The 144179-nt window shown below is 40.4% G+C and overlaps 1 protein-coding gene and 1 long non-coding RNA gene across 9 annotated transcripts in view; one reads left to right on the top strand and one right to left on the bottom strand.

Moving 5' to 3' along the window:
- The first annotated feature begins 14166 nt into the window (after window positions 1–14166).
- On the top strand, window positions 14167–92191 carry HECTD2 (HECT domain E3 ubiquitin protein ligase 2). Of its 7 annotated transcripts, none has more exons than XM_045040403.1 (21): window positions 14168–14421; window positions 33319–33448; window positions 50165–50303; window positions 51007–51109; window positions 51769–51858; window positions 53916–53980; window positions 57686–57731; window positions 59423–59532; window positions 60955–61103; window positions 61670–61793; window positions 64075–64171; window positions 68013–68099; window positions 68976–69108; window positions 70036–70124; window positions 73848–74006; window positions 77122–77196; window positions 78289–78376; window positions 78463–78569; window positions 79847–79962; window positions 87781–87924; window positions 89703–92191. In XM_045040403.1, exons 1-21 carry the CDS (start codon window positions 14284–14286, stop codon window positions 89821–89823), a joined length of 2310 nt encoding a protein of 769 aa, XP_044896338.1. In that variant the 5' UTR covers window positions 14168–14283; the 3' UTR covers window positions 89824–92191. The 7 variants fall into 7 exon arrangements, 5 of the variants coding, with proteins under 5 accessions (XP_044896338.1, XP_044896339.1, XP_023096486.1 ...); XM_023240718.2 differs by having other exon boundaries at window positions 14169–14421; window positions 68013–68120; XM_045040404.1 differs by lacking the exons at window positions 79847–79962; window positions 87781–87924; window positions 89703–92191 and adding an exon at window positions 79409–79788 and having other exon boundaries at window positions 68013–68120.
- Window positions 92192–128438: 36247 nt separating this feature from the next.
- Window positions 128439–144179, bottom strand: part of LOC123380850 — a 17411-nt gene continuing 1670 nt past the window's right edge. Inside the window, exons 1-3 of one of the 2 annotated variants that reach the window (XR_006587159.1) lie at window positions 142022–144179; window positions 130901–130975; window positions 128439–130182 (exon numbers count right to left, since the gene is read on the bottom strand). The exon at window positions 142022–144179 is cut by the window's right edge and continues 1670 nt beyond it. This is a non-coding gene — a long non-coding RNA (uncharacterized LOC123380850). Of the gene's footprint in view, window positions 130183–130900; window positions 130976–136733; window positions 137171–142021 lie in introns of those variants that run through there. The other variant, XR_006587158.1, reaches the window with a different exon arrangement.

Raw genomic sequence — 144179 nt, forward strand, 5'->3', positions numbered from 1 at the left:
TCACATCCACCAGGCACATAAATCCATGACCAAAATATGATGATTTAGAAGATTCATTTGATCACAAATACGGATTTTGTCTTCTAGCCTTGATACTCTGTGTTTTCTCTTTCTGGAAAAGTCCCCTCTCTCCATCTTCACCACTCTCTGGCCCCTCCCTCACCTTCCACCTTCCCTCTACCCCCAGCCCCCATGCATACTTCCTTTCATTTCCCACAAGAGAAACTCTTCTTCCTGATTCACTTTACGTGCCCACTGCATCCCAAAGACCAACTTAAATTAGGTGCCCTTCTGTGCTCCTTCAGCACCCCCACCTATATCAGCACTCATTAAGCTGAATCGTATCTGTTTTTCTCATCTGCCTCCTCCCACCTGACTGGAGGGCTTCTGGAGGGCAGTGATCGATGCTTTAATCCTAGCATTTTATTCGGCACAGAGTAGATTCTCAGTAAACGATGGTCGAGAGATGTTAAAATGCTGTGCCTCACAGGATTGGCCGAAGATCCAATGAAGTGAGGCAAAGGAGATTGAGTTTCAAATGGCAAAGCCCTTTCTAAGTGTTAGATAGTTTTGACAAAATGGAATACACAAAAAAGTTGTTCTGTTGTGCTCATGTTTAAGTGGAAGTTTGGAACAGCCTACGCTTGTTACAATGAATAAAGGGGGTTGGGAAGGGAACGGATCTTTGCTCATCGTTTTCCCTGTGCCGCACACTTTTTCATATATTCTTATTAATCCCTTCAGCAATCCTGGAGGCGATATTAATATCCCCATTTTATAGAGGAGGAAATTGGAGCTCATAAAGACTAAGACACTTGCCAACATCACACAGCTAATAAGTGGCAGAACCAGGATTTGATCTCCATCTGTCTGCCTTCAGAACCCACGTTTGCTCTCCTGCAGGATGATGCTGTTGCAGAGGAAAGAATCTTGGGCCATTCATAATTACCTTGCTCTTTCCTATCCTACCCATCCCCCATTCCACAGATCTGGAAAAAAAGGAGGGGGGAGGTGGTGGGAGGCGGGGGGGGGGGGGGGGAGAAATTACCCAAAGGCGAAATTGCCGAAGGCATGCAACCCAGTGGTGTCTGAGATGGGGATGGCCCAGGAATCTGCACAAGTGTTGATGCCCAGAAGCCAGGAAGGTACTGCATCTTTTGCACAGCAAAAAGAAAAGGTATTCACCCATAGGGTAAATCAGCAAATCCACAAACCACTTTGATAGTCAAATAAGTGTATTTTTCAAGCTCTGTTTTTATCCCACAAATGAAGGAACATAGGAATTTTTGTTTGTTTATTTTTCAGGTAGCCTCCAGCCCAACATGGGGCTTGAATTTAAGACCCTGAAGTTAAGAATCACAGGCTCTACTGACTGAGTCAGCCAGGTGCTCCAGGGTTTAGAATTTAGAAATTCTAAAAGGGACAGTAAACAGGTGTGCCTGGGTGGCTCAGTTGGTTAAACATCCGACTTCAGGTCATGATCTCAAGGTTTGTGAGTTCAAGCCCTGGGGTCTGGGCTGTCAGTGCAGAGCATCCTTCAGATCCTCTATCTGCTCCCCCCCCATCTCAAAAATAAGCATTTAAAAAATATTTTTTAAAAAGGGGATGGTATATGTTTTCACTCTTATGTGGATCCTGAGAAACTTAACAGAAACCCATGGGGGAGGGGAAGGAAAAAAAAATTAGGTTAGAGTGGGAGAGAGCCAAAGCATAAGAGACTCTTAAAAACTGAGAACAAACTGAGGGTTGATGGGGGGTGGGAGGGAGGGAAGGGTAGGTGATGGGCATTGAAGAGGGCACCTTTTGGGATGAGCACTGGGTGTTGTATGGAAACCAATTTGACAATAAATTTCATATATTAAAAAAAAGGGGGGATGGTAAAACAAAGTATTATATATCCAAGAAGGGGAGGATGAGAACCATAGCACGTGTTATAACAATAGTCTGGATTATTATTAAGAACACAGTCACTTACATATTATTATATTAATTGTATTATATTATATATAATGTTATATATATTATTATAATCATGATAGATATAATCAGGGTAGAACAAGATCTTGACTATGATATATAGGCCTATTTAATTAGTGTGTCCTAACATTGCCAGTAGAAAATCTGCAATAAGTTTGGGAAATGTTTTGTGGGTATTACATGGGGAGGTAGGATTATTTTAACATCAGGCTGAAGCACGTTTGAACCTCACATGGAAGGCACCTAGCCATCACCAGAACATCCTGTGTATTCTAATAACTAATAAAGGACCAGCTTCCTTTACTCAGGCTGCGCCTTCAGCCATGAAGGAACACACACACACACACACACACACACACACACACCTCAAAAACTCCTATGCATTTTTGGAGGTGCTGCTCCAGTGTTATGTGTCTGAAAAGCCCTTCCAGACATACTTAGGGAGAATTAGTTACTACTGTCTCCTCTGCGTGCTCATGCATCTTTGTACATACTTCTGCTGTAGTTCCGTTTCACACTGTGCTATGGTTAATGTCCTTACTGCCGGGCCAAGAAATCAACAAAAGTAAGGACTAGGTCTTAGCATCTCTCTGTTCTCAGAGGTGATCTCTGAGTGCTACGCAGTAGATGCTCAATAAATGTTAAGAAAGACGACCTAAAAGGAAATGTTTACTGCACTTTATACCCTCTTACACCACTAGAGGGCAATGTAATCAAGATTACTGAACACCACTGTCGTAGTTCCAGATGAATAGATTTGTTTCTTGTTTTTGTTTTGTTTTGGCCATGCCTTTTAATGAATTCTGTACTTCAGGGTGAGCAAACATTTCACAAGTGTAAAAAGAACACTTGAAATAGAGGCTAAGTGCTGGAGTGCCGAGGAGTCTAGGGATTAAGTCCCTGGCCCGGCAAGAAGAAACCACCGACTACAAATGGGATTAGAGATGCTCCTTAGCCCTCTCAGACGTGAAGCGGCGATCTGAAACACTGCTGCTACATCTTTGCACATTTTTACATGCTTGATCCTCCACATTAACCCCAGGGTGAAGTTAAGCATCACTGCGTTTAAGGGAAATCTGAGGGATAAGGGAATTACATTTATGGGGTGCGTGCTGAGGGGATACAAATTGAGCGCAACTTTCAGTCTAAGTAGTTTCTACATGTCCGTTCTGAGGCATAGCAATTCCACAGCCGGTTTTCCTCCTGTTCTCATTTCAGGCCCTTGGCAGGACAAGAATTCGAGGGGCAAGTCTCTCATGAGACATCTCCTCTGTCAAATGTAATATGCTTTGGAGGAAACTCCACTCAGTGACCATCGCCGTGGTGTCAGAAGATACCTCCAGGAACCCTTTCCAGGTCTCTTCCACCACAGGGAAGCTCTCCACCCTTTCAGCTCCCATAGTGTTTGCTCCCCGTGAGAGCCCCCGTCACACTCCACCTTGTACTGTATGTACGCGGGTACCTGCGTCTGCCCCCCTCCTAGACTGTTACTCCTGTAGGCCCAAGGCGGGTTTCTTCATCCTCATAGTCCAAAGAGTGTCTGTTAATACCTTACATATAGTAGGCGTTCAGTACGTTTTGTTTCATTAAACCAAACGGAAATGAGTTTGTGTTCCACTGACCATGAATCTGAACCTATTTTTTTTAATTATTTAATTTTTTTTAAAGCCTGATTTTTTTTAAAGTCTATTTCCACTTTCCTTTCACACAGCTGACTTAGCAGCAGCACCTGTCAATTTTAAATTTGGATAGATGCTTGTTTGATTAAAAAATTTTTTATCACAAACATTTAAAACCGGTCCAAGATTTAATTAACAGTTACATACTTATTTGGCCTAACTAGTTCCCTCATCTGTATACTTAATGGTGAGGTGTGGACAAAAATAATAGTTTTTTAAAAAAAAAAAACAAGTTAATAACTAATGTCCCTTTTCTTACTGTCTCCGGCCCATTAAAGCTGTGGTGTGAATGATTTAGCCAATCTAACTGCATTTCGAAATACAAACAAGTTTATTATTGTCTAATGTATTCAAAACATAAATAATTGGCAAACCGTTGAATAACTGTGGTTATAGTACAGACTTGATATAATTCTAGCTCAAGTCATTTATTTGTTTCAGGTTCTGTTCTTTTTGTTTGTTTGTTTGTTTTGTTTTGTTTTTTTTTTTTTTTCAGGTTCTGTTCTTAATATTGGGCCTGACGGGAATAACTTCTAGGGGGGCTGAAAACGGAGAAACTTGATGGTTATCAAGATTAAGTAAACCTGTGTAGCAGTACTTAATAATAAATGCGTGACTTAATATAGGCTTTAAAATTTGGAAATAGCTTACAGCTTAATATAGGCTTTCAAAATGCTTCCTGTGTCTAGAGACCCTCTTTGTCTAGGTAACCAGTGGACTAGAGGCATTCTGTGGTCCCTTCTACCTTAAATATGCTGGCATTTTTCTCGACCGTATCAATTCTTTTTTTTTTTTTTTAATTTTTTTTCAACGTTTATTTATTTTTGGGACAGAGAGAGACAGAGCATGAACGGGGGAGGGGCAGAGAGAGAGGGAGACACAGAATCGGAAACAGGCTCCAGGCTCTGAGCCATCAGCCCAGAGCCCGACGCGGGGCTTGAACTCACGGACCGCGAGATCGTGACCTGGCTGAAGTCGGACGCTTAACCGACTGCGCCACCCAGGCGCCCCTCGACCGTATCAATTCTATGACAAGGCAAAAAATTACCACAAACTTAGCTGCTTCAGACAATACCCATTTTGATCTTACAGTTTTGTAGGTCAGAAGTCTAGGCAGGCTTGGGTGAGTTCTCTGCTTGGGGTCTCACAAGGCTGACGTCAAGGTGTCGGCCAGCTGGCCCTCCCGTGGAGGCCCTGGGAAGAACCCCCTTAGGAGTTCATTCAAGCTGTTGTTAGAATGCAGTTAGTTGCAGTTGTAGGGCTGAGGTCTCTGTTTCCTGGCTGGCAGTCACTGAGTCCTCTTGCTCAGCTCCTGAAGGCCACTTAAAACTCCTTCTTGTGGGGGAAGGCCACGATGGCACGTGAAATCCTTCCCGTACTTGAATCTTTCTGACTTCCGCCACCAGCCAGAGAAAGCGCTCCACTTTTCAGGACCCGTGGGATTAGATGAGAGCCAGCTGCATAATCGCCCTATTTAAGGTCAGCTGTGCCACATAGCACAATCACAAGTGTGGCATCTCATCACATTCATGGGGGCTGGATACCAGCGCGGGACCTCTTTGAGGATCATTTCAGAAATTCTGCCTTCCACACTGACCAGTGGAATTTCCACCTCAAGCGGTCAGTCACGGGGACACCTTTGCTGCCAGACAGGAAGATTTCACCCACGCCAGAGACAAGGTTTTCAGAATCATATAAGATCATTTTATTTAATTAAATGGACGTCTTTTAAAAGTGCCTGTTGGAATTTTATAGAATCCTTTCTAAGACTGTTCTGGTCCCTTTTCCTTCATGTCATTTCCTCAGAAAACACTACCTTTTTAGGGCGATAATAGGTTAATCACAGATACAATAAGCAGCTTCAAGTAAAAAGAATATTCATATTCATGAGGTGTCATTTACAGAAGTCTTTTGATGCCTAATCGTCGAAGATAGGGGTTAATAAACAATACAATTCTCTTTGGGCTATTTTCATCGGCCACTCATTAAATTTTAGCATTTGGCTATTTTTATCGGCAGAGTACAGATGTGATGAGCTGGCACCCGAGAGAGGAAGATGACGATAAATGTGCAGACCCCTGTTCTAGAACATTTTTTACTTTTGTGGAGTTGGAAGAGTAAAGGAACTGTTAGTTTTGTTTAAGTGTTCTGATCTGACTGTTGACCGGTTGACAGGTGACAGGTCACTTTCCACTCAGTAAACTCTACACTAAACACTACATAAAACTCATTTTCTCCACTTCACCCTGTAAGAGGCATAACAATTGTTGTCATTGTGACCGCAGCGAACCTGGCTTTCCTGGCCTTATAAAACTAGAGTATCATCAGCAACAATGGACAAAAGAGCCTAAAATCATAATAAAGCCATCGCTAAGAATGCAGCTTCCTCCTTAGAAATGGCTTTCCAAAAGAGGTTTGTAATCATGATGATAAAAGTGTACGAGTATCAAGGTAGTCATGGGACTTCTTGACTTTCACCATGAGCTTCTTTACCAATTTATTACTACTTCTATGTTGATAGCACTCCCCCCCCCCCAAGAAGATGTTCTAGTGCCATTTAGTATTTTGTCACTAAGCAAAGCTCTTGCTGAAAAGAAGGGTCAAAAGAAAGAAACAATGCACCAGAATGCATTAGTACAGACCCTGAAGCCAGGAACCCCTTGAAATTCTGGAAGATGTCCTCATGTTAGCGATCCTCAAGTCACAGGATACTGTTACCTTGTAGGTGATGAAATGAGTCAGTACTTCAGCTCCCTATGAAAAAAATACAGTAGAAATAGAGTGGACCTAGGAAGGTTTAACGCACCCTCTTTGTTTTTAGAGGAAATTTACCAGGTGAGTGCTAATGACTCTGCCTAAATAGTGATACTGGGAGCCCCAATTCCTTATCTGTCTGCCCTTTAATAATGAACTCTAATACCTGATGTGTTTCAATAACACAGGATTTACTAAGAATCTTTCCCAAATGTCCTCTGTTGCTTTCTTGATCAAAATCTGATTATAACATAGTACGTTGGCAAAGCCCACAAAGGCAGAGTCTCTGTGAAGCATTTAACATTCTTCTGTTTAATAATATTTGTTGAGCCTCTGGGCCAGAAGGTTGCAAAAGGGATTCTCTGTATCTGTTCCAAAAAACTTCCGGAGGCAATAGAAATTATTAGCCAAAGATGCTTAACTTGAATCACCACCTCAATAAGAGCTGATTATTTCAATATCTCTAGTAGAAAATGTTCTATTAAGATGTTAGGCAACAAGGAGGTGCTGGATAGGCCTTCGGTAGCAGTATTTCATTGTGGCCAAATCTGAGTTTACAACATCCTAAATGGTATGCAATTCCTCAAAAGGAATAGAGTACACCTCTATTCCTGCCACAAACATTTCTTGAGCAACTATTCTGCACTTTTTGGAGAGTAAAGAGATGAATCTGTACAATTTACTAGATATGATTGTTTAATTTCCCCATCTGTACAATGGGTTTGAGTTCTACGAAACAGAAAAAAGGAAACCTTATTTAAAATAGAGTCTGGACGCACCTGGGTGGCTCAGTTGGTTAAGCCTCCAACTCTTAGTTTCAGCTCAGGTCATGATCCGGGCTCAGGTCGTGATCTCATGGTTTCCTGAGTTTGAGCCCCGTGTCAGGTTCTGCACTGACACTGTAGAACCTGCTTGGCATTCTCTCCTCTTCTCTCTCTCTCTGCTCCTCCCCTCACACTGTCTTGGTCTCTCTCAAAATAAATAAACAAACTTTAAAATTGAATCTGGAGGCCAAAGGGGGAAGTTCTCATACTCTACCACTTAGTCAATCACGGATGCAAACTTGGAAGAATCCTACTTTACTACTCCCACGGGAGGAGGTAGGAAGAATTTCTCCTTGCCCAGCAACTAGCTCAGCCAATAAGAAAATACCACAATTCGGCCAATGAGAAACTGTCATTAGCCTGAACTCTCCATTTCCTCCAATGGACGTTAGTTCAAAGCAGCTGCTCCAACTTCCTTCTTCTCTCTATGAAGTTCCTCTCTTTTGAACTCCAGACTTGCCTATGTTTTGCCAAGCTTGCATGTCCTGGATTGCAATTCGTCTGCTATTCCCAAGTAAACTGGTTGTTTTACTTTTAAAGTCAATAGTCCCTACTCTACAGCAATATTAAAAGTAGGTTCCTGAGAAGAATACATGAGCCAATCCTTGGAAAGTGCTTAGCACAGCCTCTGGTACCCAGTACGTGCTCATTGTTAGATTTATTAAAATGCATCACAATTCACAAAGCACTTCGTATGTTTTCTCATTTTGCCTCACAACACCCACGCAAGGATAAGGAAGCTAACTCAAAGACAGAGTGATTTTGCCGAGGCCACATAATTAGTTAAAAATTGGAAGAAACAGAAAATCCACTGTTCAAAACTTCTAATTTTTCTCTTTCCAATACCTTGCATTGAAATATAGAGGCACCTTTTCTAACTCTGAAGGGAAATGTTCATACTTGTACAGATGTGATTGCAATTTCCGAACTATTCATCTTAGAATTAAGACGACACATTTTACTTGATGAGGATTGTGTTTTCATAACTGAAAGAAAGGTTAAACTGGTAGAAATTCAAACAGTTTACTAGTTTGGGGATCAACTAAGACGAAAACAAAACAAAACAAACCGTGTGTGTGTGTGTGTGTGTGTGTGTGTACGTGCACGCGTGTGCAAGTGCGTATACACACACACACTGTGTGTGACAGGAATGTGTTCAGCTGCAAATGACAGAATAAGCAATTAATACTAATTTAGGCAAGATAGGGACTTGTCTCATAAAACAAGAAATTTAGATATAGGTAGTCCAAGCTGATGCATCAGTTCCACAACGTCAGGAATGTTCCAGATGTCTTCCATCTTGCCACTACACTGTCAGTGTTTTGGCATTCATCCTCATACTTGCATCCTCATGGTTACAAGATTGTAGCACCAAATCCACACATCATACACTAATTTCAGGCGGGAAAAAGGTAGCAAAACTTTGCCTAAAACACTCAGCTTACACTTCATTGGCCTAAATTGTCATATGGCCACATGTAGCTAGCTACAAGGAAGTCCAGAAAAAAAGCCTCTTTTGATTGGGCATACTGTCATCTCAAATTGAATCAGGGTTCCGTTAGCAAGACAAAGGGGAAGAATGAATAGCAGCGTCTGCCACTTTGACTTATTTTGATGTCGTCAGCAACCTTAGAACATGTAGTTTCTTTTATTTTTAAAATGTTTATTTTTGAGAAAGAATGTGAGCGAGTGGCAGAGGGGCAGAGAGAGAGCGGGGGACAGAGGATCTGAAGCAGCCTCTGTGTTGACAGCAGAGAGCCCGATGCGGGGCTCGAACCCATGAACTGTGAGATCATGCCCTGAGTTGAAGTCGGACGCTTAACCCACTGAGCCACACAGGTGCCCCAATTTTTTTAAGTTTTATTTATTTAAGCCGTCTCTACACCCCATGAGGCTCAAACTTGACTCTGAGATCAAGAGTCACACACTCTTCTGAGCCAGCCAAGTGCCTCCATATAGTTTAACTTAGATTCATGCAAATTTGAAATAGGTGCATCATGCATGGGATGTTTTTGTTGTGCCATTGTTTTATTGTTGTTTTTTGTCTCACGAGTAGAAAACAAATCTAAAATTGGGGTTAAAGATTTAAAAGAAGTATTTATCTACCTATACTGAGGTATCTAGGGGTGTCCATGTGTGTGTATGTGTGCGTTGACATACTGCTATTCCTTTGGAAATATCGAAAGATGGAATCCAAAACCAACTTGAAACACTCCATTTTACTGCCATTCACATTTTCTTCTACGTAGCGCTGGGCTAAGACAAGATGTTTGTTTCATCCACAAGTGCCGACTCCCATGAAAACCAAGTAAAAAAAAAAAAAACTTAAAAAAGGAAGAAATTATTGAGAGTGTTAGGCTTGTTATCAGAACTCTTTAAGATCTGCCCTCATTATCGGGGAAGGTTTGCCTGCAGACATTCTCAAGAGTGAAGTTGAGAGGCAGTAAAGCCCATTAATAAAGATGCCAAACTTTTAAAAAGTTGAGATGTGACTCCAGAGCTATGCCGTGCAATAGGGTGGCCATTAGTCACATGTGGCTGCTCAAATATAAATTAACTAAAATTTACAATTCAGTTCCTCAGTCACAATACCCACATGTAGCTAGCGGCTATCGTACAGGGCAGTACAGATATAGAACACTCACCATTGCAGGAAGTTCCATTGGACAGTATTGGACTTTCAAGAAGCATTCAAGACCAAATTGTCTGAACGAGTACAGCCCATCACTCAGAGCATTTTTCTAATTCCTCTTCGAAAACGGTCTTCAAAGCTCTTATAAACCACACTAAGAAAACATCTTATTTCATTTATTCTGAGCATATCAAGAGCCTCCTTAACAGCACACTCCAGATAGCGCTCCCTGAATAGCGATGCAAGGAGTAATTAGGCATGCCCTTTCTGCTCTGTGCCATGACCTACTGGGGGGAATAAATAAGATGTAAGGTAATAGGTGTATAAATGTAAGTATGTACAATATGCTCTTGGAGCAGAGAGAGAGAGACAACTGATTCTAATTAGGACATTAAGAAAATGCCTTCTTTGTAAAGAATTCAAGTAAATGCTACACGAGCGAGGGGTTTCAAAGTTTTGCTTTCAAATTTTGAAACAAAGGGCTGACAAGGAGTTACGTATTTTGAAAAGGTCATTCCAGTAGGAATTGGAGCAAGTAAACACTGAAGGCAAGACCAAGTGGCAAGCTATGGAAATAATTTGGGTTAGAGGTTGTTGAGGGCCCTTACTAGGTCAATGGCCAATGGTATCTAGAGAGAAAGAACACATTCGACAGAGGTCCGATTCAAAATTCAAAGCTTCAGTTTTGCCTCTACATAAACCTGTGCAATTCTTTAAAAAAAGCCATCTTGGGGGTATTCTAAAGAATAAGTTGCACAGATTCAAAACGTATTTCAGTATGTTCTGTTATAAAAACAAATCAAGAAACTGTGTGTGTGTGTGTGTGTGTGTGTGTGTGTGTGTGTGTGTGTGCATGTGTATGGATGGAGAAATTTTCTAAAGATACAGACCAAGGTCTTAGCAATTATCTGTAGTTGGGTAGGATCCAGAGTTTATTTTCTTCATTTTGCTAACCTGTACTTTCTTTTTCTATAATGACAATGTGTTGTTTATGTAATAAAGAAAAGCTATTTTTTACATAATAATTTTATTTTTCATTTTTTTAATTTTTTAAAACGTTTTTATTTATTTTTGAGACAGAGAGAGACAGAGCATGAACGGGGGAGGGGCAGAGAGAGAGGGAGACACAGAATCGGAAGCAGGCTCCAGGCTCTGAGCCATCAGCCCAGAGCCGGACGCGGGGCTCGAAGTCACAGACCGTGAGATGGTGACCTGAGCTGAAGTCGGACGCTTAACCGACTGAGCCATCCAGGCGCCCCTTTACATAATAATTTTAAAAGCCACAGTCATTAAACCTAGGGAAGAGTTCTAACAATGTTTTTAACGACGTCAACATGGCTAAAATAGTTTCTTTCACCAAGTTTACTACTACTTTAGGACAACAGTTGAAATGTGAAAAGGATGTTTTCTTTAAAAAAAAACACCTTAAAAAAATAAAACAAGTTTACTATTTCACAGCTATACTTTCTATAATTAAGGTATTAGTTATAAATTACTCTTGAAAGACCCATCAGAATTTACTTTTCTATTGTTCACTAGATTACTATTGTTTTGTGTAATTATAATAGAATGTTATCTATAATTAGACCTTCCATTACCTTGCAATTTGGTCCTTCCTTTTCTTCCATGGAAATAACCAGTTCTCTAACCTTTCCACTCTTCAAACTCCTATTCCCCATAGGTATAATTAATGGGCTTGGTTTTCTATCTGGATTTAGGAAGGTGAAATGTTTCTCCTGCCTCACTCCCAGTTTTTCCAAGGCTAATGAGTTTATACTTAGATGCCATCACTGTTGCACTTCTGGCTGACACTTGCATAGCCAAAAAGCATCTTCATACTTTTGTATGGAACTGCCAAAGCACGTCCTGCTCCACAACCCTCTCTCTCCCACCTGGGCCCCAGAGGCATGTTAGTGGTGATTGGGAATGAGGCCCTCAAGCCCACTAGTTCCCTGGGAGCCATCACTGGGAAGCTTCCCAGCATCCCCTTCCCTGCCTCCAACCCCCATCCTAGAGTTAATGTGCATCAAGAAGGGAAGGAGTTTTGCCTGGAGAGCAATGTACTTAATAGGATGTAAAAGAAAACATTGATGAATTATGGTTTGGGGTATGTAACTCACAGGAGAGTTAATCAGTGAACTTGTTTAGAAATGGATTATCTATGTTGGTGCAGTAGCAGAAATGAAAATTTCTGACTTGCCTGGTTTTGCCAATATTTAGGCATTTTGTTCTATTGAATGGGACTGCATGTACAGACACACTTTTATTTAGTCTCACACATGAAAAGAGAAAGCATAAGGCATGTAACTCAAGTGATTTCTCATCTAAGCATTTTTATCACAAATTACTAAATCTAGTTGAAAACAGAAAGGATACTTTTCCCCCTCTAGTATGTGTTCTACCAACCTAGCTTGGCAGCTCAGAACATCTTGAATTGTAGTTAAAGGTCTCCCTTTACAAAACAACAGCTAAGTTGTTGCCATATCAAAAGATCAGCAAGCTGGCCTGCTAAAAGTCGGATGTGATTATATGTTCCTCCCTAGAAGGTATTTCAGAGGTTTAACGAGGAAAGAAAATCCTGAGAAAGAATTGAAGAAAAATAGGGAGAATGCTTCAAAGTGATGTCTGTATACGTTATTTTCCCCCAAGGCTAATTAGCACAGAAATACTTTTTCCGATTACACTTGCCCCATACCTTTTACTAATTAACACTTAAATTGGTGATAATGGCAACGATAACCAGAAAGCCTTTCTATAAATGAGTCCTAATTTGTAATTCAGAAATTAATTGAATACTAATTGTTATACTCATTACATTGGTTGCTTCAGATCTGCTTGCTACAAATTCGGGGTTTGAAAAACATGCAACTTCTGCACTTTAGTACTTAGTTATGCTACTAATTCTGAATTATGTAAAACAACAGATAACCCAAACATCATCTTTGGCTTTGTTGCAGATATATTTTTGGTTCTTGGATCTGGGTATCCCTTTATCTGACAATTCACTCAACCTCAAAGCAGCAAAGCCACAACCTAAAAATCTGAAGACCTGAATGCCAAGAAATTGCCTACATTTAATAGGCAAAACAGCGCATTCTTACTCTCTCCCTCCTCTTAGATCTGCAGGTGTCCCCGCTGCTCCAGTAGACTGAGAAAAGAAAAAAGAGGGGGCGACAAGAAAGAAAAGGAAATTGTCTTTGTGGTTGGGGGTGGGGGAGAGATTGTAATATCATGATTAAGAAGCTTTCCTTTTCTGTTTGAAAGTTCTTTCCCATATTAATGATCTGACATTAAGGAATATGAGTCTACGCAGCAGCGGAGTTTGAGCCTGTCCATCTGTAACTTATAAAAGGAAAGGAACAAAGCAGGGATAGGAGGCAGGAAAGGGATGCAGGGAGAGAGCGAGATGTAGGCGCGTGGGGACGGGAAGGGAGAGGCGGATTTGGCAGTCAAAGGGGGGACGAAACGAACAGGAATGGAAAGTGTGGCCTGGCCGTCCAGCGCTGTGGTGGAGAAGGTGGAACCCACGGCGTCTCACTTCCCCCCACCCCCAGGTTTTTCCTTTGTAGGTGGGGGCTCTCAGGGCATCTGGAAAGGATCGGTGGGCTAAGAAAGGAAAGGCTGTCGCCTGAGGATGCGCAGGCTCGAGACCGCCTCTCCTGGAGCAGGCGGGCAGGCAGGGACAAGCAGTGACCCCAAGGCTTTGTGGGCACTGGGCGGGGGAGGGGAGGGGAAAGGCCACCAGCCAGGTCCCGCGGGTCCCCGACGCCCAAGGTCAGGGCTGTCCATGTAAAGCATGTGGCCGCGCCCGCCCCGCCCTAACCAGCGCCAACTCGGGCGCTCTCTATCCCCGCCCGACCCTCTGCAGACCTCCGCTTGTCCCCCCGAGCCCAGACCCTCTAGGGCAGACCCCTCCTCGCCGTGCCTGGCGACAGTCGGCAAACAACATGGCGGCTGGCGTCGGCCGCGGCGCCTCCTCTCCCAACCCCGAGAACGGCCCGGCCGGCAGCGGCGGGCGCCCCGACCAGCAACCAGCGAGCCCGGGGCGGGGCGGGGGCGGCCGCGGCGAGCGGCGAGCGGCGGCCGCGGGCCCGGGCGCGCGCGGGGGTGGTAGCAGGGCGGGGCATCCGGGCTCGCACACCAGGCCGGGCGGCGCGGGGAGCGCGGGCGCGGGGAGCGCGGGCGCGGGGAGCGCGGGCGCGGGGAGCGCGGGCGCGGGGAGCGCGGGCGCGGGGAGCGCGGGCGCGGGGAGCGCGGGCGCGGGGAGCGCGGGCGCGGGCGGAGGCGGCGGCGGCGGTTGGAAGCGGCGGCCCAGAGCCCTCTCGCGGCCGCGGCGGCAGCAGCGCCAGCCCCAGCAGCAGCCCGGCCGCCGCCGCCGCCGCCGCCGCCGCCTCGCGCTCCCGCCGCCTGGCCCGACATGAGTGAGGCGGGTCGGGTGCCCTCGCCTGCCGCGCCGCCGGAGGTGGCGGCGGCCGCTCCGGACGAGAGGAAAGGGAAGGAGCCGGAGCGCGAGAAGCTGCCGCCCATCGTGTCGGCGGGCGCCGGCGCGACTGCGGTAGGTGACGGGCGGGGGCAGCCGGGCGCCCCGACGGCGGGCGTCTGGAGGGAGGGCGGGGGGCGCTCGGAGACCCTCGGGGCCCCCCGCGGAGATGCGCCCGGGCCACCCTTCCCCGGGCTGCAGTAGAGTGTGCCTGGTGGACAGCCGCGAACACCTCTAAAGCTGCACCTTTCACCCTCGGGAAATGTTGGGGTGGCCGCGTCCGCTGGCTGTTCGCGGTTATTGTCTGCTTTGAGGGGCCCACTTTGTCTAAGGAAATGGCCAGCATCTCGGAGGCGACGTTATCATCTGTTGGATGAGGATAAGGTGTCAGGCAGGGAGGAGTGGGTTTTTCACGGAGGTGCCTGCCTGCCTGCCTGCCTGCCTTAGGGGCGCCGAGATTTCCCCCCTGGCTTCGCTTTTCTTTCCCTTCCCCCCTTCGGATTGCACAGGCTGGGCGGCGAGTTTCCACTTAATTGTGACCTTTCCGTGGCTGTCAGGGTAGTGGGAGGTAGATGCCTCGGTGATGGTTTTAGTTTTCGTTTGGTACAGACATGTGACGTAAGGTGGGGAGGCTTTTTTAACCTTTTATTTAAACTCAAGTTATCTAAGCTTGACAGGGATGATTTCCCAGCTGGATTTTCTTAAGGATTATTTGGAGAGCGCTCAGCGGCTTCAAACTACATATTGCCAGATGATGTAATGGGACAACCCCCCCCCCCTTTCCCTGTTTTTACTGATGGTTATGACTCTGGTACTTTGGAGCACACACACAAAAATTAATCTTTAACTTCTGGGATTTTTATTTGACATAACATGTACTTTCTGAAAGTTTGCTTTGGTACATTTAAAGACCATGACTTGTCATGCATCTGTGCTTGACAAAATAGTAAAAGTTTAAAGAACATGATACATTTTCTTTATTCCTACTTGCAATTCATTTCTTAAAACCTCCCTCTTAAATGACTAAGAAGTTACTAAAATAGCTCACTCTTTAAAGCGTTAGGAATAATGTTTTGATTCTGTAGGTTTTTCAAAAATGTCTAAGGACTGTGATAACTGGAAATTGTTAGAACAGGCTCTCTTCATTAAATCATTGTGGCTAAGTGTGGACAGTAATAAAAGAACACATATGGTAAAATATAGCTACAGTTGAGTGGTAAATTGGAGTTGCGGTTAGGAATCACTTTGGGAAATGCTTTGAAGGAATTTGTCATCCAACTGCTTGCAGACCCATTGGGGTTCCTGTGTTGGTACCCTGGACTTTCAGAGCTTATCCAGGACTTTCTGAACTTGCAAAAAGGCAGTGTTTTAAAAGTTCATTTCTAAATCGGTTGTTTAAAACAATGAATGCATATGCTTATGAGAAACAGTTACATGAATGTGGGTCCTCAAGTGAGTGTCCTCCCCAAAACATATTTATCTCAGTGTGGCTGAAAAATTGAAGGCTTGTAATAAAAACTTGGAGAAATTGATAGTACGGACCCAGGACTACAGACTGTTTCCTGAAACCCTTGGAATTCAGAAATTTTCAGATTTTTAGGAAGGTAATTTGGTATATAGGTCATGTATAATATCCACAAGTGGGGTCCTGGCCAGTTCCCTATAATCAACATGTCAGTAGTTCTGCAGTGTAATGTATGTTTGTTCCCACTAAGTGAGGTGAAGTCAGACTTAAGTATAAATAGCTTTAGATCAGTTCAGATCAGGTTGGATTGTCAAAGAGTTCAGGTCAGGTACATGTTTCATCACCATATTGAGTTACAAAAGCCTTTCCGTTTTAATAGCTTATGGGGTTTCGGAAGTGTGAATAAAGGATTATGGACTTTTACCACTAGTCAAACAGTAGAGTTCAGTAAGCTTTTTTTTTTTTTTTTAACCTTGAATTACAGAAATTAAAGAAAATTGAAGAAAATATGTGTTTGGTTCTCCAGAGGGCAAGAGAGCTGGGATGTCTCAGTTCACCAGCAAGTGGGGAAGGCCTTGGTGTGGAGGGGCAGGGAAAGACAGTTTGTGGCCTGTTTGGTTCTTTTTCAGCCTCCATTGTGGATTAGATGGAGCTTCTGGAAGTTTGCTTAGGAACCTGATTGCCATCAGTAACTTTTTTCTCTGGGCTACTTTTCGTGATTCTTTTTTGCCCCAGGTGATCGGTTCTGTCTGTGTAGACTGAGTTCATGATTCAATTAATGTAACCCTCCATTATTGGCTTTTTCCTAAAATCATTCTATCACGTTTTTGTGAGAGTTTGGAAATAATTCAGAGTGACAGCTCCCTAGAATGAGTAGAAGGTCAGATTATGATGACCCTAATGAAGCCTGAAGAGTTGGGACTATATCCTGGAAGTTTAAAGAAATGTGCAGGAGTGGGCTTCAGGGTGCTGGAAAGAGAACCCTAAAGTGATTGATCCTAAGACCCCTGAAGTGTGAAGGAAGCCCATTCTAGCCAGGAAGTGCCTAACACAGTGGTCTCAATCCTGACTGACCAGAGTTACCCTGGTAGCACATGAAAATCGTAATTCCCAGGTCTCCCTCCACAGCGCGGGTTTGCAACGTTTGTTGCACCGTAGAATCGCCTGGGGAGCTGTTGGAGCCATCATTGCCCGGTTTCAAATGCAAGCCAGTGAAATCAATCTCGGGCTTCTTTTTACTTCTCACATGTAGCTAAGATTGAAAAATCGATGGTTTCTGTACTGAATTAAGGGCTCCATGGAATCTGTGTTTTAACTACATTGCTTCAAGTCTACTTAGTTTGTAGAGCAGTATTTGAAATGGACTGGTGAAAGGTAGGGATTAAATGAATGAGGCACAGCAGAAACCAGGGGTGGTGGGAGAACTGAGAGAAAAGGTGGTTAAAGTGGCTCTAGGATGCTCGAGAGGCTCAGGATAGAGCCCTGAGAGAACCATCAAGGTGCGTGGTTTGTGTGGCGAGGTCGTGCAGATCTGCAGAGGTGAGGAGCCCAAGGAATTGGAAATAGTGCGTGGATACGAAAGGCTGGTGGTGTGAACACTGAATCTGCTGAGACTGATGGATTAGAGTGGAGGAGAATATTGCAAATTAGTTGCTACTATAGTTGCTAATGGAAGTTAGAAAAATATGGTGAATGGGGGAGAAGAAAGTGGTCAAAGGAAGAGCAGAAATGAGTGGTGGTGAGGATGAGTTTGACTGTCTACTTCAACATTTAAATCAGATGAACAGGAAAAGGGAGGAGGTTCTCCACAGGATAGGGTGGCAAGGAGTGGAATGGGTTCTAACAAGAGTTAGCTTTAATCAGGTCAGGAAGGTGAAGGGAAATGGAGAAATCAGTTTAGGATTTCAAAGAGAAATTTGCCCACAGTGAGGGCCGGGAGACTTGTCAAGTAGGTGGAAGGTGAGGGAAGGTTTTGAGGGAAAGCACAAAGTTTGTGGAGAAGATTTGATAGGAAATCAGTAGCAGGAATGAGAAGTTTGTACACATTGTATGAGGTGTGTATAAATGGGCTTAGTGGAACCACTAGCCAAAATGTAACTACCAGTTATTAAACACCTATTATGTTTAGCTTTGGGCTAGATGCTAAGAAAACATAAAAACAAGGTTTAAAAACATTCCTGCCTCGGGGTAGGCAGGGCTAACACATAGAAACATAACAAAGCAAAGCAATGTGTAGAAGTCACAGTGAGCCATAGAAACAATTTGCCCCATAGGAGACCAGGGTAAGGAAATCAATGTGTGCAGAACTGTGAAGAAAGGCCTGGAAGTAAAGGTAATTATTTAAGCTGGCTGGCCATTGAAGGATGATAGGATTTGGATGGGCAAAAGAAAGTGGGAAAAGTACTCCAGTGGGGAAAACAACATGAACAAGGCTTAGAGAGAAGCATTAGGGAGCCATACAGCGAGTCCAATGGAAGCGTGCTGGGAACTTGTGGGAGGTAAGTAAGATTGCATGGGGGCTGGAGCCAGATCACTAGGCACAGAAGTATGGACTTTTTTTTTTTTTTTTTGTCCATGGTTAGTGGGAAGCCACTGGAGTTGCTTAAATAGAGAATGAATGACATAATGAAATCCATGGTGGTGATTAGCAATAGCATGGACAGGAGGAGGAAGAGTGTAAAGGAAGGTGCTTTGTAGTCGGTACCCAAGATGACAGGTGCATCCACTCAGGTGGTGGCCATGTGATAAGGGTAAGGGGTGGAGGAACCCGCGTGATGTGGAACCTTATTAGACAACAGAATGAAAAAGAAGGAAGATTGATACATAAAAGGATTCTGCAGTTTCCAGACAGGTTCTCTCAGAGAAACGTGTTTACATAAAAAGGTAATCCAGCCAACATCATTCCAAATGATGTGTAGAAACTCACATAAACTCTGTCCCATCTAGTGTTCGGAACAATCTAACATATGGAGAATCTTGTGCCCTTTGTCCATCTTGTTCTAAACAAGAGGTGAGACAGGAGAGAGTGAAGGCTGTGGTGCCGAAGGTATTTTAAGCAATTGAATAAACAACAGATATTACAAAAATACATCATATATGTGTATGCTTAATACACATAAGTCGTATAAATAATAGCTAGTATTTGAGTACCTACTCTATCTACACTAAGCATTTTCCCTGTGTCTCTTGTTTAGTCAGATTGCACCCAAAAACAGTCACCACAACCACTGGGATGGTGAGGAAGATAATCTTCTTATTTCACAGAAAAGGAATCTGAGAGTCAGAGAGGTTACCTGTTCCTTGCTGGAGGGTAAAATGGCCGGTTAGGAGCAGAGTTGGTTTTAAAATTGAGATGTTTCTGACTCAAAAACTCTATAGTATGCTCTTTCCACATACTATATTGCTGGTGAGGGGCAGTGTGGTTCAAAAAACCTGCACCTACAGCAGTATTTGTTATTTTTGAAAAGAGGTTATGGTCCAGTGACAAGTTTGTTCAAAACTTTGTTACTGGAGATAGAACTATTATGGAAGAGAAAGATGTGTTCAAGGATATCTGATAGTGTCAGTTTTCGTGATGGTGTGAATATATCATTAACTCCTATGTAAAATAAAGCAGTCTAATTAGAGAAAAATAATCTGAGAGTCTTGCGATGTAAAAAGGAAGGGCTATAGCTATATAAACACATATCCAGGGTGTCTCTAATTTTGAGTGGGTTGTAAAGTCTGTTTGTCAATTTTTTTAACTGCACAGCCATTATGTAGTTGCCTGCCTATTCTCTCATTCATAACTAATTCAGAATGTTAGGACGTGAGTAACTTGACTATATTTAACAATTGGAGAAAAGTGGTCGTTGTGCGTTGTGAACCAGGGAACCTCCAAAAGTGCCTTATATGATTCTGAATCTTCTTCACAGGGGAAATGAGAAGACTAAATTAATACACAAAAAGCATTTAGGAAAGAGGCTTGACAAAGTGAGCTGAATAAATGTTGGATGATATTATTATTAATATTATTATTTGCAAACCAACATCTGTCGCTGGAAAGCTGTTTGTAAGCCAGCCAGCCCTTTCTAAGTCCATCCTGTGGCTTTGGTACTCTCCTTCACACCTTTGTGTATCAAGCCTCCAGCCCCGTACCACCCTGTCTTCTTTCTCCTTTCCTTCTGTGCGTAGACACCACACACACACACAGACACACACAGACACTCACACACACTGAATTAAAGGACCTCACGCGTCCTCTGAACTCTTCAGGGCTGGTGTACGCCTGGGTTCACGTGAATTTCTTTTTGGAGAGGAAAAGAAATAGCTTCACAAAGGGATACAGCTAGTGTTGCCAGAGCAGCGGCTTGTTTTGGCATAGTGTTTGGAAATTAACTTATTTTGAGTTTGAGTTGAGGAAGAGAGAGTAGAGAAGGATCAACAGAAGACAAGTGAGGAAGTAGGTGGAGCTGAGAAGGCTCTGGGAAGCTTTGATTTCCCTACTTTTTCTCTGGTCTTGCCTTGCAAAAATGTTAGACTGCTACGCCTTGTATGAATAACAAGTTGTTCCTAAGTTGATATTTGTAACTTAGTGACATTTTGGTATGCAATCAAAAAACATCTTTGGGGGAATTATTGTAGTAAATGAATATGCCTCTTAAAAATAGAAATTATTGGGGTGCCTGGGTGGCTCAGTCAGTTAAGTGTCCGACTTCGGCTCAGGTCTCATGATCCTGTGGTTCATGGGTCGGAGCCCCATGTAGGGCTCTGTGCTGACAGCTGGGAGCCTGGAGCCTGCTTTGTGGATTCTGTCTCTTGCTCTCTCTGCCTCTCCCCCTCCCCTGCTCGTACTCTGTCTCTCTCTCTCTCAAAAATAAATAAAACATTTTTTAAAAATTTTAAAATTAGAAATTATTGAAATTTTACTAATTCAACTGAATTGAAAAGTCTGTCTGAAGTCTGAGCCTAGTCATTAAAAAGATCTCTCTTTCAAATTACCTTGCTTTTGATCCACATGTTTTTATTAAAGAATAGCAAATTGGTTGAGGAATTGCGATTGCATCGAATCAGACATTTTAAAAGTAGTATTTTACTGTATAAAGATAATCTGTTGATGAAAAAATTTTTTTCTATTCCTATGTTGTAAGATATGTGAATAAAATTTCCCATGCCACCTTGCTTTCCTGATAAGCGAATACTGAATTTTCTGAGCTTCAGGACTAACCTTTCTTTTATATTAAGTCGGATTACTTTTCATTTATTTATAAGATTAATTAATTGCATTGTGACTTTTCTGGTGTCAAGATTTTGTTTCAGAATCCACATCCTTATTCCTAGTCTCCTTTGAAAGAATTGGTTTATGTCACTTAAGAAAAGCAATTCCACTTGGACTGGTGCTACTTAGTTTGGGAGGGAAGTTCACACCTTGCAAGTAGCTAACTTTTCACATCTTAATAGAAGGCTATAGAGCAAAGTTAGCACTTTTGATTTTATAACGCAGCATCCTAATAGGGAACTGTGAAAAAAAAAACAAAAACAAAATGTCTTTATCCAGTAACAGGGCTTAAAATAGTCTCCTTTGTAGACTAAATACAATTGAGGCCTCTCATCTGATGTGTCCCTAACTGGTGGTTTAGGTCAGTTTCTATTAAAAAAAAAAAAAATTGATAAAGCAGAGAATCTTAAATGCTTTTTATTTTAACTTAAACATATAAAAAAATTTAATGTTTATTTTTGAGAGAGGGAAAGAACAGGAGAGGGGCAGAGAGAGAGGGAAACACAGAATCCGAAGCAGGCTCCAGGCTCTGAGCTGTCAGCACAGAGCCTGACATGGGGCTCGAACTCACAAACCATGAGATCATGGCCTGAACCAAAATCAAGGGTCAGACCCTTAATCGACTGAGCCACCCAGGCGCCCCATTAACTTAAAACATATAAATGTACATATGTTCACCTGCCTTTTGATACAGTGACCTTTGCTCAGTATCATAGAAAGTCACTTAATCTTTTGTAAAGTTTTTCTATGCATGATAGGTAGTCCCCGGACTCCTTAATACTGAATGATACATGCATTACCTTAGGAGCACTTAAACTGTTGCTGAAATATTTATCTTTGGATTTGAAAAATAAATTTCAGTGAGGCATGGCCCAAAGTATAGATTGCTCTTATCCCTACATGCATATCAGAAATCACCAATGCAAGAAACTCAGTTTTTATCCATTTAGATAATCTTTCGTTCTTTTTCTATAGTCTATTTTATACTGCATTTATATTTACCACTTTTCCATCAAAGCCCTTCATCCAAAAGTGATGCAGGGATATTCTGAATCAGAATAATAGTTCTTTTCTTTTTCCTAAGGTTGTATGTTGTATTGAGTCTAGTTTAGGAAAGTATGTTTTCATCTGTCTGGATCAGCTCTGTCGAATAGAAATATAATGTGAACCACACATGTAATTAAAAACTTTCTAATAGCTACATTAAAAAGAGTAAAAATAAAGAGGAAAAGTTACTTTTAATAATATATTTTATTTAGCCCAACATATCCAGAAACTTACACTGCGGTATTTAACCAATATGGACACTTCCTGAGAGACTTTGCCTCTCTTTCGTACTAAGTCTTTGAAAATTGTGTATTTTATACTTCATAGATATCTGTTTGGACTAGCACATTTCAAGTACTCAGTAGCTCCCTCTAGCAAATGTAGTATATGCTCCAGCAAATGGGCATATTAAGCAGTGCAGATCTAGAGAATATCTTCTTGTCCTCCCAAGATTCCTTAAATTCATTCTTAGTTTGAATGCCTATTGTTGCAATCCTCAGAGTGTCCTCCTCCTCCTCCTTATAGAGATACATGAGGTGGAAACTACTTCTATGATGATACTAAGTGTAGCATCGGAGTGTAGAGCGTAGTTTTCTAGAGGATACATGACACTTGGTATCGCAACAAATTGAACACAGAAGCAGGTAGAAGAATCCAGCTGTCTTCTGTGAAATCAGATGTTAAAAAATAGATTTGCAAAATGCAAAACAATGGCACTCTTCTCACTAAGAGGTTTGTTTGGGAAAATAATATTTTCCACAAACGGGTTTATTGTTCTCTTAAGAGGAATTAATACATGCAATAATTTTTAAGAGGGTAAAGGGATTCTGAGACCAGAAAGTTGGAGACACAGGTTGAATTCCCTTGGTTCTTTATTTGGCATTATTGATGACAGGTATTCTACATAAGTGTGTTTTCCAACTAACGAAGTGTTATTGCACATTTTAGAATGTCCAGATGTTGTTTATTGTATGGAGCGTTTTCTAAAATACATCATGTACATGTCAGATAGACGATACTGAATGTAATCTAGCATGTCCTGTTGACTGGACCCCTGCGACAGCTCTACATCCAGAGCTTACGTATCCGCGGAGCTCTGTGTCAAGTTCATCTAGCTGTACATTTGCAGTGTTGGTCTCTTCGGTGAGTAAAATTTCGGCCAGTTGACCCATCTAAATAGCTAGAATGTCACATTAATTTTCACTTGATACAGTTTAAAATGCAAGCATTTCCAGCTTGTTCACAAAACTAGTAGGTTGAACCATGTTATGAATGAATAATGAGTTTTGTAGATAGAGAAATTCAATTTTAATTCAGTCTAACATAGTGGTGAGATGCTATGGCTTGAAAATGTTTCATGGTGAAACAGAGCCAGCAAGGATTATTTTACCAATGATTGGTTTAGAATGTGAACCAAAATGTTTTATATTGTACAGCAGCTTTTGGGGATTCGAGGATGAGCAAGGTAAATTTTATCACAATCTTGAATATGGTGGAACTTGGTATTCAGCACAAAAGCTATTATGGAAAACTATGAATGTCCTTTTTATTAGTATCTGATGAGAAATATGGTAAAGAAATCAGAAATTTAACTCGGGTAGTTTGTTCCTCAGTAAAAGTTGAAAATAGGAATTTGTATTAAAATAAAATTTAAAATAAAGTTGGCAGTATTATATGTTAACAGGAGCAGAGCAGTTTTTGTCTATTTGTCTAAGTATTTTTTATTTCCATTTTTTGAAATTGCTTGTGATTATAGAGACCACTGAGGTCAATGTTAGGTACTTGTGAAATGTAATCTTTGATTAGTTATATAATTACTGCGCAAAAATTTTTCTGCTGTTCGTTGAACTCACAGTTGCCTCTGCCTAGAGAGTCAAGTCTCTTATTTGCTATACCAGGTTTAAATATTTTGAGTTTTTTCCTCAATGAATTCTTGCTGTTCCCTGCCCCCCCCCCCCCCATTTGTGCTTATCTTCAATCTGTAACAGCTGGTTGGGTATCCTGCTACTCTGTGTTCTTCAACACATCCAGCCCACTGTTTGCAGGCTGGCCACATTCCAGGACTTCATCCTTAATGTTCTCCTTCTGTAGGACTCACAGATCGCATTTCCGAAACTCCTCACGAAACCAGATGTAATAATTGTGGTAGATCCAATTCTTAGATGACTCAAAAAGTAATGATCTCTAACCTTTAATTTAGTCTGATGTTTGATGTCAGTTAATACCCAATAGCTTGTTGAGTTGTTTCTCTGATTTTTAGTTTACACGGCACAATATGCTGCCCTGTTTCTTCTCATGAAAGTATTGGTTTCGTGTAAGAGTTCTCTTATGTCTTGGACAAGAGTGTGGGGCAGCGGCTGTTTTGAGAGTTGGCTGTTGTTAATCTGTAGTGTACTGTCAACCTGTAAAACGGTCCACGATTTATCCCACGTCATCTAAGTATAAGGTATCAAGAACACAGCTGTCTTACAAACGAGAGACTTACGAGACCAAGGATTTTTTTTTTTCATTTCATTTAAGGTTTTTTGATTAGAAGGAGCAGAAAGTAAGGCCAAATATGCCTCCTTTTTGAAAAAGGTGGGGGACGCCTGGGTGGCTCAGTCAGTTAAGCATCCGACTTCGGTTCAGGTCATGATCTCGCAGTTCATGGATTTGAGTGCCACATTGGGCTCCAGTTTGGAGCCTGGAGCCTGCTTCGGATTCAGTGTCTCCCTTTCTCTCTGCCTCTCCCCCACTCACATTCTGTCTCTCTCTCTCAAAAATAAACATTAAAAATTTTTTAAAAAAGAAAAGAAAAGGGGGGGTTATTGCAATGATACATGCATGCATATCAGAACCAGAAAGCAAAGTGGAAGAGAGACTGGCTACTTTCTGTGCCTCTGCTGTTCTCTTACTCTTGGCTGGGCTCTCTTTTCCATATTCCTTTATCTGAAGTCTGGAAAGACCTTCTGATGAAATGCTAGGAAGCATCAATGCCCTTTATGTCAGGTAACCTAATGTGTAGCCACATAGGCTACAGATGGCTGCCTTTTGGTTGAGTGCCTGTCTCCGCTCCCATCCTTGGCCATTCCTGCACAAAGAATAGCAGTAATGCTATGGGGTCAACAGAAGCAAACATTGGATTTGGCAGCCATGAAACATGCTCGGTGTATCTTCCCTCAAACCTTTGTACCTTTCCAGCCACTGGCCTTTCTCCCCTGCTACGAAGCTTCTGGACAGAGCAATCCCTGCTCATTGCCTACATCCCAAATTTCCCATTCATTCACCAGTCCATTTCATATAGTTTCTGCCACTGCCTTCCCTGAATTTGTTGTCTCCAGTGTCCCCTAGATCTCACACTTGCTCATTCTAGTAGGCTCATTTCAGACCTAACCACTCTCCATCATTTAACATCGTTGATCACTTTTTTCTTGAAACTTTATCCTCCCTTAGTTTTTAACACATCACCTTTTCTTGGATTTCATATCTCTTTGGCTGTTGACTCCTTTTCTTCTTTGTCAGCTTAATCATACATGCCTCAGAGATACTGTAGGTTGAGTTCTAGGGCACTGCAATAAAGCAAATATTGCAATAAAGTGAGTCAAATGAATATTTTGGTTTCCCGGTGCCTATAAAATTATGTTGACACTATACTGTAGCTTATTAAGTGTACAAAAGCATAATATCTAAAAATCAATACACATACCTTAATTAAAAATACTTTATTGCTAAAAAATGCTAACCATCATTGGACTTTCAGTGAGTTGTAATTTTTTTCGTGGTGGAGGGTCTTGCCTTGTTTTTTTTTTTAAGCAAAGCCTTTTTACTTATTTTCTTTAAAGGATGGGGAGAAGGGCAGAGGAAGAGTGAGAATCCCACACTCAGTGTGGAGCCCAACATGGGGCTCAATCCCATGAGCCAGAATCAAGAGTCAGACACTCACCCAACTGAGCCACCCAAGCACCCCAGTCTCGCCTTGAGGTTGGGGTGTCTGTGGCAGTTTCTTAAGACAACAGTGAAGTTTGCTGCATCGATTGGCTTTCCTTTCACAAATGATTTCTCTGCGGCCTCTGATGCTGGTGGATAGCATTTACCCACAGTAGAATTTCTTTCAAAATGAGAGTCATTTGTCTCAAACCCTGCTGCTGCTTTATCAACTAAGTTTTCGTAATAATCTAAATCCTTTCTTGACATTTCAACAGTCTTCACCAGGAGTTGATTCCATCTCAAGAAACCACTTTCTTTACTCATCCATAAGAAGCAACTCCTCACCTGTTCAAGTTTTATCGTGAGATCGCAGCCGTTCAGTCCCACCTTTGGGCTCCACTTCTGATTCCAGTTCTCTTGCTCTTTCCACCACATCTCCCTCCAGTGAAGTCCTGGGCCCCTCAGAGTCCTCCCATGAGGGTTGGAGTCAACTTCTTCCAAACTCCTGTGAATACTGATATTTTGACCTCTTCCCATTAGTCACAAATGTTCTTAATGTCATCTGGAATGGTAAATCCTTTCCAGAAGGTTTTCGGTTGACTTTGCCCAGGCCTATCAGAGGTAATCCTGCCTATGGCAGCTATAGCTTCATGAAATGTATTTTTTAAATATGACTTAGAAGTCAAAATGACTCCTTGATACATGAGCTGTAGAATGTTGTGTTAGTAGGCGTGGAAACAATATTCGATGCCTTGTACATCTTCATCAGAGTTCCTGAGTGACCAGGTGCCTTGTCAATGAGCAGTAATATTTTGAAATGCATCTTTTTTTTTTCTGAATAGTAGGTCTCAGCCGTGGGCTTAAAATACTCAGTAAACCATATTGTAAACAGATGTGCTGTCACCCAGGCTTTGTTATTCCATTTATAGAGCACCGGGAGAGTAGACTTAGCATAATTCTTAAGGGCCCTAGAATTTCCAGAATGGTCAATGAGCATTGGCTTCAAGTTAGAATCACCGGCTGCATTAGCTCCTAGAAGAGAGTCAGCCTGTCTTTTGAAACCAGGCATTAACTTCTCTTTTCTGTGTAGGTTTTAGATGAATCTTCTTCCAATAGGAGGCTGTTATGTCTACACTGAAAAATCTGTTGTTTAGTGCAGCCACCCTCATGAATTATCTTAGCTAGGTCTTCTGGATAACTTCTGCAGCTTCTACATCAGCACTTGCTGTTTTACGTTGCACTTTTATGTTATGGAGACAGCTGCTTTCTTTAAACCTCATGAACCAACCTCTGCTAGCTTCCACCTTTTCTCCTGCAGCTTCCTCACCTCTCTCAGTCTTCATGGAATTGTAGAGAGTTAGGGCCTTGCTCTGGATGGGGCTTTGGTTGAAGGGAATGTTGTGGCTGCTCTGATCTTCTGTCCAGATCACTAGACCTTTTTTCATATCAACCATAAAGCTGTTTGGCTTTCTTATCATTCATGTGTTCATGGGAGTAGCCCTTTTAATTTCCTTCAAGAACTTTTCCTTTGCATTTTCAACCTGGCTGTTTGGTGCAACAGGCCTAATTTTCAGCTTATTTCATGCATCAAAATACCTTCTTCACTAAGCAGAATCACTTCTGGCTTTTGATTTAAAGTGAGATATGCAAGTTTTGCCTTCACTTGAGCACTTAGAAGCCATTGTAGGGTTATTAGTTGGCCTAATTTCAATATTGTTGTTTCTCAGGAGACAGGGAGGCCCAAAGAGAGGGAGGGAGATGGGAGAAAGGCCAATCCATGAAACAATCAGAACACACACATTTACCAATTAAATTTCCCATCTTATATGGGCATGGTTTGTGGTGCCCCAAAACAATTACAATAGATCAAAACAATTATACCAAAGATCACTGATTACGGATCACCATAATAATAATGAAAAAGTTTGAAATATTGCAAGACTTATCAAAATGTGGCACAGAGACACAAAGTAAGCAAATGTTATTGGAAAAATGGTGCTGATAGACTTCCTTGATGCAGTTGCCACAAACCTTCAATTTGTAAAAATGCAGTATCTATGAAAAAGGATAAAGTAAAGCATAACAAAAGGTGTGCCTGTATTTCCCACAGTTCTGTCCTTATATTAGTTGTGCATAACAATGGCTACACAACAGTGGCATAATGATAACCCTGTCAATTAGTAAAATATCCATTATCTTGACATGAGAAACATGCTTTTGCCTAGCAGCGAGCATTGATTCCTTTTCCGGTCACTCATGAATCATAGTCTTATAAAACCCAGTCTAGAATTTTCAAGTTTTTGGTGAGTTGTCAAAGTATGCCTGTTCTCCTGAAATTTGAAATAGAGCATTTCACATTCCTTATTTATTTTGTAATTTATGGAAGAGTTCTGTGATGCTCATTATGCTTCACATTTGGAACTGAAATAGCTGTTACGTTTTGCCATTGTTTTGGCCCAGCCCTCCGTGCCTCTTCTTTCCCTGTTCCTGTTGTCCTGGGTCAGACTTCCTTGGTTTAGACTTCAAATTTCCTCTGATAGGCCTGGTTTAGCTTCTAGTAGTGTTCCCTTCAGCCTCTTGCCTACACTGCCGACAGAGTGATTTTTCTAAGATACAGATATGATCATGTCACTCCCTGCTTAGAAGTCCTCAGTGATTTTTCCCTTTCTCCTTCCAGCACATCATCTCTACTCCATAGCCTGAAGCCTTCATGAGATGGTTCTGCCTGCTTTTCCAGTCTCATCTTACTGGGCCATTCTCCCCTTCTGATTCTCTATTTCAACCACACTGCTCCCTAAATCCTACTATTGCTAAGTCTTAAATAACGGCTGTCTTTGACAGTTATCAGTGGAAAAAACAAAAACCTTCCTTTGCATGTTAACTTATTAGAGATATTTAAAGCTAAGTTAACAAAGCTCCATTATTGAGAGGCCATTCATTGATCTCATTTTACAAATTGGTTACTTATATTGCTTACTATGTGTAAATGAAATATACAGTGCATCAAATTTGGCATTTGCTCCCACTATCCTTTAAGATATTCTATAGAACAAAACATACAAATAAGCAAACTTGGCCCTAGTAGTTAATAAAATTCTTATTTAAGTATCCTAATATTTATAGTAAGGAATGATTTACTTTTTAAATATATAGCTTATTTTTATTTTATTTTCCTAATCAACATACTAGTTTTGTGAATTTGATTATGCAAATTATGTAACTTACTAAGACTGTTTTATAGAAAAATATTGGATATCACTGTCTTTTTTTTTTAAATGTTTTTATTTATTTTTGAGACAGAGAGAGACAGAGCATGAGCAGGGGAGGGGCAGAGAGAGAGGGGGACACAGAATCCGAAGCAGCTCCAGGCTCTGAGCTGTCAGCACAGAGCCTGACGCGGGGCTCGAACTCACAGACTGTGAGATCATGACCTGAGCCAAAGTCGGACGCTTAACCACTTAACAGACTGAGCCACCCAGGCGCCCCTGGATATCACTGTCTTATCTCTTTATCTAATTTTCTCTCTCCTTAGAATTGATAACTGTTAAATGGCTTTATTGATAGGATCAGTTAGTTGTTATTTTTTATTATTTGGAGATTCCACATATGAACTGAGCAATGTTCTTTGGGACCTTCTTTTATTGAGAAGGGGTAGAGGAAGCAAGAGGAAAATAAAATATTGAGTCTTTCCTGGATTGCTAGTACATCAAATATTTCCTTAGTACACTTAGTTTTTCTCTTTAACGTTAATTTCCTCTGCTTAGGTGAGTTGCTCCTAAAGCTGTTGAATTTCATTCAGCATATATCTGTAAAAGTCAAGAAGATAATGTCAGCCACAAAAGGTTGTTGTGAAAACAGCCTGTGTTAGGTATAACACACTTACTGTCACAGGATAGATTCTTAATAAGTGATAGCTACTATACTGAGAGACTTTGATATAAGGTGATTTAAGGGTAGAGAGTTCAGAGTCATTCAGAGTTTGAATCCCCACTTACCAGCTTTGTGGCTGTGGGCTTGGCACTTCAGTTTCCTCATTCACAAAGTGGGGTGTAAATACATACCTCATAGGAATGTTATATTAAGGTACTTAATACAGCACCAAGCCTATAGCAAGTACTCAATAAATGACTTGTTTTACTATGTTATCACAGGAATAGTCATTTCTTGAGCCACTCATCACATCATAGGTTTTGTACAAGACCCTACATGATCCTGTTTATGATTCTGAAAACAGATTCATATCCTACATCCATTAGAAAACTACTTTACAGAGGTGCCTGGGGGGCTCAGTCAGTTAAGCATCCGACTCTTGATTTCAGCTCAGTTCATAGTCCCATGGTTTGTGGGATCGAGCCCCGTGTCAGGCTCTGTGCTGACAGTGCAGAGCCTGCTTGGGATTCTGTCTCTCCCTCTCTCTGTCTCTGCCCCTTCCCTGCTCATGTGCTCTCTCTTTCTCTCTCTCTCAAGATAAATAAACATAAAAAAGAAGACTACTTTAGTTAGGCAATATGTTTAATGGGTTGGATTATATAGACTAATCCTAACTCAGAAATACTAATTAGTCTTCACTGAGCCTAAGTCTAGGCAATGAGGAAGTAAAATTTCTACTTGTCCCCATTAGAATGAGTCAGATGGCCCCACTTGTCTGTAAAAGAGTAGGGAAAGTGGGAGCGTGAATCCATGGTAATTGTAAATATTTCTGCTACATGTTATATGAGCTGATTCTGAAAAGGCAAATGGAGGTCAGTTTGGTGAATGAGGAAGGAGGAGAAGAAAAAAAGAAACTGAAAGACAAATTAAAGGAGCAATATTCCATAGTATATATACACCACATCTTCTTTATCCATTCATCAATCAACGGACACGTGGGCTTTTTCCATAATTTGACTATTGTAGATAATGTGCCATAAACATCAAGGTGTAGGTACCCCTTTGAATTAGTATTTTTGTATTCTCTGGGTAAATACATAGTGCAGTTGCTGGATCATAGGGTAGTTCTATTTTTAACTTAAAAAAATGTTCTTAATGTTTATTTTTGAGAGAAAGACAGAATGCAAATGGGGGAGGGGCAGAGAGAGGGAGACACAGAATCTGAAGCAGGCTCCAGGCTCTGAGCTGTCAGCACAGAGCCCCATGCGGGGCTTGAGCCCACAACCTGTGAGATCATGACCTGAGCTGAAGTCAGACGCTTAACTGACTGAGCCACCCAGGAGCCCCTTAACTTTTTGAGGAACCTCCATACTGTTTTGCAGAGTGGCTGCACCAGTTTGCAACAGTACAAGAGAGTTCCCCTTTCTCCACATCTCACCAACACCTATTGTTTCTTGTGTTGTTAATTGTAGCCATTCTAACAGGTATGAGGTGGTATCTCATTGTAGTTTTGGTCTGCATTTCCTTCATCTTGAGTGCTGTTGAGCATCTTTTCATGTGTCTGTTGGCCATCAGTATGTCTTCTTTGGAAAAATGCCTCTTCATGTCTTCTGCCCATTTTTAAATTGGATTATTCATTTTTTGGGTGCTGAGTTTTAGAAATTCTTTATATATTTTAGATACTAACCCTTTATCAGATATGTTGTTTGAAAATATTTTCTCCCATTTTGTAGCTTGCCTTTTAGTTTTGCTGTTTATTTTCTTCCCTGTGCATAAACTTTTTTTATTTTGATACAGTCCCAATAGCTTATTTTTGCTTTTGCGTCCCTTCCGGAGACGTATCTAGAAAGAAGTTGCTGCAGCTGATGTCAGAGAAGTTACTGCCTGTGTTCTCATCTAGGATTTTAATGGTTTCCTGTCTCACATTTAGGTCTTTAATCCATTTTGAATTTGTTTTTGTATATGGTGTAAGAAAGTGGTCCAGTTTCATTCTTTTGCATGTTGCTGTCCAATTTTCCCAGCACCATTTGTTGAAGGGACAGTCTTTTTCCCATTGGATATTCTTTCTTGCTTTGTTGAAGATTAATTGACCATATGGTTGTGGGTTCATTTCTGGGTTTTCTTGAAGTCTGGAATTGTGTCTCCTTCAGCTTTGTTTTTCAAGATTGCTTTGGCTATTTGGGGTCTTTTGTGGTTCCATACAAAATTTAGGATCATTTGTTCTAGCTCTGTGAAGAATGCTGTTGATGTTTTGATAGGGATTGCATAAATTTGTAGATTGCTTTGGGTAGTACAGACATTTTAACAATATTTGTTCTTCCTGTCCACAAGCATGGAATGTCTTTCCATTCCCTTGTGTCATCTTCAATTTCTTTCAGCAGTGTTTTGTAGTTTTCAGAGTAGAGGCTTTCACTTCTTTGATTAGGCTTATTCCTAGGTATCTTATTATTTTTGGTGCAATTGTAAATGGGATCGATCCCTTAATTTCTCTTTCTATTGCTTCATTATTGGTGTGTAGAAATGCAACAGATTTCTGTATGTTGATTTTCTGTCCTGCAACTTCTGAATTCGTTTTTCAGTTCTAGCAGTTTTTTTGGTGGAGTCTTTCAGGTTTTTTATATATAGTATCATGTTTTTTGCAAATAGTGAAGGTTTTACTTCTTCCCTGCTGATTTGGATGTCTTTTGTTTCTTTCTGTTGCGTGATTGCTGAGGCTAGGACTTCCAGTACTATGTTGAATAAAAGTGGTGAGAGCGCACATCCCTCTCTTGTTCCTGACCGTAGAGGAAAAGCTCTCAGTTTTTCCCCATTTGGGATGATATTAGCTGTGAGTTTTTCACATGTGACCTTTGTTATGTTAGCATTATCTTTTTAAATTCTGGCACACCCAAGGTATAGTCACAGTGCTTGAAAAGAAATGAACTCTAATAAAAGGTTTATCTTTTTGCCTGAACTTTTCAAGTTGCTGCATCAAAAGACAACAAAACCTTCAATGAATTGATGTGTGAAGTATCACATGCATGTTACCTATTGGAAATAATATTTGTGGAGCTCATAAAAATAAAGTTATCTAAATACAAAATGAAAAGAGCAGTTAACATGAATGGAGCGTGTTGTGCGAGGAGCTATGCCGGTTACTTTCTGTGCATTATCTCAGTGAAACCTCACAGTAACCCTGTGAGGAAGATACTGTTAATACCCCTGTTTCCAAACTCTGTCAGTTTATAGCATGATATGACTATTTTCATTGTATATTTAAAACAATTTGGTCCTAGAAAAGGTAAGTCAATGTTATATATTTTGTCTATTATCATACATCTATCATCAAATTAAAATCTCTGTTATAAGTGTTGATGATTTCTGCAATAAAATAATTTAAATACAGCCAGTGGGAATTGTGCTGCAATGTTAATTTTTCTGTTTTTAGGGTTTGGACAGAGGATCCAAAGGCCAAATTTCCACTTTTAGCAGTTTTGTTTCAACTGTTAACCAGAAGAAAGAAGCTGCTGAAAACAGAAGTTCACCTACACATCTTGTTTTCCCTAACATCAAGAATGGTAAATTAATAATAATTAAAAGTACACATAGTCTGTATATTTTGGTTGAAAGTATATTATCAAACTATGAAAGAGTCATCTGGTAGGTGAAGTTAATTAATACAGTATGAAAAAGAAATAAGCTGTATAAATATTTACAGAAAGAAGCAAAATTGTTATTTGTAGGTGATGGTTACATAGGGTAAGGTATGAATGACATATAAATCTCATGAATAATAACGTTTGGCTAGACAGCCAGACACAGAACAAATATACGAAAATTCACTAGATTTCCTTTATTTGAGGAATAATCAATTAGAAGACTGGATGGAAAACAATGAAATACTTAGAAATAAACCTAAAAGGAAACAAGCAAAACCTACATGAAGAAAAGTGTAATACTTTATCAAAAGACTAAAAGGTCGTGGGATGGAAAAATGTCATGAATATCGTAAAGATGTCAGGTATACCTGGTTTACTCTCTACATTTAACCAAATTTTGGGCAGTTCTTTGGGGGGGAACTTAAGAAAATGGTACCCTATGTGATCTAGAAGAGTCATTGTCCAAGAAAATGCAAGCAAAAACACTGAGGAAGCCCATTCCTCCAGAGGACACATATTATAAAGCTATTCTACTTGCATCAAAAGTAGCCAAATGGACAGTAAAAATGCAGTGTATAAGTGGTATTCAGCTATTCAAAAAATGGAATCAGGATGACTGGTTAACCTATCAAAAATAATAACTGAGATTTTTAAAACTAAAAAATACTAGAAGAAAAGGCAGGAGGTTGTTTCTATACGGTCTCCTGGCATGACAACAATGCCAAGAGCCATAAAACAAAAAATTGACAAGTTTGAGTACATAAGAAAATTTAAAACTTCCGTAGGAATTTTTAAAAGTCATAAAGTTAAAATATAAATGTCTATAAATGTCACAGTTGGTGAAAAACATATCCTTAATCATAAAGATTATGAATAAATCAATAAAAGGAATATTCCAATAAAAAAAAGGCGAGGGGTATGAGCAGACCAGTCAAAAGAGGAGATATGAGCAGTTAACACGCATGTGAAAGGATGCTCAGTCTCACTTGTATTTAAAGAAGTACAAATTATAACAAGAAGTTAACATTTTCCTCTTCAGTTGCAAAGAGTGAAAGGATTTATATCTGTGATGTTGTCTAGGGAGTGTGAAAATTGGCACTTTTATGAATGGATGGCTTGGAATACTATGCCTCTATTAAGAAAAATGTGATATGTATATAAAGTGTCTAGGAGAAAGAGCCACACAATACACTGTAAAATGAAAAACCCAAGTTACACATAATATGACTCCAATTTTCTAAGAATAGGTAAACCTTTTTTACTTCTTTGAGCATATGAAGAGGCATGGAAGGATGCCCACCAATCAGTTAATGGTTTTCTCAGAAAAGTAGAATTGGGTGTATATTATAAATATGCTTTATTTCTTTATACAACTCTGTATTGTTTTGTCACAGGAAACATCCATTACTTGCATAGTTTTGAGTTCCCCTGGCCTATAACAAAAGAAATCTGCAAAGGTTTAAATGTCCCTTGCATCCAAACAAAAGAAAACAAACCTAGAAATGTTTAAGGACACAGTTTTTGGTAAATTATTGTGTCCATCAGGTGCATGTGACATAAATTATTCTTTTTAAAAAATTTTTTAAAATGATTATTTATTTTTGAGAGAGAGAGAGAGAGAGAGCGCGCGCGTGCGCCAGGGAGGGGCAGAGAGGGAGAGAGGGAGACACAGAATCCAAAACAGGCTCCAGGCTCTGAGCTGTCAGCACAGAGCCCGACGTGGGGCTTGAACTCATGAACCATGAGATCATGACCTGAGCCAAAGTTGGACACTTAACCGACTGAGCCATCCAGGCACCCCTGGCATAAATTATTCTTACACAGATTTTTAGGTGACATTCCACACTAGTGCTCGACCTGTTGATTTACACTTTTACCTAATTTACACAATAATTTACACTTTTGCAGGTTAGTATTTACATTATCTGATTTATCAACCTTTGCCTTTGATAACTTCTTTTTTCCTTTATTTATATACTCAACAGTGTGCACACATACATAAATTCATATTCTGTCATCTCGGGCTTACTCCAAGGAGGCACTTGTGCCCTTTATGTCACAGTCCCCTAGCCCACAACAAAATAAAATAAACCTGTAGTTTGGTACCATTAAACAAACAAAGAAAACGAGCCTATTTGATGAGGGAGTGGAGTTGAGAGAAATGATATGTATATGAAACATGTTAACTGCATACCAGCTATAAATTTTATTTGTGTATTATTTGTGTATACATTATTTTATTTGAGCCTCACAACAGTCACATAAAATAGAATAGATATTAGAATCCCTGTTGTATTAGTTATCTATTGCTGTATAACAAATTACCATAAACCTAATTGTTTTAAACAACACCTATTTATTAGCTGATGGCTCTTTAAGTCAGAGGTCTTGGTGGGTGAGCAGGGTTTGCTACTCAGAGCCTCACAAGGTGTTGTTGGCTGGGCCAGACCCTGGGGAAGAATCCTTCAGGCACCTTCAGGCTGCTGGCAGAATTCGTTGTTTGCAGTTGTAAGGCCAACGTCCCGCCTCCGTGCTGGCCATAAGCCAGGGATGCTCTCAGCTTCTAGAGACCACTTGCACCCTCCACCTCCGCTCATAGACGCTGGAGTATCACAGCTTCCTGTTTTAAGGCTGGCAGCTGGCGCCCTTGGGTTGAATCCTCTTCCTGCTTCCAGTCTCTCTGACTTTATCTTTTGCAACCAGTGGGAGGAAACTCTCTGTCTCTAAAGGTCTCAGTCATTAGGTTTGCCTACCTGGATAATCTCCCTATTTTAAGGCCAACCAATTAGTAACCTTAAGTACTTATTTCTCTGCAGTCCCTTTTGTCATGTATTCCCGATGGAATATTAGAAAGCTGAGACTCATGGGGGCCATCTTAGTTTCTGTTTATAACACCATTTTATAAGTAAGGAAACAGGCTCAGAGAGGGTAAATGACTAGGCCGAGGTCACCGCTAAGCGTCAGAACCAAAATTCAGTCCACAATTTCTGACAACAAAACTCTTTATTCCTCTGACAGATAGAGGAAACTCCTGATTGACCTGTTTCTCTTGCCTGATTAATCATATCACATTAATCATACAACTCTTATTACATCATCTTCATATTCCCTAACGCTTCCAAAATTAAATTAAAAAAAATTTTTACCGTGACACTCAAGGATGTTCAAAATATGACAGCTTTTCGTCATTATGTCCCACTTTTCCCCTACATATAACTTAAATTTCAACTCTTCTCCTGGATGCCTCCTCACAGCTTACCTCAGAGGGGTTTTTTTGCCAGTTTGATCCCACTGCCTGGAATGCACTCTCCCCTCATCTCCACCTGACAGAGATCCCGTCCTTCCAAACTACTTCTTTACCAAACCTTTGCCGATTCTCTCCAACCAGATACAGTTCTTCCCTTCTTTGACGTTCCATTTGGGTTTTCTTTTGTTATTTCCTCTTATTAGTCTCCCAGTCTTACGAAATATCATTTGTATACTATAATCTCTTAGACTGTATGTTCCATGAGGGAATAAATACCTTTGTAATCCCCACAAGCCCTAGGCAGTTACCTTGTCCATTACACGTTCTTAGCAAGTAGAGTTGACTCTTAAACAACACAGGTTTGAACCATATAGATCCACTTATATGCAGATTTTTTTTTAATTTTTTTTTTTTTACGTTTATTTATTTTTGAGACAGAGAGAGACAGAGCATGAACGGGGGAGGGTCAGAGAGAGGGAGACAGGCTCCAGGCTCTGAGCTGTCAGCACAGAGCCCGACGCGGGGCTCGAACTCATGGACTGTGAGATCATGACCTGAGCCGAAGTCGGCCGCTTAACCGACTGAGCCACCCAGGCGCCCCCAGATTTTTAAAATAAATACAGTACAGCGAATATATTTTACTTATGATTTTTTTAACATTTTATTTTCTCTATCTTATTATTGTAAGAATACAGTATATAATACATCTGACATACAAAATATGTGTTAACCAACTGTTTATGTTATCAGTAAGGCTTCCAGTCGACAGTACACTATTAGTAGTTAAGTTTTGGGGGAGTCAAAAGTTATATATGGATTTTCAACTGAATGAGGGGTTGGTTGCCCCTAACCCCCCACATTGTTAAGTGGTCACCTGTATATACTACATAGAGTAAAACAAAAGAGAATTCAGAACAGAGGAAATGGCTGTCGGAGTGGATGTCCCCAAGCAGTAACAGCAGCAGCCACAGCAGCAACTTCATGTAGTGCTTACTGTGTGCCACTCACAGTTCTAAGCACTGTACATATGTATGAATTCCTTTAGTCCTTACAGCAGTCTGATGTTGGAATTCTTTTCAACCCATTTCAAGGCTAAGGAAACTTAAACCACAGAGACTTTTAAGTGACTTGCCCTGCTTGAATGTACATAGCTAATGAATGGCAGAAATAGAAAAAGGAAAAGGAAGCCAAAAGTAGTTTTTTGTAATGCCTTCATGGAAAGAAGAGTTAGTGAAAGAAAAGGAAGTGAGTCCTGAAAGAGGGAAAAAATCATGTTGCGCTGTGACTTAGAAATTAAGGGGGAAAAATTAAAGGAGAGGATATAGTCTATAGTGTCATTGCTAAGTGAGGATAAGATGAGTAAGCACTGAGACAAAGCCAAAGATTTGTTGGTTAATGTGTGCATGGGTGACTTAACAGAACAGTTTCAGTAGGATGGTGTGAGGACAGTGCAAATTGTAAAAGTTAAGGGGTGGACTAGTGGCGAGGATGTAAGGACAACGTAGACTGCCTTTAGAGTAGCTTGAACTGAAAGAAAAGCAGGATTTTGCAGGGTAGTGTTGTCAAGGGCAAGGATCTAATACAGAGGGAGACTAAAGTTTCAGTAGGAACATAGAATAATAAAATGAACTAGTAGACTAGAGAAGTGAGCGGTATGAGGATGGGATCAAGGAAAAATGCAAAGCGTAGGGGTTGAGACGTCAGCTCCAGTGAGGAGAGAAGAGCACCTCTTAACTCACACTGTGGAATTAGAAGGAAGAGAGGAAGTAGGAAGAGGAAATGGAAGTAGGAAACTCACTTCTCGCCTTGAGTTCACTTCTCTCTGTGGAGGGTCTATTAGTTTCCTCCTGCTGCTGTAACATAGAACATAAACGTGATAGCTTAAAACAACAGAACTTTATTCTCTCAAGGTCCTGGAAGCTAGAAGTCTAAAATCCAGGCATTGGGGGAATTGATTCCTTTTGAAGGTTCTGAGAGAGAATGTGTTCCATGCCTCTGTCCCGGCCTCTGGTGGTTACCAGCAATCCTTGGTGTCCCTTGGCTTGGAGATGCCTGTCTCCGATCTCTGCCTCTGTCTTCACATGGCATTATCTCGTGTATGCCTTTCTGTGTCCACATTTCCCTCTTCTTGTAAGGATGCCAGTCATTGAATTAGGGCCCACCCCAATCCAGTATGACCTCATCTTAATTTGATTACATCTACAGAGACCCTTTTTCCAGTCAAGGTTACATTCACAGGTCCTAGAGTTTAGGACTTCAGTATATCTTCAAACCTATCTATTTGAAAGACACAGTTCAGTCCACAACAGTGTCAAGAACCTTAAGAACATTGAAATGTCTGCTGTGGAGAATGACAGTCAAAAAGAAAGTCATGATTAGCTGTGACCTTCTTTGTTTGGACTGTTTGTTCAAATTCATTAGCCTTTGCTTCCACACTGATTCCTGTATTCCATTCTGTCCATACTAAAATCCTGATGTCTGAACCAACTTATTTGCCCACAACCTACCTGCCTCCTCCTTGGGTGGGTGCGTTGACTCTGAATATGGTCCATGTGTTTGAGCCCCCACTGCTTGTCTGAGGCCCTCTCATCTGTGCCAGTCGTGTGGAATCTGGGCTCAGCCCCAACCTGAACTTGGAGTATTTGTATGCACCACTCTAGAGGAAAAGACCTCTTAGCAGACTTCTTTTACCCTCTTGGAATTCCTAGTGCTGACTTCTCCTAGCTGTTCTGTCTGGATGCCGGCTGGATTCAGGCATGACCTGGAGTTCATATGTCAGGGATGCTGTAGACAGAATTACTTTCTTCAATGGGAAGTTAGACTAAGTCTGACAAATGTAAGCATGTTCATAATTCCTTGATCTTTTGGGAAGCCTCTTTTACTTGCCAGTAAGATGGTTTCCTCAAAGATGCATCATTCTTGGCAGTTATTACAATTTCCTCCCTCTGGTAGCAGGACCTGTGCTGGGTATTCTCTAACAGCTTGTCTCCCCATCTGATCTTCAAGTGGTATTAGAGAAGCTGCAAAAGCCCAGCGTGGGTTTACCTAACAGCTGAGGGATGCCTTTCCTCCCTGGAGATCACATGACTAGGTATGTGTGTCGAGTTGGCTGTCCTTTTGGAGATCAGGGAAGTGTAGGAGTTTTACCTACTACAACAGCTGCTAGGGATGATACATCTTCAGAGAAACAATATAAGTGGTAAGTAATGGTGGAGGGGGATTAGCACTACCTTCTCTCTTATTCTTTTGTATCTTCCTTTCTAAAGTGGTTATGTCCCCTTTCAGACTTACTTAAAACATCTTTAAACAGCACAGAAAGATTTAAAAGAAATGAAGCAGTATCCTCCCCGTATCTTTTAAAATGTCTTTGCACTTCCGGTAATTCAGAAAAGAGTAGACAGGAACCCTGACATTTCCCTCAGGGTCACTGTCCCTCTCCGGCTCAGTGCATTTGGTGAGTTTAATCTAGAAGAGCCCTGAGGTGACACTGTGAGCTCTGCAGTTTTAGGCGTAACTCCGGAGAAAGGCGTCCTGTGAGCTTTGCCCCTCTGACATAGCTCTGGGAAACACAGAGTGGTCCTCAGCTCAAATGGTGGGTGGAGCCGTGTGTGGCGGGGTCCTGCGACCTCTACACAGGTGAACAGGTGAAGCACCACAGAGTTTGCACGGTTTCTCCAACAGCGGCTTCAGAGGCCGACCGAGCCACAGCTGTTAAGGAGAAATCCAGCGCACGACTTGCCATCTGGGAGAGAGAAAAGGATCTGAAATAGCTGCTTTCGGAATCTTACCCTAGAAGTATCTCCAAAGCCTCAGATGACCCCGTTTCCAGGTTTCTGGGGAGAATGAACTGATTTTGGACTAAGTCTCCAAAATCTTTCCCTAGGTCAGAGTGCATACCTTGGACTTGACTTTTCCTAACTCTCCCTAGGGGAGAAGTACATCTATCGTGAACTCAGAGTGCCTTGCTGCATTTATTTGTTTATTCATCTGTCTCTTTACTAGTCTGTAGGCTCCTTAAGCCTCTATTTTGGAGAGGGAAAGGGCTATCTATCCTTTCTATTTTTTATACTGAAGGTAATTTTTTGAATACGTAGCAAGCACATTTGTGTGTTTCAAAAATCAGTACTATAAAAAATAAGTTAGGGGCGCCTGGGTGGCGCAGTCGGTTGAGCGTCCGACTTCAGCCAGGTCACGATCTCGCGGTCCGTGAGTTCGAGCCCCGCGTCAGGCTCTGGGCTGATGGCTCGAAGCCTGGAGCCTGTTTCCGATTCTGTGTCTCCCTCTCTCTCTGCCCCTCCCCCGTTCATGCTCTGTCTCTCTCTGTCCCAAAAATAAATAAAAAAACGTTGAAAAAAAAAAATAAGTTATGTTTTGGACGTCTCAGTTTTACATTCTTCCCTGCTGTCTGTTGTATTCTTTTCTGTGCTTCTTTATGGAAATGAAATCAAATACAAATACACATTTTCACTTCCTACCTTTTCTTAAAGAAAAAGTAACTGCATGTGCATTGTCTTGCACCTTATTTTTTTTTTAGTTCGTGTATCCTGTGTGTTTTTCTGTATCAGTACATAAAGAGCACCCTTATTCTTTTTTATGGTTTTCTTCCCCTGTATTGGACATACTATAGCTTATTTAATAAGATGATATTAAAAGAAATTTAATGAGTTGTGTCCATTCTTTTAGTGTAAACAATGTCACACTGAATGAATTTGTACGTGTCTTTTTGTTCATATGCCAGTGTTTCTAGGATTTTCCTAGAAGTGGGATTGTTGGGTCTGAGAGCAAATGCATCTACAATCTCCTTGAGTTTTTAATACATCTGTGCATCAGGATCCAGCCTCCACGGTACATGGTGTCTTTACTCAGTGCGGAAATACATGGGAGACCGTTTTTTTCTGGGTTTCTGGTCAGTTTTCCCTGTTGGAATGTCAGACTCATCCCTATAATGAATTTTCAAAGATATGTCCAGTAGCACATCAAAAGGACTTTTTAATATTTTTATAAGTAGACCCACAAGAGAACATTTCGCCTATGCTTTTGTTGCAGTTTTACAAACATAAACATCATTGAACTTAGTAAAAAGTACATCCCCAAAAACTAATGAATATATTGCAGTATATTTGGTTCTGGTGGCTAAAGTCCTATGAGTCAGAGGATTTTTTTCCCCCTCTCTCTTCCTTTCTCTCTCCCACCTTCCATTTTATTTTTTGCCAAATGTTCAGAAAAGTCACCCTATAGACAATGATGTAAACACCACCTGTTATGACTAATCCACTCTGGTCTCTTTCTGTTTCAGTTGCCTGCCACTACTAAAGTAATCAAAAGCAATAAAAGTACTGAATTGAGAGAGGGATCCTTCAAATTGTAGCTCATTTATCACTGCCTGGTATCCACACATTGTAAATTATGATAGTAAATAAGAATTGAATTTTTGAGTTAACTACTACCAGTAATTGTCATTGCGACCTTAGACATTACACGTAGCGCTCATGAGCCTTCTTTTACTCATTTATAGAGTGAGGAAATGGGGCGTTGTGTGTTGAAAATATCTTCTACCTCAAAGTTTTATGATTTAAAGGGTTAATTTTCTAACATATTGATTTTGTTCGATCCTTGCTGAGTTTTGTTTGACATTTCACAGTTTACCAGCCCCTACTTCCATGCACTTTAGGCTTTAGTTTTGCTACTTGTTTTCCTACATGGTAGAAGGTTTGGCATTATTGGACAGTGGAAAAAACATGGATGTTATGACTTATCAGGGTGTGTTTGAATCCTGGCTCTGTAACTTACCAGCTGTATGATCCTGGAAAAGTTATTTAACCTCTCTGTGCTTGTTTTTCCATCTATAAAATAGCGTAATAAAGAAACCACCTCATAAGTTTGTAAGGATTAATGAAAAAAAGCATTTAAAAGCATTCAGTTATGGGGCGCCTAGGTGGCTCAGTTGGTCAAGTGTCCAGTTTTGGCTCAGGTCATGATCTCGCAGTTCACGGGTTTGAGCCCCACATCAGGCTCTGTGCTGACAGCTCAGAGCTTGGAGCCTGCTTTGAATTCTGTGTCTCCCTCTCTCTCTGCCCCTCCCCCACTCACGCTCTGTCTCTGTCTCTCAAAAATGAATAAATGTTAAAAAAAATTTTTTTAAAGCATTCACTTCTGTGCCTTATGAAATTCAGTAAGTGTGAGTGATAATACGACAAGCAGTTACATTGGAGGGAAGGGATTACAATGGGCAGGCGTTTCCATTACTTATTTCATGAGTAACTGCACAAATTTTTTAAAATTTGAAACATCACACATATAGAAAAATGTTATCAACATTTGTGTATGGTTTTGATAATAATAAAAGGAAAGCACGCGAACTTAGCACTCAAATCAAGAAAAAGAACATTATGGGCCCTTTAAAAGCCCCATTGAGCCCACCCCAGTTGCATTGCCCTGCCTTTCTGTCCAGAGGTAACTACTATTCCCTTGATTTTTTTTATTTTTATTTATTTTTCTTAATGTTTATTTTTATTTTTGAGAGAGAGAGAGAGAGAGAGAGAGAGAGACAGAATCTGAAGCAGGGTCCAGGCTCTGAGCTGTCAGCACAGAGCCTGACATGGGGCTTGAACTCACAAACCCAGGCACCCTCCCTTGATTTAAAAAAAAAATAGTTTTGTTTTTATACATTCCTGTAAACAATATACTGCCTAAATTATATAATTATACAGACACTCTCTCTCTCTCTCTCTCTCTCTCTCTCACACACACACACACACACACACACACACACACACACACTGCTTAGTTCTGAAAAACTGAATAGCGAGCATAAACCTTGGATGTTTAAGGGACAATATTGCCACTATTAGGTGAAGATTCCCAGGAGATGATAGTCTGAACAGAGTCTCTGAATCAAATCTGGCTCCAACTTCCCCAAGAATTTATGAGTCCTTTCTGGGGAAGTCAGTGGGCTTCCAGGTCATGAGTGAGCCCTGGGAAACAAAAGAACCGTTGGCATATCTGACAGAGCTGTGATTTGGACTATGTAGTAAATGTCTGGCAGAAATATGGTCTCTCCAGCTGTCAGCAGTTCCCCAGGTTAAAGCAGTGAGGTGCACTGAGTGCCCTCAGCTGATCCAGATACCACAGCAAGAAATTTTATCTGGACCTAAGTACCTTTCTCTTTGGCTTCCTTCTTTTTCTGCTCATTTTCCTTCACGGGTTTCAGGAAGCTGTCTTGGCTCTTTGAGTGCTTAATATGCTCAATACTTAGATTCATTCTCTTGGCAAGAATCTTGCCTTTAGCTTGTTTGTTTACGACAGTGCCAACAGCAAGATGGGTAACACTGTAGACTTCCAGTTTTGCCCTGGTAACATTGGTGGGGAATTCCTTGTTGAGTAATGTCCATTCCCTTGATGTCAACAACACCACCTTTCTTGTAGATTCACATGTATGTGGCCAAAGGAACAACTCCATGTTTTCTAAAAGGCCTAGAGAACATATGGCAGGTGCCTCTCCCCATTCCCTTTGAGTTGGTCATTTTAGCGAATCACTAGAAGATGGCGGTTCCAGCCGAAAGGCTGGTGATAGGTTTTTTAATTTTTCCCCTCCCTGCATGATTTCTGGCTCTTCCAGGTTGCTTTTGTTTATTTGTTTTGGTTTCTACAATATTGGAATCCCTCGAAGGCTTGTTCACTGCTATGCTGGTGACTGATGCTGGCTGTAGTCTTGGACTTTAAATAGGTTCTAGATGGAACACCTGCACCTGGCCTTTTCGTGGACTGCTTGGCTTCCTCACGGCATGGTGACTGGACCCCAGGGTCAAGCACCCCAAAAAGAGACAACCAAGCAGAAGTTTTATTACCTTTCGTAACCTAGTCCTACAGCATCACTCTGTCACAGTTTTTCATTAGCAAGGATTAACTAAAGCTGGCCCGTATTCCAAGGGAGAAGAGTTAGACTCCATCTTTTCACGGGGGAAATATAAAAGGATTTATAGATGTATTTTTTTTATTTTTTTTTTAATTTAAATTCAAGTTAGTTAACATACATTGTAGTCTTGGCTTCGGGAGTAGAACCTGGTGATTCATCTCTTACCAGTAACACCTAGTGCTCATCCCCAAAAGTGCCCTCCTTAATGCCCATCACCCATTTAACCCATCCTCCCACGCACCTCCCCTTCAGCAACCCTCAGCTTGTTTGCCGTATTTAAGACTCTCTTATGCTTTGTCTCCCTTTCTGTTTTTCTCTTATTTTTCCTTCCCTTCCCCTATGTTCATCTATGTATTTTAAAATGACCACACCATGTGAGTGTAAAATCCTCAAAGAGGAGCCAGGTCTTTTGACTCTTGTTTTAGAACTTTTTCTTATACCCTGTTGTAGGACAGGAAATCATAACTAAAATCAGGTGTTTAGAAGACATATGCATGTTACGTTTCCATGCTGCTTCAGTTTCTGTCATAATGTCATCGTATAGTTCACTCTATTAATAGAGAATTTTTTTCAACTTTTTTTTTTTTTAATTTTTTTTTTCAACGTTTATTTATTTTTGGGACAGAGAGAGACAGAGCATGAACAGGGGAGGGGCAGAGAGAGAGGGAGACACAGAATCGGAAACAGGCTCCAGGCTCTGAGCCATCATCAGCCCAGAGCCCGACGCGGGGCTCGAACTCACGGACCGCGAGATCGTGACCTGGCTGAACTAGGACGCTTAACCGACTGCGCCACCCAGGCACCCCTTTTTCAACTTTTTTGATAGGTTTGTAAGTTCTATACCTTTTGTTCTTAAGTAGTTGTAGAGATGGACATTAGAAATGATTAAACTAGTGGTTTTCAAACTTATTTTTATTTTTTATTTTCATAGAAAACACTTTTTTGAAAACTAAAATTTTTCTTGGGGCATCATTATATTAAAAGCAGAGAAAAGCGAAGCTGCTCTGAGCAAACATATCCACCAGCACCAGTCCCATGAGGTGGTCCTTGAAGTTCTTTGGAACCTTGGGAATAACTAACTTAGGTTATCTCTTTCATATTATCATTATTATTTCTTAGGTTTATTTATTTTTGAGAGAGAGAGAGAGAGACAGACAGACAGACAGACAGACAGTGTGAGCAGGAAAGGAGCAAAGAGAGGAGACACAGAATCTGAAGCAGGCTCCAGGCTCTGAGATGTCAGCACAGAGCCCGACACGAGTCTTGAACCCACAGACTGTGAGATCACGACCTGAGCCGAAGTTGGATGCTCAACTGACTGAGTAACCCAGGCGCCCCCCCGCCATCTCTTTCATATTATAGTGTCAAAAGTGTGGTCTAAGGAGTTTCAGTGACATGTCTAAGATCATAGAAGTGAGCCAACAATGGGACCAAGTCCTTACTTTTTTATTATTACTTGAGTGTAAATTATTTGGGATGACACTTAGAGAATGGCATTTTGCAACACTGTGTCACCAGCAGCAAACCTTTTAAACTAGTGTTTCCTTTCCATCAGTAGAGGGATAAGAAACAGGCCCAGGTTCTCCTCCTGAACGCCCAGCCTCCACAGAGACTCGTGTTTACCTCTGATGCTGCCATTGCCATCTGTGCTGGATGGCCAGGAACAATCTTCAGTGTCCTAATCATGTGGCCAATTTAAAATGTCAGTCTTAATTTTGGTGGCTCCACTTGTGGAAAACCACATATTACTAGTTTCCAACCAGAGTCAGCTTATGATCGCTTCTTGAAAACAGTGAGTGAGCTGGCAAAATTTGGCTGATAATCTCCCACCCTTATACATAGTTGTATTATGATCTTCATTCCCCCCCCCCCAATATACTTCCAGCCCCCACCAGAACCCTTCATCTTTTTGCACTGGCTTCAAGTGTTTCGCTTAATGTTTCTAAGCAACCAACTAAAATTGGCAGCACTATATTAAAAGCTAGGGAAGACGATTACTGCTTATCAATTTAGCACAAATTGTTCCCAAGTATTGGCTGAATGAAACCAAAATGACAGGTTTTCACTGATAAACATATTTTGGCTTTTTTCAGCATATTACAGTATTCTATATTGCAGAAAAGCCTGCATGTGATGGAACAAAGAATTGTTCTATTTATAATATCAGTTTGAGATTTAATTAATCTCTCATCACCACATTTATTGATTTTCTCTCTTGAATTAGACTTTAATAACCATCTGTGGGAACAGACTGAAAGCCTGTCTCTGGAAACAATGCCTTGATATTTAGGGACATGAGAGCAGCTGTGAGCTGTTGTTCTTCCTTTCTTAATAGTTGAAAGTCACATCCTGTAGTTTGGCTTTCATTCACTAATGTGAGCAAATGATCTGCCTTTCTTTCTGACTCAAGTTCCATTTACATAGTACGTTAACATTCTGTGTTACTCTTCTGTCCAAGTTACCTTCTGACCTAAAAATAAGTCCCATCTGGGCCTCTGGATCTAATCTCACCCTATAATCCTCTCGGTCTCAGCATTACTATTTCTCTTATATAAGAATCTTCCCACTCTCAGGCTTTGCCAAAATCCAGCTCTCTTACTAACTAGACTTTTTCACTCTTCTTCCACCTCAGCATGGTATTAATAAAAATGAGTGGGTATAAAAATGTATATATACGCTTTGTGAGTGAATAAGTTAATTTATATTTGAATGAGTCTGTGTGTATCTAATAGTGGGTGTTTATAGCCCAGGTTGGGAAAGGTGTGTGGGAAGGGATAGGAAAGGGTGAGCCTGGTGAAGAGGAAGAGAAACTGTAGAGGAGCCTCAAGACAACAGTAACAAGACCGGTGTTGGAGAGAGGAGACTATCATCTGTTTCTTTGCTGCTGAGATGCCCATTTCTTTCTTATGGTTATAGGTTTCCAAACACAACAAGATACCATTTGTAGAGATACCTAATATTACTTGCTAATAAATTGAACCACAGTCCAATATATGCCTAAAGTAAAAATTGCTAGAAATTGGGTATTTCCATATTGAATAAAGTGTATAAAAATCAGTTCTGGAACTGAATGAAAGAAATTTAATCATCTCTCTTGTACTGTCAGCATCACTGGTCTTTCCTAGTACCCACTGAACAATGTTTCTCTGTGTGATCCTCGGACCGGCGGCATCAGCATCATCTGGTAACATGTTAGAAATACAGATTCTTGGGCCCCACCCCAGACCTACTCAATCGCAAACCTTGGGGAAGGAGCTAGTAACCTGTGTTTTAACAAGCTCTCCAGGTGATTCTGATACACAGTAAAATTTGAAAATCATTGCTGTTAATTATAAGAAATTGGCATGTCTGAAGTATCCTCTAATATGAAAGATATTTTACTTTAAAATACACCCTGACACTAATGAAATTTATCCTAGTTTATTGAAGTTAGTCATAGATGCAAGGACAGATACTAGACTGGGGGAGTGGATAAGGAAGGAAAGACCTTATAGCTATGTTACTACTGTGATGATTGATACAGCTATGTTTGCTTAGTTGAAGATATATCCTGATTACATAAGAGTAGAATTAAATTCTATATGTGTACATTTCATTATTGTAGAATTTAGGATATGAAAAATATTGATTTACTCTATTGGTTTGGAAGTATTAATAATTCATAAAGTAAAATAACCAAAATAAAATGTTTAGTAGATGGGCTCGAAAGCAGAATGGAGGAGACAGGAATAAATTAGCTGGAACATAGAACAATGGAAGTTACCCCCTCTGAGCAATAGGCAGAAAATAGACTAGAAGGAAAACATGAATTATCTCAGAGACCTGTGGGACTGTAACAAAAGAGGTTACTTTCTTGTCATTGGTGTCTTAGGAGGACAGGAGAAAGAGGGTAGGCTGAAAAAGTACTTGGAAATGACTGAAAGCTTCTTATATTTGGGAAGAGACATAAACAGGTTCAAGAAACTGTGAACCGCATACAGGACAAACCCAAAGAAATCTACGTCAAGACATTCGATAATCACATCTCTGAAAACTAAAGGCCTCTGAAAAGCAGCCAAACACAGCACCTTACCTATAGGGTAAGATCACTATAAACAGAAAACAGTGAAGGGAAGTAAAAGGTACCATTTCTATACTTCACTCCAACTGGTAAAATGGTAACACCAGTAGACTATGATAAGTTGTGTGTATATAATATCTAGAGCAACCTTTCAGAAACACTACAGATGAATCAAAATGGAATTCTAAAAAATGTTCAAAATAACCCACAAGAAGGTAGGAAAAAAATAAAACAAATAGAAAACAAAAAAATAAAACAACAGACTTAAGCCCTGATGGATCAATAATTACATTGATTGTAAATGGTCTAAAATACATCAGAAAAAAGAGATTGGCAGAGTAGATTAAAAATCTGACCTGACTGTATGTCATCTGTAAGAAATTCAATTCAAATATAACAATACAGGCAGGATAAACGTAAAAGGATGGGAAAAGATACACAGTCGTGGCTGTATTAATATCAGATAATCTAAGTAGACCTAGAACAAAGAAAATCCTGGAGAGAGAGAGAAATATTATATGATGATAAAATCAGAATTATAAGGAAAGAATTAGAAATATATTTTTTTTAATTTTAGAAATAAACCAGAGGGAACACAAAAGCAAACATACATACCAGATAATGCCCTAAGAGAACTAGAAGATGAAAGGGAGGAAATGTTTAAAATTTAAAAAGAAATGAAGAAATCGATAAAAAATGTGACAGAAATTAACTAAAATTGAAACAGGCAGAGGCTCACATCTGGGTAATTGGAGAAAGGAGGGGCTTGGTAAGACTCTGTCACTCAACTGATTCATGATTTCAAAGCTATTTGTCTTCTAATAATTCATTAAGCCATGCGTTCCTTTTGTGAGATTCTTCTGTATTTGTTTTGTTTTGCAATTAAAAGATTATGAAATGCAACAAAAAAAGCAAACAGTGAGCTGGCAAATATTTGCAAAAGAAAAAGGAAAATATGGAAAAGTGTCATGCAAATAGGTTTTTTTTTAAAAAAAAAACTAAAACTACAGTCAATAATTACAGAGGATGTAAATAAATGGTTTGCATATATTCAAGAAGGTAATAAACATTAAAAACATGGAGTCTCACTGAAATACTCCCCGAAACACAACTTTCTGGAAGGGAGCAAGGAAAGAAACTTTAAATTGAGTAGATTCTATCTGTAGATAACTTTTAATTAAGGTACGGCCTAATATTTGTTGTGAGTGAAGTTGGGGTTAGAGGGGACTGGTGGCAATAGAGCCTACAGTAGGCGCCCTTTAACTGTGGTGGGTTTTCTGTTATGTGATCCCAAGGCAAATGTATTACTAAATAATTCATTTGTTTTCTGTTCACGTTGAGGTAGCCTGGCATTTTATAATTTGGAAAAGTTTTACCGTTAATTACATTGAATGCTTTTTCTATACTTCACAGTGAGAGACCTACCACCAATTTGCCTTGATGTTAGACAAAAACAGCGTATCTCTACAGAAGCATCATCATCTGAAATGAAGGCCCCAGTTCTTCCAGAACCTGTTCTTCCTAACCAGCCCAAGACCATGAAAGACTTTCAGTAAGTTTCAGCTCACTGTTATATGTAGACATATGGATATCTGCGTGCTAGTTCTTTCCATATTTTAATATTTTTATGTGAGAAATTGGACTCATGGCTGTTTGTAAGGCATTGGTCAAGGGAAGACACAAAAGTTGAAGGTGAAAACAAATGTATAAATAACAGGGAAGGGGTAGACAATGTGGCAGCAACACTAAATAACAGAATACAGTAGAAACACTAAATAACAGAATATGAGTTAAAATAGACAAAAAGGAGATGAAGGTGGTGATAAAATAATGAAATGTTGCCTTTTTAAAAAAATAGTATTTCATCTACTGTGTAACATATAAACTCTAAAACCTATGTCACTACTGAAGAAAGTCCAAATGGATACTTGAAGGGCTGAGTGATAATGGGAAAGTAGAGACAGAGAATGTAAACAAATCTTTCAAGAAGCTTAGCTGTGAAGTGGAGGAAAGGAAGTGTTAATTGTAAGGAGCATGTCAAGAATGACCTTTTTCAAAAGCATGTAGATGGGAAAGCTGAATTGATATCATGAGCTAATTAAGAATTATAGATTCATAAACTATATTTACATTAACTGGAACATACTGAACGGCTTCAGTATTTCAAGTTACATGCTTGGTGACATTTGTAAAGAAGAAATGCTGTTTTATCCGGGTAGTATTTCTGTCATAATTGATGTATGTTTTCATTTTAGGGAAGATACAGAAAAAGCTAAGTCGTCAGGAGATTGGAAAGCAGTACATGATTTTTATCTGACAACATTTGATTCTTTCCCAGAACTAAATGCTGCATTTAAGGTAATTACACATAAAACACATTTTTCAATTTTAGTTTTCTTTTTTTTTCTGTTCTTTTTTTTTCTTTTATTACTTTTTTAATGTTTTTATTTATTTTCGAGAGACAGAGAAACAGAGCATGAGCAGGGGAGGGGCAGAGAGAGAGGGAGAAACAGAATGCAAAGCAGGCTCCAGGCTCCGAGCTGTCAGCACAGAGCCTGATGTGGGGCTTGAACTCACGAATTGCAAGATCATGACCTGAGCCCTTCAGATGCTTAACTAACTGAGCCACCCAGATGCTCCTCGTTTTCAATTTTCCAAAGAAGATACGATAGTTCAGCTCTTTCCCTACCCAGTATTGACTTAAGCAGCTGTTTAAAGAAACATTTATAGGTATTAATTTCTGAAATTATGCATATCACAAATATTACTTAACTGATATCTTAAAGGTTGTTTGTATTTGTACTAATGCTGATGTTTCACACCACTCTTTCAGTTTTAAAAAGGAAAGTGACTAAAATAATTCTCATACATTCATCTTTATTTTTAGCAACTTGGCCCTGAAAGTTCTTTTTCAACATCCTACCAAGAAATTATGAAGTAATGGTTAGGGCTCAGATATTACTAAGAACAGTCCTTAAATGTTGTATATACACTAAACTTATTAATTGAATTTGCAGAAAGATGCCACCACCTCATTTAATACCATTGAAGACTCTGGGATTAATGCTAAGTTTGTGAATGCTGTATATGATGCCTTACTTAATACTGTAAGTATTGTTTGTGAACAGATGCAAATAGCATAACTCTCTATCTCTTCTGTGTTTCAAAAGCAGCCACAGAAATATTGTAATAATCACTTTGTAACATAATTATATTAGAAATTCTGATATAATTTTACAGTAAATTTAGTTGGAATTCTCAGAAAATTAGATTTTTTTATTAAAGAATTAAGCAGAAGGTACTTCTGTGTCTAGTTCATCTAAGGCTTGCTGAAATAAAATCACGCTTCACTTAGTCAGCAAAAGAAGATAAATTATTTGATTGTACTGGCATTGCATTGAATTTACAGTGGTTCTCAAACTTTACTATGTATGGCAATCACAGGAAGGGCTTTTTAAAATACAAAGTTTCAGATTCAGTAGGTCTGGGTAGAGCTCAAGCATTTGTGTTTCTAACAAATTCCCAGGATATATTGATGCTCCTGATCCAGGGACCACATTTTGAGAACCACAGTACAATAGATGAATTTGTGAAGAATTGACATTTTTTAAATCCGTAAGCATGATATATCCCTCCAATGACTTGGATCTTCTTTAGTTTTTCTTGGTGATTCCTTGTAGTTTTCTGGATAAAGGTCTTACCTGTATATTGTTACATTTATTTCTAGTACTTGATTTTTTTCTGATGCTATTGTAATTTGCTATTAATATATTCTAATTACTAGTATATAGAAATACTTTCATATATTTATCTTTATTTACTTACCATGCCAAATTCACTCACTAATTCTAATAGTGAGTGCATCAGTAGATTTATTTGGATTTCTGTATGGACAGTCCTGTCATTTGTGAAAAAGGAGACTTTGACCTCTTTAGTCCTTTTATCTTGCACTGGCTAAGACCTCTTGTACACTTTCAAATAAAAGAAGTAATAGATATCTGAGTACTTTACTATTTAATATATATAAAAAGGTACATAATAATAGTTGTCATGAGAGAAATGTAAATAACATTACATATTTGTTCAAAATGAGTAAAAAGTTTTTTAAGCACCTTACCATGAATTGACAATATTGTGGAGCAGATGGAACTTTCATACCTTGATGAGGGACGGATAAACTAGTACCACCACTTTGGAAAATTGCTTGGCATTATTTACTAACTCTTAAGCATATACATATATACTGTGACCCAAAAAGTTCCACTCCTAGGACATTTGTCTGACCTTTTTTGACTTGGAATATTGCCAATGTTTTATAGACACTAAAAAATTAAATCTACAACACAAGGGGAAAACTCTCTAAAATGGAAATACTATTTTTTTTAGTATTTGAATTATTAAACTATATAGGAATTTTTTTTATGCCTTTTCCAAATCCAACAAGGAAAAAAAGTCTTTTTGTTAATGTTTTATTTTTTTGAGAGAGAGAGAGAGAGAGAGAGAGAGAGAGAGAGAGAGAGAGCATGAGCAGGAGAGGGGCAGAGAGAGAGGGAGACACAGAATCTGAAGCAGGCTCCAGGCTCCGAGCTGTCAGCACAGAGCCCGATCGGGGGCTCCCACTCACAAACCATGAGATCATGACCTGAGCCGAAGTTGGACGCTCAACTGACTGAGCCACCCAGGTGCCCCTGAAAAAAAGTCTTATTTTTTTATTGAACATAATTTCATTGCACTTAATAGGATTGTGGGTTTAACTGCTAATTATAACTTGGTTCTGGTGGTATTCATATATTTAAATATATGCAGCCATTTTATACTGTTAAACATGCTACTCTTGGACTTGTGCTCGTGATTTTATCCTGTTAATACAGGGAGAGTGAAATTGTTTTTCAGTCATACAAAACTGATGTTGGTCATCAGAGGGCCACCGTATGTGTTTGTGCAGTTCGTGGTGCATAACCCATCCCGGGGAGCATTCTCATTGTAATCTTATGTCATTGGTGCTCTAGCCCTCTCAGATGTGAAAGTGATACCACCATAAGTGGCAGTTCTGGGTCCTCAAGTCAGATTTTAACTATCGAAACAGATCTGTCACTATAATTAACATATAAAAGTCACCTAAGTAGTTAATCCTAATTATTTTATGATTTTCTTTTGCCTACAGCCTCAAGACATTCAGAAGACGGTATTAAAGGGAATCATTAACAGCCTATTACGAGAATGGAAAGGGTAATTATAACTAACATTTAGCTAATTGATACAGATAATTTCTACATCCCATACGTCTTTAATATATATGTGTGTAGTTTACTCTCAGAAAAAAATTTTAGTTGTTATAAAAACATAGATCAGAAAGAAATTATAAACTGTTTATGACAAAGCTTTCTAACTTGAGATTTGTGACTTCTCAAGAAGGTCCATAGGTGAGCTTCAGAGGATCTGTGAGTCCTTTAAAATTGCATATAGGGGCACCTGGGTGCCTCAGTCAGTTGCGCATCCAACTTCAGCCCAGGTCATGATCTTGCGGTTCGTGAGTTCGAGCCCCGCTTTGGGCTCTGTGATGACAGCTCAAGAGCCTGAAGCCTGCTTCAGATTCTGTGTCTCCCTCTCTGCCCCTTGCCCACTTGCACTCTATCTCTCTCTCAAAAATAAATAAACATTAAAAAAATTACATATAAAATTTGTTATGTACAGATATGTGTGTGGAACAAAAACGGGATGGGTAGTTACATTGTAATCTAGAATTAAATAACGTGGACATTAAATTTAGCTTTGGACTTCTTGGTAACTAGAGCAAAATTGTTCTTCTGTCTAATATAAGGAAATATAAGTTTGGCTACTGAAGTATTTTTTTCTTAGAACTAAATCTTGAATCGTTATATAAGGAATGATGGGCCATGTGATTGATAATGTTGAAACTGGATATGTATAACACAACAATATACTTTGAAAAGTCCGTATTATTTAAAATGATATTATTTAAGTAGGATATAATGTAAATAATAGCTTCTTTTGAAGCCAAAGAAATACCATTAAATTATAATCCGAATGTTTATAATTAAGCCCCATTTAAAAATATCAAAATTATTAAATGTTAAATGTGCTCCGTATTTTTAAGTAACATTGCTCTGATTTTCAAAGAAATTCATGGTTATTACAGAAAATTTAGAGAAAGCACTACTAGTACTATTTAAAAGCATAAAAATGTTGAGGCGCCTGGGTGGCTCGTCGGGTAAGCGTCAGATTTTGGATCAGGGCATGATCTCACAGTTCATGTGTTCGAGCCCCACATCGGGCTCTGTGCTGACAGCTCAGAGCCTGGAGCCTGCTTTGAATTCTGTGTCTCCCTCTCTCTCTGCCCCTCCCGCACTCACACTCTGTTTCTACGCTGTCAAAAAATAAAACATGAAAACATTTTTTTAAAGTATAACATGTTAACATTTTGCCATCTTTTTTCCTAGTCACCTCTTTTAAACAATTGACATCACACTGTGTAGTTTCATGTGATTTTTAACTTAACAGTATTTCTCCTAATTTATCATTCCAGTAATAAGTTTGCATTTCCTTGAATTGTATGGTTGTGGTCAAACACGTAGTGCTTTACTGAAAATGGAGAGATTTAGCACATGCGGAGCGTTCCGGAGAGATGAGGAAGCCCAGGGGCCTGACCCTGCCCGGCCTCAGTCCGCGCTCAGCATACTCAGTGCTTTCTAGCCTAGCACATGCCCTGCCGAAGGGTGCCTGAGACACATTAAATGATAATTCCATTGATCTATCTAAAGAGCGTGTGGTCTTTACCCAAAAATCGTGTTTTGTTTTGGGTTTATTAGAATAACAACATGGTCTAAAGCTCGCTGACTATTATGGGCTAGGCACCTTTCTAATAATCATCCATGTGTTTCTCATTGAATCTTCACTACAAGCCTGTGAAGTGGGTAATACGATTATTTTCATTTCACAGTAGAGGAAACTAATTTACAGAAAAGTTACATAAATGGCCCAAGTTAACACAATAAGTGCTGGAGTCAGGACTAGAACCCAAGCAGTCTGGCCTAGAGCTGTGATCTCCCGCCACAACTTGAGTGCACAGAACTGTGTACTGCATTGGATTACTAGTCCCCAGGACAGGAAATTGGAAATTGGCATGGTTTTGCTATAAAATGGAAAAAATAGTGTTCGCCTGTCACCAGGAATTTTAATATTTATGAATTGCCTTGAGCATTTAAAAAAAATTTTTTTTAACATTTATTTATTTTTTGAGAGACGCAGACAGAGTGTGAGCAGGAGACAGGCAGAAAGAAAGGGAGTCACAGAGTCCAAAGCAGGCTCTAGGCTCTGAGCTGTCAGCACAGAGCCCGACGTGGAGCTCAAACTCATGAACCACGAGACCGTGACCTGAGCTGAAGTCGGATACTTAACCGACTGAGCCACCCAGGCGCCCCTAAAATACTTCCAAATATAATTTCTAAAACATAACAATAGTCCCATTCAGAAAATAGTATGACAATTATTTAGAATATTACATACAGAAATAGTTTAGATTTGTTTTAAGTGTAAACAGTTTAAATCCTCATTCAGTCAAGATAGTTCTTCTACAAAGAAATGTTATTGACTAAACATATTTATAAAAATATGTGTATACATTTTTCACATTTTAATACATATGTTATATATTTATTTTCAGATTATGTAGCTTCACATTTTGTAAAGGTCGTTTAGGACATTTGGGGTAATGGTTTATGTTTTTAGATTTATTTTGTAACTATAACAGAAAAGTAAATAATTATTTAGTGATTTTATTTTCTTAAAGGAAATTCAAGGAGATACTGGGAGGGGAACCATTTTTCCCCCAGCATTTGATTTTGAAAATTTTCAAACCACAGAAAACTTAAAGATGATGAAAACTCAGTACATCTTTCACCTACATTCACCAGTTGTTAATTTAATGCCACATTTGCTTTTTGCCTTCTCGCCCTATGTATACATAGTGAGTACATGTGTAATTATTTTTTTTAGCAAGTGGAAGACACTTCACCTCTAATTACTTCAGCGTGTATTCCCTAATAACATTCTCCTACATCACCATAACACTGTGTCGCACCAAACAAATTTAACATTTTTCTAATAGGACTCTCTCAAATGCAGTCCACATTTACATTTCCCTGTGTTGTCTCAAAAGTGTTCTTTAATATCTGGGTTTTGTTTTTCAATCAAAGACCCAGTCAAGGATCATGAATTGCATCTGGTTAACATACAGGTGAACCATTTTTAATTCAAGAAGTTACTTCCGGGTATTTGCGAGAACGTATTCAATCGATCCCGAGAGGGTGAAAAAGAAACCTTTACCAGCTTTGGAATATCAAAAACTCTTGGTCAGATTTGATACTGTGACAGTCCAGATTAACATGGAAGAAAATTACCAGTTAGTCATTTTTCAGAGGTATTAAAATATGAATTTAATTTAGAATTTAATTTGAAACATACTAGATATATTTAAAGCGTGATTTGATTTGCAGACATTTCTAGAAATAGACCTGTAAACACAAACATATTTTATTACTTCAATGCATCAGTATTTTTAAGTGAGATATCAGCTATCCTTTATTAAAACAAAAATATAAGTGTTCTAAAATTGTTGATTGTTCATAGATTTTTAACTCCTTCCTTAGTCATGATATTTACCCCCCAAAATGTTATAGCCTACTTAATTCACTTTTTAGTTATCTTCAGAACCAGCCAAGGGTAAGCACAGAGGAACCTATATTCCCAGCATATCGTGAATGTTACTGTCTCAGTAATCATACATATTAACTTAGGTCTCATTTTTGGCTTTTACCAACTCAGTTCTCGCAGAAACATGTAGTGATCATTTTTTGTTCGATGCTATAAGATCAAATATGAATCTGTAATCAATTTTGCTTGTTTCTTTTACAGTCCACGAACAAAAGATGATCTTAGAGCCTATTTTATACTTTTACAGGTAAGAAAGCAAGAATCAAAGTTGTCTAACTCAGATCTTGGTCTATGCATGTGTTAAGGGAAATGATATCAAGTACTAAGTAGTATTTTGGGCAACATTATTGATACTTTTTAGATTATAATATAACCAGAGCATTAAAGTTATAACAGATAAACAATGGGAAGCTAAATTATCTTGGAGATGAAAATTTTAACGTAGTTCTTGCCTTTCTGCTTTGGTATTGGGTAACAAGCAGCATGGAAGCACCTCTTCCTCCTCCAGCCAACCTCTTTTCTTGTCACTAGTTGTAACGGGCTCCAAAACTTTATTGTATTTCCCAACTAGTAGGTTTCTGACTTCTCTAGGTATTTTCAGTAAATGCTTTTGTTAGAGTTCTAATGGAAAAATCAAAGTGGTTGCTTATATTTGCTCTACAAAGGTGATGAACTTTTTCCTCGTGAGAGATACAAATGAAAAGCAATTTTTGGTTTGTATTATTTTTTGAAAAAGAAATATGTTATTACATAGCTAGCATACTGCTTTTGTATAGTCTTTACAGTTTACAAAAGGTGCTTGTGTATATTCTTATCTCATTTAAAGGTAAGAAAAAATTATGTTAAATAAGATATGGTGTTCAATTCAATTTTATGTCCAGTAAAAGGAAAGGTAGGAATAAAAGAAAGGGGAGAAGGGAAAAATGGAAAAAAAGAGGAAGATGGAAAAGAGGTAGTTGAGAGATGAAAAAAGGGAAAGAGAGAAGTAGGAGGACAAAGGCAAAGGTAGAAGAAAGAGAGGAAACATATGTAGATAGTAAAAGCCAGAGAAATGACAGCTTGTTCAGATTTGTTAAGTGAGTATATTAATTAGCAGTCCCCTCTGCCCATGATACCTTCTCTTGAGCACCACTAGGTGAGGCTATCAACTGAGGGCATTCTCTGAATTTGAATTTGTGCTTGCCAGTAAGTCAGTTTTGAAAATACATGGTGCTCTCTTATTTCCCACAATTTCAGTTTATTTTTCAATAATAATCCTTTCTTCCATGACATTTTGAAATGCACATCGTGAGAAGAGTGTTAGATTTTGGAAATATAACTAGAGGTTTTGCTTAGCCTTCAGGTACTCCTTCAGTGTCCCCTTTAACATCTGAAAGTTGTCGAAAGCTGTTACATGGTTCTCTCCTTGTTCTTTGTGAGATATGCAGCTAACTCATTTCATAATGGCCAAAGTTTCACAACCAGCTTTTATTTCATTTTTCCAGCATTTTTTTTTTTTTTAATCAAGGAAGAACCAGGTTTTTAAATTGGATGACAGTGATTGCCATCACTTATAACAGCCACTGAGCTAGGAGCCTTGCATACATTTTCTTTTTTACTACTTAAAACAAGTAAGATAGGTATTATCATTCCTGTCCTACAGATGAGGAAATTGAGAATCAAAGTTTAAGGAACATGCCTAAGTGGTAGAATCAGCCCTCAGACCCAGATCTGTCTTAATTTCAAAGCCCATGCTCTTTCTGCTGTACCATAGCCAAAATCTAAGAATCTGTTAATTAAATAATCAAACAAATAGATTATTGTTTTCTAGAATTTCACCCAGTATTTCATAATCTCAAATGTAGTTTCCTAATTTACCACTTAGCTCATTAAGCATAGTGTCTTTCCTTTTACATGTTAACAAAATTTTAACACAATTATCTTTAATATCTTTTTCAGAATCCTCAATTTAATAACACATCTACGTATGTCATCTATGCTCACTTGCTACGACAGATAGCTACCTTAGTGGAAGCTGATCATCATTTCCTAGTTCACTGGTTTAAAAAGTAAATCATTCTATGATACTAATAAGAACTCTTATAATCGTACAGTTGCAAGTTTGATATTAGTGCTTTTATAACAAAATATATTTAAATGTTTTCAGGTCTTTAGAAATGATCTTCTAATTAACAGTATTTCAAAGCCAGTTATAAACATATATGTTAGTACCACAGGGAGGGCAGGTAACCACTTGCTGGTGCAAGCTGTTGAGATTTCTGTCCACCACTTTCACCTTCCTGTCATTGGTTTTCATATGTCTCAAAGATGGTGACTGGATTTGCTCAGATACTACTATTTCAGTGTGTGTTTTTTAATTTCCTATCTTTATGTCAGTAAAGACACATAGTGTCTTTTCCTTACTTAATAACATCATCATAAAATATAGATTAGCCATCAATATCAATTTTTTAAAAATACGGTATGTTTTTTCATAGAACTATACTCACAGAAACAGTGACTTTTCTCTGTGATTGAGAAAATATTAGAGGCAAAATATTTTCAAAATTATTTTTAAATACAGTGGATTCTCATTACTCATGATATTCGTGTTCTGTAAAGTTGCTGCTAACAGTGAATTAACAAATACTGAACCATTGTTCCCATGAGACATGACATGGTTAGGTTCATGTGAGCTGTGGGTCATAGCATTTGCATCAACCAATGAATACATACATAATCTTGCTTTATCTCCATTCTCTGTAAAGATATCTTATTTAATATAAGTTGTCAATTCATTAACATTGAACCTATGACCAACAGCACTATAATGTCTGAACAAACTTTGTCTAACACAAGTTTATTCTCCATAAGGTACCTCACATTCCCCTTGTACTTAGGAACACTGGACAGAACGTCAGCACTGCATTTTGGAAACTTTTAAAACACCAGAATTACAGCAAAAAGCACAAAAGTGTGGAAAACATGACACTGAGTAAATTGTGTAAAGGATACCTGTTTATACAGTATGAAAGCTAAAACAAGAAGGGAGAGTGTTTCTTTGTTCGACCTCAGCTGGGAAAATGCACATCTGGCAACTCACATTCTTTGCCCTTCTCCACATCTGCAAATGACCACACATGAAAGCTCCACCAATACCGGTTTTGGGGGTTGCCATTAAATTTTAGCAAGTAGGCGAATTTGCAAATACTGAGTGTGAATAACAAGGATTGACTGCATATTGAAAGCCTTAAAAATGAAATGCTCAAGACTAACTTTATAGTAATTTTGGTGTTTATTTCTTATTTAACCAAGAAACACTATTCAAGGTAAGATTTTGCATCTTTTCAAATGTTTGGCAATTTAAGAAATAAAATTTGAGGGGATATTCTAAAATTGTATGTGTACAGGATGCACTTTGATATCTAACAAATATATTGCCAAAATAGAAAATGTGAATTTTATTGGAATTATTTCAAAATCTTTACCAGATTGTCCCAGAAGAGGTTCAAACAATTGGTAGAGAGATTGCTGCAATTTATTTCCTTACGCCTGTTTCCTGCAAAGCCTGAAGAATTTCCACCTATAACAAAGTGCTCCTGGTGGATTCCATCAGCATCTAAAGTGTTGTCTTTACTCAGTAGGTTTTATGATTTTATCTTCTATTTTGTGAAATATTAGAGACGTTTCTATAAGGATCTCAAAGTACTGTAGAGGCATTGTCTTAAATTTTAAAACTTTCCTTTGAAGTGAAGAGTTGTAATCTACTTGTTTTGATAACAGATTTCACAGTTAATTTATAAGCATGGAAAAGCTTTATGCATTTTATTGGGCAGTGTTCTGTGTTATGGCCATCTGCTGCACGTGACCTGCTAAGTAGTGACCCATAAGGAAACAGGAACTTGCATTGATTCCTGAGAATTCCTAGGAGAGAACACACTGACAGGGAAGTGGTGGGAGAAGGTGACCGTCTGTGTACTCCCTTTACTATAGTCTTCTAGTCCCCACCACAAGTTATTTTATAAAAGCAAGAAACTATTGGCTGCATTTGGACCATAGTTTTAAAACTACCTTTTAACTTCGGAACTACAATTGCTTAAAATAGGAATTTCTAGATAAAGTCTATCTGGTGGACATTAAAGTGTTCTTATTAGAGTGAATCACGTGTATTTTGGAAAAGATCATTGTTAGAATTTATCTTTACAGATACTGCAAACAGTTTGGTTCACCCTCCCCTTATTCCTTATACTGATTTCTATAATTCTACATTGGATCACATTGATCTCATGGAAGAATACCACACGTGGCAGAGCTTTGGAAACTCTCACAGGTACGCTCCAAAGCTCATTTTGGTTACTTACCTAAATGAAATACTGTTCAAAACAATGACTGGATGTTAAATTTGTAAAAATAAATTTAAATCTGCATATGAATTTATATATAAACTTTGGATATCCAGTCCTGAAACATTATTATATTTCTTAAGGCATTTTTTTCTTACATTTTGAGTTTATATACATGTTAGTTTGGCTTTGGTTTGATTAACAACATCTTTTTAAGAAGGGAAAAGTTGTATCTTAGTATGCAAGTTTCTTATGTCGTCTTCTTCTATATGCTATCATCCAGTACAGTGGTCACAAACTTTCTCTCTAAAGAACTAGATGGTAAATATTTTTGGCTCTTTGGACTATACCAACTCTAGTGTACCACTGTAACACAAAAACAGTGTTAGATAATATATAGATAAATGCATGCATCAGTGTCCCAGAAAACTTTCTATACAAACACAGGTGGTAGGCCATATTTGTTCCACGGGTCTGAGTTTGCCAGTGCCTGATCTAACACAGCAATCACACACATGTGCACATACACACATACATTTCATTCCTTTTCTACTTTATTCTGCAGAAAAAGTATCCTTTATACACAATATAAAAAGAAGGGGTGTTACAGCGAAGGGGCTTCACCACAAAGTACTTACTACAATAGTATAATAGATTTTTTAAACACTTGACCAAATTCTTTAATACACTGCACCTATATCCACATTCATAGTTTGAATTAAACCAGTGAGACTGTCCCAAACATAATTTAATCCCAGACCATGTGATATCCTGGAGAGTGTGTTTATTCTAAAGGAGATTAAGAGATATAGTGTGGATATAAGTATCCTCAAAACCCCAGATTACTTTATAAATTGGTTCAGTCCACCAGGGACCCTTTCTACTAGAATTGGCCAAAACTATAGACTGGCCTTATGGACATATCTCAGTCCATATCTGAACACTCAGAACCAGATAAGAATTGTCTCTGGGGACCTTGTTCTGTCTGATGGATGTTCTTTTGGCAAAGCTGACTTATTTTACAAAGACGCTTTTTTTCTCCACCTTTAATATAATTGTAATGTTGTAGACAGAACAATTCCAAAAGTTACTGTGCATATTTCAGTGACATCTTTTAATACAGAGCTCTTCTAACCACTGGGCTACAGCATTGGTGTACCAGAATGAGTTACAGGGGAGTTTTGATCCTATGATCTTTTCAGTTTGGGGGAAGCCAGCCTGGACTTAGAGGGGGACCTGGAGCCCTAGAGCAAGTCACCTTTGGCCATGAGCAGCCACATCAGTTTATTTGCTTAGTACCATTTTTCTATGTGCGTGACTAGGACAAGGTTGAGACACACTGTTTGAAAGTACAGAATAAGACCGTTACATATCCTGCTAAGCTCATTGTACCTGTTTTATTTCCAGATTTTTAGTTAGCACTTAGTGATTCAAAATTATTACACATTAGTACTGAACAGCTCTTATTAATTGACAGTTGCCTCTTGGAGAAAGCTGCTTTATTTGTGGTTCACACTAGGGCTATCTCCTTTTTCCTCATAATGCCTTCTTTGCACCCAGGGTTTGACTGTACTTGAGTGGATTCCAGCTGTAACTGATGGAGTGATTGCAGCCACTTCTGGTGAAAGGCTGGCTCCTGAAGTGTCACGGTTGCCATAGTAGTTCTCTCTAAAGGCATTTCTCTTGGGATAGTTTGTGGCTCTTTTATTAACATAAGATCAGCTCTGATCCAGGAAGGAAGTTAGTTATATTCATGACCTTTGATCATAATGTTGTGTGTCTTTACAAATACATACCATTCAATTCAACTACATCATTAAATACAATGAAGCTTGCACATCAGAAATATCCATGTAATAATGGATTTTTATAATAATTTCCACACATGAATTTTTTGTCCTAATCCTCCTTCATTAGCACTTCTGCCTCCTGGTTTTGGTGTCGGCCATATTTTCACAGGTAATGATCTACAGGTGACTATTCATAAACTGAAATTTTCTGTATAAACCATGTAAGTGATGAGCACGTTTCAGAACGTTCGATGTAGCTTGCTCTAGAGGATGAAAGCATAGTGCATCTAGTAATGATCTATGCTTCACAAGGCTGTGGGGATTGAAAGAGATGATACACATAAAATCATTTTGTAAATGGTAAAACACAATACAAAAGTAATGTTTTATATTGTTAGGAGGGGTACCTTAGATTCCCTTAGTATAATTTTGCTAAAAATACACCATTTTGCTTTTTCTGTTTTCATGTGTTGAGCAGGTTTTCCTTCTGTCAGTACCCATTCGTTATTTCTATAGCTGCAAAAAAAATCATTATTCAAAGAGACTCAGAGCAACAGATGATAAGCATCGCAAGGGTAAGCCAGCTACGAAAACGTATTTATGCTGACTATAATCAATATAGTACATAATTTAATAAATAAATCAAGTGTCTTGTGAATTGTTCTAGCATAATCAGGAAATGTTCAAAGTAAAATTCATTTTCTAACTCCCCCCAGAAGTGCTTAAACCTATCCACTATACAAGAAAGAGCCCTCATCAAATTCTCACTGTATTATGAGTAGAGCAGGAAGATTAGAAGCCTCTCACAGATCCAAAGTACTGGGAACTTGTTGGATGCCATTCTGTGGAGACCATATTCCAGCTCCATGGCAGCCGTCAGAGCACTGGTGGGAACTATAGGAAGGCCAGGCGTGTCCTTACGAGCAAACCTCTCAAACCACTGCAATATTCCCTAGGTTTTATGAAAATCCAACAGAAATAACCCGAAAGTTATAAGATGTACAATGTTGGGAAACTGGGAAATAAGTCCAAAAAAAGTGAAAGACATTTTATCGATTCTCAGGGAACCAAAATGCATGGAGACCCATAGAAACTGGGATGGTAGTCAGACTGGCTGTAGGCAGATCGTGCGTTCGGATGAAGTTGATCTCTGGGCCTATCCTCACCACCCCTGCCGCCTGTGGTTCAGCACAGCGCAGGAAAACTACGTATTTTATCTAATAGATACAGATCTATCTAATAGATACTGCTCTGAAGGAGCAGATTTTGTTTTATTAGAATGCTAGACTATATATTTAAATGCTCATATATTTGGAGTATCTGCTTTCGTGACACTACTTTAAAAATTAGAAGAAAGGTTGGCTGTAGTCTTCTAAAGATAAAAAGAGATCCTCAGAATAAAAAGAAATGATTTCCATGTCTTGTCCAAGAATATAAAAACAATTCTAAAGTATAAATTATAATACTTCAAAATGCTTTTAAAAATAAGAAATGTTTATTCTTAAGTAATTCAGTTCCCAGAAGGTGAGTATTCTTTTCTGTCACAGAGCAGGACAAAAGATTTGAGTGACTGGTGACATCCCAGAGTCAGCTTACACTGACTATGAGAATATTAGAAGAAACGTTATTGCCTGTGTGTACCAAGGGAGTTCCAAAGCCACTGTACCCCCCTGAAAAGTAAATTTAAACAGGTATATTTGGCATCAGAATTATTACTTAATCTCGGGTAGATATTGGCTCAAATATTAGTCTGTAGAGCTACTCATTTTGGCAGTTTCTATTAGTTGCATTTATGCAATTTCATGCCACTAAACCTTGTCTCCCATTAGCATCTTAGTAGAACTTGGTTTGCTGGATATTTCCAGTGTGATGGCTTTCCAGGAGGTAGACTGGGAACAGAACATAAATGCAGCCAATAGTTACAATTTTATGCAATGTTAGTACTTTTTTTTACCTAGGGCTATGATTTTGTACATTTGTAAAAACAAAAAGTCTGAAAGAGCTAGAAGTTTCCCTTAGTTCCTCTGAGCAGTTTTCTGCTGTGGCACTCATATTTGAAACATCAGATATCTTCTGTGGAACTTTTTTCTAATTAAAAGGAGAGTGGCAGCTGTAGACGCTGTCACAGGCGTCTTCCACAGAGAATGGACACAAATGAGTAGAGACTGAAGACTTAAGTGGAATTATGTGTTATTATGGGTGTTTCCCAACATTTTAACTTGTAAATTGTCACACCACTTGGAATTAATGACTGGTGAACATTTTGACCCAAGGACAGACAGCCTTACAAGTAGTTAATGTAAACAAGAGCTTATCTGAAGTTGCGAAAGAGATTGCCCAACAAAAATAACTTCCTCATCAGACTGTGTCCCAAATTCTACCATTTGGGGGTTACTTCTTTTGTTTGAAGTATTTTCTATTAAATATTAGTTCCTGATGGGAGGAGTAGCCACTAAACCTTGTCTACCATTAGCATCTTAGTATAAATTTGTTTGCTGATTATTTCCAGAGCTATGGCTTTCCAGGAGCTAGACTGGGAACAGAACATAGGAAAGAGGACAGTAGGATACTACCCCAGGAGTATAGATCTTTTTGAGTATCAAAGGGAAGACCCAGAGAAGGAAGAAAAACACCATTAAAAACCTTTAGAGAAAGACAAATACCATGTGATTTCACTCCTACTTGGAATTTAAGAAACAAAACAAATGAACGTGGCTCATAAAACGTGGTTTTATGGTTTATTGTTAACCATAAAACAGACTCTTAACAATAGAGAACAAACTGAGGGTTGCTGGAGGGGAGGTTGGAGGAGATGGGTTAAATGAATGATGGGCATTAAGGAGGACACTTGTGATGAGCACTGGGTTTGTATATAAGTGATGAGTCACTAAATTCTACACCTGAAACTAATATTACCCTGTATGTTAACTAATATTTACCCTGTAAATGTGAAACTAAAAAAAAATAAAATAAAATAATTTTTTTAATTGGAGTGTAACTGACAAACAGTATCCTATTCGTTTTAGATGTATATCATAGTAATTCGATATTTTTACCCATTATGAAATGATCGCCATGATAAGTCTAGTTGCCATCTGTCACCATATGAAGTTTTTACAGTGTCATGACTATATTCCCTATGCTGTACGTTATATCACTTAGACAAATAAATTTTTAAAAAGAATAAAATTTCTAAAATAGGAAACAAAAATAAAAAGTAAAAGTCTTTAGAATTGGAAATACGGAGATGAAGTGCTCTGAATTAGAGTGTTTTATTATAGTAATCTATAAAATCGTGAGTATAGTGTTATGTAGATTTTTGGTATTAAAATTTTATCTACTAAAGCACTTTGCTGCATGTATTTAAAATGTCTGAAATGTTCATCTCTAGTCTGTAATTTTCCTTTGCTACCAAAGAAGATGAAGTAGTCTGATAAAAATTATTTAGATAAATTATATAAAATTAATTAAATAAATTATACAAGCTTGTAGATGCTATATGATAGATATTTATGTATTTCTAATAGGTATCTTTAATGTTTTTTACATACTCATTACTTATATTTTGAAAAACCATGAAAAAAAGATTTTTTTTAAATTACATTTCCATTAGCCAAACATAACAATTGTTAATATTTTGGTAAATTTTCTTCTGCTATTCCTTCTCTGTATTATTTTTAAAAGGCAATAGAGTTGAAACCATTTTGTATACACACTTTTGTTCCCTTATTTTTTCACTTGTACCTTTCTTGAATATTTTCATGGTATTTATATAATTATAACCATCCATTTTAATAGTATTAGATTCCATTATATAAATACATATATAGAATATTTCTAAAGTTCCACTTTTATAGGTGATGCTGTGATGAACATCTCACTGTATAAAATAGTTTTTGTGTTTAGAATTCCCAGAATTGGAATTATTGGGACAAAGGGTATGGACCTTATTAATGTTTCTGATAAATGTTGACATATTATTTTCTAAAAGTAGACTAATTGTGCTTTTAGAGTAAATTCAGTACTATTTAAAAAGCTTAAGCCAAGCTTGTCATCAGTAGTATGTACCTCATTTCAAATGTTCCCACTTTGTTTGTATCTATTGGACAGAAAGACTTACCATTTAAAAGATGAGACATATGGAAACTGATATGCAACATACTTTACTATAGAAGGTGAATTATTTTTGGTCCTCCCTTTTGGACCCCGTTTGGTTATAATTATTTCAAAATGAAAAAAATATATAAATATATAATAATAATAATTTGTATGATTGAGTTTATGAAAATATTTATATGAGAGAGGGCATAGAGAAGGATACAACTGATTTTTAGTCAAGTGCTTAAATGTTTTAAATGAAATTATAGTCTAAGTAAAAACTAAAAAGTAAAATGTTTGCTTTTCTTTTTTAATCAGCAAAGTCTGGTGGATAAAGTATCTCGAAGACAGAGACCTGATATGAACATGCTATTTCTAAATATGAAAGTAAGACGGACACATCTGGTTAGTGATTCGCTTGATGAGGTATAGATCATTTATTCCAACATGGAACTAATTGATTAAAACTTTACATAAATTCTACAACATGGTGTATTACTGAAATCTTAGTAATCTGTTTTTCATTTCTGTATGCCAGTAGGTGTGCATCCTTATATTTTGATACCATAGTTAAAATCAGTCGTGTATTCACAATTAAGCCTTATGTTCATTATTTATGTTTCTTAATGGTTTGTTGTTAACTCCCCAGAAAAGGATTTTGTGTTGAACACTGAAAATGAGTAATTCGTGTTTCTGAATATGTAACTTAGATTCTAGACCCACCTTTGTTACTGGTTGGGTGGGTAACAAGTCATTTTAACTTCCCTAGGCCTGAGATTACTCATCTATAGAGGTCTGACCTACAGGGTATATTAAGTATACTCAGGCTCAGAGGTACTTTGATTGTATGTATGTGTGTATATCACAGAGCTTCATGTGTTTACAGTGCTTCAGCCAGATCTTCATGTGGCTGTTATAAGATAATGGCTGATGTCATTATGTGATTTTTAAAATCAGGAAGGAAAGTTAAAGAAAAGGAAATTATTTTATGATATAACCTGTTAAATTAAAATCTTGGAGGCAGTGTAGGAACCCAGGCGACAGTAACTTTGGGCAAAGTACTTGATCTCTCTTAATCTTTCTGTTAATCTATATGACAGACATAATCATGCTTAATTCGCATAGTATCTGACAAATTACTGGATGAATGGATGAATGGAGTGAGTTTTATGACATTGTAAAGAAAGATAAAGATTGCTTACCACATTTCCCAGAATTGAAAAAGTTAATTTCCTTTTTACTGCTCTTTGTTCTTCTCTATAATATAATTTCTTTAAATAGTTAACCCGGAAAAGAGCAGACTTAAAAAAGAAGTTGAAAGTTACGTTTGTAGGGGAAGCTGGTTTGGATATGGGTGGCTTGACCAAAGAATGGTTCCTTCTTCTAATTCGCCAAATTTTTCATCCAGATTATGGTGAGCATTTAATTTTTATGAACTGGTGTTTCTTCATAATTGTTAGATTCAAGTAGTGACTTATTTTTCACCTACCCTATGACTTTATAGGTTTTTGTTTTTGTTTTTTTTTTGTCAACCAAAAATGTTGAATAATTTAAGGATTTTTGTTTATATTTTTAAAAGTGACCAAATTGATGATCAAAATGTTTGTTACCTTACTGGGAATCATACACAAAATGTATAAAGACTGTAAGTATATATTTGCAAGGCAACATCCACCTCTTTCCTGAATAAATCAAACTCATGAAAATTTGTCATTGAAAAAAGAACATTCAGAATTAGAAACAAGATGGCAGCTTGCCTTACACTAATAGCTGAGGGCTTTTTCGTTAGATTGTGAGCCATTTTCATAAATAAGAATTCATTAATTTTTTAAGACAAAAGCACACTTGAAATTTAAATTTTATTTTTTATTTAGAGAAAACACCTATACAGTCCTTAGTATCTATAAAATATTTTTCTTCAAACAGTTTTAAGTGTTTTTCTTACTTTTTATTTTATATATATGTAGATATAACCTCTTTCTGGCAATGGAAAATAGAGATGACATGGATAAATTAAAATCTCCAGATAATCTTCATAATTAATTTTGATCATAACTTATAAATTATACATTGTTTTTATAAAAGAAAATCAACTGATTAATTTAGTTTCTATCTTTTTAATGCATATATACCCTTGGTTCAGGATACCAATAAACAGTAAAAGGTTCTTACATACTCTTTGTGTATATATTTTATATATTTTACCATGAAAGATGGTTTATAACAATAACTGTTGCTGAAATGTTTTGCTTCTAATAGTGGAGATATCATGTACATTTTTAGTACTTTGATTTTTTTTAATCAGTCATGTTAATGAAATGTTTCTTTTTTTTTTTTCCAGGCATGTTTACATATCACAAGGATTCACACTGCCATTGGTTTAGCAGTTTTAAATGTGATAACTATTCTGAATTCCGATTGGTTGGAATTGTATCCTTTAAACTTTCCACTAGGAGGTGCTAGTAGACTAGAAATTTTAAATTTTATCAGAATTTTGGAAAACTTCTCATTAAGTCTTGCAGATTAAATATTCTTGTCAAATTTGCTAATAGACTTTTAATCATTTGCAGTATCACAGTATATCACAGTTATATGTCAGCAGACTTAATTGAAAGGAATTATGAATTTTTTTATATTTTTCTCTGAAAACATGATCTCAAAATAAAAACAGTTCTTGTTTCATATATTATTTAAATTATTAGAAAATTAAGATATTTTTAAAACAAAAGTATCTTTCCCATTCATAATGAACTATTTTTCTGTCCTTTTACCTTGTGCTTATTTCACTGAGTTTAATAAATTGAAATTGTGGAAATTAAATCTACGTCTTTAATATTCCCCCAAATCCTGAGACATCCATAAAAATTTTAAATTGAATAGAGTGGGAATATTTAAAGTATATGTTGTTATTTAAAGTGTTTTTTTAATTATGTAAATTAATTTACATCCTCTGTGCCATCCTCTGATGCTTCTCCGGTGTATTGAAGATGGCATTCCTGCATTGGGTAGGAGATTGGAAAAGATACCTACCGCATTAGCTCTTTTAATTCTAAGAAATATAATCATCGGTGGAAGAAAGGAGGGAAGAGTAAATAAGTGAGCTAGCACTGGAGATAACTAGCTTAAAAGAGAGAAGAATATCCACCTTTAAGAAGGTTACCCTCTAGATGGGCAGATGACCGCCAATTCAAGGTCATCAATTCTCAGAGTCACATGATTATTTGACACGAAGTTGTAAGGAGTTTGGAGAAGGAAGGGTCAGTGTATTCTTCCCAGGCAAGATAGAGATTTAAAAATGGAACCATTCTATCTGATTAGCACAGGGCTGGAGTGACTGGGAGAATGGCTAGAAAACAGGCTGCATTGTGCTGGGCTTGTTACAGAGCAGTGTGGGGGGCCTTGATTGAAGCAGAGGGCACCCCAGGAGTTAGGGAGGACACCTTCAGCAGTCAGGAATGACCTTAGAGAGGGCTTGGAATGTCTCTTATACTTGTAATACATCCTGAGGATTGTATATTAAAACTGAGAGAGTAGATGGAAGAAAAGGTAGTAGGGAGAAAAACCACACATTAAGAGAATAAACTTAATTTGAAATTTTGTATATGTTGTTATGTCCAAAGGTCTGAAGTGCCAAGTTCCACAAAACAGAACGCTTACCAGTTCTTAGACCTATGGTTTTATTTTGTATTATCTACAGTAATCATTTGTTGCATGTTCCAGTTTCATTGAAGGCCTGAGTCACAGATGCTTCTCACTATACTATGAGTATGAGCTATTTGAATTCCCTGATATATATGTTTATTATACTTTACATTTTTATCACAGCTTAGATTTGGGTGATATTTTGACTTTCTAATATTTATAATGAAGTATTAGAGCTTACTTAGCCATCACATTTTTAGAATGGTATTATACATTAAGTCATGAGCTTACTAATTAGCTTCTTTGGCAAATAGGCATTAGTTTCTATCCAATCATTACCCAAAAGAGCAAGCACAGTAAGCATATTTACATATGCTGCGTATTTCAAGTTAATTTATTAAATCTAAATTAGATTATTATAGCCACTACTATCTCATTATTATGTGTCTTTATCTCACATGCACACACATGACAAAACTATGGAAAGTGAGATTGATGCCCAAAAAGCACGATAATATATAGGAAAAATGTGAGATGGTTGTGAGATCACATGGATTGTGATCATGTACGTAGGTGAGAGATCTACCAAAGGTGAGAAGAAGTAAAAATTGAGAACACACATGACAATTGAGAAGATGTAGTTGGTTCCATAACGTATTTTCACTTTATAAATTTCAGTTCCAAAGATTTGTTGTGCTAGTAGTTCTGACAGCATTGCATTCCAGATAGTTCATTTTTATATACAGTAAGGCTTTGGAGTTTACAAGAAATGTTATAAGGAAACCTATAACAATAATTATAAAATGTTTCGAAGATTGCATGAAGAGCCATAGTATACCAGTTTTTAAAAACTAGAATGGCTTTTACCAAAAAGGGCATTGACGCATGGTATTCAAACCCTACCCTGTTTGCACTACATGATGCCTCCCTCAGTGGCCCAGCAGAACCTCCCTATCCTTGCCTCGCCCCTGCTTCAACCAGCGCAGCTGACTTACTGTGAAATGAAACACTGTACTCTGCATATGAAAGTGCCCTGTAGCAAATCTTACGAGCCTACTCTTAAAAACCTGCCTTCAGAGTTACGATTTTTTTTTAAATTTTTAATCAAAAATGCTTGGAACTTGTCACTCTGGTAGATGATCATAAATGGTAACTATAATTATATTATGGTCATTATCATTGTTATTATCACAATTATAGAAGTATGTTATAGCTCATTTTCAGTATCTGTCCCTTGAATACACTGCTCAGTCTCTGTCGATATGGCTACCTATAAAATAACTTATCAATTCCTTAAATTATTATTAACTTTTGTTCTGCCTTAGTAAATTGAAATACTGCTTGTCTTCCGATTAAAAAAATTTTTTTTGAGAGAGACAACACACACGTGCACAAGAGGGAGAGAATCTTAAGCAGGCTCCGTGCTCAGTGCAGAGCCCAACTTGGGGCTCGATCTCACAACTGTGAGATGATGACCTGAGCTGAAATCAAGAGTCAGATGCTTAACTGACTGACCCACCCAGGCGCCCCTTCCAATTTCTAAAAATTATTTTCAGTAATTTAGCCAGCTCATATGTTTAGATTTCCTTTTGAGCCTATAAAATTAATGATTTCCTTAATAACTTGATATAGTCTTTATTTGATCGTTGAAATATGACATTTAAAACCCCTCTTTTTGTGGGTTCAAACCCCAAGTTGGGGCCTGTGCTGACCGTCCAGAGCCTGGAGCCTGCTTCGATCCTGTGTCTCTATCTTGGTCCTTCCCCTGCTTGTGCGCATGTTCGCTCGCTCGCTCGCTCTCTCTCTCTCTCTCTCTCTCTCTCTCAAAAATGAATAAATAAACATTGAAAAAAAATTTTTAAACCCTCTTTCAGCAAATGGATAAGTTAAATTCTGCCATATAAGTAATAAATAATATATAGTGGGGCAGGGTTTAGATATATAACATCTATAGCTTTTTAACTTCAGCACTTTGAGTAAACTCCAGGTAATAAAGCCTTTTCAACTATTTCTGTAGGAGACTGATCGTCTTATTAGCTTACCAGTAGCATGTGTGTGCGTGTATCCATATGGTTTATTCAGTTCAGCTGTCTTTACATAGTCTGTAGTTAGTTTTAAAATAGCAAAATGATCACCAGAATTAGTAGTGTGTTCTGCATCGAGTTCTGAGTAAATTGCTGCTACTTATCACCAAAATTGTTTAAATTTAGAAAATGTTTCCTTGTATGTTAAACAATTTATGAAATGTCTGAAGTTGTTATCTACTGTGATCTTAGATGAATTTTTCTAGGGAAATCATCAAATACTGTCACCTGAACCCTTCCCTCTTTTCACATGACTTTTGGTAATCAAGGAATTACATTATGGAAAATAAAGGAAAGGAAGTATGTGGGATTAATTAAAGTTGGTGTTAGATCTGAAAAAATTGTGCAAGAAATATACTGATGCATAATTCAAAACTCCTTTGTTGTCATGGATTTTATGTTAATGCTTAACATTCAGTATGCATAGCTTATGGGACTAGCTGTTTATAACAGCATTACCTTGGATATTCGTTTCCCCCCCTGCTGTTACAAGAAACTGTTGAGCCCTCCCATCATTCCTAGTGATCAGAATACACCAGTAGGCATCTGCAGTGTGACCACTGACGACTTATGTCAAATTATGCCTGTAAGTATAAAGTCATTAGCATCTTATTCCTTAATGCTAAATCATCTCTCTTCTACCTGAAGCCTTTCTCCTTCTAATGCTATTCTTATTTTTAAATATGGTTTCTCTCTACCTTTGGAACCCATCTCCTTTTTCGTCTTTCTCCTTCCTCATAGAGACACATCACCCACTTTGCAGCACCCCTAACCTCTTGCAGCATAGTGGAACAGGCTTTGAAGTGAGCTCTGCCACTTATAGTCCTGTGAACTTGGATAGGTTGTTTAATCTTTCTGAACTCTAGTTTCCTTATGTGAACAATGGGATAGCAAAACTTATACATGGAGGATTACATGGGATAATAAAGTTCTTGGTACTTGATTACTTCTGTGGATTCTTATTAAGATGATACTGTGCAGTATCGTTAATAGTATCTGCAAAAATGTCTCTAAAATGAAGACAACAAATGAATTTCATGGTACTGTCTCTTATAACATTCCTCAATTCAGAAATTAGATTTCTGATCATCAGATTTAATCCAAGATTAAAATTTAGTAGAGGAGTGGATACTATCCATATCCTTCTGACAAACCCCTATGATCATGTTTTTTACAGCTGAGTTTTCATAACTATTGGTCAGCAGAAAATTCTCAGTAAAGTCTTTGGCAAATAGCCTAGATGTGGAGAATCTCTGTTGCTAAGTATTCCTGTCTAAATACCCCGGTGTTTTAATGGTCTGATGAGTTTGGTGCAGGGTTGGCGCCTTCCTGTGAAAGTTGAGAAACGCGTCCAGAACACGTGTTTGGTTAGAAAACTACTCTTCATACTCCTCAGTGGGTTGATACCAGGCACATTTTTGGAAGTTAGTTTGGGGTATTTTCAATTAAGAGCATAAAACCACATTTTTATTAGACTTAGTAGTTAGAAAAAAAAGTATGATATGAGAGTTTACCCAAGTTAATAGAGTAGGATCCGATTAAGAAACTGGAAGGTCTCCCTTTTACGGTCTTGTATCTGCAGCACACTAGCTATGACTCTGGATGATTCACTTAATTTTTTATCTGTAAAATGTTGGGAGTAGACTGATATCTGAGTTACTGTCTCATTTTAGATTTTTGTGATTTTTTTTTTTTGTCGCACATATCCAGTTTTTGTCAAATTTGTTACCAGTCTTCTCATTTTATTACTGGTTTTGGCCAATAAATCACCTAATTTTATGATTAAAGTTATTCAAATTTGGCTCATTTAGGTCCAATTTTATTGTTGTTGTTGTCAATAATAATGGATATTTTATGAATAACCGTACCAAAACATTGTTTTATATTATGGAGCTGAAGATTTCACTGCACTAATTTCATATTCTTATGTTGGCTCTTTAATGAATCAAGATTCTGCATATACCAGGAGATCAGCTGTAGAAGAAATTAAGTTTCTATACATGCATTAATCAAGATTAAAAGGATGTAGAAAAACTGCTGTGTTAGAGTAGTGGAATGTGGGTAATTTTTTTTTAATTTTTATGAATGGATTATTTATTAATAGCACCTATTAAAAGTTGCTACCTAATTTCCATTTCACATGGGGTAAATATATCCATAAAAATTTTTAATGCTTTTTTATTCAAATCTTTGTTTACCCATTTGTACACTGTATGTTTCTAAGAAGAGTAACAGGAAAGCAAAGAAAAACATGTAGAAGTAGACAGGTTTCTTAATTTAAGGACAGTGTATGTGAACACAGGATGAAAAGTACAGAAAGTAAGTGAAATATTCAACGATGGAGCCTAGTGTGTGCTGTTAATAAATACAGTAATAAGTGCAGTAATACTCAACTGTTTCCTTGGACAAAGCACTAGAATTGTCCAGTGGCAACAATAAGAAATCTTCCCAACACAGTCTTGTGAAAATTACACTTGAGGGTGTTAGATGAGAATAGAAGAGAGTCCAGAATAACCTTGAATCAGCAACTGTAATATCTCTTCTGCTTAAGTCACTCCCGAATATGTTGTATTAAACAAGACCAGGGTATTCAAATGGTGTATAAAAATAGTATTCAGTATCTTCACATACTCTTTCTTTAATTACACGTTTACAAAATCATAAAAAGTTTATGTGGGTAACTAATATTTTAGAAATAGTATATTATAGTTAAGAGTGTAAGACTGACAGTACAGGTAAAAAAAAAAATTCTCCACAAAAATAGGGGTTTGAAACTACAAAGTCTGGAAATAAAGGGCCTGTAGTCCTAAATAAAACAGATCTGAATATATAACTTCATGACCTATTAACTTTGTCATTAAAAGTTTCACCTGTGAAAGATGAGAAGTCCTTTCCCTTGGGTTCACCTACTAGTCCCTGGAGTTCTTACAAATTTCAAACTCCCAATTATAATTTTCAGCATCCATAATTTTTATTAATAATTGAAGGATGACAAGCATACCAAATCTGTGCCAGCCTAGATTTGTATAAAATTTTCTGACTTTAATGGAATGGAAAATGTATTATGTATGTAAAATCTAACTATTCTGTTGTTTACCTTTTCTTCTAATAATTTAAAATAAATTAAACTATAATGTTTTTCATAAAACGTGAAAAATTTTTAAATAATGCATTAATTTTTCTGTTTGTAAATATTTGTTCATGGATAACATGAGTTACAGGAAACTATTTCTTCCACTGTTCTCACTTTTTGGGGGGAGAGGAGAGCACTGTAACAAATGTAGGAACCACTTAACATATATGAACTGTGTGTATTTATGCTTAAAAGATGAATCGTAATACAGCAGATTTTTTAAATACTACAAATCGTAAGGAGTAATGTTGCAGAAAGCAGTGATTTACTATGGAAACTGCGCTTCTTGCTACCTAAGAACAGATCCCAGAGTCATGCCTCCATCATCTCAACTGGATGTTTTCCTCTTATATGACTTTTTCTAGTGAGTTTTTCCAAGCCTTTTATGTCGTAGAAATCACTAACAAACATTACATTCCCTGGAAAATATATCCCAAATATTACCTTTAGTTCAAAATTGGAGTGTATCGACTCTACTCACATGTAAGTTAACTGAAGTAGACATGCTTAACTATTTTAGGTAACGTTATTTGATTTAAAAACACGGGTAACAGATTTCTTTTTACAGGAGTTGGCCCATGGGTTAAGTGAACTCCTATCATATGAAGGCAATGTTGAAGAAGATTTCTATTCAACATTCCAGGTACTATTAAAGGCAGATAGCTTTCTGTTAACCATGTATTTCATATATGAAAAAATGCCATTTGTTATTTAACACCTATCATTAGAAAAGATGAACAAGGATTAATCAGTACACACCATTCCTTGTCATAAAGGATCTTAACTCGATAAAGCAGAGACAGTGAAGTAGACACCTGTAGATGAGCAGTCAAGAGAGTGCCTAAAGAAATTCCTATGACTCTGCTAGGCAACTGTCATATTTCCTTGACTCAGTTACTTTTTCACAGTTTTCAGCTTCTAAAAATAAGCCTCTCCTAATAAAAACTAAAAGAAACAAACGGGAAGCCTGGGTGACCCTGTTAGTTAAGCGTCCACCTCTTGGTTTCGGGTCAGGTCATGACCTCATGGTTCATGAGGTCGGGCTCTGGGCTGGTGGTGCAGAGCCTGCTTGGGATTCTCTCTCTCCCTCTCTCTTTGCCCCTCCCTGTCTTGTGCATGCATGCTCTCTCTTTCTCTCAAACAAAAATAAAAATAAGCCTCTATTTTAGCTTCATACAAGAAGATAGGAGCATGGGGCACTTGGGTGGCTCAGTTAGTTGAGCATCTAACTTCGTCTTGGGTCATGATGTCACGGTTTGTGAGTTCAAGCCCCACATTAGTCTTGCTGTTGCTGCTGTTAGCACAGAGCCCGCTTGAGATCCTCTGTCCCTCTCTCTCTGCCCCTTCCCCTCTCATCCCTTCCCCCTCCTCTCCCCCCCCCACCACCTCTCAAAAATGACTAAATATTTACAAGAAAAAAGTTAGAAGCAGGAACTAATGGTTCAGGCCAAAATGGTCTCATTTCCATTCCCCTAACAATAATTGGGAGACGGAAATCAGAGTAATCCACATAGCTCCAAAAGCTCCAAAGACCTGTGTATTATCTAAATGGCCACACAAGTTTATGAACAGCTGTTAGGTGTTTAACCGTATTCAACAGAGAGGATTTGTCCCTGTAGTTTCTATATTTAAAACCAGGAAGAAAACTGTTCTTAAATGTCACAGACCAGTTCACTGAATCCTACTATTAAATTAACCATAGCAATAAATACCGTGTGTTGGAATCTCCCATCAGGTTTTTCAAGAAGAATTTGGAATAATTAAGTCCTATAATTTAAAGCCAGGTGGTGATAAAATTCCAGTTACCAATCAAAATAGGAAAGGTAAGTTAGATACCATTTCTTAATTAAAATGCATTAATGTTTACCATTTACTTTTACTGTTTAACAGATGTAAAATTGCTTTCCAGAATATGTACAGCTTTATGTTGACTTTCTTCTCAACAAATCCATCTATAAGCAGTTTGCTGCATTTTATTATGGATTTCATAGTGTGTGTGCTTCAAATGCCCTGATGGTGAGTTTAAAACTAACTTAGGCTTTTAATTAGGTTTTGTAATACTATAATATTGACAAATAAGTCCTTAAGTATTTTAATAGATAAGCTTCTAAAATAGAAAATAATTTCTACTTTTTAAAGGTAGAGCTAGAAATAAAAAGAGTTTTCTCATTTCAGCCTTAATTCTCTAATAGGAAAAAAGGCCAATCAACTCTATTTTTCTTTCCTTGTGCTGTGTCTTATACTGTCTCTTTTGGGGCTTTAAGAATTTTCCTCAAGAGTAGATGAAGAGATCCCATAGGCTCAAGGTCTTAACGGAGTCAACACATAAGCTCCCGGGTGAAAGCCACAACTTCTTCTGATTAAGGAACATATTGAAACTGCTTCTGGCTGCAGCTTGGAGTTATCATTTACCCATAGGAAATAGTTTGTCTTCAGAATCATGATGAACTCTCGTTGGTTTGGCTTGCCTTAGCTATGTGAATATGGGTCAGCTGCTATATAGAACACTGTGTCGGAAATATCCTAAGATAAAAGCATAGCTTTCTAAAGAAGCACTGCTCTCCACCCAAGCTACGTAGGGTGCACTGCATCATGCCACTTGTATCTCCCCTCGGTTTTATTATGAGGGTTTGGAGTAAGGTCTTCCATTTGAGTTATTTTTATAGAAGAGAGCTTGTTTTAGAGTAACCTTTGTCACATACTTGTTGTTAAAAACACCTTTGAAAATGGAGCACTTTATTGAGTTCTAAGTGGATTTTGGCTGTGACGCACTGGTAGTTGTGGGGGTGGAAGGAGGGAAAATAAGAATGAAATGGCGTAGCATGGTCTCTATTCTTAAGTTTTAATCTCTTTAGGTGGGAGACAACTTATATGGGTGAAAAAACAAGTAGGCGACATGAGACAGACTGTAACCCAAGTACCCAAATTCTGCATGCACCTAGAAGGTGCGTGGGGTATCGGGAGGAGGCTGGAGTAACTCAGAGTTTCAAGCAGGCTGTGGGGGGGAGAATTGTAATTTGGATTCATGCTTAGTCATCTGCTTGTTTTTCTGGCAAACAGCTAATTACTATTTGCAAAATGGAGAGCCTAATAGTTTGACAAGATTTATAAACTTTCAGAAGCAAAAATATCTTAACCTCGGTAGAAAAATAAAAATGGAGATTTTTCCTTAACTAAAATGGCTTGATTTACTAGAAGACATGTTTTGTAATTTGATTCAGGGAAGATAGTTCCAATTTCACTTTTTTAATCATCACTTTTTATTATTATTTTGGGGAAATGACTGTCGGCAGCTGCTTCGTCCAGAAGAGGTTGAAATTCTGGTCTGTGGAAGTCCTGAGCTGGATATGCACGCTCTGCAGAGAAGCACTCAGTATGATGGCTACGCGAAAACAGACTTAACTATACGGTGAGCTCATTTCCTTCTGAAAGTGAGATTGCAGAGAGGGAATGAAAGAGAATGTGACTTATTTGTCAAATTCACAGTCTTTGAATCAAGTTAAGTTAGCTCAAATATTGTAGAGTCCCACCCTACCTTATTTTATCTTTAGAAAGTAAGGTGAGACTATTAAATATGAAATCACTTAGCAATCCACTTGGGACAAGGTGATCTAAGTAAGTTTCTATAAAACTATAGAAAATTTACTCTTTCTTTAAGTTTATTTATTTATTTTGAGAGAGAGGGAGAGAGCATGAATGAGCACAGGGGAGGGGCAGAGAGAGAGAGAGAGCAAAAATCCTAAGCAAGCTCCAAGCTGTCAGCACAGAGCCCAACTTGGGGCTCGAACTCACAAACAATGAGACCATGACCTAAGCTGAAATCAAGAGTAGGATGCTTAGCCTACTGAGCCACCCAGGCACCCCCTAGAGACTTTACTTTAAAAAAAAATGACTTTGGGGCGCCTGGGTGGCGCAGTCGGTTAAGCGTCCGACTTCAGCCAGGTCACGATCTCGCGGTCCGTGAGTTCGAGCCCCGTGTCAGGCTCTGGGCTGATGGCTCAGAGCCTGGAGCCTGTTTCCGATTCTGTGTCTCCCTCTCTCTCTGCCCCTCCCCCGTTCATGCTCTGTCTCTCTCTGTCCCAAAAATAAATAAACGTTGAAAAAAAAAATTTTTTAAAAAAAAATGACTTTGGGGAGGAGCCAAGATGGCAGAACAGCATGGAGGTTTTTTGTGTGTCTCACATCCATGAAATACAGCCAGACCAACACTAAACCATCCTTCACACCTAGAAAACTGATCTGAGGATTAACACAACAATCTGCACAGCCTGAACCACAGAATTCAGCAGGTACATGGCATGGAGAGATGAACTTGGGGACAGAGAAGCCGCAGAGGACAGGGAGCTGCTTTGCATGCAGAGAGAGGGCGGAGACCATGGGAGAGAATATGGGAAAAGTACCCCCCGCTGAAAGCAGCTGGAGAGAAAGTGGAAAATTGGAAACAGCCACAGGGACTGAACTAAAAAGGGAGAAAGGAGAAAGTTTAAATTCCATTAAGACTATAAACAGGGAGCACAGAGTCTGAAACTCCACAGCTGATACCTGGAGGTGCTCTGTTGGGAAGGGCGAATCCCCAGGAGCAGAGTGGGGTCTGGGAGGTTCTCAGGCCACATGGGGATAACCAGTTCCACTGCTGGAAGGACATTTGGTAGAGGATGTGAGGCCATCTGGTCCTAGCAGACCCCAGAGAACAGCCACATTCACTGGTGCTGGAACAAGGTCATTAAGGGTGAAGCCTGGTGCCAGATGTGTGTTGTGATTTCTCATAATCCTTGAAATGCTGCTGCTACACTATTTCGCAAACTTTTTCTGGGGCAGGCTGGCACCTGGTGACAGTCTCTGGGCATCTGCAGCAGCACGGTCCTGCAAGCGCTCCTGGGTGCGACCAGCACCCGGCCATTGCTCGGTGAGACCCTCCACATAGGTGCTGAACGGGTCAAAGCCACAGTCCCTCAGATGAAAGGGGCCAGGAAAAACAGCCACATCTGAGACAAAACTCGGGAGGGAGGTGCTGCCTGGGGCTTGGTCATGGACTGTGTAAAAGCAGGGAGTGGACGGAAGCCGAGGACAAAGGACAGGTGCACAGTTGCTGATTGAGGAGAACAGAGTTCCAATAGTAGAGACTGGGTAGCTGGGTGACGCAATTTTCACCACTCTGGTGTATATGCACCTACAAGCGCCATAACAATCCACCCCAGTAAGCTAAGCAGCGCCATCTAGTGGAGAACGGAACCATTACACTAAGCCACACCCAACTGGGCCAACCTCGCTCTTCAAGAACACAAGTCTCACTGCTGCTTAGTTTATGGACTATAAAGCACTTCATAGTTTGATTTCTAGTGGAAAATGAAGTAATTTAAGTCGTATTTCAGTCTGTTAGCCAGTCTGCCCAATTTTCTTTGTTTTTTTTCCTTTTTTCTCTTTTTTGTTTTTCTTCTTTTTCTTGAATATGGAAAAAAAATTCATTTCTATTTTCAATTTTTATTAAAAATATTTTTCTTTAATTTTTTTCTACTGTATTTTTTACTTTTGTGTAAATTTTTTCAAATTCTATTTTACTGCAATCATTTCATTTTAGTCTACTTCAGTGTATTCATTTTTTTCAAATACTCAAACAATTTTTCTTTTTTCCCCCCTTTTTTCTCTAGTCTATCAAGCCACTTTGAACACCCAGACCAAAACACACCTAGGATCTAGCATCATTTATTTGATTGTGTGTGTGTGTGCTTGTTTTTAATTTTTTAATTTTAATATTGTTTTAATTTCAATTTTTTATTTTAATTTTTCTACCTCATTAATTCCTTTTCTCCCTTCAAAATGATGAAACGAAGGAATTCACCCCAAAAGAAAGAGCAGGAAGAAACAACAGCCAGGGACTTAAACAACACAGATACAAGAAAGGTGTCTGAACCAGAATTTAGAATCACAATAGTAAGAATACTAGCTGGAGTCGAAAATAGATTAGAATCCCTTTATGCAGAGATAAAAGAAGTAAAAGCTAGTCAGGATGAAATAAAAAATGGTATAACTGAGCTGCAATCTCGAATGGAGGCCACAGTGGCAAGGACGGATGAGGCAGAACAGAGAATCAGTGATACAGAGGACAAACTTATGGAGAATAATGAAGCAGAAAAAAAGAGGGAGATTAAGGCAAAATAGCACGATTTAAGAATTAGAGAAATCAGTGACTCATTAAAAAGGAACAACATCAGAATCATAAGGGTCCTAGAAGAGGAAGAGAGAGAAATAGGGGTAGAAGGGTTATGTGCAGGCCAGAAAGGAGTGGCAGGATATATCCAATGTGCTGAATCAGAAAAATATGCAGCCAAGAATTCTTTATCCAGCAAGGCTGTCATTCAAAATAGAAGGAGAGATAAAAGGTTTCCCAGACAAACAAAAATTAAAGGAGTTCGTGACCACTAAACCAGCCCTGCAAGAAATTTTAAGGGGGACTCTCTGAGGGGAGAAAAGATGAAAAAATAAAAATAAAAAACAATAAATAAAGACCAAAAGCAACAAAAACTGGAAAGGACCAGAGAACACCACCAGAAACTCCAGCTCTACAAGCGACATAATGGCAATAAATTCATATCTTTCAGTACTAACTCTAAACATCAATGGACTAAATGCTCCAATCAAAAGACACAGAGTAATAGAATGGATAAGAAAACAAGATCCATCTATAAGCTGTTTACAAGAGACTCACTTTGGACCTAAAGACACCTTCAGATTGAAAGTAAGGGGATGGAGAACCATCTATCATGCTAATGATCAGCAAAAGAAAGCTGGAAAAGCCATACTTATATCCGACAATCTAGACTTTTTTTTTTTAATTTTTTTTTTTAACATTTATTTATTTTTGAGACAGAGAGAGCATGAACAGGGGAGGGTCAGAGAAAGAGGGAGACACAGAATCTGAAACAGGCTCCAGGCTCTGAGCTGTCAGCACAGAGCCCGACGCGGGGCTTGAACCCACAGACCGTGAGATCATGACCTGAGCCGAAGTCGGACGCCCAACCGACTGAGCCACCCAGGCGCCCCAACAATCTAGACTTTAAAGTGATGACTGTATCAAGAGATAAAGAAGGGCATTATATCATAATTAAGGGGGTCTATCCACCAAGAAGACCTAACAATGTAAATATTTATGTGCCAAATGTGGAAGCACCCAAATATATAAATCAATTAATCACAAACATAAAGAAACTCATTGTAGTAATACCATAATAGTAGGGGACTTCAACCCTCCACTCACAGCAATAGACAGATCATCTAATCAAAAATCAACAAGGTAACAATGGCTTTGAATGACACACTGGACCAGATGGACTTAACAGATATATTCAGAGCATTTTATCCTAAAGCAGTGGAATATACATTCTTCTCCAGTGCACGTGGAAATTTCTCCAGAATAGACCACATCCTGGGACACAAAACAGCCGTCAACAAGTACAAAAAGATCGAGATCATGCCATGCATATTTTCAGATCACAACGCTATGAAACTCTAAATCAACCACAAGAAAAAATTTGGAAAGGTAACAAATACTTGGAGACTAAAGAACATCCCCCTAAAGAATGAATGGGCTAACCAAGAAGTTAAAGAGGAAATTAAAAAGTTCATGGACGCCAATGAAAATGGTAACACCACAAACCAAAACCTCTGGGACACAGGAAAGGCCATCATAAGAGGGAAGTATATAGCAATCCAGACCTTCCTAAAGAAGGAAAAAATATCTCAGATACACAACCTAACCTTATGCCTTAAAGAACTGAGAACAGCAAATAAAACCCAAAACCAGCAGGAGACAAGAAATAATAAAAATTAGAGCAGAAATTAATGCTATCAAAACCAAAAAAATAGTAGAACAGATCAATGAGACCAGAAGCTGGTTCTTTGAAAGAATTAACAAAATTGATAAACCACTAGCCAGTTTGATCAAAAAGAAAAAGGAAAGGACCCAAATAAATAAAATCAAGAATGAAAGAAGAGAGATCACAACCAACACAGCAGAAATAAAAATAAGAGAATATTATGAGCAATTATACACCAATAAAATGGGCAATCTGGAAGAAATGGACAAATTCCTAGAAACATATACACTACCAAAACTGAAGTAGGAAGACATAGAAAATTTGAACAGACCCATAACCAGTAAAGAAATCGAATTAGTAATCAAAATCTCCCAAAAAATAAGAGTCTGGGGCCAGATGGCTTTCCAGGGGAATTCTACCAAACATTTAAGAGAGAGTTAACACCAATTCTCTTGAAGCTGTTCTAAAAAATAGAAATGTGAGGAAAACTTCCAAATTCTTTCTATGAAGCCAGCATTACCTTGATTCCAAAACCAGACAGAGACCCACTAAAAAGGAGAACTATAGACCAATTTCCCTGATGAACATGGATGCAAAAATCCTCAACAAGATACTAGCCAACTGGATCCAACAATACATTTTAAAAAATTATTCACCATGACCAACTGGGATTTATACCTGGGATGCAGGGCTGGTTCAATATCTGCAAAACAATCAACGTGATTCATCACATCAATAAAAGAAAGGACAAGAACCATCTGATCCTCTCAATAGATGCAGAGAAAGCATTTGACAAAATACAACATCCTTTCTTGCTAAAAACCCTCAAGAAAGTAGGGACAGAAGGATCATACTTCAAGATCATAAAAGCCATGAGTGAAAGACCCAACACTAATATCATCCTCAATGGGGAAAAACTGAGAGCTTTCCCCCTAAGGTTAGGAACAAGACAGGGATGTCCATTCTTGTCACTGTTATTCAACATAGTATTGGAAGTCTTAGCCTCAACAATCAGATAACACAAAGAAATAAAAGGCATCCAAATCAGCCAGGAGGAGGTCAAAATTTCACTCTTCACAGATGACATGATACTCTACCAATCAAAAGATTCTACCAAAAAACTGCTAGAACTGATTCATGAATTCAGCAAAGTTGCAGGATATAAAATCAATGCACAGAAATCGGTTGCATTCCTATACACCAACAATGAAGCAACAGAAAGAGAAATCAAGGAATCGATCCTATTTACAATTGCACCACAAAACATAAAATACCTAGGAATAAATCTAACCAAAGAGGTGAAAAATCTATACACTGAAAACTATAGAAAACTTATGAAAGAAATTGAAGAAGACACAAAAAAAGGGAAAAATATTCCATGCTCCTGGATAGGAAGAACAAATATTGTTAAAATGTCAATGCTACCCAAAGCAATCTACATATTCAATGCAATCCCTATCAAAATAACACCAGCAGCATTCTTCACAGAGCTAGAACAATCCTAAAATTTGTATGGAACCAGAAAAGACCCCGAATAGCCAAAGCGATCTTGAGAAAGAAAACCAAAGCTGGAGGCATCACAATCCTGGGTTTCAAGCTGTATTACAAAGTTGTAATCATCAAGACAGTATGGTTCTGGCACAAAAACAGACATTCAGATCAATGGAACAGAATAGAGAACCCAGAAATGGACCATACACGTACGGCCAACTAATTTTTGACAAAGCAGGAAAGAATATCCACTGGAATAAAGTGTCTCTTCAGCAAGTGGTGCTGGGAAAACTGGACAACGACATGCAGAAAAATGAACCTTGGACCACTTTCTTACACCATTCAGAAAAATAAACTCAAAATGGATGAAAGACCTCAATGTAAGACAGGAAGCCATCAAAATCCTCGAGGAGAAAGCAGGCAAAAACCTCTTTGATCTTGCCCGCAGCAACTTCTTCCTCAACATGTCTCTGGAGATAAGGGAAACCAAAGTAAAAATGAACTATTGGGACCTCATCAAAATAAAAAGCTTCTGCACAGCGAAGGAAACAGCAAAACTAAAAGGCAACTGATAGAATGGGAGAAGATATTTGCAAACGACATATCAGACAAAGGGTTAGTATCCAAAATCTATAAAGAACTTATCAAACTCAACACCTAAAAAACAAATAATCCAGTGAAGAAATGGGCAAAAGACATGAATAGACACTTCTCCAAAGAAGATATCCAGATGGCCAACCAACACATGAAAAATGCTCAACATCACTCACTCATCATCAGCAAAATATAAATCAAAACTACAAGGAGATACCACCTTACACCTGTCAGAATGGCTAACATTCACAACTCAGGTAGCAACAGATGTTGGCAAGGATGCGGAGAAAGAGGATTTCTTGCATTGTGGGTGGGAATGCAAGTGGGTGCAGCCACTCTGGAAAACAGTATGGAGGTTCCTCAAAAAATTAAAAATAGAACTACCCTACAACCCAGCAATTGCACTACCAGGTATTTATCCAAGGGATACAGGTATGCTGTTCCAAAGGGACACCTGCACACCAATGTTTATAGCAGCACGATCAACAGTATCCAAAGTATGGAAAGAGCCCAAATGTCCATTCATGGATGAATGGATAAAGAAGAAGTAGTATACACACACACGCACACGCACACACACACAATGGAGTATTACTCGGCAATCAGAAGAAATGAAATCTTGCCATTTGCAACTATGTGGATGAAACTGGAGGGTATTATGCTAAGCGAAATTAGAGAAAGACAAATATCATATGACTTCATTGATATGTGGAATTTAAGATATAAAAAAGATGAACTTAAGGGAATGGAAGCAAAAATAATATAAAAGCAGGAAGGGGGACAAAATATAAGAGACTCTTAAATATGGAGAACAAACAGAGGGTTACTGGAGGGGTTGTGGGAGGGGGGATGGGCTAAATGGGTAAAGGGCATTAAGGAATGTACTCCTGAAATCATTGTTGCACTACATGCTAACTAATTTGGATGTAAATTAAAAAAATAAAATTTAAAAAAATTAAAAAATAAAAGATAGATTTTAAATTTTAAAAAATGACTTTGGTTCTAGAATTTTAGGGATGCTATACTTATAAGTAGAATTTTAATAGCACTGTACTGAAGAAATAAGAATTGTAAGTTATGTAAGAGAGAAATGGCTTTTGTACTATACCCTGTTGGACTACTTTTATAATTTTATAAAAATGTTACTTTTATAATAATGTTAGAAATAAGTCATACATAGAGGCTTGTCATTTGTCAATCTCACATTAAGGAGTATTATGTATGTTTAAGGGAATTTTTATCCTCAGAGCTTACTTTATGTTACTTTACTCTGACCTGCAGGATTTCTGACAAGACATTTTATATAAATTTCCTTTGGTGTTCTTTAGATATTTTTGGGATGTTGTGCTTGGATTTCCTCTTGATCTTCAAAAGAAGTTGCTACATTTTACTACAGGAAGTGACAGAGTGCCTGTAGGAGGAATGGCTGACTTGAACTTTAAAATCTCAAAGAATGAAACTTCTACTAACTGGTAACTTTCCAGATTGTAATTTTATTTTTAATCTGTAAATTTTGCTAATAATAATATGCTTGGACTTAGAGGAGTCTTTCAATCTGAAGTCATTTTCATAGAAAAATCTTGGGAGTAAAAACAAGCCCGAAATGAGAGAGTGTGCTTTAAAGTTCTCTGTTAATTTTTGAGACTTGCCAATGCTGACTGATAACCTATTGCCTTTTTTACAATGCTAAGTCAACTGCTTTGTAGTCCCTTTTAAAATCTAGCTGGCTTTTAGTAGAATATTGTGTAATGTTCATTTTTATTTAAAGGTTTTTTTTTATTAAAAAATATTAAGGTGAGGGGTGCCTGGGTGGCTCAGTCAGTTAAGCGTCCAACTCTTGATTTCAGCTCAGATCATGATCTCATGTTTCATGAGTTCAAGCCCTGCATTGGGCTCTGTGCTGACTGCTTGGGATTCTTTCTCCCCCTTTCTCTGCCCTCCCCAGCTCGCTTTCTCTCTCTCTCTCTCAAAGTTAAAAAAAAAAAAAAAAAAGGTAATCTGAGTTATGTAATTTAATACAAAGGTGACATTACATCTAAACTTTTCCTATTATTATTTCAGGGATTATTTTATGAGTTCCCATGGCTTAGGCATGAATCTTCCACAAGTCTAGGATTTGCAGTAAGACATTCACAAAGATTAAATATAAGTGACCGTCAAAGATGTATACATCACTGTCATAGACCCACTAGGTTTTTGTTAAATAAGAATGTTAAATTTTTACATGGTAACAATATTGGTGTAAAGTCAGACTGATCTGAATTTGATTTTCGGGTGTGTGACTTCACCGGCTCTACAACCTGGAACAGATTACTTAACTCGTATATTCCCATGTTTAGTTTTCCTCATCGGTAAATTGAGGATAACAAAAATCTGTTTTTTAGATTGCTTTGAGTCTTAAACACTGCATGTAAAAGCACTTGGCACAATGCTTATCATAGATTAAGCACTCAGTAAATGCAAACTGACTATAACAATTTTAAGTCTTTCAGTACAGAGGGCTGTCAAAGTTTAGTTTCTAATAATATAAACTTCTTTTAAAATGTTCTCCTTTTCCCTGGTACATTCCCTATTTTTATTCACGGACTTCTCTGACAACCTTTGTGATGCTGTGATGTTCATAAAGACTGAAGGAAGGGCCTAAGAAATCCGTAGCCTCTAGGGTGAAGATAGATACACAGTGTCATGGAGGAGAGGATGGGGGTGGGGGGGTGCTGCGCTGAGGGCAGCGGCATGGAGAGTGCAGATATCAAGTATCCAGGAGTGATCTTTTTATTACTTTTTGACGGTCAAGACTGAAATTATAGTAACAGTTATATTGTCTACCATCCTGCCTGTTTAAATCTTTTAAACAACCCTCTTGGATGGCTTACTCTGTCATGGTGGCAAGGACACTAAGATTTGGAGACATGAAGCTACTGGAACAAGGTCCCATGGCCAGTAGTCGGGGAGACAGCATTCAAATTCAGTCTGACTCCAAACATAATGCCTCTAGGATGAAAGTTTCCCAGGAGCACAGGGACATTGACTGCCTTGTCTTCAGAGGCTGCCTCAGTATCTAGACTGGTGCCGATAGGTAGTAGTACTCTGTAAATATCTGTTCAGCGAAGGGACTGTTCAGCGAAGGGATTGATGAGCCGCCTCCTACCATAGTGAAATAGATTTGAATTGCCCTGTTTGAAAGTAGTTTAGCAGCTATCCTGTATGTATTTTGAGACTTAGTATCTTTAAAATACATTTTTTCCCCCAGGTTGCCTGTGGCCCACACCTGCTTCAATCAACTTTGCCTTCCCCCCTACAAGAGCAAAAAGGACCTGAAGCAGAAATTGATCATTGGAATTTCAAATTCAGAAGGTTTTGGACTTGAGTAACCTAGAAGACTTGAAATATATTTTATATGTAGCATTCACTTCCCTCTTATTGTGCCTTTAACCTTTTCATGTCTCTGTCTCACAACACCTTGACAAAGCTCACCAACTTTAAAATACTGATTTTTTTTTTTAAATCAAGTATGAAGTATGTTCAATGGGGGAGGCACGATTTTCTAAAAACACAGAAATCGCTCGAGTAAGGAAGAGACCAGACGGCAGAGACAGGTGTGGGTCCGGCCCCTCTTTTTTATAGCACTTTATGATTCTCTGTAAGTAGCTTCTCACAGGTGTTCCACTGGGAAAGCAAAGCACAGTGAAGCACGCGTTGACCCCGTCGCGGAGCCCAGTGGCAGATTGCGTGCTGCCAGCACACGTAGCAACGCACATAGCTACATTCTCATTCATGTAAGGCATGTAGCCATATTTTCATACACCTGAGGGCAACAACAAACAGCAGTATAAATGCAGTTTACAGGGTTTTTTGATATACTGGCTTTGGTCCTATAAGATTCTTTTCAACTGTTGCTGAAAAGCATGTAAATAAGTACATACTAGCCTGAGAATAATGGGATTTTGATAGTGCCATTTATTGCTAAAAGATTTATTTTTACAAAGTAAATTCAGGGTTTTAGATGTGTATACAGCTTTTACAAATCAATAAAGATGACTGTACAGGAGTGTTAACTATTTTCAGACCATTGGGTTCGAGGTTATGTTCTTTTAAGTAACGTTAGTCTGCATGCACGTTGGCAGTAAACTAGTTAGAGTATTCTGTAATATTTGTATAATGATCATTTCTTCTTAAGGGTCAGAATATCAGAAAGGAAATCAGATCTAACTAATTGTTGATAAATTAAGTCAATTACAAGCACAAAAGAAAAGAACTGTTTTTATACATACTTTGACATACAAGGCTTATTTCTAGTATTTTTGATCACCAGTTGTACTGAAACACTAATTTTTGCTAAAGGCTAGGATAAGATATTTGACAAAAGTGAATACAATAATAACATCTGTGTCAAAATGATATAGCTTGGTGTAAAAATAAAGTTCAACATTTTGGCCAAAATGTTTGTATCTCACTGGATTCTGAATGTAGTAAATTTAAAAGTTCCCTTTTTGGAGTTTCTTAAAAAAGCAGCATGTAAAAAGAAACTACATTTTAAGTGAGACAGTAAATGGTTTTCTTTTCATTTACAGCAAATGAAGCAGTTTTATTAGCATGTTACAAATATTTTCGAATCAAGACTTCTCTATTATACTTTGATAGCTTTCCTTCAGAAAACTCTGAAGATGTATTTGCAATAATAATGAAGCCAGCATTTAGTACCAGCATATGGTTCACAGGCAAATAATACTGTCCCCCAATTTTTTCTCAGTTACACTGTTTTCTTATTGCTCTGCTTCCTGCACCCAACCAGCAGAATTCTTTTAGGGTGGAGGAACGAATTAACTCATTCTCCTGTAGTTCGAAAGCCAATTCGCCAATCTTCAAGGAAAAGGAGTTAATTACTTTGTTTACTATTCTCTTTAGGACGGAAGTGACTCTGCTTTTTCATAGGGTATACTATGTCAAGGATTTTTCTTCTTAAAAACCTTGGAAAATCCTAAGAAAGTTCAAGGCATGTTGGTTTTGTTTCGTTTGCTCTGTTTTTTATCCATATGCAAATAAAACTGCTTCTCGGTTACTCTGCTTGAAATAGAACGTAAGATGTTTAATGTAGGTTACTGCTTACTAGTAAGCACAAAAGAATCATGTATAAGAAATCAGACTTAAGTGTTTTAAATAAAATGTAAACAGTTTTTATTTGGTAGAGACGGGAAAATTGTGCTGGCTTGGTCTGCATGTTTAATGATGTGCTTGTATATCGATAGCTATGTCACTTTTAAATAAGTACACAAGCAAGCCAAATTTTTAAATGACAAAGTCCATAAATAACTGGAAAACTATTGTTGTCTGTTGTTAATAAGTTGAAATTTGTAACCATTTATCACTTACTTACACATTGCCTTTATTTATTTATGTTCTGTTTTTGGTTTACAGTGTAATAATACCTCATTTTTTTAAAAAAAATCACTACTGTTCTACTTCATTAATTTAAATAGCTAGAAAATTCATGTAGTTGCTTTTTTAAATATAATCTGTTAAGGAATTCTTGATTTTTATATCCGCCACAGTAAATTAAAGCATTGCACAGTATTTATCAGTATTTACAAAATGTCCTGTCCTTTTTAAATCTTTGCTTAATCATATTTTTGTCTGTATGATCAAAGTTTTTAATGGTCTGTCTTTTTTGTACAAATCTGTATTGTATTAAGTTGTTCATTTCTGGAAGAAAATTTTTCAAATATTAAAGTTATACAGTCAGTCAGGCTTCAGCTCAATTTTTTAACATTTGGCAATTACTTAAAACCATTAGTTTAAAATACATTATAAAAGCAAACTATTCTTTTCACTACACTCTTAAACTAGTGCTTAGGAAAACTGCCAATACATGCAGCTTCAAAAGCTATGTGTTAATATTGACACCAAATAAAACCAACTTCTTTCACATTATTTTCAGTATGAAACAATGTATATCCAGTGTCTGGATGGTCACAGATATTCTGTCAAATGAATGTTAAAATGCCATGGAGACCACTGGAAACAAACTAAGTATGGCATTTCATTGGCTAGCTTCAGATCTTATGTGTTCCTCCCCAAAACCATTAGTTTGGCCATTTCCCCCTTGCCCACATCTCCTATGCTTAAGGAAAAGAGAGAGGAGATTGTGAGAACGTAGGGGAGAATATTATGGGTGATTAATGGAAGAAGGTAGATAACTGATTAACAGAAGATAGGTAGCTGGGTGGGAGAAAGACCAGGGTGGTCTTTCACAGGAGCAAATACAAGATCAGTTCACCCAGATGGCCACACAGCCGTTAATCCTTTAGGTTTACCAGTCGTGCTTTGGAGCCAGACTGCCTGGGTTGGGGTTTACTATGTACTACTTTTGTTTCTTGGGCCAGTTACTTACTCTCCTCACGCCTCGATTGCTGCTTGAAAATAATTTGTAAATGGAGCTAATAAACCTACCTACCTTGTAGATAGGGTTGTAGGAAGATTAAATGCATTAATGTGTGTAAAGCACTCACAGTGCCTGGCATATAGTAAACCGTATGATGTGGTGCAAGAGGAACCATGGTGGTAATGTGGTAACATCTTAAATCCCCTGCTTCTGAAGCCTTCTGGAGGTTTTGGTCTATCAGACATGAGGGCCAACCACAAATTAAAGAACACAAAGAGCTTCTGAGGCATTAAAATGATGTTAAGAGAATATTTCTTATTCTAGAAACAGCTTCAGAATTTATCCCATAATCATTAATGTGTTTGTATGATGACTATTATTAGTATAGATTATGCATCGCAGAGATCTTCTAGTATGAGGCCTGACTTTCATGATACAAATTTTTAACTGTTACTGTAGTCCATAAAATAAAACATTATATAATATAGTTTGTTTAGATTTAACCATGTATTTACAGTCTCCTTGCACACCATTCCCTTGTCTGTTGTTCCTCACACTTACCTCCGGGATCAATTTTCTTCCTCCTAAGTTACAATTATTAAAAGCTCCTTTAATGTTTGTTGGTAGTAAATTCTTTTTTCATTTGTCTGAAAATGACTTTCTTTCACTTTTATTCATGAAAGATTCATTAAGCATGCATTTTTATGTTGATGCTTTTTGTGGTTTTTTTCTCTTAGGACTTTTAATATATTAATCTACTATCTTTGGGTTTCATTGTTGATATGAAGTTAGCTGTCGGTGTAATTGCCTTCCTTGGTAGATAATCTCTTTTTCTCTACTTTTAATATTTTCTCATGACACTGCTGAACATCAATGACATATATAGATATATATACACACATATATAAAAACACAGAGCTTCTGAGGCATTAAAATGATGTTGAGATGTTTATGTATATATATATATATATATATATATATATATATATATGGAGTGTATTTTTTATCCCACTTAGAATTCATTATGGTTCTTATATCTATGGATTTGTAACTTCCAATTCTAGAAAATTCTTCAGCCATTTCCTCTTTGAATATTATTTCTTCCCTTTTCTCTCTAATATCTCCTATTAAGCGTATAATGGAACATCTCATTCAACCATTCCATCTCTCCGTGTGCCTAATCTGTTGTTTAACCAACTCACTGAGTTTTTGGTTTTGGTTTTTTTTTTTCCAATGGCTATACTTTTTATTTCTAGAAATTTTTTTCGTTCCTTTTCAAGTTCACCTACTCTTTTTTCATACTGTTCTTTCCTTCATATGGTTTTATTTCTTTAACAATTTTCAGCGTACCTGTTTGATATTCCTGTAGATGGTTCTACTCTTCAGTTCTTGAAGTACTAATTCTCATATTTCTTTTTTTCTTTTTAGGATTTTCTTTTTAAGGATTCTCTACATCAACATGGGTAAAACCCACCGCCTCGAGATCAAGAGTCACATGCTCCACCGACTGAGCCAGCCAGGTGCCCCTAATTCTTGTATTTCTTCATCTGCTGGCTCTCGTAGTGATTTGCTTCCTCATGTAATTTGTAATTTTGTATTTTTGCATTTTCTGTTTAATTTTGGGTCCTGAATCGTGCAAGTGCCCCAGCACAGTAGTTTCATGTTATTCTCAACCAAGGCCGCACATATTTCCCACACCAATTTATGTTAACTTCTTAGATTAGGGTTCTCTTTCCATGTAAATGTGGACACCCTCAACTGTGGTGGGTTTATGAGTAGAATTTTTCTATCCCCTTTTCATAGACATAACAACCCTTTTAAATTCTAGGCTTTATAAAGTGGGTTACTTTTTGGCTCCTCTCCTTGAATAGGCCTGAGGCATGTCTACTGAACTCATGCACATGGAAATCTATGAGAGGTCTCATCACCCCATGAGTCACCTAATCCTGCTTACCGCTTTCAGCTTTTCATTTCATCCTCATTTCCTATAACTAATGATTTCCCTTCCTTTCAATCTTGGACATTTATATTTTAAGATTTTTATAGATATGTTTCCAAAATTTATAAAATTTTACAGTAGTCAATGGCCTCTTCCATTTCAGCTCAGCCTATATAAGCGTGCCCCTTGGTTCTTTTACCCCATCCAATGCATGAAACTTTTAAAAACATTGTTTTCTGTAGCTTATTTGCAACAAGCCTTATTAATTTGTTGATTTAACACTTGTTTATTGAGTTACTATTATATTCAGCTGGAGGCTGATCTTCCACTCCATACACCTCTTGGTTATTCTTTACAAACATACAAAGCAGATGTAATTTTAAATATTTATGAAGCATTAAAATATGTATTATAGCAAAAAAAAAAAAACTTCTCCAGGATTTTCATAGCAATTACACAACTCAATGTTTTCATGCCATTTAGATATTATGACTGCACCCATGGGTATACATACAATAGGAGCATTAGTCCCCATCAAGTTTAGCTGCTGGGTTTTCCAGCAACAAAACTTGTTTTTTTCTAATGTGTATGAACACACACACACACACACACACACACACACATCACAAAAGAGAAAAAAAAGAATTATTTCAGTAGAATTTCTCCAGAAGCACAGTCTTGTACTGTGTTTCCACTTGTATATAGCCCACCTCTCAATTTGCCTTCCCTATTCGTCTCTTTCTCTCTTACTCTCCTGATTGACTTGACTGGTAAACATTGATCTCATTTTGACTTTTCTTTCTCTTCAACCTCCTATCAGCAAGCTTCACCTTTATGTTTTATCTCCCAATTTCACCCTTCTTTCTACTCCAGTCCTACAGCCTCCTCCTTGGTTTAGACACTCAACCTTGACATCTAACTGGTCTCCCTGACTGTAGGCTCACTCTTTCCCCATTTATCCTAAGGCTCCTACAGTTAATCTTTATAAAATTCTGTTTTTAACGTGCCTCGCCATCAAATGTCGAAGATATATCTGGTGCTTATCTGACCACCTTCCAACTCCAGAGTCTAACATGCATTCCACTTCTATTTTGCATATTCCCCAAAACCAGCTTCCAAGAGGATCCTCCTTTACTGAACACCCTACTCAGTCCCATCCCTGCTCAGCCTAGTGCTTCTGAAGTGCACTTCCTGATCCTCTCCAGCCAAGTCCTCCCTCAGCTTTACCCCAAATCAACTCCACAGTCTCCTGTCCTCCATATCCTCCCAGACTCGAATTTTCTGTCCCTGGCCGAACCTTTCCCTGAACCATCATTCCCCACCCCACCCCCCCAAACAAAAAAGCTAGCTTGAAGGCACATCTCACTCTTTTTCACACCACCCCACCTATCTTCATTCCTCAGGTGGCGCTTCATGTTTTCAAACTGTTGTATGGGTCAGTATGTGCATATCAGCAGCTTGAGAACGGAAGATATTTCTCGTGTCCCCACCTGGCACCTAGCACCTAGCACAGTGCTGGGTCAGTAAACGCAGATAAAATCCTACCTGACTTGTTGACTTGACTGGACAGGTGAAACAGTCATCAAATCAGTGGAGTGAACCAGAAAACTACTTACCCTGCTTGGGTAGTTTCATCGTTAATCGTGGCCTATTGTCCTGATTCACGCAAACCCTTTCACACTCTGGCTGGCAAGACTCCCGTGTGTAGGCCTTGGAGAAACAGCTCTTGAACCCCCACCTACCACCATGTTCCCATCAGCCTAGGCCCACCTTTCCACACCAAACTACACAGAGCCTTAGCCTGCCTGCCTGCAATTACCAAGTGGTTCATTTACCAAATGAAACAAAACCAAGGAGCAGTGGTGGTCATCATACATTCACTGTGAAAGGGAAGAAAAAAATGACTGCGAATTAGTTCTGTGGTATAATCCAAATTTTGGTTATGAGTGTACGTATGTGTGTGAATATGTATGTGCCTGTGTATGTGTGTGTTATGTTCTGAAAGATTATATTGCACTTTTTTAATAGTAGTTATCTCTGGGATTATGTATAATTTTACTTTTGTCTTTTTGCTCATGTGTTTTTAATTTCTCTGCATGAATACTTCCTAATAAGGGGAAAAAAAACTTTTTTAATTTTCTAAACCAGCTACCCAGTACTCTAAGCGCCTACAGAATATTAAATGAAGGAACAGAGATAAATATGTATGGACACTTATGATGTATGAGACATAAACATTTCACATTCAATCTTTACAACAACGACATAAAAATTGAGACAAAAATTGAAACTCAGAGAAGTCTGGAAGTTTGCCCGAGGTCACACAGGAACCAAGGCAGAATTTGAACTCATGTCTGTCTGACTCAAAACATTATGATTTTCCATTTCAAATGCTTCCCCAATTAGTGAGACTTTCCAGAAACGCCTAACCTCAAACTATGCTGCTAGATGTGGACAAAATATTTCCTCATTGATTGGCCCAGGAGTCAGTCAGTCTCTGTTCTCATCCTAAATCTGACACTTAATGGCTGGGTAACCTTAGATGATTCCTTTATTTGCTTTTTTTTTTTTTTTTTGTCTTCAAAAAAATTACAGATATTTTTGGAATTTTAAAATATAGTACCGAAAAATAATTTTCTTTGGGTGAAGGAAGAAATTTAGTCTGTAATAATGTCTAGGAAAACCTCAATAGTGAAACATTATATATCCGATCATCTGGAATATAGGCAAAGAGTATTAGTGGGGAAATTTATAGTTCTAAATATCTTTATTGCCGAAAGATAAAATTAGTTGATTTGACAAAGAAATTAAAATTTCAGTTGGGGGGGGGGTGGCACAAAGAAAAATAAAGAGAAAAGGAGAAAAGCATCAATAAAGAACTAAATCAGAAAAGATAGAAACAGTATGAGTGAGACATTAACCCAATAGCAGGTCCCTTGAAGAGGCTGATACAATCAATAAACTTCTAGCAACGTTAAGGGAAAACAGAAAACCACACCAGCTTAGACAGAAGCAGTTGCAAGTGGTGAGGTGTGTCATAGAGCCCACGTTTATCCTGCTCAGCAGAGGCTGCAGTTTCGTCACTGGACAAAAACAGGTTGGACAGGACAGATGTCAGAGACTGTTCTCACAACACCCTCCAGAAACATGGCTAAGGAGAAAGAAACCGCATTGGACCTAATCACCACACCCGGGGACTCCTTCCGGTTATGCTCTGTCCTTTGCCCTCTCTCCTCTGAACTCCACTCGCAGATTTCAGCAGCAGCCCAAGTGCTCCCCTCAGGGTCCTAAGAGCTCCTTCAAAATGCAGCCACTTGGTTCTCAGATCTCAGATCCTCCCTTCCTCCTCTCATCCCCCCCTCTGTCCTTCATCTCTCTTCTCCTCCACCTTCTTTCTCTGGTTCTAGAAACGACACCACCTACCTGGTCACTCCAGCTTTCCCCTTTGTCCTTGTCTTTGTCCGAGCAGTTGCTGAGCCCTGAAAATTTTGTCTGTACAGTGTGTGTTTACTGGTCCAGGCCTCGACCCCCTAATCACGTTGGGAACTCCAACCTGGTCTCTCTGTGGCCTCTTTCTTCCCAAATCCGTGTACACACAAGCTACCATCACCACTTTGCTCCAAAACCCTCAACAGCTCTCTGTTGCCCACAACACAAGGTCAAAACATGGCAGCAGATTGGAGGCTTTCCATTGTTCAACCCAATTTTCTCAACCTTAACGCCTACGCTTCTCCTTCAAATGTGCCATAATCCTCCCAAACAGACTTGCTGGAAAGCTATGGCAAGAGTTCTGAGAGTGTTACTAAGAAATTGTGTAGGCACCCAACTTGTTCCTCAAACAAAAGAGCAATAAACATATTTGGGTATGCAAGAATTTAGGGAATGCATCCCTTCAAATGCCTGTCTTAACCAGATGAACAAAAACTACTAGATGGCAAATCCAAGCTACAAGTAGATGAATCCTAAACGTAAGAAAACAAAAGCAAACATAATGTCTGATGGGGCAAGTGAAACCCTGTGTATGGGGCAAACAAGACATGTTCATTGCAATCCTCAGCAGACAGAAGGATATAGAGCCAGGTTTTAAGTCCCAGCTCTGAGTCAAACTAGACCTGGATTTAAATCCTCCTCTACTCTATACTAGTTATGGGACTATGGAAACATACCTCAACGTCTCTGGGCCTCGATTTCCTACCTGTCTACCTACTTACTTACCTATCTTCATCTATCTACTGCATCTATTCATTGTCTAAAATCTATCTATATACCATCTATCATCTACCTCTCCACCTCACTTCTGTCTGTCACCTGTCACCTAGCTATCCATGAATTACGAAACAACTGAATTATTCCATTGTTGGGGAAATCCTGCTTCTTTTCCTACATACCCATACTGACCCCTCCCTCCCACCCACCTCACCCCCCCCCCCAAACACACCCCCACACACAAAAGGCCTTTGATTCTCCTCTTCATTCAGGGAGTGTTAGAATGAGAACTTCTCTCCAATCTCTGACTGGGGGCAGGGGACTGGGGCAGCTGCTTTTTGACTGATGAGTGCCTGGGCACGTTGGGCCATGGTTCACTGGAGTATGGATCTATGCACGGAAAAGCTTCCCCAGGCCTTGTTCTTCTCTCTAGTGCTCTGGACGGCCTAGCCACCATGGGCATGTGAGCTTTCAGACTCCTCAGTCAATGGCCACGCCCATGGACACCCACCATTCTCAAGCTCCTCCATTTGTGGGGAAGTAAGTGCAGAGGGAAGATAGGTCAGTGAAGATCAAGCTAGAGTAACAAAACAGATGCCCTAAACTCAGTGGCTTTGCCCAGTAGAAGTTAATTTCTAAGTCACTTAACAGTTCTGGGAGGATAATCAGGTCATCAGGCAGCTGTCACCATCATGATGCCCAGGCCACTTCCATTTCGTGGCTCACCATCCCCTAGTGCATCACTGATGTCCGTATCCAGTGGGCTGAAGGAGAAAGTGTGGCAGATCCACCCAGAAGATTTTCACGGGCCAGGCCAAAAAATAGCACACACTACACGGGAGAGAACTCAGTCACAGAGCCACAGGCTGGATTCTCAAGAAGCAGATGCTGACATGAAGTTCAGGGGTGCACGAAAGTCTTTAGAAAGCAGTGCCTATGGAAGGAAAATGGGGGAAGCAGAACTAGGCAGAGGGAGAAACCAGGCCATGATAGCACAATCTGACAGTGCAATGGCCAAACCCCTGGGGAGCTCTGGAGCGAATATTGCATGCCAGACTTCTCCTTTTTTGTTCAAAATGGCCAGGCCTTTCTTCCATGCCTCAGGCAGTCAGGACAGCCCTGGGAAGGGTGTGACGTTGGGTGAGGTGGCTCCATGTACTTCAAGCTGAACCTGAAGGAGCTGACAGCTGAAGTCTGTCTACTGACTACACTTCCTGGAAGCGGTGTCTGGAGGCACACCTGTGTGTCTGCCATACATGACCACACCTAACTTCCAGGGAGTCTGAAAAATGTGATCCAGCTCCAGGCCCAAAAAAAGGGGAAAGCAGAATGCTGTGACACCCAACAGTCAGGCAAGATCTCAGCATGTTCTCCAAACCCAGGAGGGGCCTGTACTTGGGAGCTAAACGACACAGCAGGTAGTCTGATTTCCATTTAGCCACGTGTGTTTACTCCATCTGCTACAGCCCTGAGGAGGGTGGGTAATGGGCACAGGAACCTAACCCTGGCAATAATGTCCAGAAAGTACCCGAACAGAAGGTGCCTGATCAATGTGGCTTCCGTCTCCAGGTTTGCCTGCTGCATTGGACTTCTTTGAGAGTATGAACAGCCCCATCTGGAGCCTTGCTTATCAGCATTGGGAGTGATTTATTAAGTGAAAGGGGGAGATGAAAATGGCCTCTGAATTACACAACTGCCCTTGTTTATGTGTGGGCCCATCGGCCTTGACCTCCAAGCTGCTGAGGGCCTATGATCACTTTCTAGGTCCAAGAGAGAAATCTGGAAACCTAGAAATAAATCCCCCACTTTATACCAAGTGAACTACTTTTCTCTTTTGACTGTCATTTCTGAAGTTCCAATGGTCAAAGGAAGAGTTGAGAAGTTTTCTGTGTAGGTCACAGCTGAGAGCACCACTGCCAAGCCCTCCTCTTTGATCCCTCACATGAGAACATTGGGAAATTCAAGCCAAACACAAGTCCTAGCCAGGGAGGCTGCCTGGGTTAACCCAGGTCTGGTCATCCAGAACCACAGGCAACTAGCCCTGGGTAGCTACCTCCTCCCTGAGCAGGGAATCTGACAGGCTGCCAGCCCAGGTGGGTGAGGAGCAGGAGGGTTGCAGAGGAGGGCGTGGTGGGATGGGCAAATCTGGGCCCACCATTCTTTCTCCTCAGTGCTACTCCTCAGTGGCATCTTAAGTCTGGTGCTCCCTTTGAAGAAAAGAGAGGGGCACCTGGGTGGCTCAGTTGGTTAAGCATCTGACTTCGGCTCAGGTCATGATCTTGAGGTTCATGAGTTTGAGCCCCACATCGGGCTCTGTGTGGACAGCTCAGAGCCTGGAGCCTGCTTAGGATTCTGTGTCTCCCTCTCTCTCTGCCACTATCCTGCTAGTACTCTAAAAAATAAATAAACATTTTTTTAAAAAAAGATGAGAAACCATCACAGAACTGAGAGGAAAAGACCATCTCAGCCCTGCTCAGGCCCTCACCTGCTCTGTGACCTTGGGCAAGTGATCTTGCAGAGCCTCCATGTTGTAGCCATCAAATGGGGGGGGGGGGCGGGGAGGAAGAATATCAAGTCCACCGACCTCTGTGGTGGCTTTTTATTTTTATTTATCTTTTCTGGTGACTTTTTAAACCTTGGGTTTGTAGACCTCCAGGCTCTGTGTGCATTCTTCTTGAGGCCAATCAGCTCTCCTTTGTCACTTTTCTTTTTGATTTTGATAACCTAAAATAATTTCTGCAAGATGACTCTGGCTTACCTGAGGGCCATGTCATACTGAGTACTGGAGGTGTCATGATTTCAGGCAGGGTTTATGTTTGAATCCAGGGGAGACCAAACAACGTCTCAACATGTAAGACAAATGAATGAAGGTGTATTAGTTTCTTATTGCTGCTATGACAAATTACCACAAGCTTAGAGGCTTAAAACAACAACTTTATCTTCTTCTAGTTCTCAAGATCAGAAGTGTGAAATGGGTCTTCCAAGCTAAAATCAAGGTGTCAGAAGGGCTACATTTCTTCCGGAGGCTCTAGGGGAGAATTGGTTTCCTGGCCTTTTCAAGCTTCTGGAGGCTGCCCACATTCCTTGGCTTGTGACCCCGTCCTTCATCTTCAAAGCCAGCAATGTAGCATCTTCTAATCTCTCACTCTGGCCCTCCAGCCTCCGTCTTTCATGTATAAAGGCCCCTGTGCTTATATCAGGCCCACCCAAATTATCCAGGATAATCTGCCCACCTCAAGATCCTTCACTTAATCATACGGGCAATGTCCCAGAGGCCAGCTAAGGCAACATGTTCACAAATTCCTGGGATTCAGACATGGATCTTTGGCGGTCATTGTTCTGCCTACCACAGAAAGCTTTCCATTGCTCAACCAGTCCAGTTGAAGACCAAATGGACACAAGAATAAAGAATGGTCAGAATGGCAAAGCAGGTCTTTCTCATTCACTGTTTTTCTTCAGTGATCCAAGTGTCATTCTTGTGACTTTTTTTATTTGACTATATCTGAAGTATTTGAAAACTAATTTTAGATATTATCCTGTGCCTAAATACAGCACAAATAATATTGAAAATGAAAGAAAGTAAGCTTTATATACTTCATGGTTTCCTCCCTTTCCTAAAGTCCCCAATGCATTAAGAAGACCTCTTCTTGTGCTAACATAGACCGATGTCGAAAATTCATGGTTAAGTATGAAAAGCAACCTTCAGAGCAGCGTGTTTGGTATGATCCCCATTCCACAAAATAACAGATTTGTGTTTGTTTCTACAGAGCAAATACCTACAAGAATATAAACCAAACTATTAACTGTGTTATCCAGGGAAGAAGAGGCAATAGGATTCCAGATTTTCACTTTCTGAGTTACAATTTCAATAAGGTTTGATTGTGTGTGTGTGTGTGTGTGTGTGTGTGTGTGTGTATGTGTATATATATGTATATATACATATATACATATATATATGTATGTATATATGTGTATATACATATATATACAACTTCAATAACGTTTGATTGTACATGTATATATATATACATACATGTGTATATATAGTGTGTATATGTGTGTGTGTGTGTGTAAAATATTGTCTGTAATACAATAATATATATGTAATAAACATTATTTTTTATAACCAGGGGAAAATAAGGTAGTACTTGCTTATGTTTAAAGACTAAGGGGCTCTCCTAAAATATAGTTTTTGCTAGAGAATAGCATGAACCAAAACTTCAGGATTCTGCCCAATCAATGAGAACCTTAGGCCTCACCTCTAGGTACTTCCTATTACCTCCTTTCCAATTCCTCATTAGAAATTTGAGATCTGTTCCCTACCATTGCAATCACAGGGAATGTAGGTCAGGTAATTAGTAACCAGGGTTTGTATACTTTGGAAAACACTCAGTACACTCAGGAAAAATAGGTCAGTTCCCATTCCTCAGGACAGTATCCTAGGGCTTTTGACAGAAGAGGGACCCTAAAGTCACTGAAAGCAGGCCCCTCATTGTACCCTGAGACACAGAGCTAGGTCACCGGGTAGGAAGCAGCAGTGAGGGATTCAAGTAAGCTCTATGGGACTCTGGAAGCCTTGTTCTTGCCACTTGACTGCCCCCTGGTCAAATACTGAACACGGCCCTTCCTGATATTCCAACTAGGGCTCCAGAGAACTGGCAGGGTCCAGATGTGCAGGAATGGCTCCTTTCATGCCCTGTTTCACCTTAGGCTGGGACGCTAGTGACCATGGGGAGTAATTGGGTGCATTGGTCACCCAAACAGTTAGCCCAGAAATACACATGTTGCAAATGGGTCAAAGGCTGGTTGGGGGGTGGGTGAGACTGGAGGGTGGCTGGACTGCTCCTGCTGCAAAGCAGCACCATCTGTGTTAATGCTACTGTCTTGATGATTTCTTAAGTAACCGTTGGCCCCTCAAGCCATTCTCTTGAGTGAACTGAATATGTTATGGCTCGTAGACCCCAGAATGGTTTTGGCCAGTGAGAATATCAGTGCAGACAAATTGGAGTAGCTTTAGAAAATCACTGGGGGTGTTTACACCACCCACCAAGCACCAGGTGAGTTGGAAAATTCACATGCAGAAAATCCTGAGATTCACCCAGAGAGTCAGGACAGGAGGTCCCAGGATATAGTAGCATTTTCTCCAAGGCTCACCAGTTGGCAGAAATCTATGAAGAAAGGTGGCCCAGCTGGTAGCCAGCCTGGAAATGCTGCTTGCTATTTTCTCACCAGACTCTTTGCTAGTGTTGGTGTGGTCACCATACTCTCCTCCTATCAGGACAAGGCATACAGTGGAAGATGCTGAGGACACATAGCATTGGTGAATGGGGCCGAGCTGCTTCTGTGTGACACCTCCAGGGTGTCACTACCTATGAGCAAAGCCTGACTACAGAAAGTCACCAAGCTTTCTCTCAAACGAAGTGGGATCCCAGTGCCACACCATATAGATCCAGCTACTACACTGCTACATTCCCTTGAAAGCTGGAAACATGTGCTTTGTTCTATGGGGGTGGGGTGAACAAGGACTGAAGCATCTACTCCAACTCAGAATTCAGAAGCATCTCCTCCAGAGCCTTCCAGAGTTGTTCTCATCAGTCCCAATTTTCAAGGATTCATCAGTGTGGAAAGCCAACCAGCTAACCTGTGTGCCAGAGGGCTGGTCCTTCTATGCAACCAAGAGCACAGAAAGGTCCTTAGGAAAAGAGCCCCTCATCCTTCCCCCCATTGCTTATAAGCCTGTGTTTGGTAAGTGGAGATCGTCCTACCCCCAGGTCTTCCACCTAGAATTCTATCTAAGATGGCAGGTTTTGGAGTGTAGGGCACATGTGAGACCAGACCTCAGACACCAGGAAGCTCTACCTTCCAATGGAAGCATTCTGTTCCTTCTGGGTTCCTATGTTCAAATGCCTGGGGATTATGAGGAAGCCATTGTGTACTACTAAAGGTTGATTTGTTGAAGGCCAGTTTCTTTCTTTCCTCCTCATTGTGGACAGTATCATAGCCTGGCTATAAGGGAACAAGAGGCCATAGAAGCAGAAATCTTGTAAGCTGGGTCAGAACTCAGAGGCCACCTAGTGAGGAACACAGCCATACCATCAGGGGCTTTATACACACAATTGCAAAGGAAATGGATGATCTTATGGCACATAAGGTCCCAGAGCTCCAGGAGTCTGCAAAAGAGAGTGACCACTTTTCCACATCAGATTTCGGTTTCAATATCCAGGGTGTTCCAGAAAGCAAGAAAAGGCAGATGGTCCCGAGATGCCCTGACCATCTTGGCAGTCTTCCCTCCTTCCTCCACTCTGAGGAGTGAAATGACTCATCACAACACCTTCCTTCCCTTCCCAAGGCCTGATGATTTCCGGTCTAGGAACTGTCGAAGGAGCTGAAATAGGCCAGGGCCCAGGGTAGGAGCAGAGAAAGGTGATGAGGAGAAGACAGCACCCAGAGATCCAAGCACAGAAATTAGCTAAGAGAAGAGCTACTTCCTTTGAAACGAGCTACAAGGGACTCAGGGCTCTGGCTACTTGGCTTCTGTCATGCAATTCCCCCGAGGCCTCTGCAAGAACCTCAGGCCCTCCAAAGCCCGGGGTAGAAAATGTCATCCATCCAATCCAGTGTCCTTGGGGAGTGACTTCAAGAGGAGTGGGGGAGGGGCAGGAAGGGACCACTTGCCCCACACCAAACACATTCCGGGCCAGGCCCTCTGGGCTCCACCTTGGCTCCCTTGGGCCACTCTTCCTCTTTTCAGGGTTTCTTGGAGCTCTGACAGCCATATCCTCTTGCAGCAAGGCCTATGGGCACATCATTACTGGCCCTAAGTATTTACATCTAGGCTTCTCCATGCCATGTGGCCCAACACTGAAGCACATGGTGGGGATGAAGGCTGCCCTTCCTGTCTCCCAGTCACACTGCCTGATGCCTGTAACCAAGCCACTGCAGGACACTGATGAAACACTGTGTGGACAGATGGGGCGGGGGGGGGGGGGGGGGGGCAGTGCAGGGATGATGGGTTGACCTTACTGGCATCCCTGAAAGAGCAGTCCGCACAAGAATGTGGGAATGATGAGTGTCTCTAAATTCCTCCCTAAATCCTGTCCAGGCATTTAATCTTCAAAGCCTTAGGATCTCCATACCACCCCCTAACTCCTGCCAAAGGACCTTTGTCTCAATTTACCAGGCTCTGCCCATAAGATCCCAGGATCCTTCCTGCTTGTGTCAGCCCCCAAAATTCTGCCCAAGGACTCTACACTAAGCTTTTTTATAATGCAGCTCTGGACTGCCTTCTCTGCTCTGTTGGCATGGGGAGCATGGAAAACACAGAAATGATAAAAGAGCCCAGCCCCACACTTGCTAAGCTCTCCACCTGGTAGAGAGATAGGACCTATGTATTCTAGTCCCATAGATTTCATGGTGGCATGTGCTGTACGAGAGAATCCTTGAAGAGCCAGGGAATCCCAAGGAGTGATCAGTTTGAAGTGAGTAGATCTGGGCCGGCTCAGAAAGGATGATGAGGAGAGTAGAAAGATGAAGACCAAGGCCTCGGGCTGGGCAGACCAGATGTAAATCTTCCACTTCCTGCTGTGTGACTCTGTGCCTGTTAACATCTCTGAGCCCAATGGGGATAGTAATACTCATCCCACCAGACTATTGAAGGCTATTGAAGACTGTACTTGGTGCTTGCCCCACTGTGGATGCTCAGTACACATTATTTCCAAGTAGGAGGAAACTATCTGAGGCCAAGGGCTATAACAGTTTAGGTTATGGGCTTATTTTACAAATGGAGGAAATCGAGGCCCAAACAAGGGAAGCGACTTACTCAAGGTCATGATACAAGAACAGAACTCTGGGCTCCGAATTCCCACTTTTGTGATTTTTCTACTATACCACCACACTGCCCAGCACATTTTCGTTTGGTAAATTTCTTTTTTGTTAGAAAAAAATATTTTTATTTTTGACGTATTGTAGTGGGGAAACCATCTTTTAAATTTTATTTAATTTTTTAAATAATTAATTTAATTATTTAATTAATTCTTTTAATTCAATTTACTTAAACTAAAAAAACAAAAACAACACAGTTTACCCTTTTCTCTAACCCCTTCACCCTATTACAAACCATCCATCTATTTTCTGTACCTGAGCTTATTTTTGCTTTTCAATTTGATTCCACATATAAGTAGAATCATACGGTATTTGTGTGACTTATCTCACTTATCATGATGCCCTCAAGGTCCATCCAGGTTGTCACAAATGACAGGATTTCCTTCTTTCTCATGGCAGAATAATATTCCATTGTGTGTATACATATCACAGTTTCTTTATCCAGTCATCCATCATGGGCACTTAGGTTGTTTCCATATCTTGGCCATTATAAATATTGCTGCAACAAACATGGTACAGCTACCTTTTCAAATTAGTGTTTTTGTTTTCTTCACATAAATACCCAGACGTGGAGTTGCTATATTGGTAGATTTTTAACTTTTTGAGGAATCTGCATACTGTTTCAACTTTTTGAGGAATCTCCATACTGTGGTCTATAGTGGCTGCACCAATTTACGTTCCCACCAACAATGCAGAAAGTTTCCCTTTTCTCCACATCTTCATCAGCACTTATTATCTATTGTCTTTTTGATACTTGCCGTTCTGACAGTGTGAGGTGATATCTCATTGTGGTTTTGATTTGCATTTCCCTGATGATTAGCAGTGTTGAGCATTTGTATGTCTTCATTGTATGTCTAGTCAGATCTTCTGACCATTTTTTATTTGGATTGGTTTTTTTGCTATTGAGTTGTATTATGAGGTTAGGTTTTTTGGTTTTTTTTTTTTTTAGTTGTATGAGTTCTTTATATATTTTGGATATTGGCCCCTCATCAGATATATGATTTGCAAATATCTTCTCCCATTCAGTAGGTTGCCTTTTCATTTTATTGACGGCTTCCTTTGTTGTGCAGAAACTTTTTAATTGGTGTAGGCCCCTTGTTTATTTTTGCTTTTGCTTCTTTTGCTTTTTGGTGCCAGATTAAAAAAAAAATCATCACTAAAACCTATGTCACAAAGCTTGCTGTCTATGTTTTCTTCTATGAGTTTTATGGTTTCAGGTCTTAAGTTCGAGTCTTCAGTTCACACTGAGTTAATATACCATCTGTGTATCAGAGTTCTGCCCCAGCTCTGTTTTAAGTTGAGGAAAACTTGGGCCCCTGAAGGGCAAGTGACTTGCCCCAGGTCACACAACCAGGAAGTGGCAAAGTGGGATGGGTATCCTTGCTCCTTCCCCTGCCCCACTGGTCCAACCCCTTAAACATGAATGTGCATGTCCCAGCCTGGGGCTCTGAGCTCAGCTCCTACTGTGTCTGACTGACCTTCCTCTCACCACACTGGATTCTGTACACAGTTGGCTGTCCCCCTGGTTGTTCAAGCACAAAACTGAACCTTACGTGGATTTGGGAATGGACATGTTTTCATTTCCTGGGAAAGCCTAAGCCCCCTAGTTGGGGCTGAATACAATAGAATGTGATTTAAAAGTTTTCTTTTTGTTGCAGGACTCCTCAGTCTTTATTATAATAATGTGGATTAATTTCTAAGAGAAAATGTCATTTATAAAACTTTTTCCAAACTTTAAGTGCTTTCTCCCAACAAACACTTACTGATATCTTCATAAATAAAACAGGTGGGAAATGTAGGTCTTATCTTGTCTATCTATTTGCATCTAAAAGTAATCATTCCCTAATCCAAAACTCAATCCTGATTAAGAAAATAAAGACTTGGGGTGCCTGGGTGACTCAGTCGGTTGAGTGTCGGACTTCAGCTCAGGTCATGATCTCACGGTCTGTGAGCTGGAGTCCCACGTTGGGCTCTGTGCTGACAGCTCAGAGCCTGGAGCCTGCTTTGGATTCTCTGTCTCCCTCTCTCTCTGCCCTTTCCCCACTTATGCTCTGTCTCTCTCTCTCTTTCTCTCTCTCCCTCCCTCTCTCTCTCTCTCTCAAAAATAAACATTAGAAAAAGAAGATAAAGACAGGGGCCTCTTCTTGAAATGAAAAAATAAATCCCAACAAAGGTTCAGTGTGAGCATGAGATTACGTGGACTGCCTGTCATTCCTCCAACACCCAGTGTCTGAAAGTTGGTTATCTACCTACTAGCAGGGGAAGCTGGTGGGAGTGTTCCAGATTGTATTTTCCAAAGATGGCTGCACAAATATTCTTGTCCCACTTTCTCTTCCACAATGCAACTTTGCCAAGCTGCCATTAGGAGGCAGAACAGATTTCCCTCCCCTGAAATCTCAGTGGGCTTGGAACCGCTTTGACCAGAGTAGGGCAGGAAGTAACACTTTGATTTTGGGGGCTGAATCATAAACACTGATGCAGTTTCTACCTTGGCTCACTGGAATACTTCTAGCCATGTAAGAATTCCATCTGCCCCAAGGCTGCCATGATATCAGGGAGCCCAGGCCACATGGAGAAGCCATATGTAGGTGCTCTGGTCAGCAGTCCTGGTCTTCAAGTCAGCAACCAAGGCACCAGACATGGGAGTAGAGGAACGTGCAGGTGACTGTGGCCCCCAGCTGAGGTCCCAGATGTCATGGAGAAAAGACAAGCCAGCCCCTTTGTGCCCTCTCTGAATTCCTGACCCAAAGACTCTGCGAGCATAATAAAAATGGTTGTTGTTTTAAAGCCACCAAATTTTGGGATGGCTTGTTATGCAGCAATAGTAACTGGAACAGGGAGTGTGTGTTATTTGGGCACAGGTGAGCACATTTCATTGAGGATTCAGATTGTATCAATATTCTCTTTTATATTGATAAATGATACTGTCTTGTATGCTTTTTTGATTGACATTCAACCTTTTGATTGGGGGCTCCTTTATTCTACAACACATATTCAAATACAACTATTTGCAGGATCAAAGGGACAATGCACAGATGTGGTACCATCGCCACGGGGCTTATACTTTATGTGGACACTTGGTCAAATGCTGGTTTCACACAGTTGGAAACACTCAACAGGAAGGAGGGACTGGGGGAGGAAAAAGGAAAAAGAAACCCCCTGGTAACCAGGAGATAAATAAAGCTCTGGGTGCTCGAAGCCACAGAGACAGTAAGTCAAATGGCTTGAAGCCGGAAATGGTTTTCCAACCAGCTGTGAATTTGAAAATCCCATATGTGGTACAACATTAAGCTGCTATTTTGGAAATTCTTTCATCTTTTTCAGAAGCATCTCAGGAGCCCTTCCTTCCTCTTGGAAGGCAGCCAGTCCTCTACAGAAATCACTTCATCAGCAGGAGCCGAGGCATTTCGCATGCAACTGTACAATTCTAGAAACGAGGCTTAAAAATATTCTCTCCTGGGTGAAGAAAGAAACATCACAGAGCAGTGTTTCTGTAAGCACCAGCTGGGTAGCTTTGGATGCACTTTTTTCCCCCTTTTCTCCTTTGAAGTGGCAAAATTCTGGCATCTGCGTATAAGCGTAATGCAGCATTATTGATTTTCTTAAAAAGAATGATGATTCCACTTCTGAGTTATTGGGAATTTTCCACTATCACCAATGTCCACGGCACCAGGAACATCCTCTTAAATGTTCCATTGAATTTATAGCTATTCATTGAGTATTTGGGCCAGAAACCATCAGGAGCTGAAGAGGGAATAATGAACAAGAGAGTTACCCTCTCTGCCCAGCGGCAAGAAGAAAAGCAAGGAAGGGCGCTCCCTCAGATGGAAGCAGCGCTAAAAGCACCTGCATCAGGATGAGTGGGAACCCATCCTGATAAACACATCTTGGACACAAGGAGAAAGAAGTGATTGAGATAGAGAAATGTTCATGCGAACTGGGTATTAGGAATTATTAACTATGTTTATATGATAGTGGCACTGTATATGGGTGGGTTGTTGTAGTTTTGGATTTTGTTTCAGTCCTTTTCTGTTACAGGCACATAGAGTATTTATGAGTGAAATAATATGCTGTCTGAGATTTGCCTTTTAAATTTTTTTTTTCAACGTTTATTTTTGGGACAGAGAGAGACAGAGCATGAACGGGGGAGGGGCAGAGAGAGAGGGAGACACAGAATCGGAAACAGGCTCCAGGCTCTGAGCTGTCAGCACAGAGCCTGATGCGGGGCTCGAACTCACGGACCGCGAGATCGTGACCTGGCTGAAGTCGGACGCTTAACCGACTGCGCCACCCAGGCGCCCCGAGATTTGCCTTTTAAATGTCCAGGAGCACACACACACACACACACACACACCCCAGATCAGACAACTTCCCAAGTGTCTTCCACCAACCCTTTAGGAATATATCATTGCAGTGCTATTTAAACTGTTCAGAGAACTGAAGATGAATTCACTCATTTGATCCCCATTCTCTCATTTAATGACCCTACAGGGCAAAGAGTGTCCTCACTTTACATGTAAGGTCACTAAGTCACAGAGATGTGAAGAATCTAGGAGGTCATGGAGACAAAGTCAAAACCAGACGATGAAATCCTAGTGTAAGTGCCCCTAACCTAGGGCTACCACATATGGTCCCTGTGGATGGCACCCCCTGGAATTGAGCAGAACACAACATGACCTCTAGAGTGGGCCTCTCATGTGGGCCTACCTTTATTACTATGCTATTCAGTGTTTCATAAATGAGTAAATGAAAGAATAAATAAATGATAAATGAAGGAATTCTCTTCACTTCTTACTAGTTTCCCCCTCAGCAGATGGGTTCCCTAAATCTTTCCTTGTTCTCAAGAAGGCTGAATGCAGAGGTATCCATGCCAAGGCTGCACTGACTGAATTCCAGCAGCTTCTTTGCTAACTCTGCTTTCCTGCTTGGGAACAAATCAATTGTCAAAATTGCCTTTAGGAAATGAAGTGATGTTGGCCTGGCTCCTTTTGGCTGCCCTGTCTTCCTCCAACTAAGAGGAAGAGCAGTCTGCCCCCTGTCAGAAACCCTGGCCTAAGATGAAGGAAAAAGCCATCCACACGGTGGGGTGCAAAAGAAACCAGAGGCCCATCTGCCCAAAAGGACTTACTTCCTTGGACTACTTCTGTGCTTGAAATTCCTGCCATTGGCATCTCTTGCCTAGATTAAGGCCCAATCAAAATGTGAATCTATAAGCTGAGGGTAAGAGCACACAGATGAACTTTGGTCACATGTTCACAGAAACACAAATTCCTTCATCCACAAACTAGGAAATAGTGGGACCAAGAGGAATGAGATCCAAAGGGGTATCATGAAAGGAGAGAGGAATCTCCAGAAGTCCCACGTGTGGAGCTATTTATTGAGAGGAACCTGTCTCTGGTGCGATTCCGGAGGGAAGAATGGTCTGGGAAGATAAGCGAGGCAGCATGTGGACATTGGGAGACCAGCAGCAGATCTTCGGGACCAGGAGCTGTGAGAAGAGAGAAGACTGAGAGAGGGTTGGGATGGATGTGTTGGTTTATTTTGGTGTCCACCACTCTCTCCCATGTTCTTTCCTTTGAACCTTTGCGGAATCCCTCCCCATTTCATAAGGTCCCCAGTGAGGCTATCTATCACAGTGTCTTACTCCCATCTCAATGAAATAAGCATGTGATCCAGGCTAACCAGATTCTTCCATGAGATCTATACACAGACTTTGAGAGATAGAAGACTGCCATCAATGCCTTTTAAAGAATTGTTTTAATTTATATGGTGTTTTCAAAATCCAAACTTACACAAAAATAGCAAGAATAGTACAATGAACCTAGTATGTCCTTCACCAAGATTAACACTTTGCTGTATTTGCTTTATGATTCTCTTTCCTTTTCCCTTCTCTGCATATTCTTTTCTGTTCTATTCTATTCTGTTTTGTTCTATTGTATTGCACTTTCTTCTGTGATATTATAGTACTATTGTGGTTGTTGTAATTGTTGCTGAACCATCTGAAAGTCACAAACCTCATGATCCTTTATCCCTAAATACTTTACATTTATCTCTTAAGAACAAGAACATTCGTTTATATAACCATAATACAACGATCAAATCCAGGAAATTTAACATCGAATCACTACTATTACCTAATATACAGTAAATTCCTTTATAACAACTTTTTTCCCCATCCAAGACCTAATCCAGGACCTAGGATGGCACATTGCATTTAGTTTTCATGAATGAAAATGAGACTCTCTAGTCTTGTTTAGTTTGAGGAACTCCTTAGCCTTTCTTTGTTTTTCATGACATTGGCATTTTAAGCAATATGTAGGCCAGTTGTTTTTGTAGAATGTTCCTGAATTTGGGTTTGTCTGACTGTTTCCTCACAATTGGATTCACTTTTGGCAGGAGTACCAGCAACTTTCCTGATAGGGAGAGCCTATCAGAGGAATGAAGCCTTATAGAGACGAGATGAACAAAGAGGTAGAGAAAAAGAACCAACCCTGATGACCCCTTTAGTCCAGTGTACCTAAAGTTATTTGCAGCTCTGGACCTTCCAGTTACATAAGGCAATACATTCCTCTTTTTTTTTTTCTTTCTTTCTTAAATTAATCTGAGTGGGTTTCTGGCTACTCTGACTCACTCGTCTCTTAGCCAATAATCTTGGGCTACGCAGTATCCTCAAAAGGCCTCAGATGGGTAGGACCAAATGAAGTCTGACCAGAAGGACACGTCCTAGACATCCCACACGAAACTGACCATCTTCCCTAGTAACAAGTCAGAGGTCATAAGGCAATAACTACTTCCACTTGTTTGCCCCCTGAGAGCCCTTGACCCTGGAGAAAGCCCATAACCTGCTATGGTCTAAGACCTAATGATACAGAAAGGAATCTGGCTTATCTTTAGTGCAGGGATATACGTGGTCTTTCTCTTCTCTCTGCCTCTTCTCCTTTTCCAGGACCTCCCCATGGGGGCCTCAGTTGTCCTCTCCTTTGTCCTTCAACTTGTAGTCACCAGATGTCCTATCTTCATTGACCATTTATGCCTCATTACTATCTCATTATATGGCACAGGCCGTTGGGCAGTGGTGTGGCGGAGGTCCAGCTGAGGTATGCAGGGGGAACTTGAGACAAGGAGAATCACTAGGAGACCCCCAGCCCCCAGAAACAGAGGCTCACGTTTTGGAAGCTAAAGAGGGGAGAGGCATCCAGAACTAAGAAGGTGGGTGGATCGGAGAAGCACAAATGAAGACAGAAATGGCAGAGCTCCCGGATGAAGCACAGAGAATAAATGCAGAGACAGGGAGACCAAAATTTCCCCTTGTCCAGGGTTGAGGACACACACAGCTGCTCCCCATCTGCATTGAGCCTCACACTGACACCCGGAGTTGGTTAGGAAATGGCTTGGCAAGGTCCCTCCTGGCTTTTTGGAAACCCCCTCTGAGGAACTGTTCATTTCCCCTCCCTGCTCTTCCTTCCCTTTCTCCGCTCCTCCTCCTCTTTCCCTCCTCCTCTTCTGGCTCTTGTGGCATAAACATGACCTGGCTTGACCATAACAAACATGACCATAAAACTTTCTGGCTTCTAGGGGAGAAGCTCCCCCCAGCTATGCCCCCAATTCTTGGAGGACAGACATCCTCACTCACTGGACCCAGAAGATCGGGAAGATGCCAGAATACCTCTGCCTACTACTCCCACCAGCCTGACTCCAGCTGCCTCATCCCCAAAAACCTGCCCAAAGGAGAAGATCCAAGTGACACGGGAAGACTCCTTTTTTCTCAAAACTCTCCAAGCTTCTGCCACCCAGCTTGTGGGGAGAGGGCACTAGTGGCATTTGGGGCAGGAAGGACCTCAGCTCACTAGAAAGGCTGGCTTCTATTGCCAAGGGACCACGTGTGCTCAGAGGTCTGTGGTCAGGTACGGCTAGCACATCCTGATGTCAGTCTTGGTGTGTGTCCTCAAGGGGGCAGGGCTGCCTCTTCTTAAGTGTATGTGTGCACGCACAAGCACACGTGTACGTGCGCACACGTACACTTAGGCACAGCAACCCACCCAACGTTAGGAAAAGGTCATTCTAACCCCTCGTTGGTAGAAATGGACTCTTGCAGCTCTAGCTGGGAATTTGAAAGCCCAGACCAGCAGAAAACCAGCTTCAACTGCTTCACTGAGCCATAGTCGACTCAACTAATAAATCCTGGTGCCAGGAAAGTCCTGCTGACCTACGCAGGCTGAGCCTCCTAAGCCCCCCTCTCCTTTGTGCAGCCATCCTCCCAAGAAAACCATTTCCTACTGCACACAGCACTCTGCACACTGGAGGCCCCCCACAGGCACTGGGCAAGGGGATGTGGATTTCCCAGAGATGCCTTTAAACCACCAGTATCTTGGCTGCAAGGCTGCAGCCTCTCCCATTTGTAGTTTATCCAGGGCCATTCAGTTAAGCAGGGATCCCTGGAACAGCCCATACCTGCAATGCGGGTCATGTTTATGCCACAAGTTTCAAGTCAGGTGCATATCCTCGAGGGTTCTTTCCCAAGTGCGGGGGATGTGAACACTGTCTGGAATTTGTACCATTAGTACTGCTGTCACTGGAGACTTCCTCCCCCATAAGGACACATGTGCACTCACACTCACATAGACACTTAGACACATGTGGATATACACACACATTAACGTATTCCCGCGCACACACAATCACCACTCTCTTTTTTGCTTTATTCAAGATTTTATAATTACAAGATTTTTATACTTACAGTAGGCAAGGTATTGCAAAGATAATACTTTAATAATCTCAATGCTTCTATGTTATCAGTGTTAGCAGTTTGGGATATGTGCTCCTGTATCTTTCTTGGAACTGACACAAACACGTAAACACATTCATCAGGGATTTCTAGGTCTGAAAACAGGATCATTATTAAACTTCTTTTTCAGCAACTTACATCGTTATCACTGTATTTTAGCTATTCTATCAACTCAGTATGGATCTAACTTTTTTATAATAGCTGCGCGCACACACAATCTGCACCTACTTATGTTTGCATAGACATATGTGTATAATTACACACACCCACACACATCCATCCCCAAGACTATTCGTGCTGGCGCTGCCCCAGTCTGCCAAACACGAGGTCACTGCTGCGTGGTTTCACCCTCACAACCACTTTCGAGACCTCACCGGTTTGACGCTAGAAGGTGGTTAAAGGCGCACCACCTGGCCAGCCTGAGCTTCTGAACAGGCTGCTCATGCACCTCCCCAGGACCTTCTAGAGGTAAAAACTTTAGCCTGAGAACATGGACCATGCTCAGGGCCAGGCAAACACATTCGGAGGCTGCCATGGTGACGGGAGGGAAGAGAGCAAACTGGCAGGCCCAGCAAGAAGCTATGGGGTGTCCCAGAGCAGCAAAAGATCCCCTTTGGCTAGGAATCAGAAACTGGGTTCTAGCCCCAGCCCTGACATTAACTCACTGTGTGACCTCAGGCAAGCCTTTACCCTCTCTGGGCTTCTGTTTCCTCTTCCACGAAATGAGGTGTTAGCACTGATGTTCCTAAGGCCCTTCCGGCACAAGTACCGGGTTTGGTCGGTGAGTCTTGCTTCTCCCTCTGTGCTGGCAGCTCCCTCTTACATCTTCCTCCCCTTGGACTCTGCTTCCCACACCCTCAGGGCTAAGGACTCCCGGGAGGGAGCTGGGGAGGCCAGGGCAGAGGCTGTGCCTGCTGAGAGAGCCCGGCAGAGAGGCTGTCCTGGATGCCAGAAGAGAATTGCCTAGGCCTGGGCAAAGCCTCACCACCTCCTCCTCAGGCCGGAGAAGGTCTTGCTGTGCTTTGAAACCACGTTGCACCATAATTACACCTGGTGACAGCAAGCACTTTCTTCTCAATTTGCCCAAAGAACAAGGTAATATTTCAGCAAGCACTGAGCACTTTCTACCTTGCTGAGCAAGTTCTCGTGTGATCTTCCCTGGTGAACTGTGGGCTCCTTAAGTGCACCATCTACTGCTTGCCCATTGCTATATCCCCAGGGTCTAGATGATTCCTGAGATATATTAAGTGTAAATATTTCTACATCTAATTGATTCTGATTACAAATGTAATCACTTACGTTGCTAAAAAAAAAAAAAAAATCCCAGCAACACGTAAATGATTAAACTTAGTAAGTGAAAACTTTTCCAAACTTCTGTTCCAGCTTCCTTCCCACCAATACCCATTATTAACAGCTTGGCAACGAACATTCTTTCATGCTAGGGCCAGATAATTCTTTGTCTTACATCATTAGCAGCCTATCTGTCCTCTACCCAGAAGATCAGTAACATCTCCTCAGTTGAGATGACCAAAAATATCTCCAGACATTGCCACACACCCCCAGGGGGTCAAATCACCCTGGATGAGAACTACCATTCTGTACAGATACAGAAGGAGAGAGAGAAGACAAGTAAGCAGGAGCAAGAGAGCAGGGAGAGTGGTCGGTAGGCATAGGTGTAGACAAATCCATACAACTGGTTGAATGTAAATTAAAATTCCTATTCCTGATTCCCAGTCTTCTGTGGTCCTAGTCTATTCATTCATTTTTTTTTTTTTTCCTCTTCATTCACCAAATATTTCCTGAGTGCTTACTTACTATGGGCTGGAAACTCTGCTCACAGATATATTTAAAATGCAAAATGACAGCTCTATTTCCTACCATTGCCCCCTTCTTCATAGGCATTTTCAACCCCCCAAATGAAAGGAGAGTGGGAGCAAGTCATTCCCAGATTCAGATGGTTACACCTCAACCTCCAACCAGTACTGACCAGCTCCCTCCCTGCTTCTGCCCACACACCTCCATCTGGCTGGCTGCCATATTGGGCTGAGAAGAGAGAAAGGGACAGAAGAAAGAGAAAAGAGGAAGGGTGTTGCTTGGTGCCCTTGGACTTCCTTGGAATGGACAGCTGGAATAAATGCTGTCTGGAAAGACTGGAGCTCTGGGTCCTCTCCAGCCCACCAGCACCACAAATGCCATCTCTCTGCAACAAATCTCTAAGCACTTAGCGAGTACCCATCTCCCAGATGTATATAAATTCCTGTCCTGCCCAACTGGTCTCAGCCTTAACTATGTATCTTGGATGGTCCCTGAGCAGAGTCTGTGTCCACCCTCAAATCAGGCAACTGGCACAGCCTCTGGGTATTGACTGATTCAAAGATTATGGTTGAGCAAACAGGAGCATGTTAATTTTTAATTTCGCTTTGTTGGTTGGTGATCAGGCTTCCTCTTTGTCCTATAACCAATAATTACCTGGTCAGAAGACACACGCAATCCTTTCCCTGTAATGAAAGTCCACTCGTCTGGCCTTCCTGACCCTAGCTGGGATTTTTAAAGCAACTCCCATATTGATTCGGTCTCTGTCAACAGAGAAATAAGGGACTTATTCTGAGTTGGGCAACCCTGGATCAATGAGAGACCCAAGTTGAGCAGCATGGTCGTCCTAGAATTAAAGAGGAATTCCCAGGGAGGTCTTTGAGGTTTGGGCTTTTGGGTGAGGACAGGGCCTTTCTTCTAACAAAGGAGAGACTGTGACAGGGCAAGTATCTCTTTCCACGGCCCCCAGTTCATAATTCACCACCTACCACAGACACCTTGCAGCACAACATGAAGGTAGAAAACACCAGCGATGTTCACCTCATCTTCACAGGAGCTCTGCCACTTGCCACATGCCTTGGTTCACATTGACATCATGTCTTTCCTCGCAGGTCGCTGACTGCACTCCATGGCATGGAGAAGGAAACTGAGGATTATTGGCCTGCCAAAAGCTACACGGTTTTTCAATATCTTATAAGGCCCAATCACTTCATGTAGAGATCAGCCATATATTTTTCCTCTTCCTGTTTTCCTTTTGCTTTTGGGGGCCAAAGTGGTTTCAGTTTGAATACCACGATGAATTTAACATAGGTCAGGAAAAGACACAGAAGTAAGTTTTCCCATCTGGGATGGAGTAGATTTTTCTTTTTTATGCCATGATGTCTACCCTGTCACTAACTGCAGAGAAAACATTCTAACATTTCCCTGAGGTTGTTGAACCAAAACCAAACAAACAAAAAACCTAGAGAGATAAAAAATGTAGTCAGAACCTGAGTAAAATTTGAATGTTAGAGACCCACTGAGCAAGGATTCATTCAGCTAGCCTGCTTAAAGAATTCACTCCCGGAGCACCTGGGTGGCTCAGCTGGTTAAGTGTCCAACTTTGGCTCAGGTCATGATCTCATGGTTCATGGGTTCGAGCCCCACGTCTCCCCAGGCTGTGCGCTGACAGCTCAGAGCCTGGAGCCCGCTTCAGATTCTGTCTCCAGCTCTCTCTGCCCCTCCCCCACTTGTGTTCTGTCGCTAAGGTAAACAAACATTAAATTTTTTTTTTTTTTTTTTTTTTTTTTTGGGACAGAGAGAGACAGAGCATGAACGGGGGAGGGGCAGAGAGAGAGGGAGACACAGAATCGGAAACAGGCTCCAGGCTCTGAGCCATCAGCCCAGAGCCCGACGCGGGGCCCGTACTCACGGACCGCGAGATCGTGACCTGGCTGAAGTCGGACGCTTAACCGACTGCGCCACCCAGGCGCCCCTAAAAAATTTTTTTAAATAATTCATTCCAGAAAAAGATGTGTTGAAGACACAAGTGTGCAGACGTGGATGTGGATGTGTGTGTGTGTGTGTGTGTGTGTGTATACAACTTCAACTTCATTTACAGATGTTGGCAAGTGGCTAAAAAAGGAAGGAAAATTTTGTTCAATGCTCACAGACAAATGTACCAAATTATACAAGCCCCACAGAATTCGAGAACCCGAAGGAGACCAAGAAATGAGTTAGTAAAGTAAGTTAAGGCTTATGACCTTTTTCTGAAAAGCTACTTCTGAGTTTCCTTAAGTTTTAAGATTATAGGAGACATAATCTTTGGTGTGGCTGGAGAGTGAAAGGTGGGGTTAGTGAGCACATACGGCTATCTGCCTGCATTAAAATCTCACAAGCCTCCCCATCGCCTATACTTGTGTTTCGGTACAATATCAGCCTCACGGGATCCTCTATGCCCGTTTGCATGGTCACGCTTGGTTGGGAAATGCTGCCCTTGGATATTTACAATACCAATCCACATAATAAAGGCTGTTGCATTGAGAAGTCCCAGAATAAGGGAAACCTCATTAACTTTGTTTAAGACGAATACCCAGTCTTATTTCATGATGGTAACAGGTAGGACACAGCTGCAAGTGACAGAAATTCTGACGCAAAACTAGGACGACAAGGAAGTTGATACTTGACAAATCAGACGTTCGGCAAGGTAAACAGGCTTGGGAGATTTTTCCTCACGTGATTCTATTCTGGTAGTCTCAGTTACAGTTTCCGTTCGGCAGACTCGTCCTGAGATGGCCATTCCAGGCATCACGTTATATTTCCCACTTATTGTACAAGCACACCAGGGGCTTTTTAAGTACAAATAAAACACCAACTGGAAAATCTAATCTGGGGCGCCCGGGTGGCTCGGTCAGTTGGGCGTCAGACTTCGGATCAGGTCATGATCTCACGCTTCCTGAGTTCGAGCCCCGCATCGGGCTCTGTGCTGACCGCTCAGAGCCTGGAGCCTGCTTCAGGTTCTGTGTCTCCCTCTCTCTCTGCCCCTCCCCCACTTGCGCTCCGTCTCTCTCTCTCAAAAATAAACATTAAAAAAATTTTTAATCAAAAATTAAAAAAAAAGAAAAGAAAATCTATTCACTTCTTGGTGAAAGGTTGCCCTGCACCTCTTAGAATACTCGTCTGCCATGTGGTTATGCCCTGCTCCAGGTCCTAACCCAGGCTGCAAGTTACAGCTCTTATAATCACACCTACCGGTGGAGCTGTGCCCTCAGAGCTTTACTCCAGTGACTTCCACGGCCATCATTAGGCTCTCTGTGGATCCCAAGCCACAAAGCCAGACTCCGCTTTCCCTCATGCCAAGTCCCTCGCTGGAGACTTTGAGGAGGTATTCTGTCAGTCAGGTCAAAGTCTGACCACCCCAGTCCACCCCCATCAAATCCCCTTCAGTTCCACACTCTGCTCTGTCCTTTCCCTCCCCAGAAGGGCTTTGTATGCAAACTGACCCAACCTTCTTCAGAGTGCTGCAAACCAGAGGGAGAAGCCAACAAGTCCCCATTACACCTTTCTCCCAGGCCACCACAGCCTCTTCCTCTAGAGCCTACTAAGCCAGTGGCTTCTATATTGAGCTGTGTTGGTCACTGTGACAATTGCCAAAGCCGTATGCCCACAGCTGTAATGCCAGAAGGCCCACTCGCTCTGTTACAGTTAATCTGGTGGATGGTAGATAAGGTTGCAACCTTGATCAAATTGCAACCCGGCTTCTGCCTTCCCATGATCATTACTGTTACCTCAGCACCTGCTGTATCTGAAAGGACTGTGAAAAAGGATCCCCCACCCTCCTACAGAAGTATTTGTAAGTCGTAATGCTGAAAGCATCTTAGCTGAGACATACACAGTAAGCACTGGGTTGGGTTCTGAAAAGCATATAACCTGGCACGTTCATCAAAAACTAATTCCATTCAAGGGTGCCTGGGTGGCTCAGTCAGTTAAGTGTATGACTCTTGATTTCAGTTCAGGTCACGATCTCATGGTTTATGAGGGTTTATGAGGGTTATGAGGGCTCTGGGCTGGCAGTGAGGAGCCTTCTTGAGATTCTGTCTCTCTCCCTCTCTGTCTGCCCTGCTCCAACTCTCTCTCTCTTTCTCTTCCCCCAAATAAACAAATGAACATTAAAAAAAACACAAAAACAATTCAATTCAAATAAATTGAATATATTCAAAAGCAAATATGCAAATATTTATACAGCAACTGCCATATGGTCTGCTGTGTAGTCTGTTTCAATCAACAGTTTGGACTGTCTCTGTCTTTGCTGAGATTAACAATGTACATAGAGTTGTTTTGTAAACATAAATTATTTGAGCTAAGGGGAAGTAAAAGAAAAAGGAACACCTGAGACTGAGTGCCCACCCGCCTACAAAAAAGATAACCATTTGAAGTTGAGATGCTGGATATTGATAAAACTTTCCCCAGGCTCGGGGGCCCAGGTGGAGGAAACATTACAGGTTTCTGAGTGAGTATGGAATGCAAGGGAAGGAACCAATAGCACTTAGTGGCTGCAGAAGAGCTGGACTTGAGGTCCAGCCAGAAAAGAGTAAATTTCACTAAGAACTGGGGCTGAGAAAACTCACTGAACGGACTAGGCAATCCCTGGAATGCCTATAGCCAGGCCACCCTGGACTCCAAGATTTTGGAGCACACCTGTGAATTGCTTTCCTGCACGTCACATATGCCCTGAAATTCCTTGTAGAGGAGTCAAATTTAGCTCTGGAAGGGTCATATGCTTCGGATGATTCACCACCAAACAAGTCTAAGGGGGAAGGAGGAACAAGGAGTCCAGATTTAGGTCTTAGGTCACAGGCAAGAGAAGGAAAAGGCTTTAGTTCTTTGGAGGCACTGAAAGCGACAATGAAAAGGGGAGCTAGCCTCCCATATGAGGGTGTCATTCAGGAACTGACCACAAGCTAAGAATCATTTGTATACAGTAGGGACCACAAGGTCTCTTAAAAGGCCTAATTCGCAAGGAGAAGGACCCTGCACATGTGGCCAGGGTCCCAGCTGCAGCCTGGCTCTCCGCTAAGTCATTGGTTCCACAGATGCCCTTGTGATCCCCAATTGGCTGACATCAGTGCACTGAGAGACCCCACCTGGGTGAGCTTTGTGGCAATGCACGGTTCTGAAATCTTAGCTCGTTGTCAAGGTGATCCCCACAAACAGCATCTGGAGCAAAGATTGGCCAGGACATGTTGATCCAGGGTTATGCCTCAAGTTTCCACGGAGCCCAGACAATAGGAAGGGGCAATTTTTGCCCATGGACATCATCTGGGATACAGGACAGGTCAGCTTTCCAAGGCATTCAAGGACTAAAAAAAAAAATTCTTGGGGGATAATCAGGAGATACTTCTAAGGGCAAGAGATCAGAGTATTAGCAGAAGGGGAAGGGTTAAGAAGTAAGAATTATTGAATATCTACCATGAGCCAGCTGCTTTATTTGCATTCTCTCTCTTAATCCTGAAAAAATTCCATAAAGGAAATGTGACCTTTCTGCATGTGACAAATGAGAAAACAGATTCAGAGAGAGAGAGAGTGAGCTGCCCAGGGATGCTAAGAAGTGGCTGGGTCAGGGTGCAAAGCCAGCTCTCATTTTTAGCAGAGCCTGTGTTTTCCCAGTTAGACTGGAAATCTAATTCAACAACAACAACAAAATATTAAATGTCTATTATTTAATAAGGCATAGAGCTGGGCCCTGTGGGCAGATACAAATACGAGCAAGACACACTGTCCCTGCCTCACAGTCTACCAGGAGACGCGAGAACTATAATTATAAAGTCCGTAAACTAATAGTAGATAAAATAGTCAATATCAACAGCTCTTCAACCTCACCTTGCACACTCCACCCTCAGTCACTGGATCTGGCTAGACTGGACTTCTTGCCCACTCTTCTAGCTCATTCCTGCCTCAGAGTTTCTGTATTTGCCCTCTCCCCTGCCTCCCCTGACCTTCCCCAGCTCCCTTGCCCCCTATGTACACCCTCACCCCCTTTCCTCCCTCCTGGCTTTATTTTCTTCCTAACACTGAGGACAGGAATAAGGAATAAGGAATTGAAGCCTTATTCTCTGGGATCCAGTCCTGGCTTCACCACCTTCTGTGTGATTTTAGGCAAATTAGTAACTCTCTGAGCTTCAGTTTCCTGCCTGTTGGTCGACAACAATTGTATGTAGTACAGAGTATTTCAGTGAGGGCAGACGAGAAGAATTAATGAAAATACCTAGAGCAATGACTGGCATAGAGCAACTGCTTCACATAGGACAACTATCGCTATTATTATTAATTTGTTTGCTTCTTGTGTTTCTTCCCCACTAAAATGTAAGCGCCACGAAGCAGGGATGTGGTCTGTTCACCAGGACGTCCTCAGGGCCCAGCACAGGGGAGCCCCACAATAATTATTTATTGAATGAATAACTTTCTACGTGGCAGGCATGGGTTATCCAACTAAAGCGTCAAAACTCCACGAGGCAAGAACCATCATCCTCCCCATTTTACAGATGAGATTCAGAAAGGCTAAGTACGTTTCCTAAGACCACACAGCCAAAACATGGCGAGCCAGGACTCAGACCAAGTAGCTCCACCCTGAAACACCACCTGGCTCACAAGCCAGCGGAGGCCGTGGAAATGCAGCGAATGAGGCAGACACAACGGGCAGGAGGAAGGAGAGTTGGTCGTTTTGTGGCCTTCAGTTTAGGTACCCAGGAAAAGCTGAGTTAGAAGAGGGGGTTTCTGAGTGGGTCTGAAGGATGGGCAGCATTCATGGACAAAGATTGAGGAGAAGGCATTTCTGGAAGAGAAAGGAGGAAGGAGTAGAGCACAGGCCGGAGGACAGGAAAGCTCTGAGCATGTTTAAGAAAAAGCAAATTGTCTGACTAGGATATGAATGCCCTGGGGCGTGACCTGTTGAGTCACTGCTGGCCAGTCACTGCTGGAGCTAATGCATTATTTGTAAAGGGGTGGCTGCTGAGGGAAATTATGCAATGCCAGCCTTTTCTGTGTCCAGAGGTGGAGATGGTTAGTCACCTTGGAGCAGACTTTTGTATTGATGGGAAAAATCACTTGAGCGATTCCTTATCCGGGGAAGGGGGGAAACGGGGAATTTTTCCTGTGGTCTGGCCAAGGCTGCCCCCCTCCTCACCCCTCTGTATGTAGAGCCCGGGAGCAGTGGAGCCAGGAGAGGATGAGAAGCAATTTGCAAAGGAGCCCTTCTGGAAGGGAAGTGACCACAACCACACTTTCTTCCCAGAGTGGGAGGGTGGAAGCAATTAGCCCTGATTATGGCTCAGTTCACAGGAAAGGGCATCAATGGCCCAGAAGGAACTTGCCCCAAGGTAAGAGCCCTGGGCTGGTGCCCTGAGTTTAACACAAAGTTAAGGCAATTGGTGTGGCACAGGGTGATGACACAGAACACAGGGTCCCTCAGACCCCAGCCACGGACCAGTATCATGCTTTGGAAGCATCCACTGGGCACATGAGAGAACTGGAAACCATGACCCTGGGTCATAGCCCTGCTGTGATTGCTCAGAGCTCGCTGCATCATTGAACACATGTCTGTAGACAGGGAGGAATGGAATGCCACAACCAAAATAGTGACACAGTTGGAATGATAGAACATTCTAGTGCTCTCTGCCTAGATATAGAAACAGTAGCCACTTGTGATGTTTGGCTAATTCTGAAGGAGATGAGCTTCAAAAGCAGGATATCAGCCTTTCGGCTACTAAGAGAAGAGGAGCTAGAGGAACCAACTAGAGAAAAAAAAAGAGATTGAAATGTGACCATATTTTTACTTCAACCTAATGACGTGGTTATAATTTTCTAGAAATAAGCAAAGACATCTCCCAGCAACGCCCTTCAGCAATAACGCAAGTGACTGGTGAGTCACAATATGGCAGGAAGAGGGCAGAGCCTGAGAGCCCAGGACGAGGAACAGTGGCAGGAGAGCAGTAAGGGGTGGGAAAGCAGGCTGATGCCAGGGAAGACACACTCTATCTATGTCTAAGGCTGCCCCAGCCATCAGCTAGTCCCCACCTTCCACTTCAAAGATTATAGAGATGTTTAGAACAGACTTAAAACCGCCACGCAAGGACTACGCTACAAGTTGTGATCCGTTCTACTGTTGATGGACATTTGGGTAGTTTCCAGTTTAAGGATATTATAAATAGTGTATATACCAGCACATATCTATTAGTGAACATAGGTAAGCATTTCTTTTGAGTGTCTACTCAGGAGCAGAATTGCTGGGTCATTTGGGTATCACTATGTTCTGCTTTAGTAGACACTGTGAAACAATTACTTAAAGTGACTGTACCAATTTATACCTCCTACCTGAACTGCGTGAGAGTTTCAGTTATTCCACATCTTCACCCAAACTTGGTATCATCAATTTTCTGGTGGGTGTGTGAGGATGTTACATTGTTTTTAAGGTGCCCTAATACTCTATGGGCAGAAAAGGAACCTCTCCTTTATTCCTACCCGTATGACCACTTGAGGTTATGAAAATAATGTTCTTGCTTTTATTGTCTAAAGCACTGCTTCTACAATATCCTACAAGCCAACTCAAAGCGTTAGGCCAAAAGAAAAACTTTTTTTTAAAAAAAGTGTTTCCATGGGGCGCCTGGGTGGCTCAGTCGGTTAAGCGTCCGACTTTGGCTCAGGTCACGATCTCGCGGTCCGTGAGTTCGAGCCCCGCGTCGGGCTCTGTGCTGACCGCTAAGAGCCTGGAGCCTGCTTCCGATTCTGTGTCTCCCTCTCTCTCTGCCCCTCCCCCGTTCATGCTCTGTCTCTCTCTGTCCCAAAAATAAACAAACGTTTAAAAAAAAAAAGTGTTTCCTAATTTATACCAAAAAAAAAAAAAGTGGATAAAAATTTTACTTAAAGTTCTCCAGCAAATTTTTCTTATATTTTTGTCACCCATTGTTGCTTCCCACTAGCAAATGCTAGTGGCCAACAAAATAAACAAATAATAAATGAAACAATAACCTCTTCCAATCCATCACATGGAATTATAGAATATGCAATTTGCTGCTATAATTTTTTTTGTAACCATAAGCATTTCCTGCTAAGTATACAGGTTCCTCTGTGCTAAAGAGGCCCTTAATGTCCATCATTCTCTTCTTTGAGATTCTATTTTCCTCATAGCTGGGAAAAGGAAGCCCTATATACCATACGATCCTCTTCTGCCCACAACTGATTTCATCAAGAATAAACACACCTGGCTCAAGGTGAGCCAATCAGATCCTCTCTCTTGCAGCAGTTAGGAATTAGGACTTAAAGGCTGAGTCAGTTATTTAGAGCCATATAGAGCCATATGAAATTGGAACCAAAATTGACACGAAGTTACACAAAAGCCACGTGAAAGCTGATGTGATGCTGGCATGAGCAGAGCTTAGGAATATATACCTACAAGAGGGTTTGAGAGCAAAATTAAGTATGGGTTGCACAAAATGATTTCGGTCTCAAAAATCCGAATTATTTCAGTTATCTAGTACTATGGCAGGACAAGGGGAGATGAATGTCAGCTTTTTGTCATTAAATCAGAAAGACATGGAGCCTGAAACAGAGATCCAGACTCAGAAAAAAATCTCTTAGCGTGTTAAGAAGAGTAATCCTGAAGAAGTCTTCGCAAATAAGGGATGATAAATGGAAATTAATGGTTCAGATGCCATTGATACTAATTTAAGGTGCATTAAATATCATTGATTCTGGTATTTGACATCATTAAGTATATATCATGATTTTCATTATTTGTTGTGCTGTCTTTGTGGTCTATTTTAATGAATGTAAAATAATTCATAAGCTTTCATCAGCTCATCTAGCTATTGTCCATTTAGTATAATTCTTTCCCATTCAATTCTAAATCTTTCTAATATGAACACTCCAGTCACATGGCTAGTAGGTCGTGGACCTCCAAAGTTGGAGATGAACGATTGAATTAACAGACAAGTTAGGAGGAAATCAGCAGTGCTCCATTTAACAGCTTATTGGTTTATTTTTGGTAAATATATCGGTTAGAATTGGCTAGGTTTTGCCATGGTAACAAAACTCCCAACTATTAATGGCTTAAACAGACCAAGATGTATTTTTTGCTCATACCACATTTGATGTAGGTTGGCAAAGGACCTCTACTCATCATAGTCACCCTGGGACTCTGGTGAACAAACGCTCATCTCAACGTAGACTTCCACAAAGACTATACTACAGGGAAAGGGATGAGGAACATCATGCACTGACTTTAAAAGCTTCCATTCACATTTATTTGGCCAAAACATGTTATATGGCCATGCCTATGAAAGAAAGTAGAGAAGTGCAAGCTCACCATGCGCCCAGAAGAGAACCAAAATATGTGAGACTGGTCTTAATGACTAATGCAGTGTGTGTGATCACAGTGTTATTCTGTGTGTATTACCAGCTGGCTTTTCTGCTGGCAAAGTGGCCTTCTCATTTGTATGATGGAATTAAGTAAGTCAATAATTCATGGTATTTCACAGGTGTGCTGACACCCGAGTTCATTTGAAAACTGCTGGCGCACCCGTAGTGGGAATTCCAGTTAGGTGGGCAGGTATCATACCACATAGACAATGCTGTCCACCATAACTTAGGTCAGTTCTATTTCCAGACTTCGGTGTGCATGAAATATTATAAATCCGGGCACTAGTCTGGGTTTTGGGAACTCTCCGAGAGAAAAGAATGCAGCCAGATATTCTGGGTCCTGTTGGACTTACAGAACCATGGTACAACCACATGTGAGGGAGTGGGGGTGGGGGTGAACACCATAGTGTTATGTCATGAGCTGGCTTTAAATCTCAGAAATTCACCTTCCTTTCCTGTCAAGTGAAGAAGTTGAAAAAGAGAAATTTATTTTTATTTGTTTATTTATTTATTTATTTATTCATTCATGCATGCATGCATGCATGCATGCATTTTATTTTAGAGAGAGAGAATGAGCACCAGAGAGGGACAGGGCGGGGGCGGGGGCGGGGAGGGGGAGGCAGGAATCTTAAGCAGTCTCCACGCTCAATGCCAAGCTCAATGCAGATCTGGATCCCACCACCCTGGGATCATGACCTCCGCGGAAATCAAGAGTCGGATGCTCAACTGACTGAACCACCCAGGCGCCCCTAAAAAAGAACAGCTTTTAAGTACACAACCCTTTACAGAAATAGTATTCAGCATCCCAGTGTATAAAATAGATACGACGTGATGCTAAAATGGGGGGATGAAGGACCAAGCCTCACATCCCATTATACATCACAGGAAACAGCAGTCCTTGAAACATGTTCACATAGAATCTTGAGAACTCCAGGGAACATGACTTAAACGCTAGGATTCTGTATTTGTAAGATGCTTCCCTGTGATCCTGTTACTCTAGCTTTAAGGCCAGCACTTCCTGGTTCCAGGTCTAAAGTAACCACGTTCTTCGGGCTGCGCAGGGGGTAAGGGAGGTGGGCTTTGCTGGAGGCTGGGGGGTTGGGAGGTGGGGAGTGGGCAGCGGCAAGAATGTTGGCGACCAGAGTAATTATTCTAATCTGCAAGCGAGCTCTTCCCACCTCCGTGCGTGTGCGAGCACCTGGAAGCGTGAAGCGTGAAGACTATGCTCTCCCCGGTTATGTCCACCAGCGCCACTATCCCTTGCCTAACGCGGCCCACATCAAGATCTCTCCGCCAGCCAGAAGGCCTTGAAATAAAAGGAGACCCCCTCGAGCAGCCTCTCCATCGATGAGAATGTGGAACTGGGCCGCATGAATTTCAGCCCGAGCTTTGCGGACGCGAACGGGAGTGCGCAGGCGCGCGAGGCGGCTGTGGGCGCGGCCGTGTTCTTGAGGGGAGTCCCGCTTCTTGAGGAGAAGCGCTGCCTGTAGCGTCCCTCCTGCACACCTTTTAAGGGGAGAGCGTGCCCAAGCAGACTCAGAGGATGCTCGACGTGAAGGTCAGCCCGATTCAGGGCTTCCCAGCCCAGTGGGACTACGACAAGAACGACTGGAAGTAATAAGAACCATCTGCTTGTACATCTGAGCCTCCCTTGTTCTGCCACCTCCGTGCAGCTCAGTGTATTTACTGGAAACTGTTATGTCGCAGTACCGATGCTAACAAGTGAGCAGTTTGCATGGAATAAAAAAATAAACAACCAGCATTCACAGCCCTCCTTCCCTGGCACCGTGCTTGGCCCAGCCTGGACCTGGCCTCTCACCCCTCCATGCACCAAAAGGCCACCCTCGGCTACTCCCCATGCCTTGAAAACCGTTATTATTCCGATCCCAAAGCTGCGTGCCCGGGACTGCCAATAAGGCTGACGTCTTTTGCCTCTACTTGCAAGAGGGCAAGCCATGCCTGTGATTTAGAAATCTCACAGGCCAAAGCTCTTCTGTTTCTGTGCCCAGGCTCCGTTTCCTCTTCTCATCAAGTGCAGCTCTTCTGTCATCTAGGTGTCATGAGGTGTGGTGAGAGGCAGTGGAAGGAGGCTCTCATCCCGTCTGAGAATTCCTTGGTAATTCTCCAGGTAATTAATGAGGACTCTGGGAGACACTGGGAACGCCTTCGGAATATTAAAGAAAGTGGCTTGTATTCTGGCTCTCTTGCTGCTGCTGCTGCTTCCTCACAACAAAGGGACTTACTGTGCTGTTGTTGGGTGTGTCTGATCATCACTTGGCCACCACAGCCCCAGTCCTTCCTTTGACTTGTTGAATTGGTCTCCTGTCGGAGTGTTGCTGATGGGAAAAGGACATACCTTTACTTTAAGACTCATAACTATCAGGAGCTCCCTTTCCAGTCATTGACATTGAAATGCTGTACTACTTGTCAATAAGCCTGTCTTTATCTAGGTCATTTGCTTTGTCTTCATTTGAGTCATTCTCTAGCTACTTGCTACTCAGAGTGGTCTGGACCCTAGATATCACCTGGAAATTTGCTACAAATGCAGAAAATGGGCCCTATCCCAGACCAACTGGGCTCAAAATCTGCCTTTTCAACAAGATCCCCAGGTCATTGCTCTAGTCTACAAAACTGTAAAAGATTGAGTGACATTGTCAATGGTGATAGCCCAGCTGTCTCGGAGAAGGACATTTTCACAAAAAGCAGTCATCCAGGACTGGGGAGACCTGGCTTCCAGTCCTGACTTAGCCACTAACCCGCTCAGTGGCCTTTGCCAAGTGATTTAACCATTCTGGAATCTTGGATGAGCTGAACTCCTGACTCTCCAAGTGCCTGCTCTGAGGACAGAAAAGAGAAAGGTAAGCTCCCTTCTGTATGCTGATGACAAGGTTTTATTGCCAGGCACTCAATAGACAAGTGTCCCCAAGATCTAATTCCGAAAAGAAGAGCTTCAGAGCAGCTACCATAGTCATTTTGTTTTGTTAACTGTCCTTCAGCATTTAATTGTTTTGTCAAACACAAGGCTCTCTAGGGCAACTCACTCCATTCATTTACCTTTTTGTAACCTCTTTGCTCTTCGGTTCTCCCAGCTTCCAAAATACGTGTGATCACATCTGCCAGGCATAGACCCTAGGGAGAAAACTATGAATGAGTGTGAAGGCTGTTAATAACTATAGCATTGTGAAGAACAGTGAAAAGTTATTAACAACCTAAATGTCAGGCAACACGAACTGGTTAAATAATACACCAGTAATAATACATAATAAATGATGGCACCCGCAGAGTCGAATTCCACGGAAACAATGTTGAAAACATGTCTCGAAAGATATGGACCGTTGTTAGTGACTTCTCACTGATTAATAAAAATATACTGAAGACTATGGTATGGAGTGTGATTACATTCCAAGTTGAATAAAAGTGTATAAATATGCACACGAAAAAAGACTGAAAGCATGATGCTCGTTGCTTGTGAGTCCTGGTACACTCTGATTATGGGCAGTTTTATGTTCTTCGTCTTGCTTATCTGTCTTTTCCATAGTGCAAGAGCATTATAATTTTCTAAGGGAGAAAGTTTTTGTTTTGGTTTGGTTTTTGAAAGAAAGGCATAGCATTCCTAAGAAAATAGAAACACTATTTTTATCATCATTGTATTCATCAGTAGAGAAAGCTGCCTCTGGCTGGGGGAGAGCAGACTTTAAGAAATAGCTCTGCAGAGGGGGAGGGGAGCTATCGTTTGCCTTCAGAGACCGAGAGGAGAGGGGGGAGTAGAGAGGAAATCATAAATTCTTCCTGGAGGACAGAAATGGAAGCTCACAGCCCTGCAAACAAAAAGGCAGCAGAAGTAGATGGCATGCCTCCTGCAAGAGTGTCAAAGTGCTACTTGGAGGCCTGGCTGGGGGTGTGCAGACAGCATTTCTCCCGTCTCTGACCAAAAACAGTGAGGACAATTCACCTGCCACATGGTCCTTGTAAAACCCAAAGGAAGGTGATTTGTTTGAACCAAGTGGAGGCATTTGATTCTGACCTACCTCACTCCTTATTCATTGAAACGCTTGTTTTCTTCATTTAAAATCTCTCTAGAACAGAACTAGCAGTGATACAAAGCCTGTTGTCTTTTCTGTTGTAAATAATAGTGATGGTGGTGGTGATGGTGATGTCAGTTAGCGGTGATTCTGGTAGTGATAGTAGAGGAAGTAGCAGTAGCAATACTACGTGCCAGCTAGTTGCCTATATGGTTTTATTTAGATCTTCATAAAAAACCCTTTGAGACTGGGAGTATTTATGAAACCAAAGATTTTTGAGGAACCCAAGGCTCAAAGAAAGTAACTGCCCCAGAGTCGTATAGTACGAACTGGAAGCTGGATTCTGATAAGCTTTGTGAACTCCAAAAATCTTCCTTTCTCCTGGAACACACCAGAAAATTAAGATGCTACCGGTCCCAGTTATACGTATCAAAAGCCTGATGAAGATAAGCTAATCCAGCCCTCGTTTTACCCCTGTACGTGGCCTGAAGTTGGTTCTAAAATTGTCTACAAGAGTCAAATTACATTCAACAAACTCAAGATGCCTTTTTTTGAAATTCAGTTTTTTTCTTACATCAGTAGTTACGAGACTCTTAAAATATCTTCCTCCCCACTTTACTAAAGAACCACTTCACTTTCCAGTAGATATTACTCTTCCGTCTGGATAATGTGCCAGCCAACATTCCCTGATTTGGCTGTCACTAGTAGGAGACTTTCCCTGGTCTCTCCCCTGCTAGAAACCTGTTTGCTAATGAGCAGAATTCAAGATTGGTGCACTCTGACCCTACCCAAGAGTATTTAGTTAGAAAAAGATCAAAAGAAATTTTATTTCTCAGCTTTTATAGAGTGGTCAGATGTGTTATTTTTTCCTAGTGATGAAACTGAGTTGAAGGACATTATGCAGCAGAGACATTTCTGCAGTGGCCTAGGTATCATGAACCCATCTGCCTGTTCAGGGGACCCCCATCTCTGCTAAGCCAGAAATGTGGGGACTGTCTGGGTATCAGGAAACAGGTGTCTCCCAAAAGCACTGGTCATTCAATGAAAGTACACTACACAGAGGCCCTGAACTTAGAGAGATTAGAGAGAAGCAGGAAATAGCTCAGGAATGTTCTCAGCTGCAAGTAATGGTAAACCAGCGAGGAGTACCTTTTTAAAAGGTAGAATTATTTTTCTCTGTAACAAAAAGTCTGTGGGTAGCCGGTCCATAGTTGTTTTAGCAGCTCAACAATATCATCAAATTCTCTGCTTCTGGCTTTCTATCCCAAATCTTAAGCATGATGGCTTTTCAGTTTTGTCTATAACGTGTCTCAAGATGCCAGCCACAGCTCCAGATATTATTTCTATGTTTAAGGTGTAAAGAAAGGGTAGGGTGTTGCTAGTCATATCTGATGATTTCATTTGGAATGCAAAGGCTTTCCAAGAAGTTTCCCAACTGATTTTTACTTAGATTCCATTGGCCAAAATGGCTACATGAGCCAGCCCTCACTGTGAGAGAGGCTAGAAATAGAAGTATCTGGTGAGTGAAATGATAGTGAATGACTTTGACTAATCAGATTCAACCTCTGCAACTAGGCCATTACCATCCTAAACAAAACCAGGGTAACCAGAAGAGCTAAACAAAATCATGGTGTGTGGGGAAAAAGGAGGGATGGCAGATAGCTGACTAAAATTGTCATGAAGAATAAGATTCCAACTAGTATGAGGAGACTCTGTCACAGTTTAGTGTCTACTGCTGTGAACTCTTGGCCATCTGAGCTACACATCAAGCTGAAGACATACCTCGGGATTCCAGTCATGCCTCACTTAGGAGGGAACATAGAACCAGGGCCAGAGGCAGCAACAGCTGCTCGGGAACCAGTGGTGACAATGTTGTATGTTAGTGTTCTTTCGTGAGCAACTGTTGATATGTGTCCTGAGATTATAACCTGTCTGGTCACTTGGAATCTACAGGTCTCTGCTCCCTCTACCACTGCCAACTTCTTAGATACTTATAAACTTTTCCTTAGACTATGGATCTGTAAGAAGTGCCCCTTGCCTTAGGCTCTTGCTTCCTGCAAAGAAAGAAGAATACACCTAAGTGCCCATTAAACTGAGAATGGTTAAAGAAAGTACGGTATATCTTTACAATGAAATATGATTTGGCAGTTAGAGAGATTGATGTAATACTGTATGTGCTGATATGGAAAGATCTCTAAGGTGTTTATTAAACAATAAAAAGCAAATTGCAAGACAACAGAGTGTGATACCATGTACCTCTAGGATAAGCTTTGTGGTAGTTGTAAAATATGTCTATAAATTCTGTTACAACTGCTTTCAATTCCCCCCCCCCCCCCCGGAGTGTGGGCTTTTTGTAGTGATTCACTTCTAGAAAAGAATGAAGCAGAAGTAGTGGTATGCAATTTCAAAAAAAATGTCATAAAAATGCTATGGGCTTCCTCCTCCTTCTCTCTTAGATTGCCACTCCTGGGGGGAAAGTTAGTTGCCGATGTCGCAAGGACACTTAAGCAGACTGTGGCAGTACCCATGGGGCAAGAGATCAAGCCTCCTGCCAACAGCCATATGAGTGAGCCATCTTGGAATAAAGTTCTACACATCCAGTCAAGTCTTCACATGGTTGCAGCCCCTGCCAGCATCCACCCAGATCAGAGACCCTAAATTAGAACCACTCAGCTAAACTGCTCCTGAATTCCTGACCCGCAGATAATACATGTTTGCTGTTGTATGCCACGAATTGGCATACTCACTAAATTGTGAGTTGTTATACGATAGTGGACAACTAATATGACCTCCTTATGTACATATGTAATAAGACCCAAGCCCTTACACTGTGTTAGTCACTGTTTTGAAAGTACTTACATTTAATCTTTACAAAAACCCTATGAAGTAGAGTCCAATATTATCCTTATTGTACAGAGGAAGAAAGCAAGGCACAAAGAAGCAAATTAATTTGTCCCAAGGCCACAAAGCTATTTGAACCCAGATAATATTAGAATGATTACTTGTAACCTCTTACACTATATACTCTGTGTGTGTGTGTGTGTGTGTGTGTGTGTGTGTGTGTGTGTTGCAGGTGTTTTGGTGTGATGTGCTGTGTGCATGGAAGAAGTATGGGATTGGGGCTCCTGAGTGGCTCAGTCGACTGAGCTCTGACTCTTGGTTTTGGCTCAGGCCATGATCTCACCATTTGTGGGTTTGAGCCCCACCTCGGGCTCTGTGCTGGTGGCATGGAGCCTGCTTGGGATTCTCTCTCTCCCTGTCTTTCTGCCCCTCCCCACTCATGTTTTTTTTTTCTCTCTCTCTCTGTCTCAAAGAAATAAACACTTTTTTTAAAAGAAAGAAAAAGTATGGAAGATAAATATCAAACTGTTGATCTCAGTTACTTCTGGGGACAGAGGTTGAGTTGGTGAGAGATAAATGAAAAGGGAAATTTTCATTTTTTTCCTACCAATTTCTGTATTGTTTGAGGTTTTTTTTCATAAAACATGTATTAATGTACTATTTGTGTAAGTAAAATTACTAATTTGGCTAATAGATGTATACTATTCAAAGAAATGAAGTGTCAGGAAAAGAATGGGCACATCTGACCAAATGCAAGATATCAGCCGTGGATTTGCTTAGGAGTGAATCAGAATCAGTGAATCCTTTGGTGGATTTGCAGGGGTAGAGGGAGCACTCCCAGCCCCCTTCCCCTCCAGTTCCAGACTTCCTCCCTTTCCCACCATCCATGAGGCAGGTAGAAGATGTGTGCCCTCTCTGATGTGTCTTCCAAGACATGCCCAGGAGTCCTGCAACTTGCTCCACGGCTGCCCCCCATGCTTGACACATGGCGTCCTATCTGGAGACCACAAGTAGAACAGTTGGCCAGGACACAGGCAATCTATTTGCAGTCTGGGCCAAGGCCTGGTTCAGGAATAGACTCTGGGAGCAGAGTGATTCAGGAATAGACTCTGAGAGCAGGGTTTCTCCCTTGTGATTGGGAAGGATCATGTGGCTGGCGTGCTCCCTGACACTCCTTGTCACTGTGGGGAAGATATACTTAGTGTCTGGCCTGTGACAGAACTGTAACTAGAACCTCGCTGCCTTGGTAACTCCAGGGCACTGGTCACAACCTGATCCTGTCTATTTTTACAAGCTCACTTTGTGGAGTGGTGATAAGAGTTATCTTTCTGATGCAAGACAGGATCAGATGGGCCTGCCCTGGTGGCCTGTTGCAGTAGGCATGGGGTAATGCACGGCCTTGAGCTTCTGATATGTGAGAAGTCACACCACTGCCCACTATCCTCCCAGATGACTACAGTGTGGTAGGAGGTTCACCCAGCTTGTAGGAACAGGGCTATCACATGTGAATGCCAGACACCTTATTAATATGCCCGGATAGAAGGCTTTTGTCCTTACCCCTAAAGGAAAAGAAGCCAGGTCTCATAACAAACTTTTGCCCCCAGAGCCTCCATTTATCGAGCAACAACCATAGTGAACTCATTAATCAATCCCAGTAATTTTTCTCAACTGAGCCTTCAAAATTAGCCATGGAAGACCACCTCTAGAAGCCTCTACCGACCAATATTATCCCTCCCTGTGATGAAAACTAGGAGCCATCCTGGGCTGGAGGTACTGAGAAAAACAGTAGTGGAAACTTGAGTAGGAAAGAGGATGAAGTTGTACCCAGTTCGAAGGTGGTGTTAAGGTGAAAGAGCCTGGGTGTATCACCATGGTGAGGAAGAAGCAATGAGGGCTGAATATTGGGATTTAGACATTAATAAGAGTTGGTAGAGACTTAGGGTACAAGGCAGTATTAGGACTGCTTCTTTTATCATGTGACCCTGGGTAAATTCCTTCCCTACTCAGGTCCTCAAACTTCCTACCTGTAAAATGAGTGAGTTGGACAAGAAGCCTTTATCACCACTTCTAGCTCTGACATCCTGTAATACAAATAACACATCCTATAATCCTATAATAAATAATACTTATTATAGTATAGCATGGCATTTGGTGACTATTAACCACAGTACCCCTTAGTTTTCTCTTCAGGGTTGAGTGGAGGGGACTTCTAGTAACTTCCCAATATCCTTTCCCCTTTTTTCATTAGTAAAAGAATTACAGTTTTTAAACAAGCAATTTCACTTAGCTGAAAGACTTAATCTCCCACATTCCCAGCAAGTTAACTATGTTCTATCCAATGAGATATAAATTAAAGTGTTATGTGGAACTTTGGGGAATTCTCCTTAAAAAGGAAGAGGCTGGGGCACCTGGGTGGCTCAGTCCGACTTCAGCTTAGGTCATGATCTCATGGCTCATGAGTTACAGCCCTGCATCTGGCTCTGTACCAACAGCTTGGAGCCTACTTCGGATTCTATGTCTCCCTGTCTCTCTGCCCCTCCTGTGCTCACACTCTGTCTCTCAAAAATAAACAAACTTAAAAAAAAATAAAGTAAATATTTAAGAAAAGGAAGAGAATGATGTGATGGGTATAGTCTCTGCCTTAGAGTTGCTTAGACTGTTTTGGTAGAGAGAAATAAAACACTGGAAAAATTAACATATACACTACAAAAGCATACATGCCTTTGTCTTCAACCAGTTGACCAGCTGTTCCATTCAGTCTTCCAGGAGGAAGTAACTGGAAAAATTTTAACTTATCCATTCAACAACAAATATTGAGTTCCCATTATATTCCATATTCTGCTGAATTAATCATCTATAAAATTTGACCTCAGGGTGCTCTCAAACCCAAGAAAGACACAATATTGACCTAATATTTTAAAATCATATTTAACCAGGGACACCTGGGTAGCTCAGTTGGTTAATCATCCAACTTCGACTCAGGTCATGATCTTACAATTCATGGGTTTGAACCCCACATTGGGCTCTGTGCTGACAGCTCAGAGCCTGGAGCCTGCTTGAGATTCTGTGTCTCCCTCACTCTCTGCCCCTCCCCTGCCCATGCTCTGTCTGTCTCAAAAATAAATAAAATATTACCAAAAAAAAATTTTAATAAAAATAAACAAAATCATATTTAACATTAAAATACAGATTTTTTTCAGCTTTTATTGAATAATAGAAGAGTTGGCAACATGGAACTTATATTCCTACCTGACAACAATTTGCTGGAACTGAGTAACAATGCCTCCTTTCAAGGGGATTTTGTTCTCCATTTTATGACAATTGTTACCATTCATTTTCTTTTTTTTTTTTTAATTTTTTTTAACGTTTATTTATTTTTGAGACAGAGAGACAGAGCATGAATAGGGGAGGGTCAGGGAGAGGGAGACACAGAATCTGAAAGAGGCTCCAGGCTCTGAGCTGTCAGCACAGAGCCCGATGCGGGGCTCGAACTCATGGACCGTGAGATCATGACCTGAGCCGAAGTCGGCTGCTCAACCGACTGAGCCACCCAGGCGCCCCCTTTTTTTTTTTTAATTTTTTTTAATGTTTATTTATTTTTGAGACAGAGAGAGACAGAGCATGAATGGGGGAGGGTCAGAGAGAGGGGGAGACACAGAATCCGAAGCAGGCTCCAGGCTCTGAGCTGTCAGCACAGAGCCCGACGCGGGGCTCGAACTCAGGGACTATGAGATCATGACCTTAGCTGAAGTCGGACACTTAACCGACTGAGCCACCCAGGCGCCCCACCATTCATTTTCTTTACACCAAACTGTTTTATCCATTTCCATTATTTCCTCACTGGCCCTGTAGGGCATTGGGGGTTGTGACCCCTGCCCTAAAAGCTAAGATGCAAGGGGGGGGGGGTCATATGTTCCATTATCATCAGAAACAAACATTTTTAAAGCATTTATATATCAGAAGACTAAATTTGAAATATTGTAGGCCTAAAATCTACTTGAGCCTCTGTGTTGATATTTGGAAAGAGAGAGAAAAGAAGGAAGAAGAGATGAGGAAGAACAATGCAAAGAACAAAAAAATCCTGTTTCGTCCTTAAAAGGGATGAGAACAGCACTTCTTCCTGCTCTTTCTATTTGGCTGTCTTGGGTTTAGATGAAATAGTGGATCTCTAGCATCCATCTTTGACATAAGGAATGGTGGATCAGAGATGTGGAAGGATTTTGAGTCTCTGATGACTTCATGGAACAGCCACAAGTATTATGTGAGAGAATAACACCTTGGGAGTGGAAACCATTATTTTGTGTTTTCTGTCTCACGAATCCTACTGATTAAAAGGTTCAAGTCCAACTCTCAGGCCTGCCTATGAGAGCTTCCTGGGAGCCCCCAGTTTTCTGCAGGAGCTCAATCCACCTGCTACTCAGTTGACAATCTTGAACACTTCTTCACCCCCCCCCCCCATTACTTCCTGGTAACCACAAAGATCACTCCAGCCATTCCAAGAAGCCACCTAATCACAGCATTAGGAATCTGATCTTACCTGACCATGTGGATGCTTTGGGAGACAGATAACAGAAAACCCAACTCAACTATTTTAAACAATAAGGACATCTTGTTACCTCAGTTGACAAGGAGTCCAGAGGTAGAGGAGTTTCAGGGCTGCATAATCCATTGACTCAGTAGTGCCATCTTTGGCTTGGGCTTTTTACATCATTCCATTTTGCCATCTACAGTGTATTGGTATTTGTCCTCAACATGACTCTTGGCTGCAATTACTCCAAGCATCCTGTCCTTATCCAACAAACTCCAAAGCCACGGAGACTAAGATTGTAGCCTTCACTCTCATAGCTCTTTAAGATGAAGGAAAACTTTCCTAAAAGCTCCTAACAACAGGTTTCCCTTCATGTTTCTTTGGTTAGAGTTGTATCAATGTTCATTTCCAAACCAGTCACTGGCAGAGAGGGTAGAATTATTGTGATTGGTTCAAACGAATTAAGATTCATTCTCTGAGGACGGATAGGGGTATATAATGTCTTCCCTGACACCATGGCTGCCCAATACGAAACAAAACTGGAGTTTTGCTATGAAGGAACAAGGAGCAGGAAATGGATATGTTGGATATGCAATAAACAGTTCCATCAAACCATGTGACCTTGAGTCATTGATTTTCCCTCTCTGCGTCTCGGTTTCCTTATCTGCAAAATGAAAAGAATGACTAGAATATATCTAGGGCCTCCAAGTTATTTCCCAGTTGATTATGAGTACTGATTGCTAGTGGCAGAAGGTGCTCCTAAACTGACTGGCATGTAGGGGTCACAGCAGCATCAATAATAGCGTAAGGAGGTCTAGAAAGGACTCATTGGAGTGTTAAGGCTGTAGTGTCCTTAGCTGTAGCCTCCTCCCCTAGGGAGCCCCTTTATAATATAAAAGCCCTCCTTAGTCTCTCTCAAGCCATTGGCCTTTACAAAGAGATGTTGATGCCCATCATTACCCAGACCTCACCCAACCACCTAGTCATCCATTCATTTATTTGCCATTGAGGATCTACTACATTCTGAACTCTGTCTGATTTCCAGTCTGCCCTATTAGGGGATGAACAAGAATGGATTTAGGGGTAGGGAGTTGGGGACAGGTAAAAGAAGAGCTGTAAAATCCTGGTCCCAGTTTTTCCTCTTTCAGTCAGTTAAATTCTAGTTCACAGCTCACTTCTCCCGGGGAGCTTACCAGATTCCTCTAGCTTCCTGTTCAGTCTGTGGTCTGCCAGGAGAATGAGAAGTCACAAAACAAATTATGATGCATCTTCCTGAAGCATCAGATAATGTGGAGATTGGGGAAAAGGGTGAGTTAGGTAATGAAACTTGTCAGTGGTTTGAAACATTCTCTTAGACTGAATTATTAGAAAGCAAAGATGGTATGAATTTTTTAAAGAAATATTACTTTTGTTTTTTAAAGATGTTTTTTAATGTTTATTTTTGAGAGAGAGGGAGCGCACGCAAGCAAGGGAAGGGCAGAGAGAGAGTGGGACAGAGGATCTGAAACGGGCTCTATGCTGACTGCAGAGAGCCCTGTGTAGGGTTTGAACTCACAAACCGTGAGATCATGACCTGAGCCAAAGTCAGACGCTCAACTGACTGAACCACCCAAGCTCCCCAAAGAAATAAGATTTCTAGGAAATGTCAAGCTTCATGCTATGGCCCACAAATCACTTAGAGAATGACAGACACCGTCCTCTTTGGTTAGATGGGAACCTGGGGAAGAAATTCTGAGAACCCATTTATTCAAACGCCTTAACTGCTTGATAGCTTAGTGTCCTTAGGAAAACTATTTAACCTCTGGAAGTCTGTTTTCTCTTCAGTTAAAGGAATCCTGTTGTTAAATGGAGATGCTAAGTGTACTTCACTAGATAAGTATAATGGGCAGAAGTGATATTGCATGGAAATGCTTAGCATGGAACCCCAATAAATATTAGCTTTATATTAAGTAATAAGTGCTTACTAGTCAAAAAATAACAAACAGCTAATAGTGTTTAGCATCTACTGCATGCCAAGCACTGTGGTAGGTATCAGGAAGTAAAGGTACAGAAGGGAGTATTTTGTAATTAAGTACCTACTTTGTGCCAGGCGTTGGGCATAGTCTGAGCTGGGATCTTTTATATATTCTTTTTCATTTGATGAAAGATAACCATTGCAGTGCACGTCTCATAGATGCAAGGCAGTGTGCCAAGGGCACAGAATACCCCGTGCTTGGAACTTCACTGGATCATAGCTGTGACAGTAATTTGTACTGTCCCAAGTATCTTCTCTTAAAACCCACTCCCTTTAATTTATAACAATGCACCCTGTTAATTATTAGTACATATTTGGTATATGCAGTTATCAAAAGCAAAGAGCTAGGGACAATGTGGGTAACTGCCGGTCACCAAAACCCTACCAACTCTAATTTACTCTAGCCGTCAGTTCCAGCCTCCTGGATCACGATATCACTTTTGGAGCTTTACTTTATACCATGTTAGCATTCAGACCATGTACCACAGCTGGAATTCTGGCTGTGTTTATTTACCAGGCGAGCAACCTTGGGCAAGCCACTTGACCTCTCCGAATTTCATTTCTTCATTTGTAAAATAGAAATAAAAATAGTCCCTTTCTCATAGGATTGAGTGGTTGCTTCCTTATGTGTTAAGCAGGACAAAAATAGTTCCAACCTTATACAATTGAATGAGGTAATACACATAAGCCCTTAGCACATGGCCTGGGACATGGAACATGTAAAATAAGTGAGGTAGTGGCTGTTATAATAATTATTATTAGCTCCTTACCGCTCTGCATAACCTTTTACCAGAGATAGAACACTGGTTCATTATGCTCCTTGGTGTGAGTCATCTCCTGTCATCTCCCGTGGGACAAATATGAGAAAATCAGTGGGAGACCGGGAGACATGGAAGTAAGTGAGTCCTCAGCTAGAATAATCCATCTTTGGGGATGGTGTCAGAACTACCCCCTGACTGAGCAGGTATTATGCTGGACTCTTTACACGCCTCTTCAGACTTAATCTTCAAATTACTCAGTGAGGAGGATATTCATCCCACTACTCCACACGGACTCCTCCTGTGCCCCCTGATTCTTCCTTCAGAATCTGGAGGGGGAATTTCTCCTCTGACATCAATAACTATGACCCAGTTATGGTGTTTCCCTGGCTAGCTGACACCCAACAGGATGGCATCGTTTTATATGAACATTCCTTACCCACGTGTTAGCCCATTTTAATTTCTTTTCAGGGTATTTGTATGTGCATCTGTGTGTTTTCCGTTTTCAGCCCAAGGGAGCAAACTATCCTTTGGCTCATAAGGGCACACATCAGATATTTTTGGCTCTGTCACTCTTGAGAGACAAGAAAGAGTCCCAAACAGAAAGGCAGACCATTACCATATGTTCGTTCCAGAGACCCTTGAGAATTGAGGAAGAAGCTACTGGAGAAAAAGCAGGGGTGTCTTACACAAGCAAATTGAGCATCTTAACCCTTCTGGGCCTTGGTTTTCTCTTCTGCAAAATGAAGACGTTAGAGCCCATGATCTCAAGCTTGCTTCATTTACCCATTCAATAACTACTGGGCTCTTGCTATCTGCCAATCCCTGGGGATACCACAAGACCAAGCCAGACTCTGTCCTGCTCTCATGGACCTTCTATTCTAGTCACAAAGGCAATGAATAAATAACTTCAGACAGTGAAGAGTGCCATGAAAAAAATAATGAACAGTGATGAGAAAGACAGTGCCTTGGGTGGGGTAGAGGAGAGTCCCTTTCTTTGGGATAGTCAGACAAGGCCCCTGAGGAAGCCACACTTAGGCAAAGATCTGAATGAGAAGAACCAGCCATGGGGGAAGAGGGTGCTGAGAAGAGGGAATAGTCAACAAAAGTTGTAGAGTATTCGCTGAGGAGACACTCCGGGTGTATAACACAGGAGCCACGGAGCGGGCCCCGATGAGGAAATGCTGCTTTCACACAGGCTGCGATGGCATGTCTGCATACGGGCATGACCTGACGACTCCTCTGCAAACATTCACAAGTGCCTCCTGCATGTGAGGCTCAGCGCCTCCAAGTCGGAATCACTGCTCTGAGCCCAGGGGCTGGAGGCAACCGAGAATGCACACTGACCTTTCTGAGCAGTAGTGACAATGATAAATGACAGGGGATTTGGATGCTCGCCCTTGACTATAAGAGGAAACAGGCGGATTGTGGGCCAGGGTTCATGTTCCAAAGCTTAAGTTTCACCAGCTATGCAGTTTCTAGAGCTGCTTGCTCCCACAGAGCATGGCAGGCATTTGGACTTAAGGACCGCTCAGCTATCTGCCAAGATCTCAGAGCCAGGGATGAACAGGCAGCCTCACAGAGCGTGCAGCCTCTGCGTGGGGACGGACTGGCCCGGTGGGCACACGGCTGACTGCGGCAACAGAAGGGGCTGTGCTGGGAGAACACTTGGGCCCAGGCCCAGCAGTGCCCACAGGAGTTGGGAAACCTCTTCGGCCATTAATATGGGAACAAGGGAGCATCTGCTAGGGACCAGGCATGGAGAGGGCTCCTCACGTATGGGATCTCATTTAACCCGCAGCACAAGCCCTTGGGGGAAAGTGCTAACATTATCCCTAATAGATGAGGCTGCAAGAATTTTTGCAACCTGCCTGAGGTCACCCCATGGCAGAGGTGGGATTCTAACTTGAGTCAGGCTAATTTTAAATTGCCCGGTCCTTTCTGTTAGCAACTCATCAATTACATGGGGATAGTAATTATGTGTGTCCTACTCTCCTCGTGTACTTGTTGGGTGACTCAAAGGAGGTGAGAAGGTGCTTTGTAAACACAGATGAGCTATTCCTGGGTCTGCTGGTCCTAGAGTGGTTCCCAGCAGCACAGCTGTCTGCACAGCTTCCTGCCCACCCCGGGCCGCACACCTGTTGCCCACCGCCCACTCCTGTACAAAACA

The sequence above is a fragment of the Felis catus genome, chromosome D2, assembly GCF_018350175.1.
Source record: "Felis catus isolate Fca126 chromosome D2, F.catus_Fca126_mat1.0, whole genome shotgun sequence".
Taxonomy (NCBI): domain Eukaryota; kingdom Metazoa; phylum Chordata; class Mammalia; order Carnivora; family Felidae; genus Felis; species Felis catus.

Bases quoted from the DNA above. Each gene is read 5' to 3' on its own strand.
- HECTD2 (XM_023240718.2), top strand. From the start codon at position 14,284: ATGAGTGAGGCGGGTCGGGTGCCCTCGCCTGCCGCGCCGCCGGAGGTG. The intron at 51,110-51,768 runs GTAATTACACAT...TTGAATTTGCAG, and splicing joins AACTAAATGCTGCATTTAAG to AAAGATGCCACCACCTCATT. The intron at 87,925-89,702 runs GTAACTTTCCAG...TTTTTCCCCCAG, and splicing joins AATGAAACTTCTACTAACTG to GTTGCCTGTGGCCCACACCT.